The sequence below is a fragment of the Molossus molossus genome, unplaced genomic scaffold (assembly GCF_014108415.1).
Source record: "Molossus molossus isolate mMolMol1 unplaced genomic scaffold, mMolMol1.p scaffold_m16_p_7, whole genome shotgun sequence".
Taxonomy (NCBI): Eukaryota; Metazoa; Chordata; class Mammalia; order Chiroptera; family Molossidae; genus Molossus; species Molossus molossus.
The window spans coordinates 81,741,709-81,885,887 of record NW_023425401.1 but is presented as its reverse complement, the minus strand read 5'-3'; the positions used below and the strand labels follow the sequence as shown (position 1 = coordinate 81,885,887).

The 144,179-nt window shown below is 38.2% G+C and overlaps 1 pseudogene; it reads left to right on the top strand.

Annotated features, from left to right (window-relative positions):
• Positions 1–25,414: 25,414 nt before the first annotated feature.
• LOC118619672 lies at positions 25,415–143,735 on the top strand (annotated as a pseudogene).
• Positions 143,736–144,179: the final 444 nt, after the last annotated feature.

Genomic DNA, 144,179 nt, shown 5'->3' with positions numbered 1-144,179 from the left:
TGTAGATGAGGAACCAGTCCATAGTGCTTTAAGAGTCTCCTTTTAGGGTACATACTTACCAACTGGGGAAAATTTGACCCTGACTCCCTCAAGAAAAAGACTAATCTTTCTTTGCAACATGGTCTTGGGTCCAATATAAAGTAGACAGTGGAGAGGTTTGAATAGTTAATGGAACCATTAATTTTAATACTATCTTTCAGCTGGATCTGTTTTGCCATTCCCAAGGGAAGTTGACAGATGTTCATATATCTAAGCCTTTATGGCTCACAGAGGCAACCCTGTTATGTGCTGTCTATAAACTAGAATAATGTACCCAGATCGAAACAAACATTCCCAAAATGGGTGAATGGATTTTTCAATCCTTTGCCAACATTTGGGAGGTAACCAAATCATCGAGGTAAAAAAAAAAAAAAAAAAAAAAAAAGACTCTCTTTGTTTTACAAATGAAATATTTACAGGGCCAGAAATATGACTCCAGAAACAATCCAAAGCCCACCAAACCATTCTATCTTCCAAAAAGTGACCCCTATTCATCTTGAAAAGCTTATAGGTAATTGGCTTTATGAAACCAAAGTCCTAGGATCTTTGAAATGCAAATACCTGGTCTTCTTCAAGAACTTTATTTGGGCCATATTTTAAAATGCAAATTTTGGGGAAGTAAATCTTATCAAAGGGGTTGAAAAACTTAAGCCATATCTGAGCAAATCAATTTAATGTATTTCAGCTATTTTTTCTAAATTAGTGAATTTTGATACAAGTTTTTTAATATCTAGATATTTTCAAATAAAATAAAATACTAAAACGTTGATTGCTAGACAAGTCTTAAGTTCACCTGCTTTGGGCCTTCTATTGCCAAAAGGCTGTGTAGAGTGAATTTGGTCTTGTGCTTAATTGGAGGTGAGCTTTATTAAATTGAGTGTGTTTGCCAGTAGAGGAACCTATGTTTCTAAAATTATAAAGTGTGTTTGTAAAAGTCAATCTAGGGAATATTGGTTGCTTACTTTTTTTTTGCATCATTGGAAGTTAAGGTTTCTAAAAGTTAGAAAGTCTAATTAATTTAGAAAGAAACTGTATGGTTTGGGCAATAGAAGGCATAAGATACGGAGGTACTTTTTTTTTTCTTTTTCTTTTTTTATCCTCACCCGAGGACATTTTTCCATTTTTTGTTCAGATAGAGTGGAAGGGAGAGAGAGAGAGAGAAACATCGACGTGATAAGTGTTTGTCTGTGGATTATGTGTGATGTGTTTTCTGCCTCCAGATGGCATTACTAGGGTATAATATTTTGATGCCCAAAAGAGATTAAATACTAATATATATTCAGCAGAATCCTGTGGTCTACACAAAGCATTTGATATTAAAACTGGTTTAAGTTTGATTGAAGTTTTTTAGAATTATTACCATAAAATGTGTTTGTTTTACAAAAAGTTTAAGTTATGATCTTTTAGCTAAGTATGTTTGACAAACTTCCTAGAATTTAAATTTTAAGAGATAATTTTCACCAATAATGGCTTTAAATTATTCCAATGAGTCCCTGGATTACTTCAAGGATTTGTTTTCCCTTCTTATAAAAGAGAAATTTTAAACTAATAAGACTTGTTATTATATGCATAAAATTACATGAGAAGTTTTGCCAAAAAATAATAAGTATGTTCTATTTGTAATACATGTATTTTTATTAAAATGGATGTTCTAGAGTTTTCAGCCTGCTTTAGGGAGGAACTTGCAAAGATTCAGAACCAAGTGCAAACAGGGAGCTCCCAGGGGGTAACAAGTGTCCTGTAAGTGACACTGTACAAGCCAAGGATGATGGTTCCCTGTGAGGGCATTCAGGTAGTTGTACTTTGGGTGTTTGTGATTCACACTTTGGGATTTTATGAATTGCTTTAAATGCTCAGTGCATACTTCTGATAAGCCATGTGCAGTGTTTTAAAATCTTGCTTATTATTTATTTTTGTGTATTGAGATTGCGTATTAAATCTAAAATTAATGGTTTTGTATTATTCTTGTATGTCATTTCATAATAATTATTATTTACCAAAAATTGTTATCTTGAAATGTTATATCTTACAGAAAGGCAAAGTTATTTTATCAATTGCATGTCATTTTAACTTTCGTCATTGATAGACAGTCATTGTTTTGCTCTGATGCATTTGTAAATATGTTACATCTTTAGAAAGATCCATGAAGAGAACTCTGACTTACTCTAAATTAGAGGTTTCTTAGCAGGTCATATCTTTGAACTAGAAGCTTTATAGAACCCTAAGGAAGAGGTGGATTCATGGAAATACTGGCAAATAAACAGGATAAAGAAAAAAAAATTGGTATGAAACTGAATGAACTGAGGATAGTTATTATTCTTATGACTGTGTTCAAAATAGTGCTGATTCTTAAATCTTTTGTTTTATAAATATGAGGAAACCAAGAAGAGACATTCTACATTATTATCAATGGCTAATTAACTAGCTTATAGGGACTGATACATTAGTAACATCATTTCATAGTGTGTTCCTGGGAGACAAGTACTTCCAAGACCATGACTTACAATCAGAAATTTTTGTCCTTTGGAAATAACATTAATTAAAGATTCTCTCCAACATTATTGGAAGGGACCCTATCAGGTGCCTAACTGTAAATGGCAATTGCCCCTGTCTCTAACACTTGCCTCTACCTACAGTAAAGAAGAAAGACCTCTCTAGAATGAGCAGCCACCAACATCAGAGCTGGATAGCTATCCAAAGAAATCAATACAGCCTGTATACCTACAAATTGATGTTGAACTTTTTTGTTGTTGTTGTTTTATCCTCACCCGAGGACATTTTTCATTTTTCCATTTTTTGCACAGGTAGAGTGGGAGGGAGAGAGAGGAAGAGAGAGAGAGAGAGAGAGAGAGAGAGAGAGAGAGAGAGAGAGAAACATCGACGTGAAAGGGACACATCAAGTGGCTGCCACCCGCATGACCAACCAGGGCCGGGGACAAACTGCAACCGAGGTACATGCCCTTAGCGGGAACCGAACCCGGGTCTCTCCGGACCGCAGGCCGATGCTCTAACCGCTGAGCCAAACCGGCCAGGGCGATGTTGAACTTTTTATTTGATTGTCCTTACTTGTCTCTTACTGCTACTACTACTAATTATTATTATTGTTCTTTAGGCTTTTCTCAAACTATGTGTATATAGCTTAACTGTTAAATCATTAATAAGGTATATAAAATAACTTGTATATTATACTACCCTATTTTAAATGTATCTTTATTGTTGAAAGTATTACAGATGTCCCTCCTTTTCCCCCCAATGACTCCCTCCTCCCCACTCTTGCCCCTCTTCCCTACCTTCCCCGCTCTGTTGTCTGTGTCCATTGGTTATACATATATGCATGTAAGTTCTTTGGTTTATCTCTTCCCATTCCCTCTTGTCCTTTCCCTCAGACTGACAGATTTGTCAGTCTGTTCCTTACTTTCATGTCTCTGGAAATATTTTATAATCCTTTTTTTATTATGGTTTCTTTTTTGAAATTTAGAAGAAATGCAATTACAAAAGGAAAGATAAGGATGTATATATTTTAAGAGAAGTTAAAGGCAAGTAGTTTTTCCTATATTAAGCTGGTTACTTCTGAATGAGTGAAAAGAGACAAACTAAGAAGAATAGGGTATTTCTTGAAAGTTAGTGGAAAAGAAATATTAAGAAAGGAATTTTATGTATAAACACCAGAATCTAATTATGGGAATGAGCTTACCCCCTAACCCAACAAATATTACTAACTATATTAATTCAGATAGAAGTTGAGATGGCTATAAAAACACGGTTATCTATAACTGTTACTGAGGCACGGGAGATTTACTTATAAAACTCTTACTGTTTTTTCTGGCCTCTGGAATTTTAGATGGAAATCGTAATTTACAGCATCATGTTCTTACAGTCGTGGCCCCAATTAAAACATAAGGTTAGAGCTTCCAATTGCAGAACTAGTGGGAAACAGATCAATAACAGAACCTGAGTGCTTCTAATGGGAAGTAGAAGGGCCATAGTAAATAAGAATACATCTTATGGTCAGATTATAAAAACCAAAGTAGGTGTAAAGTGTGTCCTCACACTTTAAGTAAATGTTATACTAGATGCAAAATATAGGTAAGTGAGACAGCCCAAAAACTTGAATCATAATAGCTTATAGGTTATAAATTATCCAGAGTGTTTTCTTAATAAAGACCCATAAAACCTCACTGCCTTCCATTTACCTACTTCTCACTTTTGAGAAAATATTGGCCTTGACTTCCATCCAAGGTTATAGTCTGTCTCCATCCCCAGTGGTTCATCATTCAGCAAGACAAATACTGACACTGAGACTTCATAGAAATGAGCTGCCTAGCACCATGGGACCTCATTACCCAACCAATAGATTGGTTATCAATGCATCTCTGGATTGATTCATGACCAAAAAGGGGACATGTGAATGAAAAGGGTCATATACTAAACCTGACAAGCTCAAGGGAGGTGTGTATGGCAGCCTTACAAACTCAGAGACCTAAAGTAACCACAGAGAATATTTTGAAATTAACATTTTTTTAACTAAAGGCAGAACATGGCTGGTGGTCATGTTCTCAGGCAGTATTTTTCCCTAACAAAGGTCAATCTTCACCTTAACTGAGCCTGTCGTTTTGTATTTTTGCATGTAGGATAACATACCTGATAAACCAGCTTTTGGAATAACAAAGTAATTTTTTTCTGGACCCCTCAAAGCACGACCACCGCACCAGAGAAGAGACCACAAATCCGCTCATTGTTATCATGTTAATTGTTGACTGTTAACTATCTTATACCCAGCTATGTAAAAGAAATATGTGTCTATCATTTTACTTTTTACACAGTCCCAGATGTTTCCCCACTAGCCTTCTCCTGCCTTCCTAATTGATAACCAATAGATTTTATGTAACCCACTTATACCGCCTCTTTTGATTGTAATATATAAGATAAAGTATAAAAACTGCCATTTCCGGAGCATTTTCTCAATCAAATTGAGGTTTTACTTCCAGCAATTGTTGTCAGTTTGTCTCAAATAAATTCATAAAATTCGTACAGATTTGGATGTTTCTTATGTTAACAGGAGCCTGCATCCCTTTTCTTAGAAAGTACATTCTCAGAGGACAATTATTATTTAACATACATTGATTGTTACACTTAGAGTAATTAATTCCACAAGTAAACTATTTTTATATTTGTAAAGAAAATCATACAATATAGAAATGGAAACTCTACAAGCCAAAAGAAAGTGGAAACAAATATTTAAACTATTGAAAGAGAAAAAGTACTAGCTAAGAATAATATATCCAGCAAAGTTATCCTTTAAATATGAAGGAGATATAAAAACGTTTCCAGATATACAGAAGCTCAGGGAATTTATCACCAGAAGATGTCCACTGCAAGAGATACTCAGATTATTCTACCTAAAAGAGAAAAGAAAAGAAAAGAAAAGAAAAGAAAAGAAAAGGTCACAAAAGTGCAAGTAAAATCACCAAAAAGCTTACAGCATAAATAGGGATGATCTGTGACAACAAAACCATAAAAGAGGAGAGAATAAATGTCTAAATTTAAAGAGTGGGGATTAAATGCATTCAAAAGGAAAAAAAAAACAACAAAAAACTTCTGTTATATAAACCTTCTTTTTCATAAATCTAATGGTAACCACACACATACATACACACACACAGACACACACACAAAACAAACAAACAAACAGAGACACATAGCTTAAGAAAGAAAACAGAGTGAAAAAAGGATGGAATACTACCCAAGAAAAACAACAGACAAAGGAAAAGACCATTAGAAGCAGAGAGCTACCGAAAACAAATGATAAAATGGCTATAGAAAATTGTCATGTATCAATAGTCACACTAAATGTTAATAGTTGAATTCATCAATAAAAACAGAGAGCAACAGCTGAATAAAAAACAAACAAACAAAAAAACAACCATATGCTGCCTTCAAGGGATGTATCTAAACTGAAAGGACAAAGTTAATCTCAAAGTGAAAGGGTAAAGCCCTGGTAAGTTTGGCTCAGTGGTTGGAACTATGGTCAATGGACCAAAGAGTTGTGGGTTAGATATTCGGTCAAGGGCATATACCTCAGTTGCAGGTTCAATTCATGGCCCTAGTCGGGGTCGTGTGGGAGGCAACCAACTGATGGGTCTCTCTAACATTGTTGTTTCTCTCTCTCTCTCCCTTTTTCACACTCTATCTAAAAAAAAGGAAAACTATCCTCAGGTGAGGATTAAAATAAACAAAGTGAAAAATGATTCTTCAAGCAAATAACATACACAGAAAAGCAGGTGTAGCCATACTTATATCTCACAAAACATTTCAAGATACCAAAGGTAACAAATAATAAATATAGAAATCTTATAATGATCAAGGGGACACTACATCAAGAAGACACAACACATCTAAATATGGATGCACTCAATCAGGGAGCACTGCAATATATAAAACAATTACTAACAAAACTAAAGTTGAGAAATTGACAAAAACATAATCATAATTGGGGAAATACTACACTGACAGCTCTAGATAGATCATCCAAACACAAAATGAATAAAGAAGTATCAGCCTTAAATTACACATTGGCCAAATGAGAATAATCGATACTTTCAGAACTTTTCATATCAGAACATCAGATTAAATACTCTTCTCCAGTACACATAGAATATTTTCAAGGATAGACCATATGAGGTTACAAAACTAGCCTCAACAAATTCAAGAATATTGAAATCATACCAAACTTATTCTGTGACTATATTACTTTGAAATTAGAAATTAATTGCAAAAAGGAAGTAAAGAAACCCACAAATATATGGATATTAAATAACATACTATTAAAAAATGTCTGTGTCAAAGAAGAAATAAAAGGTGATATCTAGAGACAAATGAGAATGACAATACAACATTGAAACTTCTGGGATGCAGCAAAAGCACTAATAAGAGGGAAGTTTCTATCATTAACATTGCATCTCAAAGAACTGAAAAAACAAAACAAAAACAAAGTTAGCAGAAGAAAGGAAATAATAAAAATTAGAGCAGAACTGAATAAGATAAAGTATAAAAAGACTGTACAAAATTAATATAAAGAGCTGGTTCTTTGAGATTAATAAAATTGACAAATCCCTGGATAGACTCACTAAGGAAAAAAGAGAAAAGACTCATATAAACAGCCAGAAATAAAAGAGGAGAAGTTACCACAGACATCACAGATATACAAAGTGTCATACTAGAATATTACGAAAGATGATAGGCCATGAAATTTAATAACCTAGAAGAAATGAATAAATTCCTATAAATGTATAATCTTCTTAGATTGAACCATGAAGAATTAAAAAATAGAATAGACTGATAAACAGTAAGGAAATGGAAACAACCATCAAAAACCTCCCAGAAATAAAAGTGCAGGACCAGATGGCTGCACTAGGGAATTCTACCAAATATTAAAAAAAAAAAAAAAATTTAAACTTTCCTTCTCAAACTCTTTCAAAAATTGAAAAAGAGACAATAATTCCTAACACATTTTATTAGGCCAACATTATCATGGTACCAAAACCTGGTAAAGATAACATAAAAAATGAAAACTACAAACCAATATCTTTGGTGAATACAGATGCAAAAATCTTAAAATACTAGCAAATCAAATAAAAAAAATACATTAAAAACATAATATATTACAATTAAGTGGGGTTCATTACAGGGTCACAAGGATGGTTCAACATATGCAAATCAATCAATATAATATACCACATTAACAAAGCAAAAGATAACAATCACATGATTTTATCAATAGTTGCAGAAAAAGCATTTGATAAGATACAATATATTTATGATTAAAGTACTCAATAAAATGTGTATAGAAGGAAAGTATCTGAACATGACAAACTCTCAGCTAATATCATACTAAATGGGAAAAACAAAAAAAACTGAAAGCTTTTCTTTTAAAATCAGGAGCAAGTCAAAGATGCCCACTCTCACCACTCTTATTCAAGATAATGTTAGAAGTCTTAGCCAGAGCAATCAGGTAAAAGAAAAAAAAAAAAGGCATTTAAACTGGAAATTAAGAAGTAAAAGAGTGACTTTTTGCAGATGACATGATTTGTATATAGAAAACCCTAAAGGCTCCAACAAAAATATAAACAATAAACAAATACAATAAAGTTGCAAGATACAATATCAATGTACAAAATCTACTCCTTTCCTATATACTAACCATGAAACCTCAGAAAAAAAATTGAAAGAATAAATTTCTTTTCCAATTGCAGCCAAAAGAATAAAATACCTAGGAATAAACTTAACAAAGGATGTAAAGGACCTATATACTGACAACTATAAAGCATTGTTAATAAAGATTGAAAAAAAACACAATGAAATGGAAAGATATTCTGTGCTTATAGATTAAAAAAATCAACATAATTAAAATAAAAATTTAATGCAATCCCTATCAAAATTTCAAGAGATTAAACAAAACAAAACAAAAAAAGTTAGATTTTTATAGAATCACAAAAGGCTTTAAATAGCCAAAGCAATCCTGAGAAAGAACAAAGCCAGAGGTATCACACTACCTGAGTTCAAATTATACTAGAGAGCTATGGTAATCAAAAGAGAATGGTATTAGCAAAAAAACAGACACACAGACCAATGGATTTATGAGAGCCCAGAAATAAAACTACATGTGTATGGGCAAACATGTATTTTTTAAAAGCCCAAAACACACAATGGAGTAAAGAAAGCCTCTTCAATATATGGTGCAGGGAAAATTGGAAAGCCACATACAAAGAAATAAAACTAGATTACAGTTTGTCTCCATGTACAAAAATGAATTCTAAATGCACCAAAGACCTAAATAAAATATCTGAAACAATAAAGTACATAGAAGAAAGCATAGGTACTATAATTATAGACCTTGGTTGTAAAGAACACTTTATAAATTTGAACCCAAAGGCAAGGGAAGCAAAGACAAAAATAAAGGAACAAAACTATATTAAGCTACAAAGCTTCTGTACAGCAAAATATTCCAACAAAACAAACAGGCAACCAACCTTATGGGAGATGGTATTTGCAAACAATAGCTCTAATAGGAGGCTAATATTCAAAATACATATAGAACTTACACAACTCAACACCAAACAAAAAATCGAATTTAAAAATGAGAGCTGGGTGGGTGGGGTGGAAGATTTGAGGAAAAAAATGGAAAAAAATAGAGAAAGAACACATTGAACTGGACAACAGTGTGGTGATTGGAAGGGGGGGTGGAAGAAGGTAAAAAAGGGATAAATGGTGATTAAGAAAAAGAAATTGGCAGAGGACTTGAATATCAACACCTCTCCCAAGAAAACATACAGATGGCCAACAGATATATGAAAATATTCTCAACTTCACTAGCTATTAGGAAAATGCAAATCCAAACTAAAATGAGATACCACCTTACACCTGTTAAATCGGCTATTATCAGCAAGATAGGCAATAGCAAGTGTTGGAGAGATTGTAGATAAAAAGGAACCCTCATTCTTTGCTGGTGGGAATGTAAACTGGTACAGCCACTACGGGAAACAGAGGGACAGATCCTCAAAAATTAAGAATAGAGTTACCATATGACCCAGCAATCCACCATCTGAGAGTCTATACAAAAAACTCAAAAATATTTATTCACAAAGATATATGCACCCTTATGTTTATTGGAGCATTATCCATGATGCCCAAGACATAGAAACAACCAAAATGTTCTTTGACAGAGGACTAAATAAAGAAGATATGATACATATATACTATGAATAACATTCAGCCATTAGAAAAGATAAAATACTGCCATTTGTGTCAATATGGATAGACCTTGAGAATACTATGGTAAACATAATAAGTCAGAAAAAGCTAAGAACCATATGATTTCATTCATATGTGGGATGTAAAACTGAAACTCATAGACACAGACAACAGTATGGTGGTTACCGAAGGGAAAGGGGTGGGGGTATTAAAGAGTAAAAGAGGACAAATATATGGTGATAGAAGATGATCAGACTTTAGGTAGTAGGCACACAATGCAGTATACAGATCATGTATCATAGAAATATACACTTGAAACTATATGAGCTTATTAACCAATGCCACACTAATAAAGTTCATTTAAAAAATAAATTAAAAATGTAACTGCCATTTGACCCCATGATCCCACTTCTAGGAATATATCCTAAGAAGCCTGAAACATCAATCAGAAAGAATATATGTACCCCTATGTTCATAGCAGCACTATTTACAATTGCTAAGATCTGGAAACAGCTCAAGTGTCCACCAATAGATGAGTAGACAAAAAAGCTGTGGTATATATACACAATGGAATACTATGCAGATATAAGAAAGAAAGATCTCTTATCCTTTGAGATGACATGGAGGAACCTGGAGAGCATTATCTTAAGTGAAACAAGATAATCAGAGAAAGACAAGTATTGTATGATCTCACTTATTTGTGGACTATTATGAACAAAACAAGCTGATGAACAAAATAAACCCAGAGACAAAGAAGTAGGGTACAGACTGACAAACCTCAGAAGAGGGGGATGGGGTGGGGAGAGAAGAGATAAACCATAGAATATTATATGCATGTATATGTAACCATGGACATAGACATCAATGCTGGGGGATGGGGAGAAATTGGGAGGGGGTGTCAATGGGAAGAAAAGGAGAAATATCTATAATAAAAAAGAAAGAGAGAGAGAAAAGATAATAAATAAATAAATAAATAAATAAATAAATAAATAAATAAATAAATAACTTGTTGTAGCTCAGCCAGTGTAGCTCAGTTGGTTGAGCATCATCCCACACAGCAGGGGGTCACCAGTTTGATTCCCAGTCAGGGCACAGGCCTGGGTTGTATGCTAGATCCCCAGTAAGGGGTGTGCAAGAGGCAGCAAATCCATGTTTCTGTTTCATTGATGTTTCTATCTCTCTCTCCCTTCCTCTCTCGCTAAAATCAATAAAAAATATATTTTAAAAAATGCATGCAAACATTTTTTTCTAACTTTACATAAAATCTAGAAAAAAAAATTGGGGTTTTTAACTTGTCAAAAGAAGAATATATAATAAAGAAGTGAATTCAGGAACATTAGACTTAAGGATATTTGACATCAGTTTTGCATTTAAAAATACATAAATTAATATATTGGATTTTTGTCAATTTTTAAGTCAATCTCACATTTTGTTTATCCATTCTTTTTATGGTCACCTGAGTTGTTACCATGCCATGGTTATTGTAAATATTTTATTTTAATTTGTCTTTCTTTTTTATTTAATAAAGATAGGTAAATAATGTTTGCTATGTAACATGTATGATTTCATTTAGAATGCTAAATCTCAAAATAATTATTATGCTCACCATCAGTCCTATATTTTAGTGATTTTCAAACCTAGCTTAAATTAGGACCAACTTTGAAGTTTTTCTGTTTGTTTAATTTTCTCTAGTTTTTATTTTTTTATTTTTAATGCCACTCTTAGTCTAATCTGCCTCCCAATTTAATAAAAATATTTGGGGTGGGACCAGGTATTGGTAGATTTAAAAAAAACTCATGTGATTCTACTTTTCCTATAAAGTTGAAAACTACTGATGCATGTGATCACATGGATGCAGCAGTCATAGATTAATGGAAGGAAAAACACTTGAGAGAGAGGGGAAAAAAAAGACAGTATAAGAAAGCATGTTTTCCTACTCTTTTATTTTCCAAATATCTATATTTATAAAATAATACACAAATATAACAATAGAATTAGTGGGTGAATAGAATTATTGAACATGATTCTAATAGGGTATCTAATGCATGTATTAAATTCTACTTTTATTTTATTAGGACATATCTGTCGTGTGTGGATAAAAGTATAGATACTTTCCTTGTATGATGTGTAAGAGATGCTCTGTATTCTACTCATTCTTAATTTATTGTATGGTCATGTGAAGACTAAATATTAAATATGACCTCTTTGGTTTGCATAAAAGCATAGGATTTAAGTCTAGACAGTTATTAACAGTTCCAAATATATTAAAAACAAAAACAAAAAACAAAACAACCATAGTAATTCTAAAGGAAATACAAATTAATTTAAGAAAAAGTAAATTTTCTTTTCTTTCAAGAACATGTAGAAAATAGTCATTCTTATCCAAGTATTAAATAATGGAGATTCACTTGGTTTTGATGAGCAAATAAAAATTAATCACTTGTAATATTTAGGGCTTAAATGCAATCAAATTTGTGCTAAATCCTGAAAAGAATCTACTATTTTTCAAGTATTCCACATAAATATTGTACATTTCTGCATGTTTTACTTTATTAGTTATTATTTTATGAACATAATAGTCTGAATAAAATTATTGCTAATTCTGTAGAGTGGAAATTTCATAATATATAAGTGCCAGATATCTCATCTTAAGAATCTCATTAAGATCTTACAAATTCAACTAAGATGGCTACTCTACAATAAACTTACACGTTATTTTATTTATTCATAAATATATATATATATAAAGTATACCTAACTATATGGTACATTTTAGTATGATAGCATTTTCTCTCTGTGTTCAATTTAAAGTCTAACCAATAAAGATTTACCAATTTCTAGTACATATTCATGGTGTTGCGCAACAAATATTTTGATGTACCATTTTAATTTTAAATTTACTGGAGCTTACAAAGGCCACGTGAAATGTTTGATTTATGAATAAAAGCCAAAGCTTGAATATTAGTAAGTTTTAAGTAAGTGCCCATAAAACCAATTTTCCAGATTGATCTCATTCTATTCTTTCTCAGAGGGCCTAGCACTTAAGCAATGTTAGTCTGCATATGGAAAAACAGTTGGAATTTCCCTTCTAGATACTCAAATAGCCTTTAAAAGAAATTATATTATGGATAACCCTAACTGCCATTTAGGCACAGTGTAAAAGTCCTTCCCTTGGGTCCTCCATTAGGAGGATCTCTTCTGTCCATGAAAACAGATTAATTATGAAATTCCATGTACCATCAGGAAGTACTCTAAATTGCTCTTGTATGGCCCCCTAGGAGAGGTTCTCACTTTGAGAACTTGGATTCCAACTCCTACCCTGAGCAAAGGATTATAGAATCCATCAAGTGCTGGCATCATTTCATAATCTTTCAGTTATTTACATTTCAGTAAGTAGGCAGTAGATGATACCATTTTACTTTCAACAACTGAGTGAAAATGCAGAGCACTCTGGAAGAGGGTGTTAGTTTGTCATTGTATCTTTCAAAATGTATCTACACAACATTACAATTTCCTCTAAAATTTTCAAATCAAGCATTGGCATTCCTTACAAAAACTGAAATCAGGCAAGAAAGTCAGCTTGTAGCAAAAATAAAATTGTGTGACAGCGCAGCCCTTCATGCAATGAAACTGGCCGTTAGGGATCATTAGTAGGAACTAAATGAATGTTTCTCAGCCTAGAACATCAGCCTTATAATTTTAATTTTTAACATTTGCTACTGCTAGCTGCAATAGATTTTATATTATATAATATAGCATTTTATGGGTTCTCATAGAGACCCTTTTTCTTGTTTTTCACTCAAATATACAGTCTATTATTGATATCAATATATTTCTGTTGTTTAGATTTAGCTACCAAAATAATTTTGATCAGTTGAAATTACAGAAAAAAAATAGGCCATAAAAAGTAATGGCTGTTACAAATGTATTTGTCATCATTAAAATTTTCAAATATTGAAAAGTTAGAAAGTCTCAGCCATTTCCTATTCTTTAAACCTTGTCATTGTGTTTCTGCTTGATTATTAAGTTCAACGTGCATGTAAACACTTAGTTCATCCTTGAAGAAGCACACTGAGTTTGAAGTTATTTAATGCTTACTACATAAATTTCTATCTGAAGGTATTTCTAGCTCCATCCTGAAGTGTATAAAGTAATAGGGCAGAGCTAGAAGCATGATTTAATGCCTTCCTCCAGAAATAGCTTTGCCTGTAGCAGGAAAACTAGATTTAAAAAAAAAAAAATGAAATAAAATTGCTACACAGTTTTGCTCATTGTGAACTCCTAAAAGAAAAGGGGAAGAGAAAGAACACTTAAACAGACCAATAAGAACTAAAGAAATTGAATATGTAATCAAGACTCTCTCAGCAAGCAAAAACCCAGGCCTGGATGGCTTCACAGGCGAGTTTTACCAAACATACAAAAAAGAACTAACACCCATTCTAGTCAAATTATTTCTAAATATTCAAGAAGAAGAAAGACTTCCAAACTTGTTTTATGAGGCCAGAATGATTATAATTCCAAAATCAGAAAAAGACACTACAAAGAAAGAAATCTACAGGCCAATATCCCTGATGAACATAGACGTCAAAATCCTGAACAAAACATAGTAAATCGGATCCAGCAATACATCCAAAAAATTATTCACCATGACCAAGTGGGATTCATCCCAGGGATGCAAGGCTGGTACAACATTCACAAATCAATAAATGTGATACACCACATAAACAAAATGAAGAATAAAAACCACATGATCATATCAATATATGCTGAAAAATCATTTGACAAAATCCAGCACCCATTTCTGATAAGAATGCTCAGCAATGTGGGAAGAGAGGGATCATATCTTGACATAATAAAGTCCATATATGAAAGACCTAGAGCCAACATCATACTCAATGGGCAAAAATTAAAAACATTTTCCTTAAGAACAGGAACAAGACAAGGGTGGCCACTTTTGCCACTCTTATTTAACATAGTACTGGAAGTCTTAGCCACAGCAATCAGACAGGGAAAAAAAGGGATCCAAATTGGAAAAGAGGAAGTGATACTGTCATTTGCAGATGACATGATACTATACGTAGAAACCCCAAAGACTCCATCAAAAATATACTAGAGTTAAATGAATTTGCCAAAATAGCAGGATACAAAATAAATGTCAAGAAATTGATGGCATTCTTATACACCAATGATGAAGTCACAGAATGAGAAACTAAAAAACAATCCCATTTACCATGGCGGCAAAAAAAATTAAGATACCTAGGAATAAACTTAACCAAAGAAGTAAAGGACATCTTCACAGAAAACTACAAGACATTGAAAAAAGTAATAGAGGAAGATATAAAAAAGTGGAGGAACATACCTTGGTCATGGATTGGAAGAATTAACATCATTAAAATGTCCATACTACCCAAAGCAATCAATAGATTCAATGCAATCCCCATCAAAGTACCAACAGCATACTTCACAGAATTAGAAAAAGTACTTCAAAAGTTCATGTGGAACCAAAAAAGACCTTGAATAGCTGCAGCAATCTAGAAAAAGAAGAACAAAGTTGGAGAGATCACCTTAGCAAATACCAGGTTATACTATGAAGCCACTATAATCAAAACAGCTGGTACTGGAACAAGAACAGGCACATAGACAAGTGGAACAGAACAGAGAACCAAGAAATGGACCCAAGGCAATATGCTCAATTAATATTTGACAAAGGTGGCAAGAGCATACAATGGAGTAAAGGCAGCCTCTTTAATAAATGGTGTTGAGAAAATTGGACAGTTACATGCAAAAAAAAGGAACTAGACCATCAACTTACTCCATACACAAGAATAAACTCAAAATGAATAAAAGACATAAATGTGACCCATGAATCCATAAAAATCCTAGAAAAATATGTAGGCAACAAAATTTCAGACATCATACGAGCAGAATTTTCACTGATACATCACCTAAGACAACAGAAACAAAGGAAAAAATGAACACGTGGGACTGTACAGCAAAAGAAACAACCATCTAAATGGAAAAGCAATCCACTGTATGAAGAACATTATTTCCAATCATACATCAGATAAGGGGTTAATTTCCAATATATATATAATACTCATACAACTCAACAAAAGGAAGACAAAGAACCCAATTAAAAAATGGGCAGAGGAGCTGAATAGACACCTCTCCCAAACGGGACATACAAATAGCCAAGAGACATATGAAGAAATGCTCAACATCACTAATCATCAAAGAGATGCAAATTTAAACAACAATGAGGTATCATCTCACACCTGTCAGAATGGCCGCCATCATCAAATCGTCAAACAACAAGTGTTGGCGAGGGTGTGGAGAAAAGGGGACTCTAGTACACTGCTGGTGGGAATGCAGACTGGTGCAGCCACTGTGGAAAACAATATGGTGTTACCTCAAAAAATTAAAAATTGAACTTCCATTTGACCCAGTGATCCCACTTCTAGGAATATACCTTAAGAATCCTGAAACACCAATTGAAAGAATATATGTATCCTCATGTTCATAGCAGCACTATTTACAATAGCTAAGATCTGGAAACAGCCCAAGTGTCCATCAGTATACGAATGGATAAAAAAACTGTGGTACATATACATAATGGAGTACTATGCAGCTGTAGGAAATAAAGATCTCTTATCCTTTGAGACGACATGGAGGGACCTGGAAAGTATTATTCTAAGTGAAACAAGCCAAGCAGAAAAAGACAAATATCTCATGATCTCACTTGTATATGGAATATAATGAACATAATAGTCTGAGGAAAAGGGTAGACCCAGAAACATGGGAGTAGGGTACAGACTGAAAACCTTCAGAAGTGGGCAGGGGGAGAGGGGGTGGGAAAAGATAAACTACAGAACTTATATGCATGTATGCATAACCAATGGCCGTGGACAGCAAAGCCAGGGAAGGGTTGGGGGAGATGGGGAAGAGCATGTCAATGAGGTCAAAAAGGAGAAACATCTGTAACAAAAATAAAATTAAAAAAAATTAAATTAAACAAAACAAAAGCCCTAAATATCTAAAAAAATAATAATGAAATAAAATAAAAATAAAAGTGTAATGCCATTCTTATCTCTCAAGCTATACCAACAACAAAAAAAAAAGGGTCTTGCCAGCTTTAATCCATAGGCTATAGCTGCCAGACCCTGACCCACAGCAAGGAATGGAGATGGCCCATGATGTTCTTAAAAATTAACATCGGCATTAATAATTTAAGTTAACAATATTTATGGATTTAAAAAAGCAGCTAATATTTAATAAAAGTGTGTTGCTTATTGAAGAAAACATTTTAAAAATATGTTTTCATTGATATTTTAGAGAGAGAAGAGGGGTGAGGAAGAGAGAGATAGAAACATTGATGTGAGAGAGAAACAATGACTGGCTGTCTCCTACACACTCCCAACTGGGGATTGAGCCCACAACCCAAGCATGTGCCCTGACCAGGAATGACTTCTTGGTGCATGAGACAATGTTCAATACACTGAGTCACACTGGCCAGGAGAAAAATATTTTAACTTGAATTTTAACAACCATTGTATTACTTATATCTTTTCTTTTTACCTCCATTGAAGGACCACAAACTGAATAATCAAGAAGTGTAATCTCACCTTACTTAGAGTCAACTTATTCCAACATACATTTATTAAATTGTTGCCATATGCAGATAAATGTGGGAGGGAATAAAACAATGACCAAATGATCAAGTACCAATTACCCATTTCAAACACATGCACACATTCTCTCTCTGCTACAACATCCTTCCCCATCAAGACATCTTCCTCCTTTGGCTCTGACTCTATGTATTATGTCCACATCTTACACTTAAATGCCTTCCCACTCTAAATTACAATATGCCATGCCAAGCAATCCCTCCATAAAGACATACTTTATCTTATAACTGGGCTTTGACAATCCTGTTGGGCTGCCCCCATATATGAATGCCATTCTGATATTTTTGCCTCTGACACCCCAAGTCAGGCCACTCCTCTTTGGGAATACTCTTTTGATTCTAATTCTGCCCTCTACTACTGTCTACAAAAGGCTGCCTCCTTATATTTTGGCTTTTATTGTGTGAGATATTACAGAATGTGTGAGGAGATTAAGATATCTTCACTTTCATTATTCTTGCAATGTTCTTTGAGAGCAATTCTAAACGTTAGAATTTAAGAATTATGCTTCAGTTGTGGCTATGTAGCTCCTATTGTACCAAATCTCATGCAGATAGCAAATATATACATCAGATGTGCTGGAGAATTTAGGTGGATAGCAAAGAGAAGTCAACACTTTAAAGAAGAGAACATTAGTTTAATACCTTTTTTTTTATGGCTTTGACTCTATGAAATGACCCATATTGCACCAGGAAGATGACTAAAACTCTAATAAGCATACTTGCTGACTTAAATAATCAGAGGACAAGGTCCAGGAAAATCATATCATATCTGCTGGAAATTGACGAGTTAAATCTCAAAAAGAAGAGGGCTAAAGGACAGCACAAATTCTGTATAAATTCTGTCTGATTCTACGGCCAACACCTGAACTATGCAAGCACAGGGAAGACATAAATAGACTTCAGCTCTCATTAGGAATTCTGCCTACCATACTCAGTGTAGCTAAATTATTCCTTGTAAAATGAGAAATCCAAATTCAATTTTACCAATAAGACGCAAAAACCATTTACATTTCCAGGGCCCAGATCTGCCAATGAGAGTAATTCACAGGGAATAAAGAATAATTATATCAATATATACTATTCCTGTACAATACTAGCTCAAAGTAAGAGACAAGATAGGTAATCCATCCTGAAATGCCTTCCCAGCTCTTAGATAATGTGGTTTATGCACATTCCTTTCTGCCACCTATAGCCAAATTATTGTGACAATTAACAAATACCGCAGGATATAGTATGAGTAACTTTTTGTAGTAAACTGAACCACAGCTCAATATTTTTAATAACATTTTATTATGGTAGATCAATAAACTGAAGAATTTCACTTAGCATTCCCATTAAACATTAAAGATAAATTGTAGGCTATTAGTAGGTTAAACTAATTTCTTGTAGTTCTTAGTTCTGATCTACAGCATTTCCGCTTCTCCTCCTTCTGATCACAAAGCAGGATTGCATTTCACTCTAATTGCTAATGAGATGTGAGTATAAATAACATAAAATTTCTTTAGCAAATAAAGCCTTCAACAGTTAATGCACACTTTTCTATCTGCCCTTCCCATTCCCATAGTTACTACTGATATTTTAGAAGTAGGCACTTGTGATCCTTGATAGAAGATAAAACAGAGAGAAAGTAAAAAAAAGGAGACAGAGGAAAGCATATTCCCTATATTCACACAGACACAGGAAAGGTAAATACTTTCATAAACCAGACCTAGAGGGTGGTAGCAGAAAATAGGCTATCAAAGAAAAGATTAAGCCAGAAAATAAGAAAGAGAAAATAAAATGGTACCTCTGGTGGGTGTTGATTGAGTCCAGTGAACTAAACAGAAATTCTCTAAATTCCCCTTCCCTGAATGTAAATAAAAATATGGTATTTATGAAGAAGTTTCTTTACATGGCCACATATGGGTGTCAATTTAAAAAGTAGATTTCTAGAGCTTTTAATCATACAGAAAGTGTAGAAAACAATTGAACTATTTGCCAATCAAACCATGAATTCTGGAAAACATTTTTCAGGGTGGTTACACATTCTTTAGATACACAAAACTAGAAGTCACAGCATGGTAGCTTTAATGTGTAGAGAAGAGCTCTATATCTGGTATTTTAAAAGGCAGTCAGTCCCTTTCAGCTTTTTTCTACCCCTCTCAAAATAACATAAAAAAAGAAAGAAAAAAACTTAGCAGAAATAAATACTTATTTTATTCAACTTTAAAGTATTTCTGACTCTAAAATATTTATAATGCTATCTCTTTTTTCCTTTAGAAAATTAGATGCTTTGGGTAGCGCAGAAAAGTTAATCAATAGTTTATTAATATGCTCCTTCTCTCTATAAAAGGACAGAAAATGATTTCCTGGATTCAAAGGAAAATGAAAATCATGGATATCCTGTAAATAATTTAGACCCTATATGTAAAATAGATGATTAATGTGCTTATTCTAGGAAATGAACAAATAAGAGGGCTCTGATGATACAAATTGAAGAAATCCTACTTCACTGAATATGAAACTGAGGAATGTAAAACATTTGAGGAAATGTAAGGAATAAATGTAGAAATGACAAATGCTCAAAAGATCACTAAATTTTTCAATTATTCATCTTAGATATTTTTTGTATGATTAAAAAGATCTTGAGTATAAAATATGTAAGCCTTTTATTCTCTACCTGTTTGACTCTTCACCCATATAATAGAATGTGACAGAAGAGTTATTTTTCTAGACATATACTTAGCTTGGTTGGATGTTCACAGAGCATAATCTTTTATTCTCTATGGGCAAGCAAGTACGAGCTGTATTTATCAGAGTTCTACTAGAGCACAAGGCCTCACTTCAAGTACAATACATTTGTTTCCTTTGCTTCTCTATCAAGATTAATTACACAAATACTATTGAATAAAACTAGACTCCCTGTGTATTCCTGTTAATATTGCATTCTAAAAATGTTCTAAAGATTCTAATGGAAATGTTTCAACAAGAGTAATAACATCTAAAATAGAAAATAACTAGAAAATCTCCGTACCTAAGACGTGTTTATTAAGTCTGCTATATGCCTATACCTGTTTCAGATACTATATATTTAAAAATATTTCTGACTTGCACACTTTGCCTTTCTTTAAGTACTTTAAGTATTTATGCAAACAAAATCAAGTGTCCAAAAATGTGTTTTAAAATATTAACCCTAAAAATACAACGGGGAAATATAATTAGAAAAAAAAAAATTATAAAAAATATGGACTCTTATTCTGGCCAGTTTGGCTCAGCGGTTAGAGTATCAGCCCATGGACCAAAAGGTCACAGGTTTAATTCCCAGTCAAGGGCACATATTTGGGTTGCAAGTTTGATTCTCCGGCCCCAGTCACGGTCTTGTGAGAGGCAACCAATTGATGTGTCTCTCTCACATTTCTCTCTCTCTCTCTCAGTCCCCACCTTCTACTCTGTCTAAAAATCAATGAAAAAAAATATCTTCAGGTGAGGATTAACAGAAAATATGGCCTCTCATCATTTGTCAGTCACTGCATACATCATATGATCAAAACAATGCACTAAACTAAATTTGGGAGAGACACGGATACTATTTACTATATAATAACTTAGATTTAAATACATTCTATCATTGAGATATAACTCATGAGCACTGGGAAAACAGATGAAAAACAATTATTGTAAAATTTAAGTTTCTACAAGGCTTGTAGGAGAAGTTATATTTAAATAAAATATAAATTTATTATTGTGCAACTATGAGAGATGAGTATGATTTTGACTGTGGAAAAGGAAATGAAACAACATATAGAGATGAAAATGACACAATATAAGGGGTTAAGATACCACTAAGGGACTGCTTTAGGAAAATAGTTTGGTATGACTAAAAATTTAGAATTTCCACACAATAGGTGTATTGAATATATACTATAGCACTCATTATAGAGTGCATGAATATTAAATTAAATATATCTTAAACTTGAGTATTCAGGCTCATTTTCATAGTGTTATTTTGATTTGTTTTTCCAGAAGACTGAAATTGGAAAGCAGCTCTGAAAATAGTATAAAAGATAAATTGGAGAGACAAGAGTCAGTGGACACCAATTCAATCCATTAGTCAAACATATATTTTTGTACAATACTTTAAGGTGTTTAAGAAAATCATAATTTCTTTATATCTTTATAAGAGCCATATTAGATAAAAACAAAATGAGATAATACCAGGATGTTAAGAGTTATATAACAAAATAAAAATTATGTAGTCAAATAACTTTGCATGAAATACTAAGATACAAAAAAGTTAGCAAAATTCTTCATTATAATATAAATTAAAGCATATTTTTACTAAATAAGATTATTTATGAAGAATTCCTAAAATGTTCAATTTGACAGATTATTTATTTATTACAGTGGTTCTCAACCTTCCTAATGCCACGACCCTTTAATACAGTTTCTCATGTTGTATGTGAGTATATCTGCATGTGGGCGGACCCGCCTGGAGATGGATAGAGGAACAGTGTCTTGGTTCCTAATACCATTGGAAATATGTGTTTTCAGATGGTATTAAGCGACCCCTGTGAAAGGGTCGTTTGACCCCCCCAAAGGGGTCGTGACCCACAGGTTGAGAACTGCTGATTTAGAGAGCAAGGGAGAGAAAATCGATTTGTTGTACCACTTATTTATGCATTCATTGGCTGAGTCTTGAATGTGCCCTGACCAAGGATCAAACCCACAACTTTGGCATATGGAGACTATGCTCTGACCAACTGAGCTACCCAGCCAGGGACCCAGATACATTTGTACAGCAGTATCTCTAAGAAACACATTTTGGAAGCATACGTTTACTTTATTATTATTTTTATTAATTCCTCACCTGAGGATATTTTTTATTTTATCTTCAGATAGAGGGGGAGGAAAGAGGGAGGGAGGGAGGGAGAGACAGACGGGGAGAGAGAGAGAGAGAGAGAGAGAGAGAGAGAGAGAGAGAAACATTGATGGGAGAGAAACACATGGATCGGTTGCCTCCAACCAGGGCCAGGGACTGAACTGAAACAGAGGTACATGCCCTTGACCGGAATCAAACCTGTGATTCTTTGATCCACGGGCCGACACTCTAACAGCTGAACCAAACTGGCCAAGGCTGGATGCATACATTTTTTATTATTAATTTATGTTACCTAAAACATCCAATAAATACTTACGTCAAAGAAGATGAATCCGATTAGGGATAAAGAATGCATGTATCACTTCAAGAACTTGATTGTAATTCTTTTGGATATATACTCAGAATTGGGAATCTGAACAAATCAGAACCTTTGAACCTTTGGTAGGAGTGTAAAATGGTGCAACAACTATGGAACATAGTATGTAGGTTCCTAAAAAAATTAGATATACAATTACCATTTGCCCCTCTCTTTTTGAAGAACACTGAATACAGCAAAGGAAACAGAGTAGAAAAAAAGTAAAACAAACAAACAAAGCCAAAGGGCATTAAGAAAAAAAATGGAGTAATTAGATAATTTCACAAATCAAAATCTAAAAGCAGGGCGCCAGCATTTGAAGAGCATAATAATTTATGAGGGAACTAAAACATTATCCATAAAAAATGATTAATAGAGATTATGTATTGAAAAAACTACCTTTCTTGTCCTTCCAATGCACCAAATATGCCATATTTCTTTCCTCTCTGCATCACTGTGCGTAGGTCCCTATGCTAAATAAATCTGACCTATTGGGGCAAATTCTGGTAAGCATCTTTTGTAGAATACTGCATCGATAAATATGATTTCAGTTTCTGTGTGCTATAATTTAAAATTATAGAAGAATGAGAATTTGATAAATCGGATGGGGTAAACTAGATAACCCCTGGATAGAAAAAAGGTTTTGTGAATGTTCATTGAAAAAAATGTACATAAATCCAAGATACAGTTGCTTTGACATTTCTTTAAAGTCAAAGTTCTGACTTGAGAATTAGAGTGGCAAATGTTTTACTTAGATTATAAAAAGCATATATTATTTATTTACTTAGAAATATTGATTTTATTTGTATCTGAATTTCTAACTCAATCTTCCTCTTCACATATTTTGAGAAAGAATTTCATTTTCTACTCACACAAGCTACATTTGAGGGCAGAAAAATAATCTCCAGTAAGTCACTGAGGAGAGAAAAATTGTGCTCATCATACTTCACCCATACTGGGCTTTTTTACTCTCTAAAGAATTTTACAAAAATGTTAACTTTAAGAAAATAGAATGACCTAAAAAGGGAGAATTATATAAAAGAAAGGCGGAATTAATTCTTCAGGGATGCACAGAGCATAATATGAAGCATGTGGGAGAAAGCAGCACACGGGAATGGATGATAGCAATCAGCAGCAGCATGACTCTGAAGAAAACACTGTGGCTGCAAGGCAAGGCAACAGCATTTCTGGAGACAGAAACAGGCACTCCTGGCAGAGTCTAAAATAATAATTTGTCAAATGGCTTACAAGAGTGTCAGAACAGAAGGGGCAGCTGGCCACTGTGTATTTTATCACAGTTGTACATATGGGACATAATAACAGCAATCCAAACCATCAGTTGAAGGACAAATACATAATTAAAATGTAAATAAAATACATATTTATATAAAGGTACATTTAATCAGCCCTAGCTATTCCCAGTTAATGTTTTTAGGTTTTTTGGTTTTTTTAAAAGATTTTTACTCTATCTATACCACATATTTATGTAACATGATATACTTAATATATTATATGGCATAATTGCAATATAATGTTATTTTGCACTAGATGTAAACTTCGTAAGTCCCAAGGCCTATGACTATTTGCCTGGTCTTTGGAAATTGTCAATTATTATTTATATTAATACCAACTCTGCATTTTAGCTCTCATACAACTCTCCATGCTCAGGGATTAGAAGAAAAAAATAATTGTTCACATAATTTCCTCCTTCTCCCCCAACTACTTTCAATTTATTTTTATACATAAAATTATATAATGATTCTAGAACATATTTGGAATATAATTAAGGGTTAGTTTCCTCTCAGTTTAAAAAAGAAACAAATAAGGGTTGGAAGGTCGCAGCAGCCAGAGGTTTAGGAAAGTTTCTTTCGAGCTGCAGCCAGGAAGGCTGTGTTCAGGCTGCGAGCAGCTGGCATAGCCCCAAGAAGCCAGATGCCACCTCTCTAGCAGGTAGCAAGGCTCTTGGCCTGCATGGGGGCTTCCTGGTGGCTGTCAATCAAGAGCGTGGGGAGGGCCCAGGGTTCTGCTTGCCAGAAGGGGTCCCAGAAGGAGGAGCCTGTGAAAAAGCACTGTTGGCCCAAGGCCAAGAAGAAAAGATCCTGCCAAAGTGTCCCAAAGAACAGGTCACTGCTATGTGCGCTTCCTGAATGAGCGTCACCAGCAGATCCACAGGCTCCATCCCGACATGTCCTTTCCTAAGACCATCAAGATGCTGGGGAAACTGTAGCCAGTGGAGAATCAGTGGTACCTGGAGGAGGCCCAGAGGAAGAAATAGCAGTACTTGAAGGAGCTGCAGACAGACCAGCGGTCGGAAGCCTTCAAGATGGGCATGGAGTAGATCCAGGAAAAGAAGATCAAGAAACAGGACTCGGGCTGTGCTCATGAATACAGTCTTGTATGAATGGACACAAGGGTGGGCACTGCAATGGCTTCTCCACCTTTGACCTCCTCATTTTCCCTGAAGAATTGCTGGACCAAAACAAAGCATGGGAGGCAGAGCTGCTGGAAGATGAAGATTGCTTTGGAGGAACAGAAGGCAGTAGGCAGAGGCACACGCAGAGCAGGAACTGCACACAAGGGCCTGGACACAGCAGGAGCAGGTGCTGGAGGAGGGGTTGACTCTAGCACTGCAACAGCTCGGGGCCACACTAGATCCTTACTACCAACTTTGTCTCACTGACGCTGCTTCCACGGTCTGGGCTTCCACATCGCCAGGCTGCAGGGCGCCATGAAGGATGACCCCGCCCAGTACCAGAAGCTCAGTATCTACATCATGAAGATCCTGGTCCATGCCGCAGTGAGCATCTATAAGGGTGTAGGTCACTCACACCTCCACCCAGAGAAGACCAAGCTCTGGTCATAAACCCTCCCCTACTCACCCCACAGAGGAAGGTCAGAGATCCACCCTTTAGGACCAGATCTGATCCTGCACCTTGGGGGCTCCAGCCTTCCTAAAATTAAATTTCTACAGCATCCCTGTAGCTTACATCCTCCTAGAACCCCAAACCCAGAAAAGTCACCCGCCATACACAACACATGTAGAATCCCATGACCTCACAGGGATGCCATGTTACAGGGATGTGAGAACACCACACATGAATAGCATAATACTTGACACAGGGGTATACACAGCAGCTGAGAGACAGGTACACTGGCTCTCCAGGATCTGCCCTATTATACAGGGAGGGACTCCCCATAGGGTCTGACCACAAGTGCCCCACACATGTAGGCCAAGTTCTCATGCTTGGGTGAGGGCTCTCTGCATGTGTCCCTAGAATTCCTGCACCCCAGAATGGGAGCCTGGTACTGACTCCCTACTCTCCTCCAGTTGAGGAACCCTGGGGAGGCAGCTCCTTTTCTACTGCTTAATTTAGATTTTTTTTTTATCCTCTTCTGAGGAAATTTTTCCATTTTTTGTTCAGATAGAGTGGGAGGAAAAGAGAGGAAGAGAGAGAGAGAGAAACATCGACATAAATGGGATACACTGAGTGGCCACCTCCCGCACAGGGACAAACCACAACCGAGATACACGCCCCTAGTGGGATCTGAACCCAGGTCTCTCTGGACTGCAGGCCGACACTCCCACCACTGAACCAAACCGGCCAGGGCTAAATCTAGATTTTTTAAACTTGCCATCTCTTGGCCTGCTGGAATCAGTGCAATCATAATGAACCACAAGCTGGTTGGAGTGAGAGGGAGCCTTGCAAGACAGCAAGAACTCCCAAACTCTGGACACCTTCTATTTATTGTCAGATTTGTACCCCCAGATGAAAATAATTTTCTTGAAGCCAACAGATCACAAATCCTTATTTTCACCCAGTACACCTGGGTGAGCCAGGTTTCCCACCCGGGTCAGGTGAGAGTGCTTAACATAGGATTACAACACATCCATCTTCCATTCCCCCAACCCCACATCTCCTCCTTTCTGTTTTCTTGCAAATTTGGAAACTCCACTGTGTAGTGGTCAGGAGCATCATCACTCGTTTTTCGATCTTCTGCATAGAGGACATCAGTCAATAGAGTCCTCAGAGACTCACTTCTAGTCTTTGGGCTGGAAAGGATGCACAAGGCCAGAGGCGGGCACAGGCAGGGTGTCGCGGATGAGTTAATGGACAGCTTTCTGGGTGGACTGCAGAGCCCACAAGAACTGCAAGAGAACAACGGGAAGCAGAGTGGTTCAATTTTCAATGTTATTTTTTTTAATTAACTTATTTTTATTAGAAATGTTTCTCCGAAAACAAAAAATGGCGGCGGAGTGAACGGAAGCTACACAGACCGTCTCCCAGAACCAAACTGTAATTACAACTATAACACAGACAAATTGATGGGAAAAAGCAACAGAAAAGCAGCTTCGAGGACCATATAACGAGGGACACCGACTTGATCCTGGTAGGATTGTGAAGGCGTGAGACGGGGGGTGGGAGACCTCGGTTGGCACCTTGGCAGCGGCCTCAGCTGGGAGCAGCGCCAGCGGGTTACACTCCCAGGCGGCTCCACAGCACAGAGCCGGGACAGAGGCTAAAACAGCCGCAGCCACTCACCTTGGACTCCGGCAGAGGGAGGGCAGACTGGACTGGAACTGTGTGGGACACTCGGGATTTGGGGGGCGCTCAGAGCTTTTGCTGAGTGGCAGCCACGCAGGATGGTGGCCATATTGCTCCTTCCCAGGGCTCTGGGGAGAGGCAGCAGCCCCTCCTTCGAAGATCCAACCCCAGCCTGTGGGCCATTGAAGGACTAATGAATGCTGATTAACAGCCAGCATTTGCCCCACCCTCATGAAATCCCCCTGTGCTGAGCACCTGAGGGCGTTTTTCAATCAACTGACAACCCAAAACTCATCAAGTAACCTCCACTGCTAGACTCCAGGCAAAAAGCTAGGATAACAGTACCTTTCCTGGGCTCACAACTTTAACCAGGAAAGTAAGACTTGACAGTGGTGTTTAACATGGGTCCTCCCTCGCTCATCTAAACCCAGGAGAGGGAGCCACAAACAGCAGAACACCAACAACCAAGAAAAAACTTGACACGCTCCAGAATCCACTGTGATAGCCAAAATGGTGAAACACAGAAACAGAAGCCAAATGAAAGAGCAAGAGACCTCCACCATAGATGAGATCAATGTGGAGCAATTAGGCATGTTAACAGAGCTAGAATTCAGAGCCATGATCTTGAGGAAGCAGAACAGCATGAGTAAGGACATAGAGACACTGAAAATAAACCAATTGGAAATTAAAAACTATCAAGAAGAGATAAAAAATGACATATCAGAAATGAAAAACACATTGGAAGGTTTAAAAAGCAGAGTAGAGGAAGCTGAGGACTGGATCAGTGAATTAGAAGATAGGGTAGAAAAAATCAACCAATCAGAAAAACAAAAGGAAAAAAAACTATTAAAAAACAGGAAGACAGCTTAAGAGAACTGTGGCACAACTGGAAACGTAATAATATTCGCATCATAAGAGTCCCCGAAGAAGAAGAAAATGAGCAAGGGATAGAGAATATATTCAAAAAAATAGTGAGAGAAAACTTCCCTACTTTGGTGAAGGAAGAAGGCATTCAAGTTCAAGAAGCACAGAGAGTCCCAAGTAAGAAGAACCAAAACAGGCCCACACCAAGACACATAGTAATTAAAATGCCACACATTAAAGACAAAGAGAGACTCCTAAAAGCAGCAAGAGATAAGCAACAGGTTACCTACAAAGGAAACCCCATAAAGCTCTCAGCTGACTTCTCACAAGAAACACTACAGGCCAGAAGGGAATGGCATGAAGTAATCAAAGTCATGAAAAACAAGAATCTGAATCCAAGACAACACTACCCAGCAAGGCTATAATACAAAATAGAAGGTCAAATAAAGAGCTTCCCAGACAAAAAAAGGCTAAGGAAATACATTAGCACCAAACCACCACTGCAAGAAATTTTAAAAGGACTGCTGTAATTAGCGGTAGAAATGGGAAGAAAAATAGAACCACACTAAACAAAAATGGCAATAAATAAGTACATATCAATAATCACCTTAAATGTAAATGGATTGAATGCTCCCATAAAAAGACACAGAGTAGCTGATTGGATAAGAAAGCATGACTCAACTATATGTGGTTTACAAGAGATCCAACTCACAACAAAAGACTCACGTAGGTTGAAAGTAAAGGGATGGTAAAAAATTTTACAAGCAAATGGAAAGCAAAAGAAAGCTGAGGTAGCAATTCTCATATCTGATAAAATAGATTTCAAAATGAAGACCATAACTAGAGACAAAGAAGGCCACTACATAATATTGAAAGGATCTACCCAACAGGAAGATATAACCTTGATAAACATATATGCACCCAATATAGGAGCACCAAAATATATTAAAAATCTTCTGGAGGACTTCCAAGGAGAAATTGACAACAATACAACCATAGCAGGGGACTTCAACACCCCGTTGACAGCACTGGATAGATCCTCTAGGCAAAAAATTAGCAAGGAAACAGAGACTCTAAATGAAGCACTAGACCAAATGGATTTAATAGATATCTACAGTGAATTACACCCCAAAACTACAGAATACACATTCTTCTGAAGCGCACATGGGACACTCTCAAAGATAGACCACATGATAGGACACAAACTAAATCTCTACAAGTTCAAGAAGATTGAAATCATATCAAGCATATCTCAGATCACAATGGCATGAAACTAGAAATCAATTGCAACAAGAACATGCAAACACATTTCAACACATGGAGGCTAAATAGCATGTTATTAAACAATGAATGGGTCACCAAGGAGATCAAGGAAGAAATTAAAAACTTCCTGGAAACCAATGAAAATGAACACACAACAACACAAAATCTATGGGATGCAGCGAAAGCAGTTCTGAGAGGGAAGTTCATAGCACGACAGGCCTACCTCAAGAAACCAAAAAAATTTCTAATTGACTGTCTAACCTCACAACTTAAAGAATTAGAAAGCAAACAAAAAGAAAAGCCCAGAGCAAGTAGAAGGAAGGGAATACTAAAGATCAGAGCAGAAATAAATGACATAGAGACCAAAAAAACAATTCAAATGATCAATGAAACAAAGAGCTGGTTTTTTTCGAAAAGAGAAACAAGATTGATGGAACCTTAGCTGGACTCACCAAGAAACAAAGAGAGAGAACCCAAATACACCAAATCAAATATGATAGAGGAGAAGCAACAACCAACACCACGGAAATACAAAAGATCGTTAACAACTATTATGAACAACTATATGGCAACAAATTCAATAATCTAAGCAAAATGGACAAATTTCTAGAAACACACAGACTCCCAAAACTGGACCCGGAAGACATAGAAAACTTCAACAGGCCAACAACAACTAAGGAAATTGAAGATGTAATCAAGACTTTCCCAGCAAACAAAAGCCCAGGCCCAGATGGCTTCAAGGGGGAGTTTTACCGAACATTCAAAAAAGAACTAACACCCATTCTCCTCAAACTATTTCAAAAAATTCAAGAAGAAGGAAGACTTCCAAACACGTTCTATGAGGCCAGCATAATTCTAATTACAAAACCAGAAAAAGACACTATGAAGAAAGAAAACTACAGGTCAATATCCCTGAAGAACATAGACGCTAAAATCCTGAACAAAATATTAGCAAATCGGATCCAGAAATACATCAAAAAAATTTTTCACCATGACCAAGTGGGGTTCATTCCAGGGATGCAAAGCTGGTACAATATTCGCAAATCAATAATTGTGATACACCACGTAAACAAAAGGAAGAATAAAAGCCACATGATCATATCAATAGATGCTGAAAAAGCATTCGACAAAATCCAGCATTCATTTCTGCTAAAAACGCTCAGCAATGTGGGAATAGAGGGATCATATCTCAACATAATAAAGGCCATATATGAAAGACCTACAGCCAACATCATACTCAATGGACAGAAACTAAAAACATTTCCATTAAGAACAGGAACAAGACAGGGATGTTCACTTTCGCCACTGTTATTTAACATTGCACTGGAAGTCTTAGCAACAGCAATCAGACATGAAGAAAAAAATAAAAGGGATCCATATTGGAAAGGAGGAAGTGAAACTGTCATTATTTGCAGATGACATGATATTATACATAGAAAACCCTAAAGACTCCATCAAAAATCTACTAGACTTAATAAATGAATTTGGCAAAGTAGCAGGATACAAAATTAACGTCAAGAAATCGACAGCATTCTTGTACACGAATGATGAACTCTCAGAAATAGAAAATGAAAAAACAATCCCATTTACCATCACGCCAAAAAAATTACGATACCTAGGAATAAACTTAACCAAAGAAGTAAAGGACCTATTCGCAGAAAATTACAGGTCATTCAAAAAAGAAATAGAGGAAGATATAAAAAACTGGAAGCATATATGCTGTTCATGGATTGGAAGAATTAACATCATTAAAATGTCCATACTACCCTAAGCAATCTATAGATTCAATGTGATCCCCATCAAAATACCAACGACATATTTCATAGAACTAGAACAAATACTTCAAAAGTTCATATGGAACCAAAAAAGACCCCGAATAGCCACAGCAATCTTGAAAAACAAGAACAAAGTAGGTGGGATCACAATACCAGATATCAGGTTATACTACAAAGCGACTCTTACCAAAACCGCCTGGTACTGGCACAAGAACAGGCATATATACCAGTGGAACAGAACTGAAAACCCAGAAATGGACCCAAGGCAATACGCTCAATTAATATTTGACAAAGGTGGCAAGAGCATACAGTGGAGTAAAGACAGCCTCTTTAATAAATGGTGTTGGGAAAATTGGACAGCTACATGCAAAAAAATGAAACTAGACCATCAACTTACACCATACACAAAATAAATTCAAAATGGATAAAAGATTTAAATATGACCCATGAATCCATAAAAATTCTAGAAGAAAATGTAGGCAACAAAATTTCGGACATCATACGGAGCAGAATTTTCACTGATACATCACCTATGGCAACAGAAACAAAGAAAAAAATGAACACATGGGACTACATCAAACTAAAAAGCTTCTGCACAGCAAAAGAAACAATCATCAAAATGGAAAGGCAATCCACTGTATGGGAGAACATCATTGCCAATGATGTATCAGATAAGGCGTTAATTTCCAATATATATAGAGTGCTCATACAACTCCACAAGAGGAAGACAAAGAACCCAATTTAAAAAATGGGCAGAGGAGCTGAAAAGACACCTCTCCAAACAGGACATACAAATGGCCAAGAGACATATGAAGAAATGCTCAACATCACTAATCATCAGAGAGATGCAAATTAAAACAACAATGAGGTATCACCTCACACCTGTCAGAATGGCCGCCATCAACAAATCATCAAACAACAAGTGTTGGCGAGGGTGTGGAGAAAAGGGGACTCTAATACACTCCTGGTGGGAATGCAGACTGGTGCAGCCACTGTGGAAAACAATATGGTGTTACCTCAAAAAATTAAAAATTGAACTTCCATTTGACCCAGTGATCCCACTTCTAGGAATATACCCTAAGAAGCCTGAATCACCAATCAGGAAGAATATATATACCACCATGTTCATAGCAGCACTATTTACAATAGAGAAGAACTGGAAACAGCCCAAGTTTCCATCAGTAGACGAATGTATAAAAAAGCTGTGGTACATATACACAATGGAGCACTATGCAGTGGTAAGAAAGAAAGATCTCTTATCCTTTGAGATAACATGGAGGGACCTGGAAAGTATTATCCTAAGTGAAATAAGCCAAGCAGAAAAAGACAAATACCACATGATCTCACTTATATATGGAATATAATGAACATAACAGTCTGAGGAATACAGTAGACCCAGAAACATGGAAGTAGGGCACAGACTGACATCCCTCTGAAGAGGGGGAGGAGGGGGTGTGAAGAGATACACCACAGAACTTATATGCATGTATGCATGACCAATGGACATGGACAACTAAGCCGGGAACGGGGCGGGGGTGGGGTGGGAAGGGGGGTGCCAATGGGGTAAAAAAGGTAAAATATCTGAAACAAAAAAATAAATAATGAATTTAAAAAAAAAAAAGAAGACTGAAACACCAATCAGAAAGAATATATGTACCCCCATGTTCCTAGCAGCACTATATACAAAAGCTAAGATCTGGAAACAGCCCAAATGTCCATCAGTAGACGAATGGATAACAAAGCAGTGGTACATATACACAATGGAGTACTATGCAGCTGTAAGAAAGAAAGATCTCTTATCCTTTGAGACGACATGGAGGGACCTGGAAAGTATTATCCTAAGTGAAACAAGCCAAACAGAGAAAGACAAGTATCATATGATGTTACTTATTTGTGGAATATAACGAACATAACAGTCTGAGGAATGGGGGAGTCTCAGAGATGTGGAGGTAGGGTACAGACTGACAATCCCCAGAAGAGGGGATGGTGGGGGAGAGATAAACCACAGAACTTATATGCATATGTGCATGAACAATGGACATGGACAGCAAAGCTGGGGACAGAGCGGGGAGGGAAGAGTGGGGGGAATCAGTGGGGGGAAAAGGAGAAACATCTGTAACAAAAATAAATTAATTAATTAATTTAAAAAAAAAAAGAGTGCAAAGGAAAAGCAGGGATGCGAAGCAGGGGTTGTGCCCTTTCCTGCCTCTTGCACAGAGACTCTCCCTATTGGGTTGTTTCCTTCTAGTTCTCCCTTTTCCCAGGGGGCCTAAGGAGCTGTGCTGAAGGAAAGGGAAGGAAGGGGCAGACAAAGAGTTGTGACTGTTATAGAAACAAAATAATTGCTTACCTGGAAGAAGAGAGACCTCTTGTAGTAAACAATGACAACAAAAACTGCCAAAGGCTCCGAAAATGATGGCATAGAAACTATAGTAGGTGCAGCACAGCAAGAATATCATGTTATATAGCGTTAATATATAAATGCTTCTGTGGTGGTCAGTTTGAAACGTTAACTTGGTTTGGTTATCTGTCGTTTCTGTTCAAACACTAACTCATGATTTTGCCCTGAAGGTATTTTGTTGATGTGATTCAAGTCCATAATCAGGTAGCCCTGAGTAATGGCGATTACCCTAGGTAACCCTGATTCCTTCAGCTGAAAGGCCTGAAGAGCAGAGCTGAGGCTCAGAGCTCATGCCTGAGAGTTCCCGCTGCCCCTCCTGCAGATTTCTGGGATTTCTGACTCCTCCTTTCTGACCCCACAATGGCGTAAGCCAATTCCTTGCAATAAATCTCTTAATAAAAAAAAAAAAAAAAAAGAAGAAGAAGAAGAAATGTTTCTCCTTTTCCCCCCACTGATTCCCTTTCCCCCCTCTCTCCCTGCCCTGTGCCCAGCTTTGGTGTCCATTGTTCATGCATACATGCATATTGGTTCCGTGGTTTATCTCTCCCCCTACCCCCTTGTCTAGAGATTGTCAGTCTGTACCCCATGTACACGTCTATGGCACTACCTCGTTCCTCATTTTGTTATGTTCATTATATTTCACAAATAAGTGAGATCACTTATTTGATCTCTAGCTTGTTTTGCTTTGGATAATACTTTCCAGGTCCCTCCATGTCATCTCAAAGGATAAGAGATCTTTTCTTCTTACAGCTGCACAGTACTCTATTGTGTATATGTACCACAGATTATTTATCCATTTGTCTACTGATGGACACTTGGGCTGTTTGCAGATCTTAGCTATTGTAAATAGTGCTGCTATGAACATGGGGGTACATATATTCTTTCTGATTGGTGTTTCAGGCTTCTTAGGGTATATTCCTAGAAGTGGGATCACTGGTCAAATGGAGTTCAATTTTTAGTTTTCTGAGGAAACCCATTTTGTTTCCATAGTGGCTGCAGGAGTCTGTATTCCCACCAGCAGTGTACTAGAGTCCCCTTTTCTCCACACCCTCGCCAAAGCTTGTTTGATGATTTGTTGATGGCGGCCACTCTGGGAGGTGTGAGGTGATACTCTATTGTTGTTTTAATTTGCATCTCTCTGATGATTAGTGATGTTGAGCATTTCTTCATATGTCTCTTAGCCATTTATATGTTCTGTTTGAAAAGGTGTCTATTTAGTTCCTGTGCCCATTTTTTAATTGGGTTTCTTGTCTTTCTTTTGTTGAGGCATATGAGCACTTTACATATTTTGGAAATTAACCCCTTATTTGGTGTGTTGTTGGCAATTATGCTCTCTCATAGAGTGGGTTGCCTTTCTATTTTAGTGATTGTTTCTTTTGCTGTGCAGAAACTTTTGAGTTTGATGTGTTCATTTTCTCCTTTGTTTCTGTTGCGTTAGGTGATGTATCAGTGAAAATTCTGCTGCATATGATGTCTGAAATTTTGTTACCTACATTTTCTTCTAGGATTTTTATGGATTCATAACTCACATTTATGTCTTATATTCATTTTGAATTTATTCTTTTTTTTTTTTTTTTTTTTTTTTTTTTTTTTGGTACGTACCCCTAGTGGGAACCAAACCTGGAACTCTCTGGTCTGCAGGCCAATGCTCCAACCACTGAGCCAAACCAGCCAGGGCTTATTGTGAATTTATTCTTGTGTATGGTGTAAGTTGATGGTCTAGTTTTATTTTTTTGCATGTAGCTGTCCAATTTTCCCAACACTATTTATTAAAGAGGATGTCTTACTCCACTGTATGCTCTTGCCACCTTTGTCAAATATTAATTGAGCATATTGTCTTGGATCCATTTCTGGGTTCTCTATTCTGTTCCATTGATCTATGTGCCTGTTCTTGTGCCAGTACCAGGCTGTTTTGATTACAGTGGCTTTGTAGTATAAAATGAAATCCGATAATGTGATCCCTCCAACTTTGTTCTTTTTTTTCAAGATTACTGCGGCTATTCGAGGTCTTTTTGGTTCCATATGAACTTTTGAAGTGTTTGTTCTAGTTCTGTAAAGTATGTCATTGGTATTTTGATGGGGATTGCATTGAATCTATAGATTCCTTTGGGTAGTGTGGACATTTAATGATGTTAATTCTTCCAATCATGAACAAGGTATGTGCTTTCACTTTTTTATATCTTTCTCCATTTCTTTTTTCAATGTCCTGTAGTTTTCTGTGAAGATGTCCTTTACTTCTTTATTAAGTTTATTCCTAGGTATATTAATTTTTTGGCTGCAATGGTAAATGGGATTTTTTTTTTTTTTTAGTTTCTCTTTCTATGAATTCATCATTGGAGTATAAGAATGCCATCTATTTCTTGATGTTAATTTTGTATCCCGCTACTTTGCCAAATTCATTTATTAAGTCTAATGAATTTTTGATAGAGTCTTTGAGGATTTTTATGTATAGTATCATGTCATTTGCAAATAATGACAGTTTCACTTCCTCCTTTTCAATATGGATCCCTTTTATTTTTTCTTCATGTCTGATTGCTGTGGCTAAGACTTCCAGTGCTATGTTAAATAAGAATGGCGAAAGTGGGCATCCTTGTTTTTTTCCTGTTCTTAAGAAAAATGCTTTTAGTTTATGGTCATTGCGTCTGATCTAGGCCGTAGGTCTTTCATATATGGCCTTTGTTATGTTGAAATATGATCCCTCTATTCCCATATTGCTGAGCGTTTTATCAGAAATGGGTGATGGATTTTGTCGAATGCTTTTTCAGTGTCTATTGATATGGTCATATGATTTTTATCTTTCATTTTGTTGACGTGGTGTATCACATTTATTGATTTGCAAATATTGTACCAGCCTTGCATTTCTGGGATGAATCTCACTTGGTCAGGGTGAATACTTTTTTTTGATGTATTGCTGGATTTGATTTGCTAATATTTTGTTCAGAATTTTGGCATCTATGTTCATCAGGGATATTGGCCTGTAGTTTTCTTTGTTTGTAGTGTCTATTTCTGGTTTTGGAATTAGAATTATGCTGGCCTCCTGAAAGAAGTTTGGAAGTCTTTCTTCTTTTTTAATTTTTTGAAATAGTTTAAAGAGAATGGGTATTAGTTTTTCTTTGAATTTTTCGTAAAATTTCCTCATGAAGCTGTCTGGGCTGGGGCTTTTGTTTGCTTAGAGACTCTTGATTACATCTTCAATTTCTTTTGTTGTTATTGGTCTGTTCAAGTTTTCTATCTTTTCTCAGTTCAGTTTTGGGAAACTATGTATTTCTAGAAATTTGTCCATTTCACTTAGATTGTCAAATTTGTTGCCGCATAATTGTTCATTATATTTGTTAACAGTCCTTTGTATTTCTGTGGTGTCAGTTATCATTTCTCCTCTTTCATTTCTGATTTTGTGTATTGCGGTTCTCTCTCTTTGTTTCTTGGTGAGTTTAGCGAAGAGTCCATCAATCTTGTTTATGTTTTCAAAGAATCAGCTCTTTGTTTTATTAATCCTTTGAATTGTTTTTTTGGTCTCCATGTCATTTATTTCTGCTCTGATCTTTACTATTTCCTTCCTTATACTTGCTCTGGGGTTTTGTTTTTGTTTGTTTTCTAGTTCTTTAAGTTGTGAGGTTAGATAATCTATTACAAATTTTTTTGGTTTCTTGAGGTAGGCCTGTAGTGCTATGAACTCCCTCTCAGAACTGCTTTCAATGCATCCCATAGATTTTGTGTTGATGTGTGTTCATTTTCATTGGATTCCAGGAAGTTTTTAATTTCTTCCTTGATCTCCATGGTAACCCATTCATTGTTCAATAACATGCTATTTAGCCTCCATGTTTTCAAATGTATTTGCATGTTATGGTTGCAATTGATTTCTAGTTTCATGCCACTGTGATCTGAGTAGGTGCTCATACTAATTTCAATCTTCTTGAACTTGTAGAGACTTAGTTTGTGCCCTAATATGTGGTCTATCTTCGAGAATGTCCTATGTGCACTTGAGAAGAATGTGAATTCTGCAGTTTTGGGGTGTAATTTTCTATAGATATCTATGAAATTCATTTGGTCTAGTGCTTCACTTAGAGTTTGTGTTTCCTTGTTAATTTTTTGTCTAGATGATCTATCCAGTGTTGTCAGTGGGTGTTAAAGTCCCCTGCTATGATTGTATTGTTCTTGATTTCTCCTTTGTAGTCCTCCAATAGATTGTTAATATATGTTGGTGCTCCTTTATTGGGTGCATATATATTTATCAAGGTTATATCTTCCTGTTGGATAGATCCTTTCAATATTATGTAGTGGCCTTCTTTGTCTCTAAGTATGGCCTTCATTCTGAAATCTATTTTATCAGATATGAGTATTGCTACCCCTGCTTTTTTTTCTTTCCATTTTCTTGGAATATTTTTTTCTACCCCTTCACTTTCAACCTATGTGAATCTTTTGTTGTGAGGTGGGTCTCTTGTGAACAATATATATGTGAGTCATGCTTTCTTATCCAGTCAGCTACTCTGTGTCTTTTAATTGGAACATTCAGTCCATTCACATTTAATGTGATAACTGATATGTAATTATTTATTGCCATTTTTGTTTAGTGTGGTTGTATTTTTCTTTCTATTTCTTCTACTAATTACAGCAGTTCTTTTAGCATATCTTCCACTGCTGGGTTGGTGCTAATATATTTTCTTAGCCTTTTTTTTCTTTTGTCTGGAAAGCTCTTTATTTGACCTTCTATTTTGAATGATAGCCTTCTGGTTAAAGTAATCTTGGATTCAGATCCTTGTGTTTCATGACCTTGATTACTTCATGCCACTCTCAACTGGCCTGTAGTGTTTTTGTTGACAACTCAGCTGAGAGCCCTATGGGGTTTTCTTTGTAGGTAACTTGTTTATCTCTTGCTGCCTTTAGGACTCTCCCTTTGTCTTTAATTTTTGGCATTTTAATTATCATGTGTCTTGGTGTGGGCCTGTTTAGGTTCTTCTTACTCGGAGCTCTCTGTGCTTCTTGAACTCAAATGCCTTCCTCCTTCACCAAGTTAGGAAAGTTTTCTGTCACTATTTCTTTAAATATATACTCTAACTTTTGCCCATTTTCTTCCTCTTTGGGGACTCCTATGATGTGAATGTTAGTACGTTTTCAGTTGTCGCACAGTTCTCTTAAGCTAGCTTCCTGTTTTTAATTTTTTTTTTTTCTTTTGGTTTTCTGATTGGTTGTTTTTTTTTTTTACCCTGTCTTCTAATTTACTAATCCGGTCCTCAGCTTCCTCTACTCTGCTGGTTAGTCCTTCCAATGTGTTCTTTATTTCTGCTATGTCATTCTTCATTTCCACTTGGTTGGTTTTCAATGTTTCTATATTTTTTCTCATGGTTCTGATGTCCTTACTCATGCTGTTGAGCTTCCTCAAGATCATGGCTCTAAATTTTATCTCTGATAATTTGCTGAACTGCATTTCAGTTATCTCGTCTTTGATAGAGTTCTCTTGTTCTTTCATTTGGGATTTGTTTCTTTGTTTCACCATTTTGGCTGTCTCAGTGGGTTTTCAAGCCTGCCAAATTTTTCCTGTTGGTGCTGGTGTTCTGCTGTTTGTGGCCCCCTCTACTGGGTTTGGATGAGCTTGTGTGGGCTCATGTTAAACAAGTCTTACTTTCCTGGGTAGATTTACAAGCCCAAGAAAAGTTCAGATACCCTCTAGCTTTTTCCTGGATGCTAGTAATCTCAGTTACTCAGGGCCTTGGAATGTAGCCCTGGTGTTCTGCATAATAGAATTTCCAGAGGGTGGGATAAATGCTTGTTAATGAGCCTCAATTGTCATTTCTTTGTCTCACCTGGGAAAGGCTGAATCTCTGAGGGAGGAGGTTGCTGCTATTTGCCATAGCTCAGAGAAGGAGCACACTAGCTACTGTCCTTTGTGGTCACAGCTCAGCAAAAACTCTGAATGACTTCCAAAACTCGTGTGTCCCCACAGTGTTCCAGCCCATTCTGCCCTCCCATTGCCGTAGCCCCCAGGTGAGTGGCTGTAGCTATTTTAGTGTTCTTTCCTGGCTCTTGGCACTGTGGAGCAGGCTTGGTCTTTATTCCCTGAGGGCACTGCTCACAGCTAAGACTGCTGCTGTCTGTGGGCTCCCAGCACGCCACCCTTTGGACCTCCACAGATCCTACCATTGTCCCTGTTTATATGGTCCTGTCCTGCTGCTTTTCTGTTGCTCTTTTCTAAGGATTTGTCTTTATTTTAGTTGTAATTCTTGTTTGGTCCTGGAAGATCATCTTTGTAGTTTCCATTCAGTCCACTGCCATTTTCACATCCTCTTCCACCGGTTTTTAAAGTACATTTGTCTGAGGTTTCTTTTAAGGTCCTGTCTAAATTTTTCTTTAACTTGCATAGACCTTCTGTGAATTTCCTAGTGCTTTCCCTGGCATAAACCTGGGAGCTTGCTCAATCTATCTGCTGTCTGCACATGGCCCAGATCTCCTTCTCTTCCTCCCTACTCAGACCCACACATTTCTGCTCTTCTTTGCCTTCCACCTTTCCCTGAGGTTTTACTGGACATAACCTGCCTCTCAAAATTTAGTAAGCTTGGAATAACCTAAGTGAGTAGTCTGGTGCAGCTGGTTGACTAAAGTTTGACCTAAAACCTCTGGGACCAATAACCTCCCATCAAGCAGTGTCCACCATCCATTGATTCTTGGGTGGCTTGCTTCTGTTCAACCAGGTTATTTTCTGACCTAGTGTATCTGGAGAGGCCCCACTGGTTCCAGGGCTCTGGTCTATAGCAGATTTTCCTTGCCCCCTCAGAGAGCCTGTATCAGGGCTATGAGTTCAGGCAGTTGGGCTGAAGTTCCCCTAGTTTATGACTGATACCAAATGACATGGTCCAGAGTCATTGCCTCTGTCCCAGCACACCTGACCTCCTCCTGGACACAGCTGCTCCCATCCACAAACAACACCTCTTCCAATGATGGCAGTGGAACACCCCCAAGGCCTGAACAGGCTGTCTGCACCAGGTCGACCACCTCCAGGCAGTCCTGAAGAGGTTTCTCCAGGCCACCACGCAGGAGGCAGGCTGGCAGAATCGATGGCCAACATTTTGTAGAACTTGATGTGGGGCTGGCCTAGAGTGGCAGTGGCCAGCAATTGAACAGTCACTGGAGAAAATCACTTCTGAATAGTGGATATGGATACTCCAGCATGGCCAGAAACAAATGCATCATAGTATTTCTCCCATGGTCCATAGTCCTCTTTGAAGTCTAGGAGTAGGTTAGGGGCCCACTGGCCAGGACTGAGTCTGCTGTACCAGCATCCTTTACACCTATCCTAATCTTTTCTATCCCTAATTGGGACCTAGGCCTGCCATCTAGACCCTTCCTAGGGTGATTCTTCCCTGAGGGCCCCATTTCCCTAAAGGCTGCTTTTAATACCTTGGCTATTCTTTTGTCTTGTTTTTCCCCAGGGGTGTCTCTAATATATCTTTAGAGCTAATTAACCAATTTAGCCTTAGGCCTAACAGGGAAACAAGGTGAAAAGTGTCAAGGAAGCCCTCCCCTGTCAGGATTTGGGTCCCACCATGGGCAGAGAGATGGGAAAATTTCTTCCCACCCCAGGTTTACAAAATGACTCAGGAAAGCGGAGGGTCATACTTCGCACCCACACCTGAAATTCTTATTTTTAACTCCCCAAAGTTTAAAGAAGCCACCAAACCTGGGGTGGCAGACAGACAAGCTGCCCCAGCTGGCACGGAAGGAACACGCCCCTTCCGTGGACTGATCACCCTCCCTGGGGAACCCTGTGGCCTCTGGGTGATTGCTTGTGTGTCCACTTACCCACCATCCCTGTTTCCCAGGACAAGGGGCTCTCCACACTGACCCCAGACCCAAAGTGCAGTGCCACACAGGACACACAGAGCGGCCCACCAGCAGGGATGGCCCTAAAATAGAAATTATTCTGTTAACTGCCTGTAGCTACAAAATTTTGATATGGCTCTTCAGGTCCTTGTCTGATGGATGTAAGAACTAGCAATTTTTTTTTTCCTTTTGTTGGGAGCTCTTTTCAGGCCTACAAAGCACACATATTAATTACAGCTGTAGCAGAAGATGGTGGGGGAGTTATTAAGGATTCATTGCGTTTCTCGGCTTTTCTCAAGTCTTTCATTACACCTTGCTTCCTCACCTTATTAGCCTCCTGCAAAAGATTAAGGTAATTCCTAATCAGAGCCCAAAGAGTATATGTTTGGGCCAGAAACTTGTTCTGGCCTTTAGCTGTAACTCTGCCTCACAAGGTACTGCCCCACCTTGGCCCAGGTTTCTCTTGGGGCCCAGATTGGGGCCCACTATCAGTATATGTGCTCTAATCAAAACCTTTCTCAAATCTTTCTCTAAGAATGCTTCAAAATGCAACCCTATGAGGTATTCTGGGCACTAGGGCTGCTATCCATGATTAGAATAACCATAAGAAATTTGAGGGAGACACAGTAGAGAAACAGATAAGGACAAAAACAACGGAAGACACACAAGACAGAAACTTTTGCTTACAAACATCATGGAGCACAGTCACTCACACAGAATTATATTTACAGAGTCATACTCACACACCATTTAAATTTTCTTCCAGAAATTTCTTATCCTGAGCAGCGCCTATGCTGCTTGGGAGATGATCAGTCTTCCCTTCGGCCCCAGTGGTGGGTCTAATAAACAGGATTTTCCAGATTTGAACCCCACCTAACGTCTTAGGGGGGTTCCCAGGAGAGGAGAGGCTGTGCCGCGTTCTGCCCTCTCACTCTTATCCAGATAGACCAGTCACCCAGAATATACCTCTGGAGGCTTTACCAGGTCTCCTTTAATCTTTTTGGGGATGTCTTGGCATCTCCCGGCCACTGGTCAGAAATCCAAGTAGGATCTTCGGGGGCCTGGAACTCAGGGGGCGCCTCTCCTCAGGTCTATAGGGGTCCAGTGGCCAGATCAGGAAAGGCTGTTTGTCCCAAGCATCTAGCCCTTGGTGTAGCAAAACACCAGAGAATCTTACTTCAGAACATTGTTGCAAGTGCTTAAGGCTTTCCCAGATAATCCTAGAAGGAATTAAAGAGGGGCCATGGGACCGAGTCCGGGACTGAGTACGAGTTTTATGATCAGTGTCCAAGGTCAGCTGTGTCATTTGGGGAGTCAGGTTGAAGGGCAGGTCCTTCCTATTTATGGTAAGATTTTATCCACCAAGCTGCCAGCCACTTGGGACCTGTAGGAGACAAAACACAAGCATACTCCTGCCCCCAAGGCAGTGACTCTGCAGGATCTTGCCATTCAGGCCCTTGATGTGGATCTCTGTACCAGACTAAAGGCTTGGGCCCTGTGGCAGAAACCTTTTGTCGACATTTGGTAAAGGAACTTTGCAAACCATTCTCCTTTATGCTTTGCCTGAATTATTTAAAAACCTGATAAGGCAAACATTCGTGTACAGGTTGTTGATCTGGCTGTATTATAGCTGGGAAAGCCCTAAGGTCACTCTCTTTTCTGGCCTCTATAAGACAGCCCTCCATTGCTGGGCGAGGTGAAGCTAAGAAATCCTCCACAAAAGGTGGAGGAGGGGGAGAAAAGCTTCCCTCCTTTGGTGACCGTGTGGGAGCAGTTGGCTTCGGAGTTTCCTCCAAAGGGGAGGTTGGAGCTGCTTCGCTGCTGGGACTGATCTTTGGGAGCAGCTGCTATAATGCTCTAAGTACTGACCCCATGCTGTCTTACTGAAAACCTCTCAGGACACTAGGTATGTTGGCAGCTATCCCAAGCCAGGCACTGCTGGCTTGAGAAAACCTCTTTCTAGAGTGAAATTTCCTTAAGATCCTGATCACTCATTCACTTTCGCATACTGTTACATTGCTGATCATGAGGTTTTGCCGCTGTGTATATTACCACTTGCTGGTCCTGTTGAATTCTCGCTGCATACCAGAGTCACATCGGGGTCACCACTTGCCGTCTCTCGGCCTGCCAGGATCGGTGCAATTGTAATGAACCTACAGCCACACGCTGGTTGGAGTGAGAGAGAGCCTTGCAAGACAGCAAGAACTCCCGAACTTTGGACGCCGTCCTATTTATTGTCAGATTTGTACCCCCAGGTGAAAATCATTTTCTTGAAGCCAACAGATCACAAACCCTTATTTTCACTCAATATACCTGGGTGGGCCAGGTTTCCCCGCCCCCCCCGCCCAAGGTCAGGTGAGAGTGCTTAACACAAGGTTACAAAATATCCATCTTCCATCTCCCCAACCCCACATAAACTGAAAAAATGTAATTGGAATTTCAAAAGAAATAAAAAATTAAAATCATGTTGGTGTTACTTGTGATTCTGAATATGACAGAGTAGTTTAAGCATTATGCAAATAGTGTTAAGACCAATGTTCTTCAGGAAAATTATACAAAATATATGAAACAAAGGAAAAAAACAACCCTTTTTTATTATTATTATTTTGTCAATGTAAGGGAGATGCTGAAGCAACTGCACTAGGAGATCCAAGAGTCCTTAGGGAGGGGAAATGTAGAGATGTTAGTATACAGTCAACAATCACAATATTCTAGGCATAAAACAAGAGGCTTAGAATCCAGGTTTTGTTAGTTTACAAAACAACAGAGAGCTTCTGGTGGTCTCCTGGGGTTGGAGAGAAAAATTTGGAGAGTTACAGAGCAAGATGCTAACTATTTAGGAGCTAAAAATAAAAATATGTGTCTGACACACGGCCATTTTTTTTTTATCCTCACCCAAAGACATTTTTTTTCCATTTTTTGTTCACATACAGTGGGAGAGAGAAAGAGGAAGAGAGAGAGAAAGAGAAACATGGATGTGAAAGGGACACATTGAGTGGCTACCACCCACATGACCCAATTAGGGCCAGAGACAAATTGCAACGGAGGTATGTGCCCTTAGCAGCAACCAAACCCAGATCTCTCTGGACTGCAGGCTGATGCTCTGACTGCTGAGCGAAACTGGCCTGGGCCACACACTGCCATTTTTACCTTCAAGGAAAGCCATGTAGTTTAGAAAACAAAAGAAAAGGTTGCATAAATATTTCAATGAGCAGATCAAAGTATTCAGCAAATGCACTGTTCTTAAAAAATAAATTACAATTCAGAAATACTTTAGAGTTACACCCCAGAATCTGGAGTTAAAAAAAAAAAAAAAAAAAAAGTGTTGACACAATTTATGTTAAAAAGTTTTACAAACAGTTTATATTAATATGATTGTTTTTTAATGTGTCTGGCTAGAATAAAATATAGTAACCTTTCAAAAATAGAATATTTAAAAATATTATACAAAATATCCAGGATTCAGGTAAAAATTTTCAGGCATGTCCAGAAGCATGTGTATATAACAGAAACATAAGAGCTCCTTTAAATTACTAATATTAACATGGTCAAAAAAAAAAAGATGACAAGGTGCAGAAAAATATATTTAAAAGACAGAAAAATTCACCAGAAAATAAAATTATTTAAAAAAATAAAATTGTTTTTGTAGAATTATAAATTTATAAGCTGAAATTAAGCACTCAATAAATAAATTTAACAACTAAAGACAGAGTAATAAATTGTCAGTAGAAAATTAGATTGTCAGTTCAATTAAAAAAAAAAAAAACACAAGCTGAAGCATGGAAAAAGAAAGAATTATAGTAAAGTGGTCTAACTTGGGGATAACTGGGGTTCCAGAAAGAGCTGAGTCAGTGAAAGAATACTCAAAGAGCTAAAGATTGTGAATATTCCCAAATTGATATAAAAGTTTAACGCACAATTTCAAAAGGGTTTACCCTTTCTAGATAAAATAAATATTAGGAAAAGTGAATTGCACATTGGAGAGAGTTTCTAAATCTGAAACTAGTGAGCCAGGAAAACATTTAAATAACACATTTATAGTCCTGCAGAAAATAATTCTCAACACAAATTGATCTATCTAGTCAGTGAAATCCCAAACAGCCAAAAGACATATTGTGAAAATAAACTGATTCTAATTTGCGTGATACAAACAACCTAGAATATCCAGGTTAAGTCCGACTTGAAGAAACAAAAACAGAGGACTTATACTACCAAGTGTCTCAGCTTGAAACTATAATTGAGATACCATGATTTGACAACAGACAAATGGACCAATAAAGCATAATCGATCCTAGAAACAAATTTATTTATATAATGATCATTTTTTGAAAAATTTTAACCCTCACCTGAGGAGATGTTTTTATTGATAATATAGAGAGAGAAAGGGAGAGAGAAATAAATTGATGTGAGAGAGAAACACTGATGTGAGAGAGAAAACATTTATCGGTTGCCTCCCATAGGTTCTTGGACCAGGGATGGAATCCCAAACCTAGGTAAGTGCCTTGACTGGGAATAGCATCCACAACCTTTCAGTGTATGGGAGGATACTCCGACCAACTGAGTCACCTTGCCAGGGTTATAATAATAAGCTGATTTAAAATTAAGGCATTACATAACTCAATGGAAAAATTACAGTATTTTCCGAACTGGAACCAACATGATAATCATATAAAGCCTGGTCATTCCTAGAAGAACACAACTGGATACAGAAGCGAATTCAGGATGTCTCAATTAACCATGATAGCAAGGGAACACATAAATAATTCACCTGGATTGATTTCCAGGGTCAGATTCTCAGGTTTGACATTCTTTAGAGAGAGAGATAGAGAAAGAAACATCAATTTGTTGTTTCACTTATTTATGCATTCACTGATTGCTTCTTATAATTGCCCTGACTGGTGATCAAACTGGCAACCTTGGCATATTGGGATGATGCTCAGGCCAACTGAGCAACCTGGCCAGGGCCAGGGCAAGGGCCAGGGCCAGGTTTGGAATTTGTTTTTGTTGTTGTTTTTGACAATTTTTATTAATTTATTTTTGTTACAGATGTTTTCCCTTTATCCTTTATTAACACCCTCCTCTCAATCCCACTACACCCCAGCATTGTTATCTATGTCCATTTATCTCTTCCCTCCTCCTATTTACCTCCTCTAATGTTTGTCAGTCTGTACCCCACTTCCATGTCTCTAGGTCTATTTTGTTCATTGTATTCCACAAATAAGTGAGATCATGTGATATTTGTCTTTCTCTGATTGTCTTGTTTTGCTTAGGATAATACTCTCCAGGTCCCTTGATGTCATCTCAAAGGATAAGAGATTTTCTTTCCTATAGCTGCATAGTGTTCCATTGTGAATATGTACCACAGCTTTTATATCTACTAAACTATTGATGGACACTTGGGCTGTTCCCAGATCTTAACAATTGCAAATAGTGTTGTTATGAACATAGGGGTACATATATTATTTCTGATTGGTATTTCAGGCTTCTTAGCATATATTCCTAGAAGTGGAATCACTGGGTCAAATGGCAGTTCAATTTGTAATGTTTTTGAGGAACCACCATATTATTTTCCGTAGTGGCTGCACCAAGTCTGCATTCCCACCAGCAGTGTACTAGAATTCCCTTTTCTCTGCAAACTCACCAGCACTTTCTGTTTGATGATTTGTTGATGGCAGCCATTCTGGCAGATGTAAGGTGGTACCTCATAGTTGTTTTAATTTGCTTCTCTATAATGATTAGTGATGAGCATTTTTTCATATGTCTCTTGGCCATTTGTATGTCCCGTTTAGAGAGGTGTCTATTTAGGTCCTCTGCCCACTTGTTAATTGACTTATTTGTCTTCCTGTTGTTGAGTTGTATGAGTACACTATATATTTAGGAAATTAACCCTTTATCTGATGTATCATTGGCAATTATGCTCTACCATATAGTGGGTTTCCTTTCCATCTTGATGCTTGTTTTATTTGCTGTGTAGAAGCTTTTTAGTTTGATATAGTCCCATGTACTGTTTTCTTTGTTTCTCTTGCCTTAGGCATTTTATCAGTGAAAATTCTGCTGCATATGATGTCTGAAATTTTGTTGCCTACATTTTCTTCTAGGATTTTTATGGATTCATAAGTCACATTTAAGTCTTTTATCCATTTTGGGTTTATTCTTGTGTATGGTGTAAGTTGATGGTATAGTTTCATTTTTTTTTTGCATGTAGCTGTCCAATTTTTCAATCTCCATTTATTAAAGAGGCTATCTTTATTCCATTGTATGCTCTTTGTCAAATATTAATTGAGCATAATATCTTGAATCAATTTCAGCATTTTCTATCCTGTTCCATTGATCTATCTATCTGCCTGTTCTTGTGCCAGTACCAGGCTGTTTTGATTAAAGTGGCTTTGTAGTATGACCTGGTATCCAGTATTGTTATCTCAACTACTTTGTTCTTTTTCAAGATTTCTGTGGCTATTCAGGGTCTCCTTTGGTTCCATATAAACTTTTGGAGTATTTGGTCTAGTTCCATGAAATATGTTGTTGATATTTTAACGGGGAAGGCATTGAATATATAGATTGCTTTGGGTAGTATGGGCATTTTAGTGAAGTTAATTCTTCCAATCCATGAACAAGATATATTCTTGTATTTTTTATGTCTTCCTCTATTTCTTTTTTCAATGTCCTATAGTTTGTGGAGAACAGATCCTTCTCCTCCTCCTCCTCTTCTTCTTCTTCTTCTTCTTCTTCTTCTTCTTCTTCTTCTTCTTCTTCTTCTTCTTTTCTCCTTCTTCTCCTTCTTCTTCTTTTTCTTTCTTCAATTTATACTTACCATCAAATAGAGTGGGAGAGAGAGAGAGAGAAACAGAGAGAAACATCAACATGATAGAGCCACATCAACTGGATGGCTCCCGCACAACCTGACAAAGGGCCAGGACACCACAACGGAAGTATGTGGCCTTGGCCAGAATCAAACCTGTGACTCATGGGCCAATGCTCTGAGGAGCCAAACTGGCTAGGGAAATCCTTTACTTCTTTAGTTAAGTTTATTCCTAGATATCTTAGTTTTTTTACTGCAATAGTAAATAGGACTTCTTTTTGTTGTTGTTAGTTTTTCTTTCTGTGAGTTCATTATTGGTGTATAAGAATGCTGTCGATTTCTTGATGTTAATTTTGTATTTTGCTACTTTCCCAAATTCATTTATTAAGTCTAATAGATTTCTGATGGAGTATTAGGGATTTCTATATACAAAATCATGTCATCTGCAAATAATGAGAGTTTCACTTCCTCTTTTCCAATTTAGATCCCTTTTATTTTTCCTTCTTATCTAATTGCTTATTTTTCCTTCTTATCTAATGGCTAAGACTTCCAGGACTATGTCAAATAAGAGTGGCAAATGTGGGCATCCCTGTCTTGTTCCTGTTCTTAAGGAAAATATTTTTAATTTTTGCCCATTGAGTATGATGTTGGCTGTAGGTTTTTTTGTTTTTGTTTTTAATCTTTATTGTTGAATGTATTACAGATGTTCCTCATTTTTCCCCCATTGACCCCCTTCTCCCTACTCCTGCCCCCTCCCACCTCCCTCCCTACTTTTCCCACACTGTTGTCTGTGTCTATTGGTTATGCAAATAAGTTCTTTGGTTTATTTATTCCCACCCCTCAACCCCCTTCCCATTGAGGTTTGTCAGTCTAGCAACCAATTTGTACTTCTTAATCCCTTCACCTTTTTCACCCATTCCCCCAACACCCCTCCCATCTGGCAACCAACAAAATGTTCTCTGTATCTATGAGAATGTTTCTGTTCTGCTGTTCATTTGTTTGTAGATTCAATTGTCGATAGATATGTATTCATTGATATTTTGTTTGTTCATATATATTATCTTTTTCTTCAAAAACACCTTTCATCATTTCATATAATAATGGATTGGTGGTGATGAACTCCTCTAACTTTTTCTTGTCGGGAAAGTCTTTATATGGCCATAGATTCTAAATGACAGCTTTGCAGGATACAGTAATCTTGGTTGTAGGTTCTTGCTTTTCATCACTCTGAGTATTTCTTGCCACTCCCTTCTGGCCTGCAAAGTTTCTTTTGAGAAATCAGCTGACAGTCTTATGAGAACTCTCTTGTAGGTAACTAACTGCTTTTCTCTTGCTGCTTTTAAGATTCTCTCTTTGTCTTGAACCTTTTGCATTTTGATGATGATGTGTCTTGGTGTGGGCCTCTTGGGGTTCATCTTATTTGGGACTCTCTGTGTTTCCTGGAATTATATGTCTGTTTCCTTCACCAAGTTAGGGAAGTTTTCTGCCATTATTGTTTCAAATAGGTTTTCAATTTCTTGTTCTCTCTCTTCTCCTTCTGGCACCCCCAAGATGTGAATGTTGGCATGCTTGAAGTTGTCCCAGAGGCTCCTTACACTATCCTTATTTTTTTGGATTCTTTTTTTCTTTCTGCTGGTCTGATTGGGTATTTTTTGCTACCTTATATTCCAAATCAATGGTTTGCTTCTTGGCTTTACCTACTCTACTATTGAAACTATGTAAATTATTCTTTATTTCAGTTAGTGCCTTCTTCATTTCTGACTGGTCCTTTTTTATGCTCTTGAGGCCCTCACTAAGTTTACTGAGGTTCTCACTAAGTTCATTGAGCATCCTTATAAGCAGTATTTTGAACTCAACATCTGTTAGGTTGCTTATCTCCATTTCACTTAGTTCTTTTCCTAGGGTTTTTTCTGTTCTTTCATTTGGGACCTGTTTCTTTCTCTCCTCATTTTGGCTGCCTCCTGTGTTTGTTTCTGTGTATTACTTAATAAGAGGTATGGGACTATCTGAGACCAGATGCTGCTTGTTTGAAATAATTTAGGAAAACCTGAAGTAGGGTCCAAGACAGGCCAATCCTATGTTTGAGCAACTGGCAACAGCTTGGGTGGGCCTGAAAGTTGGGTGGGGCAGGGCTTCAGGGAGTCACCAGGACGGGGCAACCAGTGTGAGCCAGGTTGCGGGAGTCCCAGATATGGCAGCTGTCTGCCTCCCCAGGGAAGGGCTTACCAAAGGAACAAAGGCCTCTGACAGCACATTTGTCCTGGAGAAAGGCCCCTCTCCAGCCCTCGCTCCAATGCCAAACAGCTCAGTTCTTCCCTGTATGTCTCTGGCATCCCTCCAGCTGCCTCCCCTCCAAGCTTAGAGGGAGTGAGTCTGATAAGTCTGTGCGTGGGCCTTTTAAGAGTTGCTGCCTAGGGCTCCAGCTGCCTCAGCCACCCTAAGCCTCAGTTTCTGCTGTTTTTTCCAGCCAGAAGTTATGGGAACTTCTCTTCCTGGCACTGGAACCCTGAGCAGGGCTCCAGGTGTGGGACAGGGACCCCTCAGTCCTCAGGGAGGACCTTCCCAGCTGAGGTATCCTGATTTTTATCAGCCACATGTGGGTGTGGGACCAGCCCCTCCACCCCTACTACCAGTCTCGATGTGGTTGCTTCTTTAATTCTGTAGTTGTTGGACTTCCATTCAACTCAATGACAGGTGGTTTTGAATGATGGTTGTTCCGTAGTTTAGTTGTAGCTTTGATGTGGTTGTGGAAGGATGCAATATCGCATTTACCTACACTGCCATCTTGACCAGAAGTTGGCTGTAGTTTTTTTTATATATGATCTTTATTATGTTGAAATATGATCCATTTATTCCCACATTGCTGAGCATTTTATCAGAAATGGATGCTGGATTTTGTCAAATGCTTTTTCAATGTCTACTGATATGATCATATAGTTTTTATCTTTCATTTTGTTTATGTGGTTTATTACTTTTATTGGTTTGTAAATATTGTACGAGCCTTGCCTCTCTGGCATGAATACCACTGGGTCGTGGTTAATAATTTTTTGATGTATTGCTAGATCTGTATAGCTATATTGCTATAGCTAATATTTTGTTAAGAATTTTGGCATCTATGTTCACCAGGGATATTAGCCTGTAGATTTCTTTCCTTGTAGTGTCTTTGTCTGGTTTTGGAATTAGAATTATGCTTGCCTTATAAAATGAGTTTGGAAGTCTTCTTTCTTCTTGGACTTTTTTGGAATAGTTTGAGGAGAATGAGTGTTAGACCTTCTTTGAATGTTTGGTAAAACTCCCCAATTAAGTCATCCGGGCCTGAGCTTTTGTTTGCTGGGAGTTTCTTGATTACATCTTCAATTTCCTTAGTTGTTACGGGCCTGTTCAAGTTTTCTAACTCTTCCCAGTTCTATATTGGGAGACTGTGTGTTTCTAAAAATTTGTCAATTTATCCACCCAAAGGAAACAGAAGCACAAACCAGCAGCTGAGACCCATCCACAAAAACTACAGCAAAAGCTGAGCAGGAATTGAGCCCCATGGGGCAGCAGCACTCCCCAGCTGCCAACAGTGGGACCTGGGGCTCCACAGAGGATTGTGCAGTCCAGCAGCTCACAAGAGCAATGGGAAGCCTGAGCCCGAGAGAGACTTGTGCAATCCAGCTGCCGCCTGGGGGATCTGTAGGGTGTGGGGGCACCAGAGAGGCCAGTGCAACCCAGCAGGGACTCTGGGATTTACTTACCCATGAAAATGGTGGGGTGCTGAAGCACCAGAGAGGCCTGTGCAACCCATCAGGGACTGGGCCATCTAGTTACCTGAAGGACCTGCAGGGTCCTGAAGTACCAGAGAGGCCTGCGTGACCCAGCAGAAAATGTGCCATCCAGTTTCCCATGGGACCTTCAGGGCAAAGGGGCACCAGAGAGGCCTGTGAGATCCAGCTTGCACAAGATAGGTGTAGAGGAGGTGAAAATGGAGAAAGAGTGAATAGAAGCTACTAAGATGATCTCCCAGAACCAAACGGGAATTACAACTGAAATAAAGACAAATCGTCAGAAAAAAGCAACAGAAAAGCAGCAGGACAGGACCATATAACAAGGGACACTGGTAGGATCTGCAGAGGTGCAAGAGAGTGGCAGGCTGGGAGCCCACAGACAACAGCAGTGTTAGCTCTGAGCAGTACCCTTGGGGAATAAAGACCAAGCCAACTACACAGCACAGAGAGACAGGACAGAGCGCTAAAATAGCCACAGCCACTCACTTGGAGCTATGGCAGAGAGAGGGAAGAATGGGCTGGAACTCTGTGAAGACAACCAGGATTTGGAGGGCACTCAGAGTTTTTGCTGAGTTGAACCACAAAGAAAGGTGGCCAGTGTGCTCATTCCCTGAGCTGTGGGGAAAAGCAGCAGTGCCCCCACTCCTTGGACATTCAGTCTTTTCCAGGAGAGGCGAAGAAATGCAAATTGAGGCTCATTACCAACCAACATCTATCCTTTCCTCTAGAAATCCTCTTATGCAGAACACCATGGCTACATTCCAAGGCACTGAGTAACTGAAACTTTTCACCTATAGGAAAAAGCTAGAGGATAACTGAACCTCTCCTGGGCTTGCAAATCTACACAAAAAAGTAAGACATGACAGTGGGGATTATTGTGGGCCTGCCCAGGACCATCCAAACCCAGTACAGAGAGCTACAAACAAACAGCAGAACACAAAAACCCATAGGCAAAATTTGGCAGGCTTCAAACTCACTGAGATAACCAAAATGGTGAAACAAAGAAACAAATCACAAATGAAAGAACTCTATCAAAGACAAAATAAATGAAATGCAGTTAAGAACTTTATCAGAGGTAAAGTTCAGAGCCATGAACTTGAAGAAGCTCAACAGCATGAGCAAGGACATCAGCACTATGAATAAAGATATAGAAACATTGAAAACAAACCAAGTGGAAATGAAGAATGATATAGCAGAAATAAAGAACACATTGGAAGGACTAACCAGCAGAGTAGAGGAAGCTGAAGACATAATCAGTGAATTAGAAGACAGAGTAGAAAAAAATCAATCAATTAGAAATCCAAAAGGAAAAATAATTAAAAAGAAGGAAGATAGCTTAAGAGAACTGTGGGACAACTGGAAACATAATAACATCCACATTATAGGAGAACCAGAAGAGAAAGAAAATGGGCAAGGGTTAGAAAATATATTTGAAGAAATAGTGACAGAAAACTTTTCTAACTTGGTGAAGGAAGAAGGCATTCAAGTTCAAGATGCACAGAATGCCCCAAGTAAGAAGAACCCAAACAGGCCCACACAAAGACACATAATAATGAAAATGCCAAAAATTAAAGACAAAAAGAGAATCCTAAAATCATCAAGAGATAAGCCACAGGTTACCTACAATAGAAACCACATAAGGCTCTCAGCTGACTTCTCAACAGAAATACTACAGGCCAGAAGGGAGTGACATGAAGTAATCAAGGTCATGAAAAACAAGAATCTGAATCCAAGACTACTCTATCCAGCAAGGTTACCATTTGAAATAGAAGGTCAAATAAAAAGCTTCCCAGAGAAAAAAAATGCTAAGGAAATATATTATCACCAAACCAGCATTGAAAGATATGCTAAAAGGACTGAAGTAATTAGAAGAAATAGGAAGAAAAGTATAACAACACTAAACAAAAATGGCAGTAAATAAGTTGATATCAATTATCACCTTAAATGTGAATGGTTTGAATGCTCTGATAAAAAGACACAGAATAGCTGACTAGATAAGAAAGCATGACTCACATATATGTTGTTTACAAGAGACCCACCTCACAACAAAAGACTCACATAGGTTGAAAGTGTAGAGATGAATCAAAATCTTTCAAGCAAATGAAAAGAAAAAGAAAGCCATGGGAGCAATACTCATATCTGATAAAGTGGATTTCAAAATGAAGGCCATAACTTGAGACAAAGAAGGCCACTACATAATATTGAAAGGATCTATCCAACAGGAAGATATGAAAGGATCTATCCAACAGGAAGATATAACTTTGGTAATCATATATTCATCCCATATAGGAGCACCAACATATATTAAAAATCTTCTGGCGGACGAAAAAGGAGAAATCAATAGCAATACAATCATAGCAGGGGACTTCAATACCCCACTGACATCATTGGATAGATCATCTAGACAAAAAATTAACAAGGAAACACAGACTCTAAATGAAGGGCTAGAACAAATGGATTTCATAAATATCTAGAGAATTATACCCCAAAATGACAGAATTCACATTGTTCTGAAGAGTACATGGCACATTCTCAAAGATAGACCACATGACAGGACACAAACTAAATCTCTACAAGTTCAAGAAGATTGAAATCAGTCCAAGCATCTTCTCAGATCACAATGGCATGAAACTAGAAATTAATTTCAACCAGAACATGCAAACACATTTGAAAACATGGAGGCTAAATAGCATGTTATTGAGCAATTAATGGGTTACCATGGAGATCAAGGAAGAAATTAAAAACTTTCTAGAAAATTTTTCATGAAAATAAACACACAACAACACAAAATCTATGGGATGCATTGAAAGCAGTTCTGACATAGAAGTTCAAAGCACTACAGACCTACCTGAAGAAACAAACAAAAAAATTCTAATAGACTATCTTACCTAATAACTTAAAGAACTAGAAAGCAAACAAAAAGAAAACTGCAGAGCAAGAAGATGGAAGGAAATAGTAAAGATCAGAGCAGACATAAATGACATGGAGACCAAAAAAAAACAATTCAAAGGATTAATAAAACAAAGAGCTGGTTCTTGGAAATGATAAACAAAATTGATGGACTCTTAGCTAGATTCACTAAGAAACAAAGAGAGAAAACCCCAATACACAAAATCAGATATGAAAGAGGCGAAATAATAACTGACACCATAGAAATACAAAGGACTGTTAACAAATATAATGAACAATTATGCAGCAACAAATTTGACAAGTGAAATGGACAAATTTCTAGAAACACATAGTTTCCCAAAACTGAACTGAGAAAAGATAGAAAACTTGAACAGACCAGTAACAAAAAAGAAATTGAAGATGTAATCAAGAGTTTCTAAGCAAACAAAAGCCCCAGCCCGGACGACTTCACAGGGGAATTTTACCAAAAATTCAAAGAAAAACTAATACCCATTCTCTTCGAACTATTTCAAAAAATTCAAAAAGAAGAAAGACTTCCAAACTTCTTTTATGAGGCCAGCATAATTCTAACTCCAAAACCAGAAAAAGACATTACAAAGAAAGAAAACTATAGGCCAATATCCCTGATGAACATAGACACCAATATCCTGAACATAATACTAGCAAATCGGATCCAGCAAACATCAAAAAAATTATTCACCATGACCGAGTGAGATTCATCCCAGGGATGCAAGGATGGTACAATATTTGCAAACCAATAAATGTGATACACCACATAAACAAAATGAAGAACAAATACCACATGATCATATCAATAGATGCTGAAAAATCATTCAACAAAATCCAGCACCCATTTCTCAGCAATGTGGGAATAGAGGGATCATATCTTGACATAATAAAGGCCATATATGAAAGACATACAGCCAATATCATACTCAATGGGCAGAAACTAAAAACATTTCCATTAAAAACGGGTACAAGACAGGGATGTCTACTTTTTCCACTCTTATTTAACATAGTACTGGAAGTCTTAGCCACAGCAATCAGACAGGAAGAAAAAAATAAAAGGGATCCAAATTGGAAAGGAGGAAGTGAAACACTCATTATTCACAATTGACATGATTCTATAAGTGGAAAACCCCAAAGACTTCATCATAAATTTACTAGACTTAATAAATAAATTTGGCAGTGTAGCAGGATACAAAATTAATGTCAGGAAATTGACGGCATCCTATACACCAATGATGAACTCACAGAAAAAGAAACTAAAAAACAATCTTATTTACTATTGCAGCAAAAAAATTAAGATACCTAGGAATAATGTTAACTAGAAAAATAAAGGAGCTACTTGCAGAAAATTACAGGTCATTAAGAAAAGAAATAAAGAAAAATATAAAAAAGTGGAAGCACATACCTTCTTCATGGATTGGAAGAATTAACATAATTAAAATGCCCATACTACCCAAAGCAATCTGTAGATTCAATGCAATCACCATCAAAATATCAATGACAGCCCTGACCCATTTTGCTCAGTGGTTAGAGCATTGGCCTAAGATCTGGAGAGACCCAGGTTTGGTTCCTGTTAAGGGCACGTACCTTGGTTGCAGTTTGTCACTGGCCCTAAATGGGTCATGTGGGTGGCAATCACGCGATGTGTTCCTTTCATGTCAATGTTTCTCTCTCTTTCTCTCCCTCGCACTCTATCTGATCAAAATATCAAAAAAAAAAAAAAAAAAAAAAATGTCCTCAGGTGAGAAAAAAAAAAAATACCAATGACATACTTCACAGAACTAGAACAAATACTTCAAAAGTTTACATGAAACCAAAAAAAGACCCGTAATAGCCACACCAATCTTGAAAAAGAAGAGTCAAGTTGGAAGGATTACATTACCAGATTGCAGGTTATACTACAAAGCCACTGTAATCAAAACGGCCTAGTACTGGCACAGGAACGGGGATATAGACCAGTGGAACACAACAGAGAACCCAGAAATGGACCCAAGACAATATGCTCAATTAATATGTGACAATGGGGTAAGAGCATACAATGGAGTAAAGACAGCTTCTTTAATAAATGGTGTTGGGAAAATTGGACAGCTACATGCAAAATAATAAAACTAGACCATCAACTTACATTATATAGAAGAATAAACTCAAAATAGATAACAGAATTAAATATGACTCATGAATTCATAAAAATCCTAGAAGAAACTGTAGGCAACAAAATTTCAGACATCATACGCAGCAGAATTTTCACTGATACATCACCTAAGGCAACAGAAACAAAGGAGAAAATTAACACATGGGACTACATCAAACTCAAAGGCTTCTGCACAGCAAAAGAAAAACCACCAAAATGGAAAGGCAACCCACTGAATGGGAGAGCATAATTGCCAATGATAGATCAGATAAGGGGTTAATTTACAATATATAGAGAGTGCACATACAGCTCCACAAAAGTAAGACAAAGAACCCAATTAAAACATGGGCAGAGAACTAAATAGACACCTCTTCAAAAAGGACATACAAATGGCCAAGAGACATATGAAGAAATGCTCAACATCACTAATCATCAGAGAGATGCAAAGTAAAACAACAACAAGAGGTATCACCTCACACCTGTCAGAATGGCCGCCATCAACAAATCATCAAAACAAGTGGTGGTGAGGTTGTGGAGAAACGGGGACTCTAGTACACTGCTGGTAGGAATGCAGACTGTTGCAGCCACTATGGAAAACAATATGGTGTTAGCTCAAAAAATTAAAGATTGTACTGCCATTTGACCCAGGGATCCTACTTTTAGGAATATACCCTAAGAAGCCTGAAACACCAATCAGAAAGAATATATGTACCCCCATGTTCATAGCAGTACTATTTACAATAGCTAAGATCTGGAAACAGCCCAAATGTCTATCATTAGACAAATGGATATAAAAGCAGTGGTACATATACACAATAGAATACTATGGAGCTGTAAGAAAGAAAGATCTCTTATCCTTTGAGAGGACATGGGGGGACTTGGAGAGTAGTATCATTAGCAAAACAATCCAAGCAGAAAAAGACAAATATCATATGATCTGACTTATTTGAGGAATATAATAAACTTAACAGTCTGAGAAATGGGGTAGTCCCAGAGACGTGGAAGTGGGGTACAGACTGACAATCCCCAGAAGACAGTGTGTGGAGGGAGGGATAATCCACAGAGCTTATATGCATGTATGCCTGAACAATGGACATGGACAACAAAGCTGTAAAAATTTGTCAATTTTGCCTAGATTGTCTGATTTTTTTGCATATAATTGTTCATAATATTTTTTTAATGATCCTTTGTATTTCAATGGTTTCAGTTGTTACTTCTCTTTCATTTCTGCTTTTGTTTATTTGGGTCCTTTCTTTTTGTTTTTGGTGAGTCTGGCTAAGGGTCCATCAATGTCGTTTATCTTTTCAGAGAACCAGCTCTTTGTTTCATTGATCTTTTGAATTGCTTTTTTAGTTTCTGTGTCACTTATTTCTGCTCTGATCTTTATCGTTTCTTTCTTTTCACTTGCTCTAGGGTTTTTTGTTTGTTTGTTTATTTGTTTATTTTCTAGTTCTTTAGGTTGTAGGGTTGAAAGTCAGTTAGAATTTTTTTTTTTTTTTTTTTTTTTACTGTTTAAAAGGAATCTTGATTCAGTGACTATATAATTTGTGAGCTTTATATTTCTTAGCCATCCTAATAAAAGGATCCTCAAAGGCCACTTTGTCTTGTCTTATTTCTTAAAGTAGGCCTGAAGTGCCATGATCTTCTTTCTCAGGAATGCTTTTGTTGCATCCCATAGGTTTTGAAATGTTGTGTGTTCATTTTTATTCGTTTCCAGGAAGCTTTTAATTTCTTCCTTGATCTCCTTGGTAATCCATTCATTTTTTAAATAACATGCTATTTAGCTTCCATGTGTTTGAATTTTTTTGTTGTAGTTGATTTCTAGTTTCATGCCTCTGTGATCTGAGAAGAAGCGTGATATAATTTTAATATTCTTGAACTTGTGGAAGCTTAGTTTTTGTCCTAACAGGTTATCTATCTTTGAGGAGAATGTGGTTTCTGCAGTTCTGGGGTATAATTTTCTGTAGATGTCTATTAAATCCATTTGCTCTAGGGCATCATTTAGAGTCTCTGTTTCCTTCTTAATTTCATGTCTAGAGAATCTATCCAGTGATGTCAGCGAGGCATTGAAGTCCCCTGCTATGATTGTATTGCTGTCGATTTTTTCAATGAAATCCTCCAGAAGTTGTTTAATATATTTTGTTGCTCCTATGTTAGGTGCATATATGTTTTCCAAGGTTATATCCTCCTGTTGGATAGATGTTGTCAATATTATGTAGTGGCCTTCTTTGTTTCTAGTTATGGCTTTCATTTTGAAGTCTATTTTATCAGTTATGAGTATTGCTACCCCAGCTTTTTTTTTTTCCTTTCCCTTTGCTTGGAATATTTTTTTCTATTCCTTCACTTTCAACCTATGTGAGTCTTTTGTTTTGAAGTGGGTCTCTTGTAAACAATATATATATGAGTCATGTTTTGTTTTTTTTTAATCTATTCAGCTACTCTGCATCTTTTGATAGGGGCATTTAATCCATATATATTTGAGGTTATTATTGATATGTACTTATTTATTATCATTTTTGTGCCTTACAGTTATCTTTCTCTTTCTTCTGCTTATTACAGCAGTCCTTTTAATATTTCTTGCCGTGCTGCTTTGTTGGTAATATATTCCCTTAGCCCCTTAGCCACCACCCCCCACCCCCAGAGGAAGCTCTTTATTTTACCTTTTATGTTGAATGATCACCTTGTTGGATAGAGTAGTCTTGGGTTCAGACTCTTGTTTTTCTTTACCTTGATTACTTTATACCATTCTTTTCTGACCTGTAGGGTTTCTGTTTATAAGGCAGCTGATAGCCTTATGGCATTTCCTTCATGGGTAACCTGGTGCTTATCTCTTGCTGCCTTTAGCATTCTCTCTTTGTCTTTAATTTTTGGCATTTTAATTACTATGGGTCTTGCTGTGGGCTTCTTTGGGTTCTTCTTACTTGGGGCTCTCTGTGCTTCTTGAACTTGTATGTCTTTTTCTTCACCAAGTTAGGGAAGTTTTCTGTCACTATTTCTTCCAATATATTCTTTAATCCTTGCTCTATTTTTTCTTCTTTTGGCATACCTATGATGCTGATGTTGTTACATGTAATGTTGTCCCACAGTTTTTTTAGGCTGTCTTCTTGTTTTTTAATTGTTTTCTCTTTGGTTTTCTGATTGATTGATTTTTTTCTACCCTGTCTTCTAATTCACTGATCTGGCCCTTGGCTTCCTCTACTCTGTTGGTTATTCTTTCCAATGTGTTCTTTATTTCTGCTATGTCTTTCTTCATTTCGAGTTGGTTGGTTTTCAATGCTTCTATATATTTACTTATGCCATTGAGCTTCCTATAATTATTACTCTGAACTCTACCTCTGATATCTTGCTTAAATTCATTTTATTTATCTCTTCTACCATAGAATTATTTTATTCTTTCTTTTGGAATTTGTTCATTATTTTACCATTTTGCCTGTCTCAGTGGGTTTTGGAGCCTGCCAATTTTTTCCTGTGGGTGTTGGTGTTCCACTGGTTTTGGCTCCATCTACTGGGTTTGATGAGTGTGGGAGGACCCACGTTAATCACTGTCAAGTCTTACTTTCCTGGGTAGATTTGCAAGCCTAAGAAAGGTTCAGTTATCCTCTAGCTTTTTCCTTGGGGGCTGTTATTCTTAGTTACTTGATGAGCCTCAGTTTGTAGCCTTCAGCTGAAATAAAAATGCTTCAGCTGTAAGAGGATTTTCAGTGGGTGGGGCACTTGCTCACTATCAGACTTTAGATGTTTATGAGCCTAAATTTGCATTTCTCTGGCCTGGCCTGTTGGTGTTGAATTCCTGCAGAAGGGGCAGTTGCTTCTCCTTGGGGCGCTGGAAAGGGGCTCTTTAAGTAATATGACTATTGTTCTGTGAGGGAATAATTCAGTACAAAACTCCTGGTGCCCTCCCATCCAGCGCTCAGCTTTCTCCTGAGCCAGGAGTCCTGGACTCTCTCCACATAGTTCCAGTCCAGTCTACCCTCCCTCTGCTAGAGGACAAGGTGAGTGGCTGTGGCTAATTTGGTGCTTTTAAAAGTCCTTTCTTTCTCAGTGGAAACTGCACACTGCTAATACTACCCTCATTGCTGTCCATGGGCTCTCAGACCACCCCCATCTGCATCCACAGTTCCTAACAGGCTTGATTTGACATGCTCTTTCCATCCCTGGTTGTACTGGCTCTCTTCCAGCTAGCCTTCAGTTGGTTTTCCCCAAAGATTTGTCTTTATTTTCATTGTAATTCCAGTTTGGTCCTGTGTAGCTTCCATTCACTCCACCACCACTTCCATTCCTTCTATTATTGTTTTTTAATAGCAACTTTATTGAGTTACTTTTCAAATTCCATACAATTTACTCATTTAAAGTGTAAAATTCAATGGTTTTTAGTAGCTGGTCTCACAAAAATTTGGTAATTTCTTTGACCAGAACACTAAAGATTTCTCTAGTACAGTTAGAAAGCTTTACAACTACCAAGCAATTGGTAGACCACTGTCATCTCTGATTACACACATTGGCCATCTAGCATTTTTATTTTAAATCTAAAAATCTTTTAACTTAGCAGCTAGCCCACTCTCAACAGACCATCCTTGGATAAGGAAAGCCTTGGGGAAGGAGAACTGTACCCAAATCTCTCATTAACCATTTTTTCTGCCAGCAAGGCTAAGTAAATACCCACATATAAAAACTGATGTTGATATTCTGGCTGCATAATATATTAAAATCAATCCAGGCAAAAAATAGTTTTATAGGTGATCTACTTTTGCAAAAATTAGTTGACCCATATATTTATAATTTGTATACTTCTCCATTGGCATAGATATTAATATTAATATATCTTTGCAGATTTCCTCCTAGTTCTTTTACTGTACATACATTTTCATATTTTCTCAGATTATACAAAGTATGCTTACATGTATGGTAATATTTTGTGATTATAAAATTATTGCATAATCATTGTAGAAAATTAATTTCCAAATATTTATATAACTTTTATATTCTTAACTATGTAGTTGAGTTAAAAGTATAAACTGATTTTTTTTGTACCTTTTAAATATTTTTTTTATTTTTTATTACAGTTACTAGGCAACATTGTGTTAAATTCAGCTGTACAATATAGTGATTTGACATTTATATATATCAGGAAGTGATCACCTGATAAATCTAGTACTCTCTGACACCACAGATAGTTATTACAATAGTATTGAATATATTCCCTATATTATATTTACATCTTCATGATGACTTTGTAAATACCAATCTGTAGTTCTTATCCCTTCCCCTTTTTTTTAAATTCAACACCCTTGTATGTAGCAATCATCAAAATGTTCTCTATATCTATGAGTTTGTTTCTGTTTTGTTTATTCATTTGTTTTTGTCTTTCAAATTTCACATATAAGTAAAATTATGTGATATTTGTCTTTTTCTGTCTCACTTATTTCACTCAGCACAATACCTTATAGGTCCATTCACATTGTTGCAGATAGCAAGATTTTATTCTTTTTATTTCTTTTTTTTAATGATTGTGCCACATTCCATTGTTTATATAATTTATTTTCTCTTTATCTATTCATCTATTAATAGACACTTAAGTTGCTTCTATATCTTGGCTAATGTAAATAATGCTTCAATGAACATATGAATGTATACATCTTTTTTATTTAGTGTTTTCAGTTTCTTTGAATAAACACCCAGAAATGAAATCACGTCAGACTGGTGTGGCTCAGTGGTTGAGTGTTAACCCATGCACCAAGAGGTCGCTGGTTCAATTCCCAGTCAGGACATATGCCCAGGTTCTGGGCCTGATCCTCAGTAGGGGGCATGCAGGAGGCGGTCAATCAATCTTCTCTCTCTTTGATGTTTCTGTATCTCTTTCCCTCCCTTCCTCTCTCTAAAATTAATAAAAGAAAAAAAATTTAAAAGAAATGCAATCTCTCAGTCCTCCTTTGTCTCTTATCATGGCCTTTGTTTAAAGGTCTATTTTATCTAGTATAAGTACTGCTACTTCAGCTTTTTTGTTTATTTTCATTTTCATGAACTATATTTTCAATCGCTTTACTTTACTTTTAGTCTGTGTGTCTTTTGATCTGAAGTGAGTCTCTTGTTGACAGCGTAAATAAGGTCTTATTTTCTTATTCATTCATGTCTTTTAATTGGAGCATTTAATTCATTTATATTTAAAGTAATTGGTGATATATATGTAGCTACTGCCATTTTATTATTTATATGTTTGATCTTTTTTCTTCTTGTTCTTCTTAAAGAAGTCCCCTTAACATTTCTATAATACTGATTTGGTGGTGATAAACTTTTTTATTATCTTTTTCTTGTCTGGAAAGTTCCTTATCTGTCCTTCAATTCTAAATGATAGTTTTACTGGATAGAGTAATATTGGTTGTAGGTCCTTGCTTTTTATCATTTTGGATATTTCAAACCAATTCCTTCTAGCTTGCAAAGTTTCTGTTGAAAAATTTACTGAAAGTCTTGTGGGAGCTTCCTTGTAGCTGACCAAGTGCTTTTCTCTTGTTGCTGTTAAAATTCTTTATCTTAGACCTTTGGCATTTTAATTATGAAGTATCTTGGCCTCTTTGGCTTCATGTTGTTTGGGACTCTCTGCACTTCCTAGATTTATATGTTGATTTCTTTTACCAGGTTATGTATTATTTCTGTCATACGTTTTCAAAAAAGTTTTCAACTTATTGCTCTCTCTCTCTTTCTCTCTCTCTCTCTCTTTCTCTCTCTCTCTTCTTTTTTTGGTATCCCTATATGTAAATATTGGTATGCCTGGTGTTTTCCCATAGATCCCTTAAACCATCCTCATTTTTTAAATATTCTTTTTGCTTTTTACTGTTTGATTGGGTGTTTTCTGCTACCTTATCTTTCAAATCTGTGATTAAATCCTTCACTTCATCTACTCTACTGTCGATTTCCTCTTGTGTATTCTTCATTTTAATTACTCTATTTTTCATTTCTAATTGATTCTTTTGATGTTTCCATTTCCATTTTTATGTTTCCTATCTTTTTGTTGAAGTTGTCACTGCCATTATTGAGCATCATTATAACCAGCGTTTTGAACTCTGCATCTGATAGATTGCTTATCTCCATTTTCTTTAGTTCTTTTTCTGGAGTTTTGTTCTGTCCTTTTATTTGGGCTGCCATCCTATGTTTGTCTCTACATATTATTATGTAGAGCTGCTACTTGTCCCAGTCTTGGTAGGGATATCTTATATAATAAATGTTTTGTGGAGCTCAGTGGTGCACTCTCCCTGGTCACCTGAGTCTTGTGCTCCAGGTGTGTTTCTTGTGTAGGTTGTGTTTTAGTTGAGCCTTGATTGCTACTGATATGAGCTATCAAGTGATCTGCATATTGTTACCACTTGTGCTGGGCTTGAAGGTGACCAGGATATGCTAAGCTGTGAACTGAGGTTGGCTGCCCCTAGAGCTGGGCTTGGGGCTGCTTAGTAAGAGTTACAGAGCATGTCAAGAAAATTCACTGCTTTTTTAAGGTTGTAAACTTTGAGAAATGTTAGAATAGTCTATGGTATGAACCAAGATAGGCCATTTGAATGGAAATGCCATTGAAAGAGCTTGGTTGGGCCCCCAAGTTGGGTGGGACAAGGTCTCGAAATTATCAGGATTTGGTGAACAGTGTTGTCTAGTTTGATGGAGATTCATGTAAGGCATGGCAAAAGACAAAGAATATCCACTGTTATTTCTGTATAAAATCTCAGTTTCATGTTCTGCTTAGGGAAAGACTTCCTCATAATAAAATTATGATGTCTTATCCTATTTTACATTCTTCTAAGGTATTTTTTTTCTTACAATGGAATATTATCAAATGTATTCTAAACAGGCAATCTGCACTCTGCACAATTCATCTATGCACACATTTCAGTTCCCATGATTAAGTTAAAAAATCTAAGCCCCACAACAACACAATTTTAAACTTCAGTTATCCTTATATATTAACTGTGAGAAAGTACACAAAGTAAAAACTTCACAGCTAGTTCTTCTGTCCACATATCACCACATACATAACAGATGTGCACTGTGATCAGTGAACAATTAGGTTATTTCTTTCTAACTGTATCAGTCCTTTGTCACTGTGCATGTTATTCAATTCACACACAGACAGGAAAATGTGTCATTGTGCTGGCTTCTTGTCTCCTAGTGAATATCCACATGACATCACAAAACCAGGTGATAGAAAGAGGGTAAACAAGGCAACAAATGTGAGAGGGCAGCAAAAAAAAAAAAAAAAAAAATGTGATTAGGCTGGAAGTGAAATTCTAATGGAATGTAAATGAAGTGGTAGAAGAAATAACTGATTGTGCAAATGTTGAATTTGCAGATATCAGAAACCAAATGTTTAGCCGAAGAAACTTAATAAAAGCAAAATCAACATAAGTGAGGACAGTGGTTGTGACAGAAGCAAGATGTCCCAGAAGAAGTGACAAAAATAAAAAGTTCACACTAAAGAAACTTTCAGATATAGTTTGCAACATTAAAAGCACACAGGATAAAATGTTGGAAGCTGATACAAATTTAGTATAGAGTATAACAATTTGGCAAGTATAGAAAAGATTCTTGCTCCTTTTCGTAAGTTATATTACAAAAGGAGGGTAAGTGTGGTGCAAAGTAATCTTGATAATTATTTTTTCTTTTCTCCTTTAAATAATACTTTATTTTTAGAGAAATTTTAGGTCTACAGCAAAATTGAGCAGAAACTCCAGAGAATTCACATATACTTCCTGTCCCCTTCCCCCACAGAAGCACAGCCTCCCTACTATCAACTTCCCACAAAAGAAATGTATGTTTGTAAAGCAAAAGAATATTAAAAAATGAGGATGGTTTAAGGGATCTCTGGGATGTATGACAATTTATGAACCTATATTAACAAATTATAATCACTCATAACCAATATTTTACCTTGGGGTTCAATACATTCAATGGGTTTTGACAAAGTGTGTATTGGCATGTATCTTCTGGTATAGTAGTATAAAATTCCTGTGTTCTGCCTATTCATCCCTCTTTCCCCCCTAATCAATTGATCTTTTCACTGTCTCCATGCTTTTGCCTATTTTAGAATGTCATATAGTTGGAATCATATAATATGTAGTCTTTTTAGATTGGCTTCTTTCACTTTGCAATATGCATTTAAGGTTCTTCCATGTCTTTCATGGCTTGGTAGCTCATTTCATGTTAACACTGAATAATATTCGTGTCAGATGTACCACAGTTTATTTATCCATTCACCTAATGAAAGATATCTTGTTTGATAACAAATGTTGTCAACTAAAACTGGTATAAAACATCCATGTGCAGACATTTTTTCATTTATCTTCAGATAGTGCAGGAGGGAGAGAGGGAGGAAGAGAGAGAGAGAAACATCAATGTGAGAGACACACAATGACTGGTTGCCACCCACATGATGCCAACCAGGGCTGGGGACTAACTGCAACCGAGGTACGTGCCCTTAGCAGGAACTGAACTGGGTCTCCCTGGTCCATGGGCTGATGCTCTAACTGCAGAGCCAAACCAGCCAGGGCCCGAGTGCAGATTTTTATGTGGACAAGTTTTTAACTCTTTTGCATAAATAGCAAAAAGCACAAGTGACAGATTATATGGTAAAAGTCTGTTTAGTTATATAAGAAACCACCAAACTGTCTTCCAAAATGGCTATACCATTTTGCATCTGTATCATAAATAAATGATAGCTTGTGTTGCTTCACATTTTCTTCAACATCTGTGTGGGAGACTATTTGCATGGCATCCATTTTGCTAAAATCTGCTCTGCCATCTCCTGCCCCAAGGCAGGATACCTCTGTATACAATGTTTCTGCGTTCCTTTAAGTACTCAGCCAGCCAGTATGCTCTGTTTATCTTTTGTTCCAGCCGGGATATTTACATGATATTTACCTGAAATTGCTTCGGGGTGGTTACCACAAACTTATCGCTTGGCAACAAATGTTCTTGTTTTTCTGCTTCTTGCCCTATATATACTGTGGATCTCCCCAGAATAAACAGACTTGATCAGAGCCCTGTCTTGTCTCCATTTCTCCTGTCTCTTGTCCCTCCTTATCCTCACTCCCCCTCTAGAGTCCTCCTTGCTCGACCTGCGGGACGGGTCACATCTGGTGTTGTCAGTGTTCTGAATTCTGGATATTCTAACAGGGGTGTAGCAACCTTTCTATAATTGTTAGTTCAAGGAGTTTTTTTGTTGTTGTTGACTAAGATTTTCTACAAAGACAAAATTTTTATGTGCAAATACAGTTAACTCTTTTCTCCTTTCTAGTATGTACACCTCTTATATCCTTTTTTAGTCTGATTGTATTAGCTAGAATGTCCTGTATTATATGGAAAGGAAGTGTTGGGAGAGGACATACTTACCTGTTCTTAGCAGGACACATTCTAATTTCTCATCATTAGTATAATGTTAGGGTAATGATGACTTCATAAAATTAGTTACGATGTATACTCTCTGCTTCTATCCTCTGAAAAAGATTATAAACAATTGGTATAATTTCTTACTTAAATGATAGAATTCACCAGTGAACATATCTGTGCCTAGTACATTCTGTTGAAAAGATATTATTGATTCAAGTAATTTAATAGATATAGTTTTATTCATAGTGTGTATTTCTTTTTGTGTGAGTTTTCAAAGATTATGTCTTTCAAAAAATTGTCTATTTTTTTCTAGATTCTTAATTTTATGGGCATAGAGTTGCCTATAGTATTTTTTATTTTTTAATGTCTGTGGGATATTTATTGATATTCTGTTTTTCATTTCTGATATTAGTAATTTGTCACATATTCCTTTTTTTTTTTTACTTAGTCTGCCTAGAGACTTTTTGGTTATATTGATACTTTTGAAGAGTCAGCTTCTGATTCTGTTAATTTTTTTTATGAATTCCCTATTTTAAAATATATTGATGCTTGCTCTAATTGTTATTATTTCTATACTGCTGCTTGCCTTGTATTGAAATTGACCTTCTTTTTCTGGTTTCCTAATGTAGAACCTTACACAATTGATTTTAGACCATTCTTCTTTTCTAATGTATTAATTCAATGCTACAAATGTTATTCTAGCCCTGCTTTTGCTGCATCCCACGCAGTTTGATATGTTTTTATTTTAATTTAGTTCAAGATACTTTAAAATTTCTCTTGAGACTTTTTTCTTTGACTTATAGATTATGTAGAGGTACACTGTTTAATCTCCAAGTACTTGGAATTTTCTGGCTTTCTGTTATTGCGTACTTTAGTTCCATTGTGTTCTGAGATGAGACATTATATAATTTCTGTTGTTTTACATTTCAGGAATGTGGTCTCATCTTGGTGTATATTACATGTGAACTTGAGACAATGTCTACTTTTATGCTGTTGGATAAAGTAGTCTGTGGATGTTTACTATATCCATTCAACTGATGATGTTAAATTCAGCTATGTCCTTACTAATTTTCTGCCTGTTGGATCTACCCATTTATGAAAGAGGGTTGTAGAAATCTCCAACTATGACAGTGGATCCCTGTTTATGTCTTTGAAGTTTTATCAGTTTTTGTCTCATGTATTTTGGTGCTTTGTTAGGTACATTAAAAAGTGTTATATCTTCTTGGAGAATTGATAATTTTACTATTATGTAATGCTCCTCTTAGTGAATGATACTTTTTCTTACTTTGAAATCTGCTCTGTCTATAATATAGCTACTAAACTTTCTTTGATTAGTGTGGTATATCTTTCTTCTTCCCTTTACTTTACTCTATATGTGTTTTTATATTTAAAGTGTATTTCTTATACTTGGGTCTTGTTTATTGATCCTCTTGGATAATATCTGTCTTTTGGTTGATGTATTTAGACAATTAACATTTAAAGTGTATGTTATAGTCAAATTAATAGTTACTATACTTGTTGCTGTTTTATATTTTTTGCTGTTCTTGTTTCTATTTTTACATTCCACTTTTTTTCCATTTGTGGTTTTAATTAATTATTTTATATGATTCCATCTTTTTTCCCTTGAAAATTCAGGCATGAGGTACTAGATGAAATGAACTGCAGTAAATAGGCCATTAGTGATGTGCTGTTATGGGGGGGAGAGTGAAGCATTCTATAGTCCTATCTATGATTAGGTCTCAGTCTTATTGTGAGCTTCACAAGTGCCTCTTAAGTTTTTTTTTTTCTTCACCTAAGCGAGACAAAATGGGTGGAAGATACTGGAGTTGGGCATCGCCCTTTCCCCAAGTCAGTTAAGCTTTGACAAAACCCCATTAGATTAGACCTGTGGTAAGACATTTTCTCTTGAGGTCAGGATTTGTCAGAAATAATAATATTTGTCTGTATTTCAAATCACAGCCCCAACCTGACCCCCAAGGAGAGTTTTCTCTACCTTCACAATAAAAGACTTGGTAGAGCTCCAAGTAATAAAACTCACAAAAGTGTGAGGGTCTCCTTGGGTTTTTAACTTAAAAAATGTTCAGCCAGGAGCTTCCAGTAAATTTTTATTCTTTGTATTTGCCTGTCAGTTTCTACAATTTTGGAAACAGTGATTTTCCCTATGACCTCACTTCTCTGATGAATATAAAAAGAACTGTTGCCCTTGCCAGTTTTCCTAAGTATTTAGAGCATTGGCCCACAGATCAAAGGGTTGAGGGTTCAAGGCCACATAATTGGGTTTCAAGTTCAATCCCTGGCCCTGGTCCAGGTCTTGTGGAAGGCAGCCAATCAATGTGTTTCTCTCTCATCGATGTTTCTATCTCTCTCTTTTTCTCTCTTCCTCTCTCTCTAAAATCAATGAAAACATATTTTTTTAAAAACAGAATTGTTGATTTGTTGACTAGCTTACCTTTCTTTTAAAAATATTTTTTGTTGATTTTTAGAGAGAAAGGAAGGGAGAAGGAGGGAGAAACATTGATGTGAGAGGGAAACAGAGATCAGTTGCCTCCTACACATCCCCTAGCATGATTTGAGTCCACAACCTGGGCGTAACCAGGAGTCAAACAGGCAACCTTTCAGTGCACAAGATAATGCCCAACTAACTGAGCCACATCAGCCAGGGCAGTTTGTTTGGCTTTTTACTTGTTAAGACAGAGTGGCAACTTCCAAGCTGCACCGGACACTAAAAGTCTAATAAGATTTTTACAGTGGAATAAAACGTGTCAATTATCAATATCTTCCATGTTTTAGATGGCAGAATATTAACTAAATATGTGGTGTTGCATTTAAAAAATCTATCTGTACCTTTATAACCAAGAGGAAGCAAGTTGCTAATGTTATGTTAGAAAATATTTAAGGTTATGGAACAATCATGTTTTTCTAATTAACCATTAAGTTCTTTGTACAATTCAGTTTGCCTGATCATTTTTGCAGTTCCACTAATAAGAACAGCCTGTACTTTTTTTTTAAGTTTCACTTTTTTTTTTTTCTTTATTGATTTTTGGAGAGAGGGGAAGGGAGAGGGAGAGAGAGATAGAAACATTGATTCGAGAAAATATCAATTGGCTGCCTCCTGCATGCCCACCACTGAAGATTTAAAACTATTGAAACTTTGGAGCATGTTTTGATATTGGATATATCCCCATTTCAACTACAATTCTACTTTTATAAATATTCTTTATGATGATAAATCACACTTACTTATAATTTTTAAAAAATAGAACTTAAGGTCTTTAAAAATGTGTCTCTACCTGCTATTTTGTATATTTTTTATATCTGATTTGTGTATTAGAGCTCTTCTAGTTTTGGGGGGTTTTTTATTGATAAATTGGGAAGCAACTGATGTCTTTCCAAAGTGTAGATCTTTGATTATATTTTCTAACTTAATAAAGCTATTTGTATTTTGTACTCAAAACATGAGTCAATTTGGATTCACAGAATTTATTCAATAATCATCCATTTTGTCTACATTTTCAAATGAGTTGGAATAAAATAAGCATATTATTCTTTTTGTATTAAAAAATATCAATGCTTTATAACATCTGGAGCATATTTACTAAACATTGATTATTTTAATGATGTTTTTAAACAAGAAGTTTGGGGTTTTATTTGTCAGTTTATTGCTTTTCTTCTCTATTTGGGCTTTTCTCTTTGTTAATATTGTTCTTCTACTTTTTTATATTTACCTTGTTCTTTTTCTGTGTCCACTGTCTAATTTCTGTGGTTTCCATTTTCAACAAGCCAACAAGCTCCACCACCCCATCCCATGGCCACTTCATCACTGGCCATTAAAACTTAATCTTATCATTTGAGTGAAGATTCAGAGACCTTATTTTGCTTTCAAAATTATTCTAGCATCAGAAAAATAAAAATTACGGTTGGCCTTCACACTGCTTATAAAGCTTACCTTTTCCAAAGTTTCATAATTAAAAAAATATATTTCTTCCATTTAAAAAAAATTTTTTTGGTGTTGATCAAAACCTAGCAAGACTCCTTATAGTCTATTTAAATCCAGGAAAGTAAGAAAGTCTTAATACATACAGGCTCACTGAAATATCCTTCTTTTTTTTATTCCTCACCCAAGGATATGTTTATTTTTTTATTTATGTATTTATGTATGTATGTATGTATGGATGGATGGATTTATTTATTTATTTATTTTAGAAAGAGAGGAAGAAAGAGAGAAACATCAGTGTGATGCCTCCTGTATGGGATGGAACCTTCTACCTGTGTGTGTGCCCTGACCAGGAATCAAACCCACCACCTTTTGGTGTATCACTGCAATCAACTAAGCCATGTCAACAAGGGCTGAACTGTCATAATTTTAAGGTATGTATAAACTTGAATAGTGATTCTTTCAAATATTGCCTAGTCCCCCTTTCTTTTCTTTCATTCCTACATCTTTTACACATGGTCAATTAGTGTCATAAACTCTTCCTTCCTCCCACTACAGGGTATGAATTGGAAAAAACAAACAAACAACATTATTTGAACAATCTGTAATCTTATGCTTATTGCAGCATTATTCACAATATCCAAAGTCTGGAAGAAAACCCAAGTGTCTGTCTATAGACAAATAGATACATAATATATGTTATATACACAATAGACTAATACTCAAGCTTAACAAAGAAGGAAATTCTATGATTTCCAATAACATGGATGAAACTGGAGGTCATTATGCTAAAAAAAAATAAGCCAGATAAAGAAAGATAAATAGTGCATGATGTCACTTATATGTGGACTCTAAAATAAACAAACAAACAAGTAAACAAGCTCTTCCTCCCCAGACTTTTTTTCTCTCTCTCTCTCAGTAATGTCTAGCAGTCTCTATCATGAGTCACATCATTTTCTTATGTTTTTTTTTGTCCTAGTGTTGTAGCTCACTGTCCTTAGAATCCAACTTGTCTTTAAGCTGCCCTAATTAACAACCTCAGAGACAGCAAGATGAACAATGGGGAATGTTATAGAGGGCTTTAGCCCCATAAAAATTAACTAGAGTTTGACCTTCACTGGGAATTTGAAAAGCAACATCCTTCAAGAAAAGGGAGGACAGAAACGGCCCCAAGGCCAGAGTGTCCTGCATGCTCTGTAAAGAAACTGATAGGGAGAAACTGAAGCTCCCTTTACCCCATAAAACTGTAACTGTTCAACATGTGTGTATTGCACCTGACTGACCGCTGATATCTGTCTCCAATTTGTTAGTTTTTAAAACTTGGATAATGGAATGAATAGCAGAACAGATGTATGCTGACCCAGTTTACCCAGTTCCCTTTCGCCTCAGCTCCCTCCCCCCTCCGTTCCCTCCTGCTTATCGCTAACTGCTTCCGCTTCTGTACATGCAGCTTGCTTGCTCTGCTAAACTCTTGAATGACCCCTGCCCTATATAAGCAACCCTCCCCCTGAGCTCGGGGCTGCAGTTCTCCTCTGTGTAGGTTGGCTGCAGTCCCTGCGCAGGTAATAAAACATCCCCAAAAACTGAAAACTGGAGTCTGAGTGTGGTCGATCTCCTGGGTTACAACACTAGATCACAAACCATGGAGCCTGTGTCCTTACTGGTATACCTGGATTGTAGTTTACCTTTTTGTTTTTCCCCCTTTGATATGCATTCCTTCCACTTCTGGCACTAGAACATCATTTTTCCTTTGGAGAAGTTCCTGGGATTCAGGTAAGTCGCTGTCCCCATCCTACTTTCATCCCTTAGCCTAGCTAATCACAGTACCTTATATACACTCCATTTGTTTTCAGTACTTATTTCTCTATTTAACATAATTTTTTTGCTCTAAATTTTAGTCTGTTTTTTTTTTTTAATTGACTTTAGCAATCCTTCCTTACGCTCAATTAATGTAATGCTTTACTGTAGTAGCCTGCAGAGGGATGCTTATAGGTTCCAGTTTATTAGCAAAGATGATTAGCAAGACGATTGTTGGGTTCTCATCATCCTGAAGAAATCATAGGTCTTTCCTTCCCACTGCTCCACTCTCATCCCCAAATTCCCCTACTCCCACTCTGAGTCCCCTCGGCACAAATCCCTTACATCAACACTTGCTCACTCTGGGCCTGCCTCCTTCATAGGGAATAAAGCCCCTCCTTCTCATGGACAGGTTAGAGATTATGTGAGATAATTGGTGCTCCTAACATTGTTTGCTCCTTTTTTCCATCATCTCACCCCTCGACCTGTCCATGCTGTCCTTGTGTACATGGTTACCTCATAATTATCCAATTACTTGTGTCTCCTTTAAGCTGGTTGACTGGCCAAGCCTGGGCCACTCCCCTTCTTGGTTATTTCAGGGTCTTTCAACCCAGAGGGCAGTCAATACTTCAGGCTCCTAGTGTTCACAAAGAAGTGGGCCAAGGAGCTATGGAATTAGGCAGGGAGATCAGGAAACATAGGGAAGAGGTGATATCAGGCTTTTCTATACCAAAGTACAAGAGGAAATTGACAGATCGGTTTTAAGAAAAAAGAGGGCAGCCCTGGCCAGTTTGGCTCAATGGTAGAGCATGGGCCCGTGGACCAATGAGTCACGGGTTCGATTCCGGTCAAGGGCATGTACCTTGGTTGCGGTTCATCCCTAGCCCTGGTCGGGGTCATGCAGGAGGCAACCAGTCAATGTGTCCCTCTCACATTGATATTTCTCTCTCTCTCCCTTTCTCTCCCTCTCCTCTCTCTTCCTCCCACTCTGTCTGAAGATAAATAGAAAGATATCCTTGGGTGAGGATTTAAAAAAAAAAAAAAAGAGGAAGAAAGAGAGCAGAAAAGGCAGGTGGAAGCAGCACACTCTCAGCCAGGCTGTGGTCTTCACTCTGTCTTCACCTCACTTGGGCACACAGAGAACTTCCACCATCCTTTCTAATACCCAAGACCCCCCTGTATTCTGCGTGTGCCCCCCAGCCCTGGGGTCCTGAGAGTGAAAAGAGGATGAGTGGGACCACTGTGGCCTAGTCTGCAGCAATACTGCTCTGTTACCTCAGTGTGTCATCAACCAAACATGTGCTCAGGCTCCATTCTCCCAGGCTTGGGGGAAAAAAAGGTGGAGGGGCTGGTGTGAGAGATGGAAAGCTAAAAATGAGTACCTCCCCAGCCCAGTACTTGAGCAAAAGAAAAAACAAAAACAAAAAAACACAGAGGCTCCAGATGGCCTCTTAGTCTCCTCCTTCCTGCTCAAGATCAAGAAAACCCCTTCATTTGAAGATGGAGAAAGATCCTCAGACTTACAAATTTTAAGCTTTCTCATATGAGTAGACATTGTATCTGCCTTCTTAGGAGCTCAAGGGAACCCTAACAGGAAAATTTCCTTCAGGCATGCCACTACCTGCCTGGGGAAATCCATAGAGATTTTAGAAAGGGGACCACACACAGGGATGGCTTCATGCTTCCTGCATTTCCCCTGCTCTCCAGTTCCCAAATCTAAGCTGCTGAGGTTGGGAGAGAGAGCACCAGATGACTTTAAGGACATTTTCAGGGACTGGAAGAAGCAAATGAGATTACTTTAGGACTCAAATTCTAGTGGCTCTAGAAATCCACAACCTGGATGATAGGGTGAGTGTACATCAGTCGTAAGTATATTTTGGCCAGTTGCCCATGCCTTCTCCCCCAATAGAGAGTAATAAATTCCAGGTTAAGTCCCAACATTGTTCCTCTTCTTACCATCCCATTCCCAGGGTCTGGCCCAAAGCAGGATAGTGGTCAATGGCAAATGCAATAAATGCACAGGAATCATAACCATGATCATATTTTCTCTTCTTTTGGGTTAATAGAGTCTATAGATCTTCTCTTCTTCATTCATTCATTCATTCATTCATTCATTCACTCATTCATCCCTTTCATGCATATGTATATATGCTGTATATTTCTCCCAGACTGACCATTTGAGGGGTAGGGAGTACAGGTATAAGGCATTGTTCTGACCCATCAGCATCTCACTAATGAAGGTTCTGTGATGCCACAATCCTACCAAGTCACAGCAAGGTTCCTGGCCTTTTGGGAAGTACAGTTGACTCTTGAATAATGTAGTTTTGAACTGTTTGGGTCCATTTATAAATTGATTTTTTCCCAATTGATCCACTCAGTTCAATTGAGCAGCACAGATTAATTGACGCTGGTAGCTGAAATACACATTATTTAAGGGTCAACTGGGGGTTGAGAATCTGTGCATGCATGAATTTTTGACTGCACAACCTCAGAATTTCTTACCCCTGCATTGTTCAAGAGTTAACTGTACTCAAAAAAAGCTTACATAATTAAATTGAATCTTAATGATAGCAAGCACCAGTGTCTATGCCAGCCCCTCCTTTTCCTCCTGGCATCCTGGGGCCACACCCATCAAGATTCTTCAGACAGCCCAGCCAGTGTAGCTGAGTGGTTGAGCATCAACCAATGCGCCAAGAGGTCTAGTTTGATTCCCAGTCAGGGCACATGCCCAGGTTATGGACCCAATCCCCAGTCGGGGGCATGCAGGAAGCGGCCAATTGATGTTCTCTCTCATTGATGTTCCTATTTCTCTCTCCTCTCTCCTTCTCTCTCTAAAATCAATAATGAAAACAAACAAACAAAAAACATTAAAAATTCTTGAGACAAAATACTCCCAAGGAGCCAGACCTGGAAGCACAATCTGTCCAGACAGAGGTGCCAAACAAAGAGTGAGAGAAAAGAGGGGGAGGGAGGAGGAGGCAAAAGAGGAAGGACACATCTAGGGGACAGCAGTAGCAGCTTGAGGCTTATTTCTTCTGTTGCAGCAGGTTCTGCTCATCTGGGTTCTGAGCCCATGACTCCTGTCTCTAAAATTATCTACAGAACTTTCTCCACAGGCAGAGAATGAGCCCCTGCGCCTTGGGCAGTAGCATCTCCATGTTGTATAGGGTGAGCATCTTGTGGGGCTGAGGCTGAGACCAGACCCTTGACTGGACTCAGCCTTGGGGCCACAGGGGCCTCCTCAATGGCCAGCCTGCCCTGTTCCTATAGAGATCTCACCTCTTGCCTTGGCCCACACAGGAGCCTTTGGGAGGCACCCCAACCAGATTGCAGACAGGCCTCAGAATTTGTTACACTGGCATAGCTGGGACGCCCTCACTGGGCCCCTCGGGCAGAAGCTCCTCTGGAGTTGTGTGGGCAAACTTCCTCCCTCCTCCCAACTTTCCTGAAATTTAAAGAGGCCAGGAGACCTGTGTGCACTCTAGGACCTTGTGGTCCTTTTCTTTGGTCCCTAACCCAGGCCCCAGGCCAGATCAGAAAGCAGAGTCCTTCAAAGAGACTGGAGAGATCTCCTTTAGACTTTGGGACACCTGGTGACCTTTTATAGACAGACCTGGATGGGTCAGACTAAACTGAGAGATTTGGACAGTGAGGGAGGAGGGAGGAGTCAGGGCCTTTGGGTCTGAGAGCCCCTCAGTGAGCAAGTAAGTGAGCCCACCTTTCTCACAGGCCTTTCCCGTCAGCCTCCCAGCCCTCTTCTGGTTCTACCCCTGCTGGAGACTTAGCCTTTCTTAACTATTATTATTTAATCTCTCACCTGGTTCAGAATAAATATACAAATAATAAAAACACTCAGTCCTCTCACAATCTGTGGGTCAGCAAAAATTTTTGTAAAGGGCCCAGGTAGTAAAGATAAATATTTTAGATTTTGCAAGCTCAGGCATATAGTTTCTGACACACCTTCTTCTCCTTATTGCTGTTGTTGTTCTTTTTCTTCTTTCCTTTAAAGTTGTAAAATCCATTGTTAGCTTATATAAGCTAAGATTCAAAATGGAGCTGTAGGCAGGATTTGACCCCTGGACAGAATTTTCAGCCCCTACTCTGGACCTCTAGAGACCCTCCCCAACATGACATACATGTAGTGGGGTGCTAAATAAAATGCAGAGTACCCAGTTCAATTTGTATTTCAGAGAAACAACAAAGAAGACTTTAGGTGTAAGTACGCCCCGAGTACTGCAGATGCTGTCTCTGGCAACGTCCAGGGGAGGCAGTGTCTACGCCCCACTGCTCCTGCCGGCTGTGCCTTTAACAGAGTGTTCCCAGGTAGGCTTATGTCATACCTATGAGGCAGGTATTTTCTTTATTTTACTGATGTGTGTGTGTGTGTGTGTGTCAGGGGGTGGGGGTGAGGTGTGAAACAAAGCTCAAAGGAGAAAAGTAAATTACCCTGGGACACACAGCCATTTAGTGACAAAGGCCAGATTCAGACTCACTCCCCTGATGCGGAAGCCCAAGGTCTCTCTGCCCTGCCACGCTCCCTCACTGTGACTGGCAGTGTTCCAGGGCAGTGAAGGGACCTGTGCAGTCTCAGTGAAGAAGAACAACAGAAAGCACAGCCTATCCTGATCCCACAACACAAACTTCTGATGTGAGCAAGCTAGGAGCCATCGTGAAGATTAGTTAGTTCAAGCTAAGTTGGGAACAAACAGAAGCCCTGGTTTATTTAAAGTCCCATGGCAAGCCAGAGGCCCAGTGGCCTGGGTATCTGGAAATGTAGAGTCCCAGGTATGTGTGTGGGTTACCCACTAGCTTCAGAGCTTTTTTTTTTTTTTTTTTTTCTACCTGTGACTGTTGCAGAAAGCTGGAAGTTTCAGAAAGGAGAGAGAAAGAGAGTGAGTACGGGGAGACAAAGTGTTCGTACAGAGTGGAGTGTTTCTGCAGGTGGGGTGTAGGAGGACCACTCTTAAATCTAAAGGGTAAGCAGGATTCCTGTTTTTTTGTTGTTGTTGGCCCAAGGTCAGGTCCTAGTGCCCTGAGCTAACAGTGCAGTTTGATTAGCTGCCTTCCCCATACACCTAACAGTCACTGGATTCAGGCTGGGTGGGGGGAAGGAATTTAAACCCTTGAACCTAGGGACTTTGTGACCATTAAGCCAGTGTTTGTCACCATGACTCGGCCTGCTGACCACTCACCTTCTCTATCATGTTGTGCTCCAGCCTAATCTCCCAATTTGGTCCCTGGTGGGAGAGAGGACAAGGCAGTGAGGTATTTGAATTTCAGGGAGGAAGGCTACAGGAGGACACAGTCATTTAAGATTCCAGATTTTCTGTGCTTCCTCAGTTTTCTTCACCTGGTGCTGCCTTTTTATGGGTCACCAGGACAAAAGAGAAATTAAGAACAGACTCAAAATGGGTGTGGAAGACTGAAGGGGTGGGGGTAGTTTGCTGGACACAAATTTCTTTCAGATCTTGGGGGCAACATCATATGCTTGGACAGTGGGGAAGGTTGGCCACAGAATGTGTGACACTACCCACCCAAGTCCTCCCTGTACCTTCCCAGGATTACTTGCTCCAAGGGGACAGGGTGCTGTCCCGGAGCTCCTCCTTTCTTGAGGGAGAAGGTATAGATCCCTGGCTCACTGCAAGGCCATACTGGGTAGCACTTCCTACCAGGGAAGGACTCAGTTGGGTCTGGAACCAAGAGTCCCAGACTTGAGTATCCAAATACAGGAGGCTGTAGGTGCAAGGGATGGGAGATGGGGTGGTAACAAGATCAGAACTCATGGGAGGATTGTCATGTTGCTAGCCTCATTTAGTGAAACTTGCCATCATACTTTCTCTAAGTACCCTTGCCTAGACTCCAAATTTCAGAAGACTTGTGTGGCTCTGGGCAAATGCATCATTGTCCCTCTTAATGGTACCATTTATAAAGATGAGCATATGGACTTGAAGAGGCTAATGTCCAGTCTGCCCCTGATGTTATGGTGGTCAGTCTCTGACTTAGCCTTCCATGTCTGAAAGGTCAGGGCCCATGAGGTAGGAGGACTGGACAGTCAATGTGGACTGGGTCTGGAACAAATCGGGAATTCACACATAGTTCTAACCAGTACTTCCTAACTCAGGCTGAGTTCAAGCTCTAAGGAAAAGTTAGGTTCTCGCCCTGGCCGGTTTGGTTCAGCGGTTAGAGCGTCGGCCTGCGGTCCTGAGAGACCCGGGTTTGGTTCCCACTAAGGGTGCGTACCTCAGTTGCAGTTTTTCCCCGGCCCTGGTCGGTTGTGTGGGTGGCAGCCACTCGATGTGTTCCTTTCACATCGATGTTTCTCTCTCTCTCTCTCTGTTCCTCTCTCTCCCTCCCACTCTACCTGAACAAAAAATGGAAAAATGTCCTCGGGTGAGGATAAAAAAAAAAAAAAAAAGTTAGGTTCTCAAGATTTAGTGGAGGGTCCAAGGGCAACCAGAGTATGACTGGCCTCCCTAAGTTCCACACTGGCAGGGGCTGAAGGAGATCAGAGAGATGATGTGTGTATGCGTGAGTCCATATGTGAAGCCCATATTGGGGCAGAGGAGCTGCATGATGCTAATTCTTGTGTTTGGGTCATAGTTTTTCAATATGGGCACTGTTGATGTATTGGAACAAATAATTCTGTAGTGTGGTAGCTGACCTATGCATTCTAGGTTTTTTAGTTGCCATTCACAGGGTTACAGTAGCATCTCCCTTGGCTCAGGTGTGACAGTCAAGAATGTCTTTAGACATTTCCTGATGTCCCTGGGCAGCAAAATCAGTCTTCATTGAAAACCACTGATTTAGGGCAAAAAAGTATATACATATGTTTGTTTTTTTCTGGTTTTGTCCCTCTTTTTGTTTATCTTATGTCTCTCTATATTTCCCCCTCTTTTTGCTCTCTCACTGTCTCTGTCTCTCTGAAATTGTATCTGCTCCCTTGTTCTTAGTCTCTGTGCTAGAGGCATGGTGTTTGTGTGCATGTGTGTGAGGTGTATGTGCTATGTAGGATGTGTGGTGTGTGATGCATGCTGTGTGTGGTTGTGGTGTATGATATGGAATATGTGTGTCTGTCTGTGCCCATAGCTCTTATCGGTCTCTCTGTGAAACCCTAGGTTTTTTTTTTTTTTTTTTTTCTTTCTTTTATCTCTGCCTCTTCATTCCCTGTCCAGCTTTCTGCAGCACCACATCTCTTCTCCCTACACCCTTTTAGAGGGTGTCCCCTTACCTCTGTTGTCATGAGACGGCCTGCTTAGGCAGTCCTGGTTCGATTCCCAGTCAAGGCACATGCCTGAATTACAGGCTTGATCTTTAGTGGGGGGTGTACAGGAGGCAGCCTATCGATGTTTCTCTCTCATCAATGTTTCTATCTCTCTCTCCTTCTCCCTTTCTCTTTCTCTAAAAACCAATAAAAACATATTTTAAAAAAGATAAGAAGCATGAAAATACTTTATATATTGTACAATGTCATACAAATGCAAGTTATTTGCTTTATTATCTTTGGTTGGGTTGGAGTATTTGAAATTGAGCATATTCAGGAAATAATTTTATGTTAGAGACTACAGTTTTTGTCTCAGAGCCTTGAATCTTGTGGTGGAAGGAGCACAGTCCTTGGAGCCAGATCAATTAGGTTTCAAAGTCAAACTGTTAATTGCTGGTAGAGAGATCTTGGGCAAGTTAGCCTACTTCACTGAGTCTGATTTCTGTCTACAAAAAAGCACAGACATTCATGGTCATGTGATCTTATGTCAGGCCCTCACCCTCTCAGGGTCTCAGTGCCTGTCTGGAAAACTAGAATAACAACAGCTAATGTGCAGGTTAGTGGTGAGAATTAGATGAGACAGGTGTGGGAGGCACCTGGCCCAAGGTAGATGTACTCTAATAGCCGCTGTTCTTTTTTCCTTAATTTCTTCTGCTGATGTTTTGGGGTCTTTGAGCCCTTTCAATAACCAGCTTACCCTCCCATGGGAAAATTCCTCTGCAGGACCAGAACAGATCCAATCTCAGGCTGTTACCACCATACAGAATGGGTTCCTGTATCATTCATCCTACACCCCTCACCTGTTTTTTTCTCCCAGAGACAGTTAAACTCTAGTTCCTTGCTCACTGTTGGAGTGAGTAGGGGAGAAATGGGGTCTATAGCATTTCCCCACACCAAGCTCTGTAACCACGTCAGTCCTAGCCCAGTTATAGAAAATACCTCCCAGGAAGTATCTGGTATATGAACTCTAGCTCATCTCTTGAAGTTCAGCTCAAATGCCATGTTCTCTCTTTTCTTTCCTTTTCACTCATACTCACCCAACCAGAACCAGTCCAGCCTCCTCCTTGCTCCCATACCCCTTTCTCCATACCCTTTGTGTATGGTATAGCATTGCATTACCATCATATTTTTACCTGCCCATCTCCCCCACTGGTGTTCTTACTCCCTGTCAGAATACCTGGCATGGAGTATATGTTGAATTATGTTTTATGGAAAATGACCTCTGCCAAGGAAATTGCCAGCTATTTAGTGGGTTCTTGCCTAGGCCCCAAAATCAAAGGTGGATCAGTGAGCTAGAGAGGCTCAGAAGGTGACAGGGGAACAAGGGAAGGTAGCAGAAAAGTGTGTGTGTGTGTGTGTGTGTGTGTGTGTGTGTGTGTTTGCATTTGTGATGTGGTTGGTCCAGAGAAAAGTGTGGGTTTTGTTAATACCCAACCTACACACAGAGAACAATGACTTCTGCTTGCAGAGGGTAGAAATTGAGCAGCAGCTGGGGTGAAGGATCGAGTGCAGTGTTTATGTGCAGAAAGGGAACTGTGGCAGCAAAATATTGCTGACTGAGAAAAGGTCGGGTCTTAAACAAAAGACATTTCTTTCTCACAGTTCACAGTTCTGGAGGCTGAGAAGTCCAAGATCAAGGCACATTCATTTCCCAGTGAGGTTCCTTCTTCTGGCTTGCAGATAGCCACCTTCCTGCTGTTTCCTCCCATGGCAGAGAGAGAAAGCTCTTGTATCTCTTCCTCAAGTTTTTTTCAAACAGCACTAATCCCCTCATGGCAGCTCCAGCCTCATTACCTCTTCTAAATGTAACCAAAGGCCCCATCTCCAAATATTATCACATTGGGGGGGTAGGGCTTCAACATCTGATTTTTTTTGGGGGGGGGTGATAAAATGCAGTGTATAACTATCTATCTATTATCTATCTATCTATCTATCTATCTATCTATCTATCTATCATCTATCTATCTATCTATCTATCTATCATCTGTCTATATATCTTGGTATCCTTATGTATAGAATAACAAGATGGCTTATAAATCACTTCTCTACATTATTTTATTTTATCCTTTGAAAACTCTTGCAAGAGGTCGCTGGTTGGATTTCTGGTCAGGGCACATGTCCAGGTTGTGGACCTGACCCCCAGTGTGGAGCATACAGGAGGCAGCCAATAGATGTTCTCTCTCATCACTGTTTCTACCTCTCTCTCCTTTCCTCTCTTTCTAAAATCAATAAAGAAAAAATGTTTTAAATTTTTTGCACTATTCCCATTCTCTCTATAACTTATCAATGTTGCTCTTAAAGTGTGATATCAGAATTGTGTGTAGAGGTAAGCTGATTGGCAAAGGTTGAGTGTATCTATTATTTCCAGTGGTAGAATTCCTTAGATCAGGACATTATTTTCTGATTAATGCAAACAAAGACTGTCTATTTTTGTCATTTTCTGAAAAAAAATAAGGCATTTTTATTACACAGGCAATTTATTTTAAATATATAAAAATTAGCAAATAGAGCTAAGTTTAAAAATCAGAAAAGAAAAAATAATACAGAATTCCACATCCCATGCTCAACAATTTAGATACAGAATAATCACTTAGCCATTTAACTAAGGATTTTGTCAACATCTATATCCAGCAGTTTCCATGACTTCCTAAGTCCCTCTCTAGTGTTGGTGCTCTGGATGCCTGTAAATGAGTGGGACCTGGAGAACATACTGGCCCCATAGTTCCCTCATCCAGGGGAGCTACAGGACCTATAACCACAAGTGGGCCTGCAGGTATGATGGGAACACTGAGCTACTGTCCCCACTGTTAGGGTCTCAGTGACAACTCTAACAATAGCAACATTGGATTTGTCAATGGGGAGAACACATGGGTTGTCACCTATGGTCAGTGCAGTGTTGCCAGTGTTGTCACGTATGGAATCTGGCTGTTGCAAACCTGCACTACCTGAGGCCCACACCCTGTGCTGGGGCAATCACTTTTCCCAACATTGAAGGGTGTTTAGGCTGCCAGCCATCACTAGCCCCAGACATGGACTAAGAGGTGGTTCCTGAGTCCAAGGGAGGGTTGGAAACTTGGTTGTTCTCTCTGCTTATTAATTTTTTTTTTTAGGTAAATGAGTGGGGACATCAGCCAAGAGAATGTTGCCATTGGTGGTTGTTGTCATGATTAGGGGGTGACATGGACAATGGGGAGTGGTTCTCCCCGGAGACATAAGGAGAAAGGAAAAGGACAGCCTGGGAAGGAGTGATATCCACTGCTTTGGTCTCAGTGGCAGGGTTGAAGTTTACAGAAGTGCTCTGTATTGGATAATGGATGACTGTAGAAGACATGAGTGGTAGTCAAGTGCTAACATGAGCACTGGGAATAGAGTTTTCCTTATCCTCACCATCAGGGGTCCCTAAAGTAGGCTGAGGTGTGGTTTAGGAGTCAATGGGATAGTTTGGGTTAGGGCAGGGGTCCTTCAATACAGTAAAGGCTGGTGGAGGGGTCTGCAGGGCACCTGTGCTCCACTGTGTTGAATTTGGTAAAACAAGAATCTCATACTGGAGTCTAGAGAAGATATGATTATGAGCACAGGAAGAAAAAGTATTGTTCATTTCAATGACATCAGGATATAAAGTAGGCTGAGAGGTGGCTGTGATGTTAAAAGGGACAGCCACACTGCCTAGCTGAGCATTGATTCAGGCGCCAAGAGGTCACCGGTTTTGTTCCTGGTCAGGGCACCTGCCCATGTTGTGGGTTGGATCTCCAGTGGGGGTGGGAGGCATGCAGAAGGCAGCCGATCTATAGTTCTCTTTCACATCGATGTTTCTATCTCTTCCTTCTCCCTTCCTCTCTCTCTAAAAATATATATTTTAAAAAAGGGACAGCCACAGTTGTGATTGGCTGAGCAGTAGAAACAGGGGTACTAGTAGAAGAGACTGGAAGAGGGGTGGGTAAGACAAAAGAAGGGGGGGAATCTACACACATAGGGGTTCAGGATTTAATTGGCAGAAAGGAGGCTGAAAGGAGAAGGTTGAGGTCCTAGGAAGTATGGGGAGTCATAAATAGGACATGTTGTAGTTATAATGGAATAAGATTAACCTGCATTCTCATAAAGTGAAATTCCTAAAATGTGATTAAAATGAAGAGAATTCATGTGAGAAGCAAGAGCAGAATGAGTGATCATGTCTGTTTCCTGAGCAATATTTAGAGTCAGAGAATGTGGAGGAACAAACAGGTTCCGGAGTGAGGTAGCTCGGTCAGCTGAGTTGTTAGTAGTTTCAGAGACCTGCCCTGTTTGAGTTGCCAGGGGTAGTGTGTCTGCAATCGCCCACACAGGTGGAGATAAAGAAGGGGTAGGCTGAGTGGCACTGCAGTCAGCCATGACCTCAGTTTTATCTTCCAAGGTCTTGACACTCAGTGTTCTCCATGATGCCCAGGTTTCTGTCAACAGCAAGCAAGGCCATTTAAGAGGTGGGGACAGCTCTCCTCGATCCCATAGCAGTGGTGGCAGTGGTAGCAAAATGGTGTGGACATTTTGTGTTTGAGGGGTTTCTTGATGGCAGAGGCCAATGGAGAATTGCTCCTTTGTGGGAGATCTAAAGACTTTTCACAGTGCATCTCCTTACCCAAAGTTAGTGAACCTGACAAGCTGGGTAGATGGTCTTCACCCAGCACTTTCTTTGTGAATCTCCTGCAGCAGGGAGCAGCATGGGTTGGATCAGAGAGCACTGCTACTTCTGAGTCAGGTTTCAGAGGAGGCAGGACATGTGCCGCAGGGCTGTATGAGCTTGTGACCACCTGGCCTTCAGAGGAGGAGCACATGGGAGATATCTGGGCATTTTCACTCAAGCTGTCTTGTGGGTGCTTGGGACTGAAGTCCAGAGGCCCAGGACTGCACTTGCAGGAAATGAGGACTCCCTTGGTCTTGAGGGGCCTAGATGTCCATGGTAGATTCCCCACTGATATGGGAGCAGCTCTAATCATCCTGTCTGTTGTTGTCTATTTGATCCTCTTTGTTCTTTGCCATCTCTTTTGGGGCTCTTCTTAGAACTTAACCTCGATCTCCTTTGGGTAAGTAAGATGGTGGTGGATAGTTATGGCTTCACAGCCTTGATTACCTGCTCAGGTGGTGAAAGCAGGAGAGAAAATTGTACCCCAAAAAAGGCATATTGATGGTTCTCAAATACCCAAACATCTTGAAATTATGAGCAGACAGCATGAGCTTCTTTGGAGGATCTTTCCAGTTCACCAAATGAAGGCTCCCTAGAAAAAAAGCACATAGTCCTGGGGAAAGGACACTGCCATCTAAGCTGGATGTAAAAGCCACATGGTAAAGGTGCATGATCCTGGTGAAACAGCCTGTGATCAGGGCCCACGGCATGTGCAGGAGCAGCAAGATGGTCCTGGCCAGACGGGACATCATCACAGCAGACAGGGAAAACCATTGGGTGATGACCACCTGGTAAGGGATGTGGGTTGGCAGCATGACAGAGGAAACTGAGAGAACATATTGCCCATCTAGAGCCATTTGTGTGCCAGATGACCCTGACAATGAAATAGAGACTAGGAGAGCCTTTTTGCTTTCCACTCCTCAAGTTCTAGAGCACACTAAACTAACTTCAGCCAGGAGCTTGTGATGTCACAAAGAAATCTACACCAGGAGGAGTTCACATGGGCTGTGAAAGGGGGGATGAAAGCATCAGAAAGTAGGGGGTGGGGCAGGCACACACAAGTTCAGTGCATCAAGAGAGGATGCAAAAGGTTAAAGGACAACACTTCAATGGCTGGCCAATCCCTTCTGGACTTCCTAGTGCCTGTAACTTTCCCCAATATATTGCAAGTGTTTGGTTCCAGATGGGCTACCATGTGAAGACTCTTCAGGACAATGCCAGAGTTCAACCCTCTTGGGCACTAGCTCTGCAGGCCCCTGGGCACCTTCTCAGGAGCCCTGAATGCCAAAGACCTTCAAAATAAAAGATTTGAAAAGTAGCAGACATGCTCAGGAAAAAAATCATAAAAACAGCATTTGAAGGCCCTGGCTGGTTTGGCTCAGCGGGTAGAGCATCATCCTGCAGACCAATGAGTCGTGGGTTTGATTCCAATCAAGGGCACATTGGTTGTGGTTCATTCCTGGCCCGGGTTGCATCATGAGGAAGGCAACCAGCAAATGTGGTTCTATCACTTCAGTGTTTGTCTCTCTCTCTCTCCCTTCCTCTCACTCTATCTGATGATAAATTGAAAAGTATCCTCGGGTAAGGTTATACTTGGGTTATACTTCATGTTTAAATTTGTATATAATTGTTGTCTCAACCATTGAAGGCACAGTGCCAATTTACATTTATTAGGCTAACACTTTAAGAAAGAAAGAAAAGAATTACACCATGAACAAAATAATATTGCCTGACAAAACAAAGTATTGTATCTAATGTGGCCATGAAAAGACCTGGATTATCAGATTTAAAAGGGGAAAGTCACACTACATATAACAGATTGCTTTTCTTAGTTATCTTTGCACAATGGGCATACATTTATTTTATTAGTCATTTCAATCATGTAGAAATAATAGTCTTAAAGAGTGTTAGAACATTAAAGTGCTCAGTTTCATGGAACTCCATTGATATGTTTTCTTGACCACATATATATTTCAGAAATTTTATAACCTCTTTGTTTACTGCCGAGATGTGTGTGTGTGTGTGTGTGTGTGTGTGTGCACTACCTTATCACCCAGTGCTGGCATTTATAAGTTACTATTAATATAATTTTATTGAATCCCAAATCAGTAATGTTTAAAATACTGAATGATTTGATCACAGAATTTTGGACAAGATAGTTTAGTTATGTAATCTAAATTAACACAGAAATACTGGGCCTATTCACCTAATTCATTCTCTAAGAACAAGCTAGATGGATACCAATATTAAAGATTAATTGGAATCACTAAAAGAGTAGAAATGTAAAATAGCAAAGAACAAAGAAAAAATCCTTAGAAATTAAATAGGGTGCAGGAAGTCAGTAAGTCACTAAACATAACATCTAGCAGGCTGCAACCAAATTAATCAGTCAAACAGCTATAACACAGAGATTGATGAGTTACTCTAAGTACTCTAGATTGCTCACCTTCTTTTTGCCAACTATTACCTAAGTTTGCTAAGGATTTATAATTAAAAGGATGACCCTATAACTGTCAAAACTATATCCTCTTTTATTTTCTATATTACAAAGCCTATCTCTCTTAAAAATAATTCTGAACTTTGTTTTAGAATGATATTAATTTTCATTGTGGAAATTTAAAAAGTCTAGTGTACTGCAAGAACCTTTGTTCAAATTACTTTCTGAAAAAAGACAATCTTCTTAGTATAGAATCATAGTGGCATTGAGCAAAATATTAATGTTATAAAATTATAAATAAAAACGGTTATTGAATTTAACAAAAATAGAATCTGTTGTTTAATTCAGCAAAAGATATCTTTAATTTTCCTACATTTATATGCTTCAATTTCTCTACATTGTTATGCTTGTGAAAAATCAAACTTGTGAATTTTTAACCAGGTGATTTATTAGTAGCAGTTGAAAATATGAGGTAAATAAAAGAGCTGTGCTGTTTGATAGGGGAGCCATTAGACCCATGACTTTGAGCAATGATGAGCAAGTCTGACATTTCAGATATCCTACCGACTAAAACACACACTGGATGTCATAACTTAGTAAGGAGAAAATAGAAAATGTCTCAATAATTATATACTGAATACATGGCAAAAAAAAAGTACATTAACACGTTAGCTTAAATAAAGTATATTCTTAAAATTAATGTTGGTTTGTTTTTCCTGTTTCAGTGAGTTCATTACAAAATTTAAATGTACATATGCAGTTCACTTTTGTGTCCTGCATTGTGTTTCCACTAGGCAGTGCTGACCTACAGATATGGGGAGACAGGATTTTAGGAGACTCACTCTCAGGTTGACTGTTTGCAGTGGTGCCCAGAATGCATGTTGTCTTTGCCATGAGTAGGTCAAACACAAATGGAAAACATTTCCCATGTCAAGGATATGCATATTATTTAATTTAAAATATCAAAAATGTTTATTTTAAATAAAATATTTATTAGTTATTTTCATCAATTCCCAGCTAATTTAGCAAGGGGTGTGTGTGTGTATAAATATATACACAAAGTAGTCCTGTTTGTAAGTGTATAGAAAATTCAAATTGATACCATTATAATACTCTGATTATTATTTAACAGGAAAGAAGAAAGTGGAGACTGGATAATATAGGCACGCCATTTACACAGTTTTGCTAGAAAGCCGAAAGTTAACATTCTCTAATTCTATTCCCCACAAATTGATGGGGGAAGGGAGAGACAAAGGCAGTTTAGACACATGACCAGTAAAGTATGAAACTCATGGGAAGGTACTTACCTGTAAGTCACACCTGGGAACTAGTCAGTGACCAGAATAGATGTGGCCACTGCAACATTGAAAAATCTGAGATACTTAATCCCTGAACCAAGAAAGTTCATGCTCTTGGCGCGCGCGCGCTCTCTCTCCCTCCCTTGCTGCTCACATTTGACTCCTGGCCTGCGGGGCTCTCTTGCTCTGAATTTGTCCACTGTGGGGTTGGGGGGTTGGAAGATGGACAATGCGTAACCTTGTGTTAATGAATCTTCACTGTCTGGCCAGCCCAGGTGCATTGAGTGCTTCATTTGCATGTGAATAAGATAAGGTTTGCATGGGTGGACTAATGGGTCCTAGTACTCAATAATGTTTATGTTGTTATTTTTTAGTCTCAAAGTCTTTCTGTGGTAAAAAGCAAGAGACAAAGCTAGGTTGTATGGTTTGCAGAGACACCATCTCAAGGAAATAATTTACATAAATCCACTTGTAACCTAGGGGAACTAATCTGCAAATAAAGATCTGGAGCATTTGCTCCCTTGCAAAGCTTCCCCTCTCTTCAAGCAGCGTGTGCTTGTGGTTTTATTGCATTGCACTGATCCCAGCAGGCCAAGAGACGGCAGTCCATATGGCTCATCAACATGTGGAACCCATGCAATGGACTGATAGACTGAATCTTGCCTGATATTCTGCCAGACCCAGTTTCATCATGGAAAAAAAAAAACAAAAAACTGTGGACACTGGCCCTATTTCTAGCTTTGCTAAACCCACAGCTGCATGTCTTATAGGACTGGGTTAAGGGAACTGAGATTTTACCATCAAGAAATGTAACTCCCTCCATGCAAAGAAAGTCTTTTACCACATGTCATTCTCACATGACACTTCTGAAAATACTTATTTCAGTGGTAACCCAAGAACCCCCCTCCCAGTAACAATGGGGAAATTTGGCCCAATGATTTCTCCTGCAACAGGTTGGTGAGCCAGCATGGAGAAATTAAATTGGGAGAATGGACTTGTGGAGTGTGTGGAAAACATTTCCTTAGGCCTCCAAGTCTAATGGTGAAACACAAAGCCTGAAGCTCTGCTCCCACCTGCGTCTGGCCTGTACCTGGAAGAACAAAATCTTGATCTGAATTCTCTGAATTTTGGTGAGATAAAAACCTTGGTACTCTAAACTAGGGTTTTGTCTCTCTTTTTCTCATGCTAATCTGTTTCTTTGTCTTAGCCCTGCATGGTCAACTCAGGTACACCTAGCACAGGTAGCTCTGGAGCGCGCACTTGCTGCTAGCTCTGGGCCAGGGGAAAGGGAAGTATAAGGGTGGCTCTCAGCCAACCCCTCCCCCAGCTTCTTTAAGCCCTGGTGCCAGCAACTCTGCCCCTACCTGTGCCATAAAGCAGCCCATAGCTCAGTGCAACCCCAAACCAAGGGGTGCCCGAGGCTCATGCTCCTCTGTGCTTCCCATCTCTCCACTTTTAAATTTCATGGATGCATGCTGCCAAGAGGGGAGGGGAACTCATGGATGGATACTGGTTGAGACTGCTTCTGTGGCACAGAGCCCTTTGGAAGTTCCCCAGCCCAGGTGCCTAGCTCTTCCACCCTCTACCCTCTGTAACGCTTGGGGTGGAAATTTGCCTTTTTTTTCTCTCCTTCCTTGAAATGGATTCCTCCAAAACACAGCCTGAAAATTTTCCACTTCTCCCACAGCGCCTTGCAGGCTTGGGATGTTTGGCTCAGACCTCCTGTGTGCTGCAGAGGGTCGGAGGAGGTGCACCAATTAGGTTCTCCATCTGGAATCTTTTCTACTAACAGACACAGAGAGAAGCTGCTGCAAGGGTGCTGACCCCTGACACAGTTTCTGCTGATTGTGATGGCCCCCCGTCTCTCTGCACATTGCTAGGGTGCTGAAGCCAAAACCATGGCTAGCCAGAGGATGCCAACCCCTGACAGCCATGAATGCCGCTAGGTTCTGTCATTTATGGAATTAAACTGTTCTGTAAACCTTTAACCTATCGCTTATTGTTAATACTGTTTTCTTCTACAAACACAATTATGTTTTAAGTTCATACAAATATTGCTGTCTGTTTACTAGTGCTTCTTCCACAGATCTGGTTAATAGACAAAGCTTCAAATATGCAGGTGCTCAAATAAATAAAGGGTTTTTGTTACTTAATCTTGGAAACTGACTGAAACTAGAATTTAAACCCAGAGCCTGAAGTTTTAAATTCTATCCAGTTAAATTAACAAAGAATTCTCATTTCTTTATTAAGATAAGCTGTCTTATGCTACCAAGACTCTTAAGGGACCAAGGCTGTTAGGAAAATATGAGACAATGACAGATTACCAACCCAACTGTTAGGGACAGTTTTTACTAAAAAAAATAAATAAATAAAACCAAAATAGTATTAATTAAAAAAAAAAAACACAGTAGAAATACTGCATAAGGCCAAATTCTTAAAAGATCCAGATTCACATGCTCTAATACTACATTAGCACTAAAAGAAAAGAGGTAAATTGTTTTTAAGTTTTTTGAACTAATTTCATAGAAAAACTGCTTCAGGTAGAAAGTATGCTCAAATAAATAATCTGAGACTATCTGGGACTCTGCAGTCTAATAATTTAACTTATAGACATTATTCAAAGAAAGTCTTTTAATTTCATCTGAAATAATATTCACATTAAAATATTTTTTTCAAAAGAAAGAATACTCTATGCACCTCAATCACAAAAACTCTTAATTGAGAAATAATGCATTTATACTTTTTATCTAATAGTAAGCAACATATAAAATTCTAATAAAAATTGAATTTGTTTTATAACAAACTATGAAGGGATTCAATTCTCAAGTGGTCCACATAGTCCCACTCTAATCTGGAAGATATTTCAGAGACAATATATAGAGAACAGCTATGTAGGCAACAGATTAAAGCTCCCTAACAACAGACAAAATGAAAAAGGAACATTGTCTTCAATGCCTATTTCTACATCTCTCCGAGGATTTTATGAATCATCCATCAATCTTTATACTCATGGGAGAAACAAGTTTTTTGTTGCTATTAATCCTCAACCAAGGATATTTTATTCATTGATTTTTTAGAGAGAGTGGAAGAGGAGGAGGCAAGGGGAGAGAGAGAGAGAGAGAGAGAGAGAGAGAGAGAGAGAGAGAGAGAAAGAAATCCATGTGTCTCACATTAATTGATTGTCTCCTGCACTCACCCCAACTGGGACAAGGATCAAACCTGTAACCCAGGTATGTTCCTATGACCGAGAATTGAACCCACAACCCTTCCATGTGTGGGTGATGCTCTAACTACTGAGATCTCCAGCCAGGGCAAAAAAAGTATTTATTTTAGTTTTATTTTTTATTTATTTTAAATCATCACCCAAGGATATTTTTCCATGTATTTTTCAGATAGGGTGGGGAGGAGGGGTAGAGAGATAAACATCTATGTGAGAGAGACATATCGACTGGTTGCCTCCTGCACAACCCTGATCAGGGCCAGGACAAACTGACTGCGGTAAGTGCCCTTGACTACAATCAAACCCGCGACTCTTTGGTTCGCAGGCCTATGCTCTAACCACTTGGCTACTGGCCAGGGCTTCAAGCATATTTTTAAAGATAATAACTATAATAATACAGATTTTATTGATGATGGCAAGTGATAATTCTGCTATAATTTCTCTGAACTCATTTAATCCTATTAACAGCCCACAAGTTATTATTATTGTTACTTCTTTATAGATGAGGAAATTGAGTCACAGTGAGTGACTTGTCTAACCTCACACAGATGACAAAAGGAAGAACCAGAATTTGAACCTTGGTATGTGTGACTTCAAAGTCTGTGCTTTTAAAGATCTCACATTTCTGTTGAGGAAGTAACAGGCAGTTAAGGAGTAACGCCCAATTCCCAATAGTTAATATAATTTATTTACAAGTTCACTTACCTACTCGCTGGCATGCAGAAATGCACAAACATCAAAAGTGATTAATATTTTAAAATAAAACAGTAAAACCTTAGTTTGGGCTTAATTATGAATTATCAGGTGCAGGGAACATAAGTGAAAATAGGTAAGAAACTTTTGGACTTGATGATCAATACACACATTAGCTACTATTGCACAAATAATATGGAGTGTTTATATTTTCAAGACAGCAAAATAGTACATGTGACAATTACCAATATATGTTTTCAAAAAGATTTAACTATGTGAATTAAATGTCACGTTACTTCTATGATCACTCTTTTGTGTGTGCATATTTGGGTATTTTATTTACCAGCTTTTGTTTTTTGCAAAAATGACGTACAGATGGTTGCTTTTAAAAGTTTTACCTCCTTCCGTAAATGTGTCTCTGTCCAGATGGACATTAGGCTTCAGTGCCAATATTGGACCTTCACCACATGGACAAGAAGATCTATGGCAAGAGACACTATATTCAGCTTTGTACTTCAACAAAATCATGTTTCATTAATTGTTAGCCATTCTTAGTTTTTGTAGTCAGGGAATCAAGAAGCAACATATCATCTTCAAGATATCTATATCATCTATCTATCTATCTATCTATCTATCATCTATCTATCTATCTATCATCATCTATCTATCATCTATCTTTGGCAAAAAAATTAATACATTATGAATTTTAAGGTGACAGAAGTAACTGTTTTTAGCCAAATTCATTGAGTATAATTTACTTAGAGTAAAAGTCACCTTTTAGGGATACAGTTCTAAGAGTTTTGACAAAGTAACACAGTCATGTAGCCAGCAGCACAATGAAGCTAGAATATTTCCATTCCCAAAACCATTTGCTCATGCCATTTGTTAAACTTATGAGTTACACTGTTTGGTGTCTGAATGTTATACCAAACTTGCTTTTATAAATAAAAATCTCACCTGGTTTTGAGTTATACTTTTTGTATAATTAAATGTGTGCTTAATTTAGTGACATTTTGTTTAGAATTTCTGCATCTATATTCATGGCAGATATTGGTCTATAGTGTTAATTCTCTTGCAATGTTTCAGTCTGATTTCAGAATTAGCCTGATGCTACTGTCATAGACCAAATTGGAGATTGTCCCATAGTTTTCAATTTTAGGGAAAGCTTTGTATACAAATGGGATTTTTTCCCTTAAATATTAGTAGTGCCCACCAGTGAAGCCATACTTCCTGCACTTTTTTATGTGGAAAAATTTCTAGTTATATGTGTAACTTCTTTAAGGAAAAAAGGACTATTTCTTTTTCTCTTGAGTTAGCTTTGATAAACTGTTTATTTCCAGGAATTTGACTTTTATCAGAGTAGTCAAATTTATTAACATAAAAAGTTTATAACAAACCCAGCCAGTGTGTTTCAGTGGTTGAGTATCGATCCATGCACCAAGAGGTTGCCAGATCAAACTCCTGGTCAGGGCACATGCCCAGGATTGTGGGCCTACTCCCCAGTGGGGAGCATGCAGGAGTAGCCAACTGATGCTCTCTTTCATCGATGTTTCTACCTCTCTCTCTCCTTTGCTCTCTAAAATCAGTAAAGAAAAAAATGTATAGCAATCCTTATTATTCTTTAAATAATCGTAAAATTTGTATCATGTCACCTCTCTTATTCTAGATATTGGTATTTTGAGTTTTCACTTTTTTTTCCATCCTCAGTCTGCCTAGAGGTTTATTTTATTGATCTCAAAACATAATAATAACAGCTTTTGCTATCACTGATCTTCTATATTATAGTATTTTCTGCTTCAGTTTCATTGACCTCTGCTCTGCTTTTTTATTGTTTTCTTTTTACAAATTTTTGGTTTAATATTTTCTCTTTTCCTAGTATTTTAAAGTGTAAGTTAAGGTCTTTGAGTTCTCAGTTTCCAAAATAAGCATCTAGAGCAAAAATTCCCCTCCTAAGTATTGCATAAGGAGCGTCACAAACATTTTGATATACTGTGATTTCATTTTACTTCAATTTGCAATAGTTTCTAATTTTCTACTGACTTGTTTTTGACCCCCAAATCATTTAAAACTATACCATTTAGTTTCCAAAATCTGAGACTTGTTCAGAGATCTTTTTATTATTGATTTCTAATTAAATTCCACTGTGGTCAGAGAACATAGTTTATATGACTTAAAATCTTTTAAATCTATTAAGAATTGTTTTATGGTCTAGAATATAGACTAGACAGTCTTGTGCACTAGAAAACATGTATTTGGCTATTGTTGCATATTGTGTTTTATAAACATCACTTGGGAGAATTTTGAAGACAGTAGTGTTCAAATCTTATCTGCATAGTTATACTTCCCTACTTATTCTATAAATTATTAAGAGAATTGTAATTTCAAACAATTATAATCAATTGAGGGTTTGTCTATTTTTTCTTCATATATTTTAAAAAATATGTTTTTATTGTTCAGCCAATGTGGCTCAGTGGTTGAGCATCGACCCATGCACCAAGAGGTCGCCGGTTCAATCCCCGGTCAGGGCTTATGCCCAGGTTGAGGGTCAAATCCCAGGGCATGAAGGAGGTGGCCAGTTGAAGTTCTCTCTCATTGATGTTTCTATCTCTCTCTCCCTCTCCCTTCCTCTCTCTCTAAAAAAATCAATAAAGAAAAAAAAATTAAATGCGTTTTTATAGATTTTTGTGAGGGAGAGATAGAAACATCAATATGAGAGAGACACATGGATCAGCTGCCTCCTGCACACCCCCTATCAGAGATCAAGCTCACAACCTGGGCATGTGTCCTGACTGGGGATCAAACTGGGAACTCTCAATCCATGGGACAACGCTCAATCCACTGAGCCAAGTAGCCGGGTGCTTAACATATTTTAAAGATCTGTTACTAGGTGTATAAAATATTAGGGTTATATATTTTTGATGAACCACATTATCATTATGAAATGGTCATCTCTATTCCCAGTGTTATTTTTTTTTTCTGAAATCTAATTTTTCTGATATTAACATAGCTATTCTTATTTATTTATTTATTTATTTATTTATTTATTTATTTTATTTTTGTTACACGTTTCTCCTCTTTTACCCCATTGACACCCTCCTCCCCATCACCCCTGCCCCATCCCTGGCTTTGTTGTCCATGTCCATTGGTTATGCCTACATGCATATAAGTTCTGTGATTTATCTCTTCCCACCCCCCACCACCCCCTCTTCTGAAGGTTGTTAGTCTGTACCCTACTTCTGTGTTTCTGGGTCTACCCTATTCCTCAGACTGTTATATTCATTATATTCCATATATAATTGAGACCATGTGGTATTTGTCTTTTTCTGCTTGGCTTGTTTCACTTAGGATAATACTTTCCAGGTCCCTCCATGTGGTCTCAAAGGATAAAAGATCTTTCTTTCTTACAGCTGCATAGTACTCCACTGTGTATATGTACCACTGCTTTTTTATCCATTCGTCTACTGATGGACACTTGGGCTGTTTCCAGGTCTTAGCTATTTTAAATAGTGCTGCTATTTATTTATTACATATATTCTTTCTGATTGGTGTTTCAGGCTTCTTAGGGTATATTCCTAGAAGCGGGATCACTGGGTCAAATGGAAGTTCAATTTTTAATTTTTTGAGGTAACACCATATTGTTTTCCATAGTGGCTGCACCAGTCTGCATTCCCACCAGCAGTACACTAGAGCCCCCTTTTTTCCACACCCTCACCAACACTTGTTTGATGATTTGTTGATGGCGGCCATTCTGGGAGGTGGGAGGTGATACCTCATTTTTGTTTTAATTTGCATCTCTCTGATTATTAGTGATGTTGAGCATTTCTTCATATGTCTCTTGGCCATTTGTATGTCCTGTTTGGAGAGGTGTCTATTCAGTTCCTCTGTCCATTTTTTAAATTGGGTTATTTGTCTTCCTTTTGTTGAGTTGTATGAGTACTCTATATTTTGGAAATTAACCCCTTATCTGATGTATCATTGGCAGTGATGTTCTCCCATACAGTGGGTTGCCTTTCCATTTTGATAGTTGTTTCTTTTGCTGTGATAGCTACTCTGTTTTAATACAGTAACTCTATTTTGATTAGTAGTATCATGTTATATTTTTCCCTTCTTTATTTTTAAAAATTTTATGTCTTTATAATTGCATTGCATTTCTGGTAGAAAGAACCTACACAAAATAGTCTTACTTTTTAATTTAATTTGACAATCTCAACCTTTTAATTGAAGTATCTAGACCACATATATTTAATTTTATTATTGATATGTCCATAACATTTGATAACAATACCGAATTTTTACATTTATACTAGGGAGGCTGTATATTGTTTTTTCTGTGTCCATGAGTTCTTTCTCTTTTTTTTATTCTTTTTTGCTTATTCCTCCACCCTCCCAGCTGCCCTCCACCGCTCAATAGCTATCAGCCTGCTCACTATCTATGAGTTTGTCTCTATTTTGCTTGTTACAGTGATACCTCGGTTCTCGAACGCCTCGGTTTTCGACCAAATCGGTATTCGACCAGGAGATTCGAGAAACTTTTGTCTCGGAATCCGAACAAATATTTGGAACTCGAACTTCCGAGATGAGCCGAGTTGAGCCGAATGGCGTTCATTCGGCCCAGCACGCCTTGCTTGCGTCATCAGTGTGAGTGCAGAGAGAGAGTCACGCTTTGTGGAGTCACGCTTTCCTATTGGTTTCATTGCTTCGGTTCTCGAACAATTCGGTTCTCGACCGTCCTCCTGGAACGAATTATGTTCGAGAACCGAGGTATCACTGTAGTTCATTTTGTTCATTTGATTCCACATATGAATGAAATCATAATGTACTTGGCTTTCTCTGACAAACTTATTTCATATAGCATGATGCTCTCCAGGTCCATTCATGCTATCTCAAAGGCTAAGATTAGCTTTTTTTTTTTTTTATGTCCAAGTAGTATTCCACTGTGTAAATGTAACATAGCTTCTGTATCCACTCATCTACTGATGGACACTTGGGCTGCTTCCAAATCTTGGCTATTGTAACTAACACTGCAATGGACATAGGGGTGTATATGTTCTTTTAAATTAGTGTTTTGGGATTCTTTGGATGCATTCTCACAAGTAAAATTGTGGGTCTTAAGTCAGTTCCATTTTCAATTTTTTGAGGTAAGTGCATACTGCTTTCCACAGTGGCTGCATCCATCTTCATTCTCACCAACAGTGCACAAGGGTTCACTTTTCTCCACATCTTCACCTATACTTGTTATTTTGGAAATGAAAACAAAAAATCCCATTTACAATTGCTTCAAAAAACAAAAACAAAAAAATAAATATCTAAGAATAAATGTAACCAAGTATGTAAAAGACCTGTATTCAGAAAAGTATAAAACACTGAAGAAAGAAATTGAAGAAGATACAAATAAGTTCAAATATATACCGTGTTCATGGATAGAAAGAATAACATTATTAAAATATTCATACTACTCAAAGCAATCTATAGATTCAAAGCAATTTCTATCAAGATACAATGGTGTATTTCACAATACTAGACAAAATAATCCAAAAATTTATATGGAACCACAAAGACCCTGAATAGCTACAGCAATCTTGAAAAAAACAAAACAAAACTGAAGGAACCATGCTACATGATATCAAACTATAATATAAGGCCATAGTGATCAAAATAGCATGGCACTGGCATAAAAATAGACTGTAGATCAATGGAACATAATAGAGAGCCCAGAAATTAACCCATGCTTTTATAGTCAGTTAATATTTGACAAAGGAAGCAAAAACATACAATTGGGAAAGGATAGTCTAGTCAATAAATGGTTTAAGAATATTGGACAGATAAGTGCAAAAAAATGAAACTAGACCACTTTTTTATACCATACACAAGAATAAACTCAGAATGAATTAAGGACTTAAATGTTTGACTCAAAAACATAAAAATCCTAGAAGAAAACAGGCAGTAAAATCTCAGACATTTTTTGTAGCAATATCTTTTTCTGTTTTATCACCCCAGGCAAGGTAAATTAAATAAATAAATAATTAATTAAATAAATAAATAAATAGGACTACAAGAAACTAAAACTTTTTTCACAGCAAAGGAAACCAATTTAAAAAATGAAAAAACAACCCATTGAATAGAACAGTTTTACTGAAACATCAGATATGGTCTTAATATTCAAAATTTATAAGGAAATTTTATAAGTATAAATAAACTCAAGTTTAATAAAATCAACTATAAATAAAACTCAACAACAACAATCCAATTAAGAAATAGGCTAAGTACCTGAAAAGACACTTCTGCAAAGAGAGCATACAGATGGCCAATAAACATATGAAAGATGCTTATTGTTATTAATCACCAGAGAAATGTAAATTAAAACCACAATGATATATCACCTCATACCTATCAGAATGTTTAACATCAATAAATCAACAAATAACAAGTGTTAGATATTATTCTTGTGTATGGTATTAAATAGTGGTCTACTCTCATTTTATGTACATATCTGTCTAATATTCCCAATACCATTCATTGAATACACTATCCTTACTCTATTGTATGTTTTTGCCTACTTTATCAAATATTAATTTACTATAAAGGAGTGGTTTATTTCTGGGCTCTTCATTCTATTCCATTGATCTATATGTCTGTTTTTATGCTAGTAGCAGGCTGTTTTGATTAGTATGGCTTTGTAGTATGGTTTGACATCAAGAAGTTTGATTCCTTCAACTTTGTTCTTCTTTCTCAAGATCACTGTACTATTCAAAATCTTTTGTGGTTTCATATAAATTTTGGAATATTTCTTAGTTCAGTGAAATATACTATTGGTATCTTATTAGAAATTGCATTAAATCTATGAATTGCTTTGGGTAGTATGGACATTTTAACGATGTTAACTCTTCCTATCCATGAATATGGTACATGTGTTTCAGGATAAATGAGTGGGCAAAATTTTCCCATTGCTAATGGGAGTGGAGCTTTTGCAATGTCTTGAGGAAATGAATATTCTAAGCCTCTCGTAGGAGAATGAGATGTGATAAAATACTTTATTTGCAATGGAGTTATATTCCCTGGGTTGCAAAGTTCCAGTTCCTTTAATCCAGCCTTAAAATAAGGGTAGTTGTAGGTTTAGCAAAGCTAGAAGCAGGACAGTGTCCAGAGTTTCCATTCCATGGTGAAGCTGATTTCAATGTAGCATCAGGCATCAGGCTAGTCATGGTCCAATATGTGGAGTACACATGGCCATAGGCCACATGAGAAAATGCATGGAAATGCTTCCCCTACAACCAGAGAGCCAGGAATTTGAGCAAGCAAGAGAGGCTGGAGGGAAACCTCTTTTATTCAGAAGTTTATTTCAGATTTTGCATTCTTACAGTGGCCATGCCTATTTTGGCCACTGATGTGTTCCCAGGTGTGATTGACTGATAAGCACCTTCCCATACTACCCAAACTTTACTGGGCATCTGTCTAATCTGCCTTTGTCTAGTCCCTTCTCCCAGCAATTTGCAGAGAGTAGACTTAAAGAGTGTTATATTGAAGCTTTCTGGTAAAATTATATAAATGGCATGCCTTTATTATCTGGTCTTCCCTTTATATCTTTCCTGTTAAATACTAAATAGATTATTATAATGGTATCAAATTCTCCCTGAGAGAAATGAAACCTCTTATAATCTTATAAAGGAGAAATGGGAGAAGGTCTCCATCTTCCGTAACTGCTTTCTGCTGCTAAGGGGGCATAGACCTACCCATCCCAACGTTGAGGGGTTCTCCATAGCTGACAGAGGAGGGGAGAACAAAAAGAGAAAGGAGTCTTTATGTAGAGAAGAGGGATTTTATAAAGTCCATGTCAATGTCATTTCCCTGGGAGGTGACATAGGCGATGTCCAGGAGGAGGAGGTATTGTGTTGGACAATGTGGCAACTTTGTTGTATTCTGGAAATGACAAACTTGACAAGAAAGTTAAAAGACACAATTCAAAAGTGAGGAGACACATAATAACTAAAGGCTTAGTGAGAGGTAAAAACCCATGTGACAAAAGTGAAATATTAATTTATAGTTTCCCCAATTAATTTGGAAGAGTGGCTTCCCTAAAGCCGGGTGTATCATACCTGTCTGAAACCTTTTTGTCCACTATACCTAACCCAAACTAAGATATGGGAAATATCCTAATATTTCCCCCATGAGAAACTGTAAGACTTCTCTGTCTGACCTGTTTGAATGGAAAAGGGAAAGCAATTTCCAGTGAAGTGGATAGAATGCCCATGTTTTATTGACTCAATCATAATTTCAAATTGTTGAGTCTCATTTTAGGACATGGTGATGCTGATTGTTTCTTAAGTGAAGCCCATATAGTGTGAGCAAGTAATTAGGTAAGCAAAGACACAGACATATATTATATGAAAATAGAAGTAAACAAAACATAAAGGTTTGTGTGCACAGTAAATTATAAACCAGTTGAGAAAATTTTCAAATATAAGGGTTTTTCTAGAAAGAAAATAAGCAATGACAATCTGATAGATTATCTATAGTTAGAACATTTTTGGTGATTTCATTAGGTGTTGAGGTCTGTATGGCATATACAGACAGCTTTAAAACAAAACTTTAAAGACACTTAATTTTACTGGAGTTTAATACCCACAACTGGGTATTGTGGATTCCATGGAAACACAATGTTCCTCCCTAATATTATTTTCATGTTTAAAAAGATTGTACTAAGTTTAGTTCTAGTTTAGCTTGATTATTTGCATAAACACAATCAGAGTAGCCATCAATCAAATTGATAACACAGGCTTTCTCAAATTTGCTTTGCTAGAATCACATTTATTTACAAGGAATTTTTAGTTTGAGTTTTAGTGAGCAGGCAGCCCCTCAGGGCAGAAAAGCCAAAGCCATAATTGCCATCAGGCTTTGCCTGGAACACCTGCAGATTTGGGTCAAGTCTACAAGTCCTTGAGGTCCCCAAAGACATCTGGAAGTTTCTTTTTTGCTATCTTTTAGGGAAGCAATCTTTACCCTTTCCTCAAAAGATTCCCATGAATTATGTGACTAAGCAAGGTATTAGGCCTTTTCTGGGAGTGGCTTTTGATTGGTTTTAAGAGTCAATCTCAATTTTTTAAGGCTCTCTGGTGACATCGAGAATCCAGGCATGTCTCTCTTAGATAGCCATTCCAATCAAAGTCTTAGTCAATAAGACCACATAGTTTGGAATTAGTCTTACTGGATTTATGCAAATAAATGCACTGCCATAATTTACTCATTGAGAATTGCCAAGTTCTGGAGGGATCATGTAGGGAGAAACAAATCAGAAAGTGAATAATTAGTATTCTATAGATTAGTAAATACATCCTGTCCGATAGCCTGGGAACTGGCGCCAGGCAAACTGTTCAGCCATTACCTCGCTTACCCAACCTAAACTCCCACCCTGTTTCAGGAACTGTTTGCCCCGAACTCATAGATCAACTCCTGTCCCATTCTCCTGTCCTAGTCCAGGAACTGTTTGCTCCAGGACAATAGACTCACATTCCAGGGGCCCCCATGCGTAGCCCCTCAGGACCTAACCCTAACAACAAGTTCCCGCTGCCATAGGTGCAGATATAAAAATCACCAACCCCAGCATCAGGCGCGGCTTCTAGGACTCGACCCCCGGAGTCTGTGAACCCGCCCGGAGTGTACCCAAAAAAGCCTGATTTCTGCTTATTCGGCTGTTTGGCTCTTTGGTTTCTTCCCACCTCCCACCGGCGGCGCCTGGCTACCTTACACATCCCATATCTTTTAGAAATATAGGCTTTCTTATTGGCAACCATCAAAATTTGCTGATATAGCAAACCATAGGTGAACTGAATCAAACTGATTGGCTTAGATAGTTTAAGCTTAAATAAGATCTATTTTAACTCATTGATTTAGTAACTCACAGGTAAATTAAACTAAAATGATTGGCTTAAATAGTTTAGCCTTAGACAAGATCTAAGAATCTGCATTCCAATAGATGAATCAGACAAGACCTCTTGAAGACCAGATTTTTAGCATTTAGAAGCAGACAAAACCAGAATAAAATTGTATGCCAGAGTGAGCACTCTTAAGGAATGAAAATTTTATAGTTGTTCATTTCAGGGAGAGAAAAATCTCGTCTGGCTATGGAAGGAGATTGAAATGCTGAGGAAAGGTTTGAACATCTATTTTCTTTTGCTTTCTGGTCATGTGCCAGGGCCTAGGATTAGCACAGGACACCCACTGCCAGTTTGTGTCCAGAGGCTCATGCCTTGACCCTCCTTTTTTACAATGGGGAAGAGACCTTTCTGAAATATCAATATAATTTTGCTCAGGTGTGGAGGTATACCAGCATTGATGCTGATTAATCACCATTTGATTGGACTTATTTTACTCCAGACAAATTATTTTGATAGCTTCTGATTGTATTAAATACCTTTATTCCTGTGTCTGTCTGTACAAGGGATGTCTATTGTTCCCACTGCCTGAGGTAGAAAAAGTCTGCTTCTTTTAACAGTCTTTTAACAGCTGAGTCAGGGTGTGTGAGAGTGTGAGAAAGTGTGAGTGAATGTGAGCATGGAAGACCAACCTTGAACAGTGCAGAGACACGGGGCAGAGGGTTCCTGAGCTGTGGATGGAAAGCAGAAGGCTACTTGGCAAGCAGCAAGCCAGTAAACTTTTCCCAGTGTGGCAGGGAGGCCCTGCCACTTTGGAGGATCCCAGGTATTCCCTGGGAGGAGGAATGGGGAGCGGCTGTGGCCCAGCAACCTAAGTCCACTAGAGCACCCTGCATCATCCACCCAGTGAACTCAGCTGTGTTGGCACAGCCAGCACACAGTAGGTGACTGCAGCAGTAGCTGAAACCAGCTGGGAGCCAGAGCCCCACCCTCAACAGCAGCAGTGGCTCACCTAGGCCTGTGGCCATGGTGCTGCGGCACACAGGCTTTAGATTCCATGCCCACGGCAGCACATAGCCAGCCCAGGACCCAGACCCACAGGATGCACACCCAGCCCAGGGCCCAGGACCCAGGCCCGCAGCTGCGAGCAGGCCAGCCCAAGCCCTAGGCTCCAGGCCTACAGCAGCACATCACCAAAGACTGATCAAGAGCGGTTCCCCAGACCAAGCAGCAGCGAATCTCGGGGAGCCAAGACCTGCATGGCAGGCCAATTCCAGCTGCCAGGTGTCAACCCTCCAGGATCCACAGCGGACAAGAGGAGCCATACACCAAAACAGGCTGGGAGGCACAGCAGCCTTAATTGATACACACTGTCCTGTCTACACATTCTAGCATCCCTCACCAGGCTTAGAACTACCAGATTGCTAAAATGGTGAGACAAAGAAACAACAACCAAATGAAAAAAAAAAAAAAGAGGAATGATCAGAAATGGAACTACAGGAACTAGAAGAAAGCAACTTGTCAGACAAAAAATTCAAAACAATGATTATAAGGGTGCTCAAACAATTTGGTGACAACTACAAGCAACTTAATAAGAATTATGAAGTGCTCACTGGGTACTACGTCAGCTTTAAAAAAGGTAGAAGCAATGCATAAAGAGATAGAAGCTATACATAAATATCAAGAGGAAATAAAGAATGGCATAGCTGATATAAAAAATACCTGAGAAGGGTTCAATAGTAGATTAGAAGAAGCTGAAGACTGAATCAGTAACTTGGAAGACATGGTAAAGAAAAACACCCAAAAAGAGCAGCAAATGGAAAAAAAGTTTAAAGAGCAGGAGGAGAGTTTAAGGGAGCTGTGGGATAATACAAAACACAACATCATTCACATTTTAGGGGTACCAGAAGGAGAAGAATCAGAGAAAGAAATAGAAAACCTGTTTCAAGAAATAATGGCAGAAAACTTTACTAAACTGGTGAAAGAAAAAGCCGCACAAGTCCAGGAAACACAAAGGGTCCCAAGCAAGGTGAACCCCAGAAGACCTACAGCTAGACACCCCATAATTAAAATGGCAAACATAAAGACAAACAATCTTAAAGGAAGCAAGAGAGAGACAGAAAGTAACCTATAAGGGAACTCCAACCTATAAGGGAACTCCAATTAGACTGTCAACTGATTTCTCAATAGAAACGATGCAGGCCAGAAGGTAGTAGCATGAAGTGTACAAAGTAATGCAAGGCAAGGGTCTGAATCCAAGACTACTCTATCTATCAAGGCTATCATTCAAAATTGAACGAGAAATAAAGAGCTTCACGGATAAAAAAAAAAAGAAAAAAAAAAAAAGCTAAAGAAATTTATCACCACTAAACCAGCACTGCAAGATATGCTGAAGGGACTGTTGTAAGAAGAAGAAACAGAGAGAGAGAAAGAAGAACCCAGGCATAAAATAAAAATGCAACTAATAACTATCTATCAATAATAACCTTACATGGCTTAAATGCTCCAATCAAAAGACATAGGGTAGCTGATTGGATAAGAAAACATAACTCATATATATGACGTCTACAAGAAACTAACCTCATAACAAAAGACTCAAACAGGATGAAAGTGAAGGGATGGGGAAAAAAATCTACCCAGAAAACGACAATGAAAAAAAATCTGCTGTAGCAATACTCATATCTGACAAGACAGACTTCAAAACAAGGTCCATAATAAGAGACAAAGAAGATCACTACATAATATTAAAAGGATCAATCCAAAAAGAGTATATAACACTGATAAACATATATGCACCAAATATGGGAGCTCCAAAATATATTTTAAAACTTTTGGAGGACTTCAAAAGAGAGATCAATAGCAATACAATCTTAGTGGGTGATTTTAACACCCCACTTACACCACTGGGTAGATCTTCCAGACAAAAACTTAACAGGGACATAAAGTCCTTAAATGATAACCTAGATCAGTTGGACTTAATTGGTATGTACAGAACATTTCACCCCAAAGTTGCAGAATATGCATTCTTCTCAAGTGCACATGGGACATTCTCAAAGATAAACCACATGTTAGGACACAAAGTAAGTCTCTATAAATTCAAAAAGATTAAAATAATATCAAGCATCTTCTCAGACCACAATAGCATGAAACTAGAACTCAATTATATCAAAAACACAAAAAAAATTCAAACACTTGAGGCTAAATACCATGTTATTAAACAATGAATGGGTTACCAATGAGATAAAGGGAGAAATTAAAAACTTCCTGGAAACCAATGAAAATGAATACACAACAACACAAAATCTGTGGGATGCAGCGAAAGCAGTCCTGACAGGGAAGTTCATAGCACTACAGGCCTACCTCAAGAAACAAGAAAAATGCCTAATAGAATCTTTAGCTCTACAACTTAAAGATCGAGAAAGAAAACAAAAAGAAAAACCCAGAGAAAGTATAAGGAAAGAAATAATAAAGGTCAGAGCAGAAATAAATGACATAGAGACTAAAAAAAAAAAAAAAAACAAAGTTAAAAAGATCAATGAAACAAAAAGCTTGCTCTTTGAAAAGATAAACAAGATTGATGGACCTTTAGCCACACTCACCAAGAAACAAAAAGAGAGGACCCAAATAAACAAAATCAGAAACAAAAGAGGAGAATTAACAACTGACACCACAGAAAGACAAAGGATCATCAAAACATACTATAAACAATTAAATGCCAACAAATTGGACAACCTAGGTGAAATGGACAAATTTCTAGAAACACTAAGAATCCCAAAACTGAACCAGGAAGAGATAGTAGACTTGAACAGACCAATAACATCAAAAGAAATTGAAGATGTAATTAAAAAACTCCCAGCAAACAAAAGCCCAGGCCCAGATGGCTTTACAGGGGAGTTTTACCAAACATTAAAAGAAGATCTAATACCCATTCTTCTTACACTATTTCAGAAAATCCAAGGAAACGGGAAACTTCAATCTAATTTTATGAAGCCAGCATAATCCTAATTCCAAAACCGGATAAAGACACTACAAAGAAAGAAAACTACAGGCCAATATCTCTGATGAATGTAGATGTTAAAATCCTTAACAAAATATTGGCAAATCAGATCCAGCAATACATCAAAATAAAAAAAATAAATCCACCATGACCAAGTGGAATTCATCCCAGGGATGCAAGGATGATACAATATTTGTAAATCAATAAATGTGATACACTACATAAACAAAAAGAAAAAGCATTTGACAAAATTCAGCACCCATTTCTGAAAAAAAAAAAAAAAAAACGATCACTAATGTGGGAATAAAGGAATCATATCTCAACATAATATAGCCATATATGAAATACCTACAGCCAATATCATACTCAATGGGCAAAAACTAAACACATTTTCCTTAAGAACGCATACAAGACAAGGATATCCACTTTCACCACTCTTATTTAACATAGTACTGGAAGTCTTAGCCACAGCAATCAGACAGGAAGAAAAAATAAAAAGGATCCAAATTGGAAAGGAGGAAGTGAAACTGCCATTATTTGCAGATGACATGATACTATATGTAGAAAACCCCAAAGACTCCATCAAAAATCTACTAGACTTAATAAATGAATTTGGCAAAGTAGCAGGGTACAAAATGAACATCAAGAAATTGATGACATTTTTATACGTCAACAATGAACTCACAGAAAAAGAAACTAAAAAAAACCAATCCCATTTACCACTGCAGCAAAAAAAAACTAAGATACCTAGGAATAAACTTAACCAAAGAAGTAAAGGATCTCTTCACAGAAAACTACAGGTCATTGAAAAAATAAATAGAGGAAGATATAAAAATGTGGAAGCATATAACTTGTTCATGAATTGGAAGAATTAACATCATTAAAATGTCCATACTACCCAAAGCTATATATAGATTCAATGCAATCCCCATCAAAATGACAATTATATACTTCACAGAACTAGAAAAAAATACTTCAATGCTTATATGGAACCAAAAAAGCCCCCAAATAACCACAACAATTTTTAAAATATGAACAAGGTATGAGGGATCACATTATCAGACATCAGGTTATACTACAAAGCCACTGTAATAAAAACAGCCTGGTATTGGCATAAGAACAGGCAGATAGATCAATGGAACAGAATAGAGAACCCAGAAATTGACCCAAGACAATATGCACGATTAATATTTGACAAAAGTGGCAAGAGCATACAGTGAAGTCAAGACAGCCTCCTTAATAAATGGTGTTGGGATAACTGGACAGCTACATGAAAAAAAAATGAAGCTAGACTACCAACTTACACCATACACAAGAATAAACTCAAAATGGATAAAAAACTTAAATGTGATTTGTGATTCCATAAAAATCCTAGAAGAAAATGCAGGCAACAAAATTTCAGACATTATACTTTGCAGAATTTTTACTGATACATCACCTAAGGCAACAGAAACAAAGGAGAAAATAAACACATGGGTCTACATCAAACTAAAGAGCTTCTGCACAGCAAAAAAAAAAAAAAAAAACAATCATCAAAATCGAAAGGAACCTACTGTATGGGAGAGCATAATTGCCAATGATAAATCAGATAAGAGGTTAATTTCCATATATAGAGTACTCACACAACTCAACAAAAGGAAGACAAATAACCCAATTAAAACATGGGCAGAGGACCTAAAGAGTCACCTCTTTAAATAGGACATACAAATGGCCAAGAGACATATGAAGAAATGCTCAACATCACTAATCATCAGAGATCAATGCAAATTAAAACAACAATGAGGTATCACTTGACACCTGTCAGAATGGATGCCATCAACATATCATCAAACAACAAGTGTTGGTGAGGTTGTGGAAAAAAGGGGACTCTAGTACACTGCTGGTAGGAATGCAGACTGGTGCAGTCACTATAGAAAACACTATGGTGTTACCTCAAAAAGTTAAAAATTGAACTGCCATTTGACCCAGTGATCCCACTTATAGGAATATACCCTAAGAAGCCTGAAACACTAACCAGAAAAAAATATATGTACCCCTATGTTCATAGCAGCACTATTTACAATAGCTAAGATCTGGAAACAGCCCAAGTGCCTATCAGTAGACAAGTGGATAAAAAAGCAGTGGTACATATACACAATGGAGTACTATGCAGCTGTAAGAAAGAAAGACCTCTTATCCTTTGAGAGACGACATGGAGGGACCTGGAAAGTATTATCCTAAGTGAAACAAGCCAAGCAGAGAAAGACAAGTACCACATGATCTCACTTATTTCTGGAATATAATAAACTAAACATACTGATGAACAAAATAGTCCCAGAGACATAGAAGTAAGGTACAGACTGACATTCCTCAGAAGGGTGGGGATAAACCACAGAACTTATATGCATATATACATAATCGATGGACACAGACAACAAAACTGAGGATGGGTTGGGAGGGGATAGGAAGGAGGGAGTCAATGAGAAGAAAAAAGGATAAACATCTGTAACAAAAATAAATAAATAAATAAATAAATAAATAAATAAATAAATAAAATAATGTGGAAAGCAGACACTTCCCCCAAAATAACTGAGTCAGTAATCTGTTCTTGTCTTATATATTTCTTAATAGCCTTGGTCCCTTAAGAGGCTTGGTAGGATACAGTCTTTTTAAGGAAGGAATGGCCACTCCTTGTTAACTTGATTGGATAGAATTTAAACTCTCTGGGCCCTGGCTTTTAATTATATTTTTAATCAGTTTATAAGGTTAGGTCACAATAACCTTTATTTTTTTCAGCACTATATATTAGAAGCCATTTCTATTAACTATGCCTGTGGAAGAAGTATTATTTAACTAGCAATAACATTTTTATGACTTTACAGCATAACTGTGTTTGTAGAATAAGTAGTATTACTAACAAGTATTGGGTTAAAGACTTGCAGCAGAGCAGTTTAATCCCAGGCAAGATGGCAGAGGGGACTAGATTTGCACCCTTAGGCTGAAGCAGCTTCAGTGACAATTTCTGTCCTTAAGCAAATGGTGGAAACTAGCAACATGCATGGTTGTTGAAGTGGTATCCTCTGGCTAGCCTTGGCTGTGGTTACAGCCCCCAGCAACAAGCAGAGAGAGAGCAGGGCCATTCCAGCCAGTAAACCTGTTTGTCAGGAAAGTGTATTCCAGATAAAGAATCTAATTGCTGCACCTATCCCCTCTTCCCCAGCACACAGTAGGTCTGAGCCACACACCCTAAGCCTGTGGGTCTGTGGAGGAGAGGGAAATTTTCCAGGCAGTGTTCTGGGGGAATCTCAGTTGTTTGCAAGCACACTATTGGAGGGAAGGGGAGGAAAAAGACTAATTTATTCTGCGTACCACAGGGGACAGGGAATGGAATAGCTGGGTACCTTGGCTGGAGAGCTTTAAGAGAGCAGGGAACAGGAGGCAGAGCTCTGAGCTGTGGCGGCAGTCTCAGCCACCACCACACATGAGCTCCCCTCCCTGCTCCAGCATCATACACCTATGAAATTCAAAACCGGAGATATGGGAGGCAGAGAGAAGCATAAGCCTGAGGGTACTCTGGCTTGGGGCTACACTGAGCTCTGGGCCACATTAAGTCCCAAGCCAAAAGGTTGGGGTTACTGGTGTGGAGGTTTAAAGAAGCTGGGGAGGGAAGTCTTTAGCGGGGAAGCAGCCCTTAAACCCAACACCCCCCCCCCCCCCCCCCCCCCGGGCTGGAAGCTTAGAACCTCTGATGTGTGGGCCATGGCTCTAGCTACGGTGCAAACAAGATTTCAGAATGGAGGCAAGGTGCTATAAAGGCAGGGTGAATCTGTGTGCCTGGGAAGCTTCTCAAATTCCCCACATGACACAGAACCTATGAAATAGGCACTCAGCATGTGTGCACCTCACTCTTGCCCTGCAGGAGTTCCCAGTCCCACCACTGTGGTGGTGGCACTGAGTAAGCACTGGTACCAGCCCACCCATTTTCGGGATCACAGGCAGCTGAAGCTGGGTGGCTGCTGCTCCAGTCACAGCCCTGGCTGGAGATGTGGCTGGATGCCCCACACCCACAAGATCAGCACAGGGTCTGAAACATCAGTGTCTGAGGTGGAGAAAAGCAGAGAAAAGAGAGCAGATTGCCACATAGGAATCAGAAGGCGGGGTGGGGGTGGGGGATTAATTATAGAATCCCCAGAATAGGAGAGCTAAATTCCATTTCTTACCAGGCTCCCCAGGGTCTGATTCAGCTTTTACCTTCTTTGTGGCTTACTCCTCCAAGTCCTGGCCTGTAGGGACTTTTCCCTCAGTGTTTCACAAATCCATTCTCCTGATTAAACTGCTGGTTGGCTCACCAATCTGTTGCAGGAGAAATGAGTGGGCCAACATTCTGGGTCACTAGTAGGAGTGCAGTTTTTACGATATCTTGAGAAAATGAATATTCTAAGACTCAATTGGAGAATGAAGTGTGGTAAAAGACTTTATTTGCATATAGTTCTTGGGTTGAAAAGTCCCAGTTCCCTAAGTCAGCCCTGAAACAGGGGCAGCTGTGGGTTCAGTAAAACTAAAAGCAGGCAGTGTTCAGAATTTCCATTTCATGGTGAAGCTGAGTCTGACTAGCATCAGGCATCAGGCTTGTCATAGTCCACTAGTTCACTGTGTTGGGTCAACATGGTTGTGGGCCCCATGGGAAAATACAGGGAATACTTTCCCTGCAACCAGGGAGTCAAGAAGCTCAGGCAAGCAAGAGAGGGAAGAGGGGGAACTTCCTTTGTACAGAAGTTTATGCATTTCAGATTTTGTGTCCTTGCAGTGGCCATGCCTTTTTTGGCGACTCACTTGTTCCCAGGTGTTAATGACAGGTAAGCACCATCTCATGTTACCCAGACTTTACTGGGCATCTGTCTAAACTGCCTTTGTCCAGTCCTTCTCCCAGCAATTTTCACGGAGTAGATCTGGAAAGTGTTGAATTGCAGCTTTCTGGCAAAGCTATATAAATGGCATGCCTGTATTATCTAGTTTTTCCTTTATTTCCTGTTAAATAATAACCAGGTTATTATAATGCTATCATATGCTTCCACCTACTTGTATCTTCTTCAGGTTCTTTCTTCAGTGTCTTGTAATTTTCCAAGTACAGGTCTTTGCTTTCTTGGTTAAATTTATTCCTAGGTATTTAATTTTTTGAAGCAATTGTGAATGGAATTATTTTCTTCATTTCCCTTTCTGATAGGTCATTATTGATATATAAGAATGCAACTGTTTTCTGGATATGTATTTGGTATCTTTCTACTTTACTGAATCCAGTTATTACTTCTAGTAGTTTTTTGGTGGAATCCTTCAGATTCTCTATATACAGTATCATGTCATCTGCAAATAACGACAGTTTTACTTCTTCATATCCAATTTGGATGCCTTTTATTTCTTCTAGTCTGATTGCTGTGTCAAGGACTTCCAGTATTATATTAAATAAGAGTGCTGAAAGTGTACATCCCAGTCTTGCACCTGATCTTAAGGGATATGCTTGTAGTTTTTGCCCACTGAGTCTGATGCTGGCTGTATGTTTGTCATATATGGCCTTTATTACATTAAGGTATGTTTTCTCTATTCTCACTTTGCTGTAAACGTTTATCATAAATTGGTACTAGATTTTATCTAATGCTTTTCCTGAATCTTTTAATATGATCAAGTATTTTTTTTTCAATCTTCACCCGAGGACACTTTTCCATCTTTTGTTCAGATAGAGTGGGAGGGAGACAGAGGAAGAGAGAGAGAGAGAGAGAAACATCGACGTGAAAGGGACATATCGAGTGGCTGCCACCCGCACGACCAACCAGGGTCAGGGACAAACTGCAACCAAGGTACATGCCCTTAGCGGGAACTGAACCCGAGTCTCTCTGGACCGCAGGTCGATGCTCTAACCGCTGAGCCAAACTGGCAGGGCTGATCAAGTGTTTTTAAATTTCATTTTGTTTATGTGGTATATGATGTTTACTGAGTTGTGGATATTGCATCAACCTTGCAACACCAGAATAAACCCCCCTTGATCGTGGTGTATTATCTTTTTAATGTATTGCTGGCTCCAGTTTACTAATAGTGTTTTTTTAGGATTTTAACATCTATGTTTATCAGGGATAATGGCCCATACTTTTCTTTCTTTGTATTATCTTTATTTGGTTTTGGAATTAGAATAATGTTGTCCTTGTAAAAAGAGCTTGGGAGTCTTCCCTCCTGTTGACTTTCTTGGAATAGTTTCAGAAGGATGGGTGTTAGTTTTTCATTGAATGTTTGGTAAAATTCATCTATGAAGCCATCTGGTCCAGGACTTTTGTTTGTTTTGATTATTTTTTATTATTATTATTACTGCTTCAACATTTCTGCTCTTTCATTTCTGATTTTATTTATTTGCGTCTTCTCTCTTTTTTCTTGATTAGTCTAGTTACGAGAGAGTACATTTTTGAAAAGCAAGCAAAGCTAAAAACAATAATTATACCAAAAAAGTTTTGTGGTTTTTTTTTGTTTAGTTTTGTTTTGTTTTATACATAACAAAATAGGTTTACCAAAGTTTGGTTAGAATAAAGGAACATTTTAGAATACTCTCAATCACACGAGGGAGTAGAAGTTCTAAAATATTGGGAATGCAGCCCAGTGTATAAAGGCAGACCGTCTCTGATCAATTGCTTTTTAAATATTTTATTTATTAATTTTAGAGAGAGACGAAGGGAGAAGGAGAGAATGATAGAAACATCGACGGGAGAGAACATCAACTGGTCACCTCCTGCATGCCCCCAACTGGGGATTTGGCACACAACCTGGGCCTGTGCCCTGACCAGTAATCGAACTGGCGACCTCTTGGTGCATGAGTCAGTGTTCAACCAGTGAGCCATACCGGCCAGGCTGATCAGTTGTTTTTAAAATAAATTCAAGGGTTAAAAACAAAACAAAAAATATAAAAGCAAGACAAAAATACTTATGTATAGCATTTCATAAGGAAAAAATTGTCACTCTTACTTGAGACAGTTTTCTCTCCTTTTCTATGTCTCTTACTCTGTTCATAACACTCCTGTTGAAAGTCTAGTTTTGCTGAAAGTTAAAATCTATGTAGGCCATATTATCTATCTTATATATAAAAAAATCACATCCACTATTATACAAGGATCAAGATATCTCAAAGTTAAATTCACCAGAAAGTCCCAAAAAAGTTTAAACAACCACATACACATATTTAAACTTAATTGATTAATCTTCAGAAACATTTTTCTCTTTTAAATGTGATACCAATTCTGGCCAATGAAGCAGTTTGCTGGTGTGCCAAACTGGGGCAGTATGGTGTTCTTTTTAAAAATGTTGTTGCCCTGCTGATGTGGCTCAGTGGTTGAGCATCGACCCATGGACCAAGAAAGAGGTCACTGGTGTGATTCCCTGTCAGGGCACAAGCCCAGGTTGTGGGTCTGATCCCGAGTGGGGGGCATGCAGGAGGTGGCCAATCGATGTTCTTGCTCATCGATGTTTCTCTCTCTCTCTCTCCCTTCCTCTCTCTCTAAAATCAATAAAGGAAAAAAATTAAATTTTTAATGTTGTTAATGTTTTAAACATTTCTTATTTCCTTCTCTGCTGCGTTATCATTATTAACTGTTATAGGTTAGGAATAAGTTAAATAACCAGTTTTACGAAAATCCATAAAATGTGTATCTGACTACATAGGCTTTGATGATTCATTTGTAATAAAGCATATGGACTTTTTTATGAACTTTGGATATTTTCATTTTAGCTTCTTCAAGGATAACTAGACTATCCCCACCTATTTCTAAATTCTTCTCTTTATTATGATAAGCTCACTATACTAAAAATAAGATTTTAAATGTCCCCTTGTCCAGCTAGTGCGGCTCAGTGGTTGAGCATTGACCCATGAACCAAGTGGTTGCCAGTTCGATTCCCAGTCAAGTCATATGTCCAGGTTGTGGGCCTGATCCACGGTAGGGGCATGCCAGAGGCAGCCAATCGATATTCTTTCTCATCAATGTTTCTATTTCTCCCTCTCACTTCCTCTCTCTGTAAAATCAATAATAAAAAAAAAAAAAAGATTTTAAATGTCCCCAAGTAGACTATGCAGATATCTTCCAGAGATTTCAGGAAAAATCCCATTCAGAATACCAATAAATCATTAATAGTGCATATAAACTGAGTTTATATATGCTTTCTAAGTTGGATAATTTACTATAGTCTAATAGTTTACAGTAAATCTGACACAAACAGAGGTTAAATTAGAAATACACATAAACTTGTATTAAAAAAATAAAATTCCATGTATCTTTACCATGCCATTTCTTCTTCAATTCCCTTAAAAAAGCAACTAAAATAAATTTTAATATGATATTTCACTGGACTTTGAAAACCACCAACATTTTATTTACCATTAATAAATAACTGAGGTTGGGACACAGACTAACTAAAAGACTGGGAGCTAATTCTGGGATTAAAGAATGTTTCTCCTCCCCTGGAATCTTACACTACAATAATAGGAATCCTGTACTTTCTACTTGACTTCTCTGTATACCTGAAACTTCTGTGAAAAATACGGTAAGTATATTTATTTTATGAAAAACAACAACTGCCTATGCTTAATCCAAAAATTATCAGGAATGCTGAATGAGGATCTTAAGAAAAGCACAGTTGTTAACATACCTAATATGCATATTAATATCAATATAACATTTAGAGTGTGGTATGTGATTCATACTAAATACTTTATATCAACAATCTCCTGAGAATATGAGCATAATGATGAATTTTTAACTTGTCAGGGAATGTAAGTAACTTGTCCATGTTCACCAAGCTATTAAGTAGCAAAATTGAGATTAATGTAAAGTTTGTATGGCTTGAAATTCCAATTTTTTGTAATATTTTCCCAGATTAAAAAACAATCAAATCTCTTAATATCTAAAGCTTAACTGAAATATCTTTAGATCTGCCCAGTTCAAATTAGTACAAATGGGTATTCCTAAGCTAATACATGCCCGTGAATGTGCAGATACACACTCATCTTTTTTGGCTCCTGTACATGGATCACAAGGGTTATCTAAGAACATTACTTGTGCACTTTTAATTTATTTCACTCCCATCAGCTATAAATAGAAGTATATATGAAAATAATTTTCCTTCTATTTAAAGACAGAAAGTTTGGAACTATAAACTATCTCCAGATGTAAAACATGCTGTATTTACTGAGATAGGAAATAAAAGAAAAAGGAAAGGGGACAGAATACAAAACAAAAAGGGTTTCCCTGACCCTCAGCTTGGCACAAAGAACCCTTGCAGTTGTGTGGGGATATCAGATCCATTCATTACTGCACAATAAAATTGTTTTTTAGAAAGAATGAATTGTGCTCAAAGGCTTGAAAATCCTATTTAACATAATGAAAAACTATTTATTAAAAGCCTTTTTTGTTTGTTTTTTAAACTTAGGTGAATAGTATGATGACATCTTAAATATTTATTGTTGTAGTGAAGGAAGGGAAGAGTTCACTTGCTGGTAATAGTCAGAACAGGACCTTTTTCTTAGCACAGCTGTAAATGAGCTAAAATGATGACTGCATAATAAATATTCCACAGATGCCACTGGAGGAAGTATAAGATGTACCCTCATAAGAGATGTAAGACCAGTGGAGGTAGAAGGTTTAAATCAGCAAAGCATTTGTCCCAATCAAATACTAAATTAAAGTATTAATCTAAAATATTTATAAAACAAAAATTTAATTCAAGAATTCTGCAGTCCAGAAAGAAAGAAAACTTCCTTTGTTTTCTAGGTAATATGGGCTTAGAGGGATCTAATTCAGCTTCTTAAAGACCACTCAACAATATCTCCACTTATTTCTAGATTATGCTCTTTGTCCTAAGAAGTTGAAGGTACTAGATTAACTTTGAATAAAAATGATGTTAACGCATTTTGAAAACCCCCAAATTTATTGGACAAATACCTCTTAGAGATTTCAGGAAAGATCAGATTATACTGGAATCTTCTTCCCTCTCCCCAAATGGCAGAATTAAAATTTGAAAACAAACCAACAGAACTGAGTACAAATAAAGAAAAATATTTTAGAATGCTTTGACCTTGGGGTTTTATTTTCCATTTGAGTAAATAAGCTTAGGGTGAGTGAGAAGAGTGCAATAAAGGGTCTATCTCTTTAGGTGTTTGAATACTGCAATGTAAAACATTTCACTGTTGTCCAAGAAGAATTGTGTATAGTACTAGGACTTCAAAATATCCTTTTTTTCCCACACATGCACTCATGCACACATACCCTTATGCTTCAGAATCTTCATTTGGAGTCCATGTCTGCACCTAAGGACCTTGTTCTATTACATTTTTTACAAATATTAACTATGACTCTTAAATGTACTAGGCAAAATACTTTGTCAAATTAGATATATTGTTTATTTCCTGAAACCATAGAGTAAGAATTTCAGTTTAACTTAACAAGACAAGCACTTTTTTATGTTTGTTTTAGTCATTGTGCTGAATAGTTGGCCAGGCTTAACCCAATGAACTTGACAGATTTTGTTCAAGTCAAATTTCCTAAAACCATTAACCTTCCCAAAAAAGGAAATAAAAGTCATTTTAACCCTTTTCCAGAATCTCTCCTTTTTTTTAGTCTTTTCTACTTTCTTTCTAGATTTTGGCCTCTAATTTTTATATAGATACTCCAACTCTTTTGTAAAACTTTAGTATCTCACAAATGGGCATGAAATCATTTTGAAACACTCTTATTTTGCTTTTATTCTTACTATTCTTGTGGGGGTGCTGGGTGTAGTCCCAGGGTCTGTGACTGGACCACAAATCTTTTTTTGGCTGAATTCTTATTTATAAAAATTCAAAGTAATGTTATAATAAATTCTTTTTTTTAAGCAAGACTGCACATAAATAAATGGTGTGTCTTCTCTAACAGATTTTTGCAATTTAAAACCAGTTTCAATTTTTGAAACCTCTGCTCTCATCTGTCAAAAACAATTGAGTCATGCATTATAATATTTTATTTCAGCTACATTTTTCCTATTGTATATCAAAGCATGCTTAAATAAATAGCAAATAAATGAACACCTTATTTTCTTATGTATTAGTGTCCAAATAACTAATTTTCTTTATAAACTTTGATATAATAATAAGTAAAATTATAGTTGCTGTTAATTTGGTCTAAAAACAACAAGAAACAATGATCATTTAACTGCTTAGAGAAAAACAATGGTATAAAGGTGTAGAAGATAAATAAGTGTTAGGCAAATCTGATTTTTAAACTCAAAGTTGTTATTAAAATCTTTGGGCTTTAGAGATATAGCATATTCACCTAGAACCTGTGTCTTTGGTTGGAAAATTACTATATAATCTACCTAATTTTAGATAGATCTCTACCTTCTACCTAATTTTAGGGGTAGAGAAGATAGTAAACCAAAAAAAATCATACTAGTAAACAACTAGGTAGAAAAATTAAATAAAATACATATAAAACAGAATAGATCTCCTAGAACTTGAATTGCTGACAGAAAGCCTTTAATTTAATTAATTTCAGTAAAAGAAAGGAGATAAAAAAGAATAGTGGAAAACAAGTCAATGGAGCAAAAGTAGAGATGAATAAAAAGTCATCTGTAGTGTCTGAGATAGAAAACCCAACAAATAACATTAAAAAACTATACAGTGTTGCCTGGCCAGGAGCCTCAGTTGGTTAGAGCATCACCAAAAAGGTTGCAGTTTAAATTGCTGGTCAAGGCACATACCTAGGTTGCAGTTTCAAACCCCTGGTTGGGTTGCAATAGGAGGCAACTGATCAATGTTTCTCTCTCTCTCTCTCATTCTCTCTCCCCCTACCTCTCTCTCTAAATTCAAATAAAAAATTCTCAGGTGAGGATTAAAAAAATGTATTCAATGTTATAATGCAGGAAATTTCCCCTACCATACAAGAACTAAAATTAACTTTTTATCAGAGTATGACTACAGTTTAATTTTTTTTAAATGAATACAAGAAGTCGAGAAGGATAGCCTCTGTAAGTAACTAGTTGATGGTGTTACCGGCACAATAACCTGGTTATTATTTATCAAGAAAGGAATAAAGGAAAGACAAGACAATATAGGCATGTCATTTGTACAGCTTTGCCAGGAAGCTTGCAATGAACACTCTAGGTCTGTTCCCTCTGAGAGTTGAGGAATACTCTGGACAAAGGCAATTTAGATGCATGCCCAGTGAGGTCAGAGTGACATGGGAGGTACCTACCTGTCTTGGGAGGTGCCTACCTATCCATTACACATGGAATCAAGTCAGTGGCCACTGCAAGCAAACATAACCTAGATATTTAATCTCCTAGACAAAGGAGTGTTTGCTTCTGCTCTCTTGCCATTCATGCAAGATTCCTAGCTTGTGGGCCTCCCCTGACATGCAACTACCATGTGGGCCGCAGTCATGTGAGACCCATTCAATAGATTTATGGACTGAATCTGGGCTAATCCTAATCTAGACACAGCTGCACCATGAAACGGACACTTTGAATTTTGGCTTTATTTTTGGACTTGCTAAACCCACAACTACCCTACTTCCAGAACTGGAATAGGGACATGGGACTTTAAAACCCCAGAAGTGTAATTCCATGCCAATAAAAACCATCCATTCTCCTGAGCAAATCGTAGAAATTCATTTTCTAAAGATATCCTTAGAACTTTCTGCCCACAAGTGTCAGAGGTACCTGGCCCCTAATTCCCTCTGGCAACAGATTGGTGTGCCAGACAGGAATGTTAGAACTGGGAGAGTGGACCCATGGACCATGTGGAAGGCAGCCCTCCGGGGATGAAAGCTGACTGGGAACCACTTCTACAGCCACAGCCTAGGCTTGGACCTGATTTGCAATGGGAAGGACAAAAAGCTGGCCTAAATTCTCTGAATTCCACTAAGATAAATCCTAAACTGGAGGTTTTCTCTCTCCTTCTCTCTCATACTAGTTCATCTCATTGTCTCAGCCCTGAGTGGCCAATCCAAGCCCAGTCTGGGTCACAGGGTTGGGAGGGTGAGACTGCAAACGGTGTCTTCACAGCTAGCTCCAGCTCTGGAGCAGTTGCTCAATACTAATACCTGGGGTTTGGGAGGATGAGCAGCTCCCAGCCTTTTGTAAGACTTGGGAGAGTAGGGCAACCCAGTATTGCCGTGGGTTATCCATCCAATGCACAATTGTTTTTCCCCAGTTTTCAGATCTCTCCCTACCCCTCTGCATTCCGCCTGCAACTTTGTGATTTTTCTCTCCTCTGGGTTCTCTCCTCACCTCCTCTAGGAACAACCCCAGGGCAATATGCAAATGAATTCAGGCTCAAGTTTCTTACTCCTTAAGATTTACTCTTGGGTACCCAAGTGCCTCTGACCTAGGATTTATTATTAATTTTGTAAATGGTTTTTTATTAGTTTTTAGAGAGAGGGAGAGCTAGAAACATTGATGAGAGACGCATTGATAGGCTGCTTTCTGCATGCCCCCTACTGGGGAGTGAGCTCACAACCTGGGCATGTGCCCTGACTGGGAATTGAACCAGTTATCTCTTGTTGCATGGGTTGACACTCAACCACTGAGCCCACTGGCTGGGCTGACTTGGGATTTAAAGTGACCCACAGTTCAGTACAGCCCCAAGGGAACCCCAGACCTATAATTCTCTCTGCTTCTCTTGTCTCCCTTTTTAAGTTTCATAGACAAGGGGGGATAGAGCTCCTGGGCTACTGGTTTAGGCTACTACTGCAGCCCAGAACCCTGCCTCTGCCTTATGGGAGTGTTCCCCAGTTTAGGCAACAGCAAGTATTTTCCTCTTCCCTGGAACAGTGTGATTATAAACAGCTGAAGTCCCCCCAAATGCAGCCTGAAAAGTTTAGAGGTGCTAATTAGAAACTCCATTGTAACTGATTTCCCCTGGCAAGGTAATCCTGCTCCTTGAGATGTCCCAGCCCCACTGCAAGGTAATTCTATCCATTATGCTGCCCACCCAGGGCTCTGCCTCTGGCCCCTGATTGCTAAAGGGCAAAAACAACGCTATTACTATTCTGCTGTTTTGGTTAAGGGTGGACATTATCATGAGGTTCCTTCTGATTAAAGGTAGAAGTTCAACACCACTTGCCCCCACCACCCCCACCCCACATCACCATATTGTTTATTGAGGCAAAAGGTTATAATTAGGCAATGAAACAAACTGCTGTGAATGTTTTAGCCTAAAGCTGTTTTCTTCTGCAAACACTATTCTGGTTTTAAACTGTTACAATTGCTGCTGCTTGTCATTAATGCTGTGCTTCCACATATATCATTAATAGAAATGCTTAAAATCTACCATGCTCAGAGAAATAAAGGGTTTTTGTTACTTAGATCTTGGAAACTGACTGAAAATGGAATTTAAATCCAGTGCTTGGGATTTTAAACTCTAATCCAGTCAGATCAGGATTAGATCTGAGGATACAAATTCCTTTCAGTTTTACTACTACCAAGCCTCTTAAGGGACCAAGATTTAAAAAAAAAAAAAAAAAAGTAAGACAGAGATTACTGGCTCAACTATTAAAAACCAGTTAAATGGTCCAGAATTTTTTTTATAAAAGCCAACAATAAGGTTAGAGGCCATCAAAATCTCCCATGAGGAGTTAAATAATCCCGACACGGGGACATAGGGTATCAGATCAGCATCATTGTCAGTAACTTTCCACACCTAGGCAAAACTGTATTGCCATTTTGGGGAGGCCTTTGCCTCACTACCCCAGCATAGCACAAGAGAGGGCAGGGCAAGATATGAGTCTCTGGATGCAGAGACTGGAGGTTGGTTCTTGTGCACACCCTAGGTCCTGTGGCATATGACCAGAAAGCAAGGAAGCTTGAGGGAGTTTAACTAGTATCTCAACTTTCCAATCTCTCCCATCTCCATGGGAAGAGAGATTTTGTTTTCTCCCACAAATGAACAACAATAACAATTTGTCATTCCATTCAAGAATGCTCACTAATGTAGAATATTATTCTGGGTTGTCAAAAAATACTGCCTTTGTAATCTCATCTGAGCCTAAACTTGTTAAACCAATCAGTTTAACTCAGTTCACCTGTGATTATGAAAGCACTGAATTAAAATATTAAAGCCTGAGCTATCTAAGCCAATCAGTTTAATTCAATTCACCTGTGGTTTACTAAATCTGTGTGTTCTGCTTGAAGCATGGCTCTTCAAGTGTCACTATGTTTGCCAATGAGAAAGCCTGTATTTCTAAAAATTATGAAATGTGTTTGCCTGGATATTGTGGCTCAGTGTTTGAGCATTGACCCATGCACCAAGAGGTTGCTGGTTCGATTCCTGGTCAGGGCACATGCCTAGGTTGTGGGCCAAACCCCCAGTGGGAAGCACTGCCGGAGGCGGTGGCCAATCATTGTTCTTTCTCATCAATGTTTCTATTTCTCTCTCCCTCTCCCTTCCTCTCCCTCTAAAAATAAATAAAGAAAAAGAAAAAAAAAAAGGAAATGTGTTTGCTCATCTAGAGGATTCTAATTGGTCATTTTAGTTTTTCCTCCCTATCTGATACCTCCAGGATTTGACAATTCTTAATGAGTGAATCACGGAAATGCATTTCTTTGAATAAATTTAATAAGACCACTTCCAAACTATATGGTCTTATTGAATAACTAAAATTTGAATGCCATGTCTAAGAGAGAGAGGCCTAGATTCTGGTTGCCACCAGAATGCCTTAAGGATTTGAAACTGACTCTCAAGACTGATCAAACCTGATAAGAAGCCACTTGCAAAAAGACCTAATACCATGCTTGGTTGTGTAGTTCATGACAATCTTTCCATGGAAGGAGCAAAAGTTGTTTTTCTGAAAGATGGCAAAAGGAAACTTCAATACTTACAGGACCTCAAGGACTTGAGGGTGTGGCCCACATCTTTGGGTATTCCAGGCACAGCCTGATAGCAACTGTGGCTTTAGCTTCACCCTGAGGGTCTGATTGTTGATTTCTCAGTAGAGATCACTCTAAAGATTACCTATGAATAACTGACATTCTAGCCAAACAAATTGGAGAAAGCCTATGAGATCAATTCAATCCATTGCTAACTCTTATTGCATTTATGAAATAGCCAAGCCAAATTAAAACTGGACTTAATACATTCCCTTTAAACGTAAGAGTACTCGTAGGGAGAGAAAGAAATTGTTTCAGTGGACTCCACAATTCCCAATTGGGGGCATTGAACCCCAGTGCAGTTAACTATCTTCAAAGCTTTGCTTTTTTTTTTTTTTTCCTGTATTAATTTTAGAAAGAGAAGAAGGAAGATGGAGAAAAAGATAGAAACATCAATGAGAGAGAACATCAATTGATCAATTGGCCGCCTCCTGCATGCCCCCCACTGGGAATTTGGCTCACAACCAGGGCATGTGTCTTGGCCCAGAATAGAACTGGTAACCTCTTGGTGCATGGTCAATGCTCAACTACTGAACCACACAAGCCAGGGCCAATGTTTTGCCTTTAAGGCTGTGTCTATAAATACCATACAGACCTCCGCACCTGATAAAATCACAAAAGGTGTTCTATCTACAGATAATCTATCAGATTGTCAATATTCACTGTCATTCCAAATAGCCTTACATCCAAAGTTTTCACAACTGATTTATGATTTGCTATGTGCATTAATTTTTATGTTTTATTTACTTCTGTTTTCATAGAATGTATGCCTATGTTCTTGTTCACCTGATTGCTTGTGCACACAATGTACTCCTCACTTTAGAAGCCATCTGCATCACCAACTTCTGAAATGAGACTCAGTGGTCTGAACTTATGATTGGGACAATGAAACTGTTGTAGCTCACTGTCCTTAGAATCCAACTTGTCTTTAAGCTGCCCTAATTAACAACCTCAGAGACAGCAAGATGAACAATGGGGAATGTTATAGAGGGCTTTAGCCCCATAAAAATTAACCAGAGTTTGACCTTCACTGGGAATTTGAAAAGCAACATCCTTCAAGAAAAGGGAGGACAGAAACGGCCCCAAGGCCAGAGTGTCCTGCATGCTCTGTAAAGAAACTGATAGGGAGAAACTGAAGCTCCCTTTACCCCATAAAACTGTAACTGTTCAACATGTGTGTATTGCACCTGACTGACCGCTGATATCCGTCTCGAATTTGTTAGTTTTTAAAACTTGGATAATGGAATGAATAGCAGGACAGATATATACTGACCCAGTTTACCCAGTTCCCTTTCGCCTCAGCTCCCTCCCCCCTCTGTTCCCTCCTGCTTATCGCTAACTGCCTCCGCTTCTGTACAAGCAGCTTGCTTGCTCTGCTAAACTCTTGAATGACCCCTGCCCTATATAAGCCCCTGCCCTGAGCTCGGGGCTGCAGTTCTCCTCTGTGTAGGTTGGCTGCAGTCCCTGCGCAGGTAATAAAAACATTCCCAAAAACTGAAAAATGGAGTCTGAGTGTGGTCGATCTCCTGAGTTACAACAGAAACATGTTTGGTCTACAGCTTCACTCAAAACTGCTTTTCCTTTTCTTCTCAAACAGGTCAGACAGAAAAGGTGAACAGTTTCACCCTTAGCTTAATTTGGGCTAAGTATGATGGACAAAGGTTTCAGACAGGTATGATGTCTGCCTTCAGGAGAGCCACTCAATTGGGGACACTGTAAATTAACCTTTCTCCTTGACCTCATGGGTTTTTGCATCTCACTAAGCCTTTGTTGTTAAGTCTTCTCATTTTAGAGTTTTGCCTTTTAACTTTGCAAAGTTTGCCATTTCCAGACTACAACAAGGATGACAGCTTTTCCAACATGGCATCCTCCTAGACATCACCCATGTTACTTTCCAGGAACACCAGACTGACTTAAACTTTGCAGAATCCTTCTTTGCTGTGTGAAGACGCCTTTCCATTTTTGCTTCTCCTTCCTCCGTCACACAGGTACAACTTCTCAGCTTTAGGACAGGCAAATCTTTGCCCCTATGACAGCCTAAAGTAGCTACAGAAGACAGAGATCTTTGCCTATTTCTCCTTTATATGATTATAAAGACGTTTCATTTTTCCCAGGGAGGAATGTTACCAGCACAATAACCAGGTTATTATTTATCAGGAAAGGAATAAAGGAAAGACCAGACAATATAGGCATGCCATTTACACAGCTTTACCAGGAAAATGGCAATTAACACTCCAGGTCTATCCCCTGCTGATAGTTGGGGTGGGGTTTGGATAAAGGGAATTTAGATGTATGCCCAATGATGTCTGAGTGATGTGGGAGGTGCCCACCTGTCTTGGGAGATGCCTACCTGTTATCACATGTGGAAGCGAGTCAGGGGCCACTGCAAGTGCATGGAATATAAATATTTAACCTCCTAGATAATGGAGCTCTCTTGCTTCTGCTCATTCTCTTGCTGCTTGAAACAGACTCTTGGCTTGCAGGGCTCCCATGCCCTGCACTCACGTGTGGCCTGAAACCATGTTGGAACCATTCAACAGATACATGGGCTGAATCTGGACTAATCCTAATCTAGACGCAGCTGCACCATGGAACAGACACTCTGAACTTTGGCTTTATTTCAGGCCTTGCTAAACCCAAAACTGCACCTCTTCCAGGACTGGACTGAGGGATATGGGACTTTACTACCCCAGAAGTGTAATTCCATGTTAATAAAAACCATCCATTCACCCATGTGAGTCTTAGAAAAATCATTTTTTAAAGATGTCATAAGAACCCTCCTGCCCACAAGTATTAGAGGTATCTGGCTCCCTCTTCCCTCTGGCAACAAAGGGATAGCAAGTTTTTCTTTTTTAAAATTGTATTTATCTTTATTCTTGAGAGTATTACAGATGTCTCACTTATTTCCCCTCTGCCTGCCTCCATCCAGTTTCCACCCTACCCCAGGTGTTCACCACCTATTGTCTGTGTTTGTTGGCAATGCATATATGCATATAAAGTATTTGCTAATATCTTCCCCAACCCCTTTTCCCCTTCCCTGTGAGATTCTTTAGTCTGTTACATGTTTCCGTGTGTCTGGTTATATTTTATTTGTCAATTCATTTTGTTCCTTTAGATTCCTAATGTAAGTGAGATCATGTGATATTTGTCTTTTTCTGACTGGCTTATTTTGTTTTGAATAATAATCTCCAGGTTCCTCTGTGCTGTCTTAAAGGGTAAGACATCCTTCATTTTTAAACCTGCATAGTATTCCATTGGGTAAATATACCACAGCTTTTGTATCCACTCATCGACTGATGGGCACTTTAGCTATTTCCAGATCTCGTTATTATAAATAACACTGCTATGAACATAGGGGTGGATATATTCTTTCTGATTGTTGTTTCAGGATTCTTAGGTTATATTCCTAGCTATGAGATCAGTGGGTCAAATGGCAGTTCCATTTTTAATTTTTTGAGAAAACTCCACACTGTTTTCTGTAGTGGCTGCATCGGTCTGTATTTCCATGAACAGTATACTAGGGTTCCTTTTTCTCTACATCCTTGCCAAAACTCTTTGTTAATTTCTTGATGGTAGGCATTCTGGCAGGTGCGAGATGATACCTCATTATAGTCTTAATTTTCATCTCTTTGATGATTAGTGATGTTGAGCATCTTTCCATATATCTCTTGGCCATCTGTATGTCTTCTTTGGAGAATTGGCTATTCAGGTCCTCTGCCTACTTTTTAAATGGATTGCTTGTCTTCTTTTTGTTGAGTTGTATGTGTACTTTATATATTTTGAAAATTAACCCTTTATCCAATGTATCATTGGTAAATATGTTCTCCAATAGACTGGGTTCCCTTTTGATTCTGACGCTGGTTTCTTTTGCTATGCAGAAGCTTTTCAGTTTGATGTAGTCCAGTTTGTTCAGGCAATGTATTGGTAAAAATTCTGCTACATGAGATGTCTAAGGTTTTGCTACCTATGCTTTCTTTTTCTTTATGGCTTCATTTTGTGTTTGTTCTTATGTATGGTATAGTTTTATATTTTGGATGTACCTGTCCAATTTTCTCAACACAATTTATTGAAGAGACTGTCTTTACTCTATTGTATGCTCTTGCATCCTTTGTCAAATATTAATTGATCATAATGGCTTGGGTCAATTTCTGGGTTCTGTGTTTTGTTCCATTTATTTATATGCCTGTTCTTCTGCCAGTACCAGGCTGTTTTGACTATAATGGCTTTGTAATATAACTTGATAGATGATGTTGTGATTACCCCAACTTTGTTCTTTCTCAAAATTGCTGTGACTATTTGGGGTCTTTTTTGGTTCCATATACATTTTTGGAGTATTTGTTTTGGACCTGTGATATAAGCGATTGGTATTTTAATAGTGATAGCATAAATCTATAGGTTTCTTTGGGCAGTATGGATATCTTAATGATGTTAATTCTTCCAATCCATGATCATAGTATTTATTTACAATTCTTTGTATCTTTCCCGATCTCTTTTTTCAATGTCCTGTACTTTCCTTAGTACAAATCTTCTACCTCCTTAGTAAATTTATTCCTAGGTGTCTTAATTTTTTTATTGTAATGTAAATGGGATTTTTTTTTTAATTTCTCTTTCTGATAGTTCATTACTGGTTTAAACATTTTTCACTGGTTATTCTATATTAATTTTGTATCTTGCTACTTTTCTGAATTCATTTATTAACTCTAATAGATTTTTGGTGGAGTCTTTAGGGTTTCCTAGGTACAAGATCATGTTATCTGTGAATAATGACAATTTTATTTCCTCCTTTCCAATTTGGATGCCTTTTTTTCTTCCTGTGTGATCACTGTGGCTAGAACTTCCAGTATATGTCGAATAAGAGTGGTGAGAGTGGCTATTCCTGTCTTGATCTTGTTCTTAGGGGGAAACACTTAGTTTCTGCCCATTGAGTATGATGTTGGCTGTAGGTTTGTCATATGGCCTTTATTATGTTGAAGTATGATGCCTCTATTCCCACTTTGATGAGATATTTTTTTATCAAAAATAGGTGCTTAATTTTGTCAAATGAGGTTTTTTTTGCCCCTATTGATATGATCATGCGGTTTTTATCTTTCATGTCATTTGTGTGATATATCACATGTGCTGATTTGCAAATATTGTACTAGCCTTCCATCCTTGGAAGAAATCCCACTTGATCATGGTGTATAATCTTTTTAATATATTGCTGGATCCAATTTGCTAATATTTTTTTAGTATTTTAGCATCTATCTTTATCAGGGCTATTGGCCTGCAATTCTCTATCTTTTTTTTTTTTTTTTTTTTCTTTATTGATTTTAGAGAGAGAGAAAGGGAGAGGGAGAGAGAAACAGAAACATCAATGAGAGAGAATGTCCATTGGCCACCTCCTGCATGCCCCCCACTGGGGATTTGGCTCAAAACCTGGGCATGTGCCCTCATCAGGAATTGAACCAGCAACTTCTTGGTGCATGGGTCAATGCTCAACCACTGAGCCACACCAGCTGAACTAATTCTCTTTATTTGCAGTGTGTTTATCTGGTTTTGGATTAGGATAATACTAGCATTGTAAAAAGAGCTTGGAAGTCTTCCTTCCTGTTGAATTTTTTAGATTAGTTTGAAGAGAATAGGTGTTAGTTCTTTGTATGTTTGTTAAAACTCCCCTGTGAAGCCATGTGAACTAGAGCTTTTGTTTGTTGGGAATTTATTCATTACTGCTTCAATTTCCTTAGTTGTTATTGGCCTGTTCAAGTTTTCTGACTCTCCTTAGTTAACTGTTGGAAGATTGTATAGGAATTTGTCCATTTCACCTAAGTTGTCCAATTTGTTGGCATAGAGTTATTCATAGTATTTTCTTACAATGATTTGTATTTCTTTTATATATATAATGTATGTATATATTCATTATTTTATTTATTTAATTTTTTTTTTAGAGAGAGTGGAAGGGAGATACAGAAAGAGGAACATTAATGTGAGAGTGGAACATTGATGAGCTGCCTTCTGCTTGCCTCATACCAGGTATTGAGCCTGCAACCTGTGCATGTACCCTTACCAAGAATAGAACCAGCAATGTTTTTGTGACTGGAACAATGCCCAGTCAACTGAGCCACATGGGGGTCAGAGCCAGTCCTTTGTATTTCTGTGGTGTCAGTTGTTACTTCACCTCTTTTGTTTCTTTTTTTGAGGGGGGGGGGAATCCTCTCTCTTTGTTTCTTGATAAGTCTGGCTAAAGATTCATTAATTTTGTTTATCTTTTCAAAGAGCCAGCTCTTATTTTATTGGTCTTTTGTACTGTTAGTTTAGTCTCTATATTATTTATTTCTACTCTGATATGTATTAATTCCTTTCTTCTATTTACTCTGTGATTTTCTTGTTGTTCTCTTTATAGTTCTTTTAGTTGTTAGGTTATATAGTTTATTAGAGATTTCTAATTGTTTCTTGAGGTAGGCCTCTAGTGCAATGAACATCTCTCTCAGGACTGCTCTTGCTATATCCCATAGATTATCGGTTGTTTTGTGAGCATTTTCATTTGTTTCCAGGAAGTGTTTTATTTCTTTCTTTCTTTTTTTTATCCTCACCTGAGGACATTTTTCCACTTTTTGTTCAGATAGAGTGGGAGGGAGAAAGAGAAAAAGAGAGAGAGAGAGAAACATCGACGTGAAAGGGACACATCGAGTGGCTGCCACCCACATGACACAACCAGGGCTGGGGACAAGTGCAGCCAAAGTATGTGCTCTTGGCAGGAACTGAACCCGGGTCTCTCTGGACTGCAGGCCAATGCTCTAACCGCTGAGCCAAACCAGCCAGGGTAATTTCTTTCGTGATCTCACTGGTAACCCATTCATTGTTTAATAACATGCTATTTAGCCTCCATGTGTTTGAGGGTTTTTATTGATTTCCAGTTTCATGCCATTGTGATTAGAGAAGGCGCTTGATACAATGTCTGTCTTTTTGAACTTGTAGGAACTTAGTTTGTGTCCTAATGTGGTACCATGTGCACTTGAGAGGAATATATATTGTGTATCTTTGGGATAAAATGTTCTGTCATGTCAATTAAATTCATGTGATCTAGAGTATCATTTAATGTCACAGTTGCCTTGTTGATTTTTTTGTCTAGAAGATCTATTTAGTGATGTCAGTGGGTATTAAAGTCTCCTACTATAACAGTATTGCTGTTAATCACTCCTGTAAAGTCCTCCAAGATTTTTTTTTTATATTTAGGTGGTCCTATATTGGATGCATATATGTTTACCAGGGTTATATCCTCTTGTTGACATAACCCTTTTGTAAAATATAATGATCTTTGTCTTTTGTTATGGTCCTTATTTTTAAGTCTTTTTTTTTTTTTTTTAAGAAGTATTATTGCTACATCTGTTTTATTGTTGTTATCATTTGCATTGAAAATGTTTTTCTATCTCTTCACTTTCATCCTGTGTGAGTCTTTTGTTCTGAGATGGATCTCTTCTAGACGGTATATGTATGGGTCATGTTTTCTTATCCATTCAGCCACCCTATGTCTTTTGATTGGAGCATTTAAGCCATTTACATTTAAGGTTATAAATGATAGGTACGTATTATTGCCATTTTTATTCTTTATGCCTATGTTCTTCTTTCTGTATTTCTTCTTCTTCTTCTTTTTTTAAAATATTTAAAACATGTTTTTTTATTGACTTCTTTTAGAGAGAGAAGAAGGGAAAGAGAGATAGAAACATTGATGTCAGAGGGAAAAATTGATCAGTCACCTCCTGCATGCTCCCTGCTGGAGATCAAGCCTGTAAGCAGGGCATGTGCCCTGGCCAGGAACTGAACTGGGACCTCTCAGTTCATGAGACAATGCTCAATCTACTGAGCCATGCCGGCCAGGCATATTTTTTCTTCTTCTTACAGCAGTCCCTGTAACATTTCTTGTAATGCTTGTTTGGTGGTAACAAACTCCTTTAGCTGTTTTTATTTTAAGATGCTCTTTATTTCACTTTCTATTTTGAATGATAGCCTTGTTCAATAGATTAGTCTTGGTTTTAGATCCTTGCTTTTCAGTACCTTGAATATTTTATGCCACTTCAATACTTCATGACATTTCCTTCTGCTCTGTAGTGTTTTTGTTGAGAAAGCTGACTACATTGTGAGAGCTCCTTTGTAGAAAATAAATTGCTTTTTTCTTGCTGCTTTTAGGATTCTCTCTTTGTCTTTAATTTTTGGCATTTTAATTACGATGTGACTCGGCATGGCCTTTTTGGTTTCTTCTTGCTTGGGACTCTCTATGCTTCCTAAATTTTTGTGACTTTTTCTTTCACCAAATTAGGGAAGTTTTCTGCTATAATTTCTTCAAACAGGTTCTGTATCACTTGCTCACTTTCTTCTACTTCTGGTGCTCCTATGATGTGGATGTTGTTACATTTTATATTGTCCCAAACTCCCTTAAACTGTCCACCTGATTTTTAATTGTTTTTTTAGGTCTCTGATTAATTTTATTCTACATTGTTTTCTAATTTTCTGATTTGATATTCCTCTTCATCTAATCTTCTGTTTATTACTTCTGGTGTATTCTTTATTTCTGCTATGTCATTCTTCATTTCCATCTTGTTTTTCATAGTTACTATGCTTTTTTCATGCTGTTGCACATCCTTATTATCATTATTCTGAACACTATATCTGATAAATTGCTCATTTCCAATTCATTTAGCCCTTTATTAGAATTCTCTTTTTATCAGAATTTCATTTGCGGTATGTTTGTTTGTCTCCCCTTTTTTGCTGATTCTTTGTGCTTGTATCTGTTTATTAGGTAGATCTGCTATGACTCCCAGTGTTGGTGGGCTGCCCTCCTGTAGTGGATATCTTGTGAAACCCAGTGGTTTAGTCTCTTTGATCTTCTTAGCTGAGTGCTCTGAAAATGTTCCTTACATAAATTAAGGGGTCCCTCACAGTGTAATTGGATCTTGATTGCTGTTGTCCCTTTCATGGATGAGCTTGATTTTTGGGCTGGCTGATTATGAGTCTCAACCCCAATCACATTATGTGCTGACAGAACAAAACAAGACAAAATAGGGTTGGAATTAAAACCACACACACACACAGAATAATAACTAATAACCAGAACCAACACAACCCTACCACTGACAAAAAATAATAATAATAAAATAGAAGAGGAAAAAAGAGCAATAAAATGAGATACTATATTACAACAGATCAAAAGAATTCGAGCAAAAAAAAGGAAAGAAGCAGGAGAATGTGAAAGAAAAGAAGATAGAAGAAAATGAAAAATGAAAAAAAAAGAGAAATATATACACAAAATAATAATAATTTAAAAGGGTAATAATGCCCGGCTGGTGTGGCTCAGTGGTTGATCATCGAGCCATGCACCAAGAATTTGCTGGTTCTATTCCTAGTCAGGGCACATGCCCAGGTTGTGGGCCAAATCCCCAGTGGGGATCATGCAAGAGGTGGCCAATCGATGTTCTCTTCACATTGATGTTTCTATTTCTCTCTCTCTCTCTCCCTTCCTCTCTCTCTAAAATCAATAAAGGGGGGGGGAGAGAGAATTACAGGCCAATATATAAAGAGGAAGAGTAAAACTGAAAAATATTAAATATATAAAAATGCAAATAAAAAGAAAAAATAGATGGAGAAAAGGGAAAAGAGAAACGAGGGATGTGATAGAAAAAAGAAGCAGAACGAAGTGAAATTAAGAGAAGATTATATACAAAATAATATTAAAGAAATAAAAGGACAAAGAAAAAAATTAGTTCTGCTCTGTAGATTTTGGTGCCTTCTGCATTTACCCTTTGGAGCTCTATTTTTACTTGCTGGATTTCGCTCAGATGTACAAAACTGGCTCCTTGGTGTGCTGGTCACAGGCCTCCCGGCAGGTTCTCTGGTGTAATCAGTGTCAATCACTATCCCTGTCTGGTTTTCAGCCACCAGTCTGACACCTCCTGGACAGAGTCTTAAACAGTCTGGTTGGCAGTAACTCTAAAGCCCAGAGAGTGGGTCTGCCTTGTGTCTCATCCCTTGAATGTCCTTTTTCTGAGTTGTTCTCCCTTCCCCCACGAATCTTCCTTCTGCGGGAGTATCTGGTACCTGGCCAATATGGTATAAGCAGACTCATTTTGGGGATAGTGCTTGTAATTTGTAAGAGTGGGGGAGTAGGCACTTCTTTTTCCTAGGGCTGACTATACTCACTGAGACATCTGGATCTGCTTCCCTATAATGCTACCAAAGGGTCCAACACACACCCCTCTGTCTCCCAGACAGAGATCCCCCCCTGATAAAAACCCACCCAGAAGAGACTGTTGTAACACCTTAGCTTGGCTTAGCTCCTTGGCACTGTTTTGCCAGCACTGAAGTAGGAAGGAATAAAAAAATATAACAAACAGACTAAGCAGCAAACAAACAAACAAAAACAAATACAGCCCTGGCCTGTGTGACTCAGTGTTTAGATCATCTGCATATGCACCAAAGTGTCACAGGTTTAATGCCTGATCTAGGGCATGCACCTAGGTTAGGTTTGATCCCTGGCCTCAGTCAGAGCACACACGTGGGTGGCAATCAATTGATGTGTCTCTCTCATATCGATGTTTCTCTCCCTTTCTCTGTGTTTTTCCCTCCCTTTCACTCTCTCTAAAAATCAGTGGAAAACATCCTTGGGTGAGAATTAACAACAGCAAAAAAAAAAAAAAACAGCCCCTCTTGGCATTTCAATCTTTCTGTTTAACTTCTGTTCAGGCTCCAATTGGCTAAATGTCCATGACCCCTGCACTGTCAGTCTGAGCTATTAGGGTGCAGATTTTTAGCCCCAGGCCTTTTCCTTTGGCTCCAATCATTGCAGAACAAGGCAGAAGTAGCAGATTCACAGGTCGGGGACAGGGCGCCATCAATATACTTGAGGTGGATGTGAAGTAGGGAAGTTCACTCTCTGTTCACTCTGTTCACTCTTTTATTTCCCCTAGGCACTCAGACCTGCCCCTCTCCAGCTCTCTGCCCAATGTTCTACCTGGGGTTGCAGGCCCCCTCAGAATCATTGCCAGGTGTAATGATTAGTTCCCTCTGCATCTGAGGTTGCCGAGGTGCCTATCTGCAGAGGCAGTTTCACTTGCCCTGGGCTCTGTGGGATTGATAATGGCAGACAGAAGTCCCCTGGTTCCCTCTGCCTGATGCTACAGTGGTTCTTTTTCCAGACTCTAATGCTCCAGGTTTGGGATTCCTGTGTGGGGGTGAGAACCACACTCACAAGGCAAGCGAGCTTTGCAGCCAATATCACTCAGGCCTCTCAGCTGGGCTCCCCTTTGCTGTGACTCCCCTTCTCTTAACTGGCTTTTTGGTGTTTCTTCAGTGCTCCTTAGACATAATATGTCCAGTTAGCTACACTTCTTTTGTTTTTCCAAGTTGACTGTGCAGTCATTTAGCTGAAAATCCAGTTCCTGATTGGGAGCAAGAGCACACAGTCTCCCATTACGCTGTAGCCATCTTGCCCCGTATAATGTTATATTTTTAAAGAGCCTTATTAGCTTTTGACCTGAAATATATTTTCATTTATGTATGGAGATTTTTAATTGTTCTTTGCATTCTTAGGTACAATTTTGGATAATTGCTCTATGCATACTTCAGAAATATATTTCTCATTTTATTTAATGTATTTATTTAATTATTATTATTATCATCATTAGACTTTTTTTACATCTTATTCTTTTTAAAAATTTATTTTATTACAGATGTTCCTCCTTTTTCCCTGTTGATATTTCTCATTTTATAATACAATTTATTACAAAAATTTAATTATAAAAATTCATGTGGTATTAGCACTAATTTGGTAAAGTATTCATTTTAAATATTCTCTCCTAGATTTTAAAAGCATCAAATTAATTAGAAACAAAATGAATAGAAAAAAATAAAGATTTTGGATTATTTGGAGTTATTTACACACAGACACACACACACACACACACACACACACACATACACACACACACACACACACACACAAGGACCCTTTGTCAGCTGGGGAGTTACAGTTGTCCCAATCTATCCACAATTTTGTTGGAATATGCTTAAAACCAAGAATTGGTGTTTTATACTTCTCTACCATATTAAACTTTGAACTATTGGAGGAAAGCTATATGATTAATTTGTGTATCCTGAAAACTTGGCAAAATGTCTGTCAAAAGACTCATTAGCTCTGGCCAGTGTTTCTCAGCGGTTAGAGCATTGGCCCACATACCAAAGGGTTGTCAGTACAATTCCTTATCAAGGGCATGAAGGTACCTGGGTTGCAGGTTTGATCCCCAGCCCCTATCAGGGCCCGTGAGGGGAGGCAACCAATCGATGTGTCTCTCTCACATTGATGTTTCTCTCCTTCTCTCTCTACCCCTCCCTCCCTTCTACTCTTTCTAAAAATCAATGGAAAAAATATCCTGGGATGAGGATTAAAATAAATAAATAAAAGACTCTCATTAAATGGCAATTTTTCTAAAAAGAAAATTTAAACCGTACACTAGAAGCAAGGAAACAGAAAAGGAAAGGAGTGAAGAGATAAAAATAAAAACTATATATTTTAAAATAGAAGTACCATCTTTAAAATACTTTTATTTATTTTTTAATTTGATTTATTTTTGTTACAGATGTTTCTCCTTTCCCCCCCACTAAATCCCCCTCCCCCCTGCCCTGTCCCCAGCTTTGTTGTCCATGTCCATTGTTCATGCATACATGCATATTAGTTCTGTGGTTTATCTCTCCCCCAAAACCCCCTCTTCTAGAGATTATCAGTCTGAACCCCGCTTCCACGTCTCTGGGAATACCCCATTCCTCAGACTGTTATGTTCACTATATTCCACAAATAAGTGAGATCATATGATACTTGTCTTTCTCTGTTTGGCTTGTTGTGCTTTAAATAATACTTTCCAGGTCCCTCTATGTCGTCTCAAAGGATAAGAGATCTTTCTTTCTTACAGCTGCATAGTACTCCATTGTGTATATGTACCACAGCTTTTTTATCCATTTGTCTACTGATGAACAGTTGGGCTGTTTTGGAAAAGTAGTTGGCATCTTCAACTCAGAACATAGCCTTGAATATATCTATCAACTCAGAACATAGCCTTGAATATATCTAGTGCATCCACTTGTTAAATGCCATTTGCTCAATAAATACTTATAGTGAACATATCCTGTTTTTTGCAATGTGCTAGATAAGGAAATTGTTTTCCAAGTAAAAACCAACTTGTAAAAGAATGTTTGGTTTTACTTTTTAAGAAGTATGGTAGTCTACATAACACACTGCACTTGCTTATCTGAACACCTAATAAAAGGAAGCATTGGTACAATTTTTCATGAACAAACAATTGAAAACATTAAGATTTTTATTTCTATTCCCTGATCCTGTGCTCAACCTGGTATTATATATATATTTAAATATATAATAAATATATAGATAATAAAATAAATACATAATATATATTTATAATATAAAAATACACATTTTAAAGAAGTTATTTCATCTTTCTCAGAAGGTTTAAAAATGAAAACAAAACAAAAACAATTAAATTATTCAATGGTTATTCAATAGTAAAGAGTGGAAAACAGTATAAAGGGAAGAATAAAGAGCAGAGAAAATAGAGGAATTTACCTCAAATTAAGGGAAATTCTGCAATCAAAATTTTTGTAATAGGTAATCCTTTCTGATATGAATGACAAAAATACATCATATAGACTGAAGAGTTTAAGAGTTTAAGTATTTAAGTGTTTAAGTACAGACTTTTATTAAATTGCAGCAATTCTTCCTATAATAAACAAAAAGTCAAGGATAGGTAATTGATAATGACACATCCCTTCTCATTTCTTCTTCCAATGTCTTACCAAGAAAGAACCTTGGATTAAATTTGAGTGGGGTAATATATTCCCCACAAAGTCACCCTGATTTCAGCTCTTCCCTCAAAGTTAAGTGGTTTTGGGGATACTGAGTGGATCTACTTACCCTTCAAAAGTGTTGTCTGTTATCTGGCAGCTGAAGAACATCTGTGGATCAGCTGTTGGACCAACAGGGAGTTTGTGGACTGAAATTTTGCAAAACAAAGAAAAGGTTATCTTTCAGACTTACAATAGTGATGCTTATCTCTAGGAGGTCTTGGGGTAGGGAAGAAAAGAGAAAGAAATAGAGAGAAATAGATAAGGAAAACATCAAATAAATATATGACATGGTCAAGAGCAAGGAACAGCAAACACAATAGAAAATTATAAGAATTAATAAGAATAAAAAGAACAACACAGAATGAGGGGGAAAATAGGCAGCAAGTCAAGTTCTTTTTGATAGCCATCAGTGTGTTTTAAAATGGAGAGTGACAAGGTTGTTTTTCCAGTTCTGCAAGCCATTAATTCTCAGTGCTTGACACAAAATTGACTAAGCATTCGAAGACAAATAAGAAAGTTTACAGTCCAAATTAAAAAACAGATCCAAAAGGACGTCTCATCATTTTAAGAAATATAAAGTCTTCCAAATTTGAGGGCAATAGGTAAATCTACTTTAGCTCTCTCACTGCAAGGATATTTGTTAAAATGCTCGATATACTGATCCTTTGCCTAGGAAAATAATGTGCAGTCATTGAAAAAGCATTGTGGTGTTAAAAAAATAAAAAAGTAGAATGCACCTTTTAATACTTTTTATGCTTATAAGAAACTACACAGATTCACTTTGCAGGCATGCTTTTATCTGTTTGCAATTGAAATGGAAAATTACAGTGAACTACTTAAAAGGAGATCCATTAAATGGGATTTGTTATGTAATAGAGCTACTTTCAAATGTTCCATTGTATAAATTAGGGCTACCACCAGCCTTTTGCATAATATATAGTATACATGAAATCAGAAGCCAGCATATACTAAATATACTTAAGAATATAGTTATAAAGCAGCAATTATGGGCAGAGACTGTGCTTGTTTCTAACAGTGAAAAGGAGAAATATAAACACTTTCCCTGGCCCTAAGGTACTTATAATTAAATTGCCAATGGACAGTACAATATATCATCATAGTTGCTTTCTTGAGCAGGAACTAAGAAAATAAATAAATAAATAAATAAATAAATAAATAAATAAATAAATAAATAAATAAATAAAAAAAATAATTCATTGCTTAACAGTTTAAAAGGTTCTACAGTATGTTTTGATCACCAGGTGCTGATGACCAGGCTGTGGATCTGGATGAAGAAATTCAACCCCTAGCCTTGAAACCCCAATTTTAATTCACAATGGGCCTAGTTCACTCATGTTTATTCATGTTCATTCTATTTGTTATACTGGGAAAAGGTTCTCCAGAGAAACAGAATCAATAAGGAAGAACAGAGAGATGATTAATGGATAGACAAGAAACATGGCTGCCCTGGCCCCTGTGGCTCAGTTGGTTGGGCACTGTCTGGTGCACAGAAAAGTTGCTGGGTGATTCCCATTCAGGGCACATACATAGGTTGGGAGATCAATTCCTAGTAGTGGGCGTGCAGGAGGCAACCAATCAGTGTTACCTTCTCACATCAATGCTTTGTTTTGTTTTGTTTTGTTTTTCCCTCTTTCCCTCTTCCTTCTTCTCTCTCTAAAAATCAATAAAAAATATTTAAAAAAATAATGTGGCTTACACAGCTTTGTGGGTGCTGGTGAATCCAAAATTTATAAGGCTGACCAACAATCTGGAAACTCAAACAGAATTTTTGTCTTTCAGAATTTCTTCTTCAGGAAATATCAATCCTTATTTTTAAGACTTTCAACTGATTGGTTAAGGCCCACACACATTACAGATGGCAATGTGTGTTACCTAAAGTAAATTATTTCTAAATGTTAATCATATCTAAAAAAATACCTTCACAACAACCCATATATTAATGTCTAAAAGATACTTTCATGGCAACTATGACAACACATATATTAATGTTTGCCCCTAACAACTGGCAACAAACTATGTACCAGCCTAATCAAGTTGACACATAAAACTAACCACCACAGTAAATCTCCGAAAACTGTTTAATTTAAGGTTTAATGTTTTATATAGCAGGAGGTTCCCTCAGAATTTTTGCTTAGTTATAATACTGCAATTAGAACTTCTAAGTAGATATTTCCATTAAACTTACCACTTAAGACAGAGTCTAGAGAAAAATGTATGGGCAAGAGAATATAAATGACATTTTCACCCCCAATTTTCCCAGTTGTTCTTTATTCTTTGTTCATTCTTTCCCTGTTTTCATTTCAACTTAGAGAGTCATATAAATACTTCATTTGATTTTTTAAAAACAACTCTCTTCTGCCTGAAAATATGACTATAAAGAAGATGTAATAGACAGAAGTACCTTGCTTGATATCTTAGTTTTCTATGGAAAATAACTCAAAATAGCCACTAAGGAAGTGTTAAGTGGTATAAAATTTTAGTCACACCAGATGAATAAGTTTAGAGATTTGTTGTACAACACTGTGCCTATAGATATTAATACTGTATTGTGTACTAATAAACCTATTAAGAGACATCTCATCTAAAATCTTTACCACAAAATAAAATAATAATATTTTTCCTCTCTTCATAGTTTTTTAAATATAAGAAAGTATCTACAGGCATCAGTTAACACTGTCTACTATTTCACACAAAATAAAAGAAAAAGTAAAAGAAAAACAAAGTTTTATTAGTTTGTAAGAAATAAATAGGTACAGATCCAAACTAGCATTTTTGAGAACTAAATGAAATACAGATCATTTCACAAGCCATAAGATTTTTGACTATTGAGGTGCAGTGACATGCATTATTACCTGGCTAGTTTTTCTCAGTATCTTTACATGGTGACAGAGGAACTGTTAACTTGGCCTAAAAGTGTTCATTTCCTACCAAGCAATGACAATTACCTGTCTCCTCCTTTTCATAGACTCTTGTTTGTTGTTGTTTAATCCTCACCTGGGGATATTTTCCCACTGATTTTGTTTAGATAGAGTGGAAGGAATGGAGGAAGAAAGAGAGAGAGAAAGAGAGAAACATCAACGTGAGAGAGACACATCGATTGGTTGCCTCCTGCATGACCCTGACTGGGGCTGGGGATCAAACCTGCAAATCAGGTACATGCCCTTGACCGGGAATCAAACCCAAGACTCTTCAGTCTGTGGGCCAACACTCTAACTACTGAACAAAACCAGCCAGGGCTTCATAGACTCTTCATCTCTAAACTGAAAGTGCTTCCAGCCAAATTTAGAGATGTCTTTATTTGAAGGAAGGACATCAAATCCAGAGTATATTGAGCAGTGAATATGCCAGCAAACCAAGACCATGACATAGAGAGTAAATAACATAGGAAAGAACCCATCAAGCAACAAAGTCAAATGATGGCTGCCAAGTGATGGTTCCTTGATCAAAGGCAATGTGCCAGGCTCCAGGGATTAGATTAGAATTAAATGATTAACCCACACGGTTGGAAGAGCTCACTGGGATACCATATAGAAATCCAGTGACTTAGAGGGACCTCCACAGACTAAAGCAGCTGCTGCTTCTGTTATAAACCTTGATGCCAGAAACACGCAGGCTGCATTCCCTTCTATTTCCTTAGCTTCTAATTAACATTATAAAACACCTATATTTTTACCACATGCTCCATTAAAATATAGACTAGATTGTTTCTTCCTTTCCTCAAGTGTCATCATAAATATGCTTTAAAATTTCTCAATACGATGCCCTCAGCAACCTAAATCTCTCTCACCTGGGGAAAAAAGCTGAGTACAGTTCATTTCACCTTTGTCATAGAGCAGGGCAAGCTCTACTCTGGGATCTTCTCCAGATTCCAGGCCTTTCCTCCTGGCATTAGAGACAAGCACCTTTGCTCTCAGCTTTCCAGTTCTTCAACCTTCTGGAAGAGTGTGGGAGCTGGTGGGGCTTAATCCTCCCCTTTCTTCCCCAAGTTTCACTGCTGTGAGTGTTCCATCTCATGCTATTCTACCTCTTTTCTAATGAAGACTGTATTTCTGGCTTGTACAAAAGTATATGCTTGTACAGTACTTAGTAGTTTTCAAAGAGTTATCATTTTACTGTCTCATTTATGCTTTAAATTTAAATCTACTGTAAATTAAGGAGCAGTTGTAATTCTCATGGTAGATATGAAAAAAAGGAGGCTCGAAACATTAGCAGATTTCAAGGACACAGAGTTAATAACAGAGAAATAATTTTGTGGCCCTGCTTGGGCATTTGCATCGCTACTAGATTTGTTTTTGCTTCCACTTACCCTTGATTGCTTTTCTGTAGTTAGAGTGTCTCCCTCTTAAGAATGTAGTTAAAGCATCTGGCACTTAATTCAATATGATACACATAATCTCCTGTAGGTTGTCTAAATTATCATTCTTAAAGCACTAAAATTCAGCTGGAGGATTCATTTCTTAAGATTAATAAACATAAATTTTAAGTTTAAGTCACTTAAGTGATTTTGATTAGCGAAAAACCACAATATCTGTGTTAGAGAAATAGAGACCATTTTTGCTTTTTATTTATTTATTGCAAATACAATGTTATCAATGCCCCGATCCTTAGATATCTGAAAAAAAAAATGCAATAAATAAAATGTCTTTATGTTAATTAATTTAGCAAGCATTTATCTAAGTATACCAACTACAAGTGTAGGCCCAATAATAAAGGTTTATACAATGACACATGAATGTACAATGATGAAAGATTCAACAAAGAGCAAGTCCTGCTCCCTGCCCTTTAGGGGAGTATACTACCTTTAAATTTTCACAAACAACTGAAACAGAACTAGCACATATTATACATCAGCAAATTTTAACCCGCAAAGAATTTATAGAACATGCAATATCTGGGAAAGTGATATGACCTGGGGAAAGGCAGCCGTCAGGAGACTGGCCAGGTGGCACAGGCCTGAAGGGGGACCAGAACCCTTACCATGGCACTGGAGACCTGGAGGCCAAGGTGCTGGGCTGCTGGGACCACTCACCCGGTGGTGCTACCTACCTTTGCTCCTTGAAGATGTGAGTGCTATGCCAACAGCCATACTGTGCTAGGAGAAGCTGTGCCAAGTGGTCTTCAGGAACCGTCTTGGCCACAATCCCAATTCAGCAGCTGTAGCACAAGAAGTATATATACTTTGATGATGGGAAAGTGTTTGCCTTGTACAGGCAGCTGCTGAAACACAAGTGCCCAAGGTGTCCTGAGCTGCCATCCTTTGGACTCTTTGGAGACCTAGAGCAGCACATGCAGAAGCTGTATGTGCTCTTCTGCTGCAAGCTGTGACTCAAACATCTCAAAATCTTCACATATGAGCGCAAGTGGTACTTAGTGATACTTACACGAGCACCTGGCGCAGCACCACGTGCTTGGGAGACCCATAACACATCGCATCGTGGTCACCTGCTCTGCAAGTTCTGCAAGGAGCACTACCTCAACAAGGATGAGCTGCGTGAGACCACTACTTCTGCCACTTCTGTGATTCCGGCGGGGCCCAGGACTACCACGGTGACTACACTTATCTGTGTGAGCACTTTTGGGATACGTCTTCCTGTGCGACAAGGGCCCCTGCAGTATTTCAAGCAGTTCACTCATGCCTTCCGCACCAATAGATATCGACCTCAGGGCCCACAGGACAGCCTGCCCTGGCCAAAGCCATGCCCAGGCCCACCAGAACCAACATATAGACCTGCAAGTCAGCCATGTGACCGGCACTCGCGAAGCGTTTATCTGCAGCAAGGACTAGGAGGAGGTGGACAGGTACAGCCATAGGCTAGGCCAGCGGCCGAGGAACTCAGCAGAACCACGGAGGAAGGTGGAGGTACAGGAGAGAAGAAGACCGAGAAGTGACAGCTGCCATCCGGGCCTCAGTGGCCACGCGGCAGCAGCAGGTGAGAGATGACGCGCAGGAGTGAGGACCAGGACAGCAGGCTCAAGGATAAGAAGCCAGGAGTGTGGGGACCCAAGGAGCCCAGGGGCCCTAGCACCTGTTCCAGACTCAGGGTAAAGTACAAGGCCCCAAGGAAGTCTCCACAAACGGTTCTGTAAGCCAAGATGCCTTCCCAGCCACCGGACCAGCTGCAGGGCCACACTTCTGAGCACCCTCCTGCCTCCACTTTGAAGCTCAAAGACAAAGATTTTTCCAGTGTCTTCACCCCTTCTTCCTCCTCCTGTTCCATGGTGGCAGCCCTGGGCCCTGTTTGGCTGGTACTAGTGTACTCTGTTCCTTCCAGGGGTGGGACAACCTTCCAGGAAGATGACTTATCTGTCCTGGTATCCTCCACCTCCAAGCTCAGCAAAGTCCCCACCAGCCTCATCTCTGTTGCATCTCTGCAACAGTGTGGCACAGCCCACCCCAGAGGCCCAGGCTGGGAAGGGGAGTAAGGGCAGCAAGAAGGGTGGACCACCCTCCAGATAGCCACACTAGGCCTCACCACCCAGGATCTACAGACACTGCCCAACATGGTGGCTGGACCCAGACATTCACCAAAGTCGGCAAAAAGAAGGTGGGCTCTGAGAAACTGGGTGCCTCATCAACCTTGCCAATGCCTCCTGAAAAAGATGGGTCCGTTGGGACTAAGGAGCACCCTCCAGCTGAGCAAGGGGCCAGTCTCTGCCATTGTCAGTGGATACACAGAGGCTGGCCCCAGCTCAGAGTGTCCCCAAGGAGTCTCCTGTGCTCCCATGGCCTCTGTGGCCCATCTGCTGCCACATTCCCCAGTAAAATTTTCCAGCAATCAGTGGCTCCTGCCCACCTAGGATGCCCCCAGGCTTTAGTACTGTGGTGCTCCTGAGGGGCACTCCATCCCTCTGCTGGGTTTGGTGTCCCAGTCAGCAAGCTGTCTCCCAGCTTCTCCAGCCTGCCCAGCCCCCACCTGGCCTGTGACCCCAGCACTACCACCACCACAAAAACACTCTGGCTGACCAGTACCCTGTGAACTTCCCAGAGAGGAAGCTGCAGCTCATCCAGTCCATCAAAGACTCCCTGAAGAGTGACGAAGCCCACTTCAGCGAGTTCAAGAGTCACTTGGGGGAGTTTAGACAAAGCATAATCTCTGCAGTCCAGTATTATAAGAGCTGCCAGAACCTGCTCTCGGAGAACTTCCAGAGAATATTCAATGAGCAGTGGTGCTCCTGTCCAACAGAGCTAAGCAGCAGGAGCTGCTGTCTGTACACAGACTTTGAGGCCAAGCAAGGTTTTCTTGTACCAAGGGCAAGATGAATAAGAAGAGCTCATGGCAGGCCAACACTGGTCAGGCAGGCTTGAACTACTGTATGTATCCAATCTACCAGCAGGTGCTTTCAAATGGTGACATCATCAGCCACCAGGCTCTGCACACTGTACATTTCCCCTTCCTGCAAAGCTATTGCCAGGGCCCTTACATAGCTCCTACTGTTGGGGCAGGAGTGGCCACACCCATAAGCTTCCTTTGTCCCTCCATCTCCTCCAGGGCTGCCAGATAGCCAGGTAAGGCCCTGGTGAGGTCACTTGCTCAGGCCCCTTGGTTGGCTGCCTGCCAGGGGTCACAAGGACAGTCCAGCCCACCATGTCTACATACTACTGTCAGATAGGAGTCCATCTGGTTTCTTCTTAGGAATTGTGAAGATACCCCGGACTCAGTAGTGGGCCAGTCTTGATTTGTATCTCATGATTTTGAAAGGTGCCAGAAGGAGGAAGGGCCAGGATGCTGGGACTTTTCCATGCTCTCAGAGCCAGTGGCTACCGTCACAGGGTGTGTGACCTCCAGGGCCTGAGGGCTGCAGAACCATGGCTGCAAAACCTGATGCTGTAGGTACACTGGTGCTGAAGTAAGATATTGAGTATGTTGTG